Source organism: Monodelphis domestica, chromosome 7 (genome assembly GCF_027887165.1).
Source record: "Monodelphis domestica isolate mMonDom1 chromosome 7, mMonDom1.pri, whole genome shotgun sequence".
Taxonomy (NCBI): domain Eukaryota; kingdom Metazoa; phylum Chordata; class Mammalia; order Didelphimorphia; family Didelphidae; genus Monodelphis; species Monodelphis domestica.
The window spans coordinates 207,957,765-208,079,885 of record NC_077233.1 but is presented as its reverse complement, the minus strand read 5'-3'; the positions used below and the strand labels follow the sequence as shown (position 1 = coordinate 208,079,885).

At 44.6% G+C, this 122,121-nt stretch overlaps 7 protein-coding genes across 17 annotated transcripts; 5 read left to right on the top strand and 2 right to left on the bottom strand.

Annotated features, from left to right (window-relative positions):
• Positions 1-1,608: 1,608 nt before the first annotated feature.
• Positions 1,609-2,560, top strand: LOC100018724 (cardiotrophin-1; the record flags this gene model as incomplete). Its single annotated transcript, XM_056806301.1, has 1 exon — positions 1,609-2,560. A coding segment is annotated over one exon (483 nt), but the record flags the coding sequence as incomplete, so codon positions are not given.
• An 894-nt stretch (positions 2,561-3,454) lies between these two features.
• Positions 3,455-25,338, bottom strand: LOC103094967 (cardiotrophin-2-like). Its single transcript, XM_056806300.1, has 4 exons — positions 25,301-25,338; positions 8,832-8,954; positions 6,832-7,030; positions 3,455-3,913 (listed from the first exon to the last, which is right to left on the bottom strand). Exons 1-4 carry the CDS (start codon positions 25,336-25,338, stop codon positions 3,455-3,457), a joined length of 819 nt encoding a protein of 272 aa, XP_056662278.1.
• Positions 25,339-46,149: 20,811 nt separating this feature from the next.
• On the top strand, positions 46,150-63,857 carry FBXL19 (F-box and leucine rich repeat protein 19). Of its 4 annotated transcripts, none has more exons than XM_056806358.1 (12): positions 46,150-47,097; positions 48,139-48,202; positions 48,606-48,806; positions 49,963-50,106; positions 50,343-50,429; positions 50,597-50,809; positions 51,377-51,409; positions 52,419-52,930; positions 56,560-56,723; positions 56,812-56,973; positions 61,633-61,851; positions 61,927-62,067. In XM_056806358.1, the coding sequence occupies exons 1-12, from the start codon at positions 47,036-47,038 to the stop codon at positions 61,929-61,931; spliced, it is 1,866 nt and encodes a 621-aa protein (XP_056662336.1). In that variant the 5' UTR covers positions 46,150-47,035; the 3' UTR covers positions 61,932-62,067. The 4 variants fall into 4 exon arrangements, with proteins under 4 accessions (XP_056662336.1, XP_056662334.1, XP_056662335.1 ...); XM_056806356.1 differs by having other exon boundaries at positions 46,153-47,097; positions 61,960-63,857; XM_056806357.1 differs by lacking the exon at positions 48,139-48,202 and having other exon boundaries at positions 46,158-47,097; positions 61,960-63,857.
• A 147-nt stretch (positions 63,858-64,004) lies between these two features.
• Positions 64,005-68,590, top strand: ORAI3 (ORAI calcium release-activated calcium modulator 3). Its single transcript, XM_001364483.4, has 2 exons — positions 64,005-64,970; positions 66,645-68,590. The coding sequence occupies exons 1-2, from the start codon at positions 64,743-64,745 to the stop codon at positions 67,365-67,367; spliced, it is 951 nt and encodes a 316-aa protein (XP_001364520.1). The 5' UTR covers positions 64,005-64,742; the 3' UTR covers positions 67,368-68,590.
• A 2,025-nt stretch (positions 68,591-70,615) lies between these two features.
• SETD1A (SET domain containing 1A, histone lysine methyltransferase) lies at positions 70,616-85,676 on the top strand. 5 transcript variants are annotated; one of them, XM_007498510.3, is made up of 19 exons: positions 70,616-70,750; positions 72,164-72,316; positions 72,529-72,627; positions 74,721-74,991; positions 75,253-75,374; positions 75,623-75,849; positions 76,211-77,117; positions 77,251-78,024; positions 78,633-78,809; positions 78,960-79,047; positions 79,442-79,599; positions 79,922-80,009; positions 80,258-80,581; positions 81,044-82,099; positions 82,517-82,689; positions 82,779-82,889; positions 83,295-83,414; positions 84,107-84,244; positions 84,449-85,676. In XM_007498510.3, exons 2-19 carry the CDS (start codon positions 72,179-72,181, stop codon positions 84,620-84,622), a joined length of 5,145 nt encoding a protein of 1,714 aa, XP_007498572.1. In that variant the 5' UTR covers positions 70,616-70,750; positions 72,164-72,178; the 3' UTR covers positions 84,623-85,676. The 5 variants fall into 5 exon arrangements, with proteins under 5 accessions (XP_007498572.1, XP_007498574.1, XP_007498571.1 ...); XM_007498512.3 differs by lacking the exon at positions 70,616-70,750 and adding an exon at positions 70,769-70,865; XM_007498509.3 differs by lacking the exon at positions 70,616-70,750 and adding an exon at positions 70,775-70,909.
• Positions 85,677-86,695: 1,019 nt separating this feature from the next.
• On the top strand, positions 86,696-90,847 carry HSD3B7 (hydroxy-delta-5-steroid dehydrogenase, 3 beta- and steroid delta-isomerase 7). 3 transcript variants are annotated; one of them, XM_007498514.3, is made up of 8 exons: positions 86,696-86,872; positions 87,104-87,210; positions 87,321-87,489; positions 87,777-87,932; positions 88,148-88,256; positions 88,907-89,006; positions 89,357-89,519; positions 89,866-90,847. In XM_007498514.3, exons 2-8 carry the CDS (start codon positions 87,190-87,192, stop codon positions 90,324-90,326), a joined length of 1,179 nt encoding a protein of 392 aa, XP_007498576.1. In that variant the 5' UTR covers positions 86,696-86,872; positions 87,104-87,189; the 3' UTR covers positions 90,327-90,847. The 3 variants fall into 3 exon arrangements, with proteins under 3 accessions (XP_007498576.1, XP_007498577.1, XP_007498578.1); XM_007498515.2 differs by having other exon boundaries at positions 86,702-86,872; positions 87,188-87,210; XM_007498516.3 differs by lacking the exon at positions 87,104-87,210 and having other exon boundaries at positions 86,703-86,872.
• Positions 90,848-91,080: 233 nt separating this feature from the next.
• On the bottom strand, positions 91,081-114,795 carry STX1B (syntaxin 1B). 2 transcript variants are annotated; one of them, XM_056806361.1, is made up of 10 exons: positions 114,258-114,795; positions 106,042-106,116; positions 105,450-105,549; positions 102,881-102,955; positions 98,656-98,729; positions 97,753-97,861; positions 97,445-97,518; positions 96,828-96,965; positions 96,598-96,708; positions 91,081-95,900 (listed from the first exon to the last, which is right to left on the bottom strand). In XM_056806361.1, the coding sequence occupies exons 1-10, from the start codon at positions 114,285-114,287 to the stop codon at positions 95,820-95,822; spliced, it is 867 nt and encodes a 288-aa protein (XP_056662339.1). In that variant the 5' UTR covers positions 114,288-114,795; the 3' UTR covers positions 91,081-95,819. The 2 variants fall into 2 exon arrangements, with proteins under 2 accessions (XP_056662339.1, XP_056662338.1); XM_056806360.1 differs by having other exon boundaries at positions 91,081-91,703; positions 114,258-114,746.
• Positions 114,796-122,121: the final 7,326 nt, after the last annotated feature.

Genomic DNA, 122,121 nt, shown 5'->3' with positions numbered 1-122,121 from the left:
TAAACTAACCCCATCATCATACAGAAGAAATTGAGAAGTGGTCAGAACTTGCCCAAGGTCACACAATGAATCAATATTAGAACTAGAATTAGAAGGGTAGCTAAGTGGCCCTGTGTATAGAGGGCCAGGCCTGAAGTCTGAAGGGTTCAAATGTGACCTCAGACACTTCATAGCTATCTGACCCCCAGGAAAGTAATTTAAAACTGATTACCGAGCCCTTGCTGTTCTTCTAATCTTAGAACCAATAGTAAGGCAGAAGGTAAGGGTTAAACAACAACTACTAGGATTAGAATCCAGGGTCACTGATTTTCAGACTAGAGTTCTTGACACCAGCCTAGACTTCATCTTCAAGGGGAGGCAGCTTCAGAATTAGGAGTAAGGAAGAAGAGAATGTGCTCCCACATACTTAGAGGAAAATCCAGCTCCTCTCAGCTTTCTGTTCAGGTCAATTCGTTAATGGACAAAAAGCTATATCCTTCTGCCGCTCCCTCCCACCCTACCTGCTTTATTACCACCAGACTTCCCAGAGAAGCCATCATTTGCTGATGAGGTAGAGACATTAATAGATATTAGCATAAATGAAATTGGTGGAAGGTAGGAGGGAAATATTAAGCCATGCATCCAAATTCAAATCCCAATGATCTATGGATTATTTACTGTTAGATTATTGCTCTTTCAGACTATACATGCTACAGGATCTCCCCACGCACACTGAGATACTAGAATTGGAAAAACTACAGTGCAAAGGCAGCTAGAGGGCACAGTGCCAGGCCTGAAGTCAGGAGGACCTGGGTTCAAATCTAACTTCAGACATTTCCTAGCTGTGTGACCCTAGAACAATTACTTAACCCAGCGTGCATAACCTTCATTCTTTTGTCTTAGAGTTGTTTCTAAGAAAAAATAAGGGTTTAAAGGAAAAAAAAACCTACCCTGCCAGTGTCAAAGAACTAGCCTCTTTTTCCGGCTCTGTGTATGATTTTTATGTGACCTTCGGCATCTCAATCTCTCTTCTGTACCTTAATTTCCTCTAAAATGATTCTAGAGGGGGTAGCTCAGTGGATTGAGAGCCAGGCCCAGAGATGGACGGTCCTGGGTTCAAATGTAGCCTAAGACACTTCCTAGCTATGTGACCCTGGGCAAGTCACTTTAACCCCCATTGCCTTAACCCTTACCACTCTTCTGCCTTAGAACCAATACATAGTATTAATTCTAAGACAGAAGGTAAGGGCTTTAAAATTTAAAAAAAAATCTTCTAAATCCTATCATCCTAATTGGGACCCTGCAAAGGGGAGAGCTCCCCTTGGAGTGAGAACAGATGCCTTCTACCAGAAGAACATTGGGGTTTGGGGGGGAGTGGGGTTTGGAGGGAGTGGAGTAGAAAGAGATTGTATAACTGATAAGGGGGACTTTGATATCACAGAGGATCAGTTCTCCTAATGAGAACCAAGCAAAAGATTCTACCACCAAGGTTGGTAGAAATAAGATACATTTTTATCCTAACTGGTTCCTATTCAGGGGAATTGCTCTTGCTTGTGACTTTTATGGAAGAAAGATTTGTTTCCTTAGGTGGGATCCTCCAGGGAGGGTCTGTCCAAGGGGAGGAAATGACTCCTCCTAATATATCTCCCCACCCTTGCCTTACAGGTCCAGCACCAAGGGGACCCATTCGGGCTGCCCAGCTTCTCTCCCCCAGAGTTACCAGTGTCTGGGCTCAACTCCCCAGCCCCAACTCATTCAGGGCTCCCCACCCTTGAGCGGCTGCAGCTTGATGCAGCTGCCCTGAACTCACTGTCCCTACTGCTGGACACCATCTGCCGCCTCCAGGCTGACCTCAACCCTTTTGCTAGCCGGCTCCTCCGTCGGCTAGAAGATGCCTCTCACCAGTCAAGGGCACTTGGGAATGCTGTAGAGGTTGTTCTGGAAGCACTAGGTGCAGCCCCAGGGCCCCCAGAGCCCCACCCCATTCTCCCTGAATCTCCTGGGGTCTTCCTGATTAAGTTGTTAGGCTACAGAGTATGTGGCTTGTACCAGGAGTGGGTAAGCTGTACAGAAGGTGACCTGAGTCAGCTGATGAGGGAAGGGCTAGGCTGAGAAAGAAACCCACTTCACCCTACATCCTTCCCCACGAAGGGCCACCACCCACCCCATCCTCATCTCCGGTCATCATCCCTTTTGTTTTCTCCATCTCAGAGGCTCTCTCTAGTTCATTCTCTCTTCCTCTGCTACTCAGCTTTGGATTGGGCCCTAGGATCAGTCAATATTACAGGAGAGAATTCCAAGACATTGCCCCAGAGGAGCCTGCAGCCCACATTTCCTCCTAGGTCATTACCCCCAATGGGACCCCCTGCCCCATCCCCATGGATCTCTCTTGTTCCCCATAACACTAGCCCCCCCCCCCTACCATTTTACCCCTGCAAACTTTTTCCCTTCCTCATTCCTCTAATTCCCTTATTCTAGCACACGAAGCTTTGAGGTCTGTGAAAAAGGTCCCCCTGAAAGGAGATTTTTATTTCTGAAAATAAATTAAGTTTTTGGTAAATTAAAAAAACAAACAAACATACTCTTCTATGTACAGTTCTTGAAGGTGGGAGGAATAGTATGGGTGGAAGATTGAGATTGTTTGTTGGGATAGATTAAATGCAAACTTGAGTGATGCAACATAAATAGGGCATTAAATAAAGGAATTGAGAACCACTAGACAATGACATCCTCCACCCTAAGGGCCAGAAAATGAAAGGCTATTGAGTGGAGAATAGATATGATTTGAAGAAAAAGTGAATGTCACACATTAAGGTATAGAAAATAGTTAAAATAAGAAAGGAAAATGGCTAGCAGGGCAGCTAGGTGGCTCAGTGGATAGAGCCAGGTCTAAAGATGGGGGGTCCTAGGTTCAAATCTGAATTTAAGATGCTTCCTAGCTGTGTAACCCTGGGCAAGTCATGTAATCCCAATTACCTTGCCCTTTACTGCACTTCTGGCAATTCTAAGACAGAAAGACTTTTTAAAAAAAAGGAAGAAAGGAAGGAAATGGCATTTGTTGAGAGGCAGGAGGAGCCCAAAGTCATGGGCGCTGAGGTAGACTTAGTGAGGAAATTCATTCCTCAAGAGGTAGGAAGTAAAATCCATTCACACAGGACATCATACCCTGTACTGCACATGCCCGAGTAAGTATGAACATTTAAAATAACTAAGGCTTATCCTTAGAGAATTGGCCCCAAACCACCTGTTCACATCCCTCTACAAAGGAAATCCTGTCAGCACTGCCAGCCATTTGGGGGGCTCTCTACTAAGCAGGAATGCTGGGGTAATGGGGCCAATGGCTCCAGAGCGCCCAGAGGACGCATGAGGTGGCTAGCCTTTGAGGAGCTGGCGGGCACACTGTAAATCTTTCCTCTCAGAAGTGTGCATGATAGGACAGGAAACTGTCATTTCAGACAGAAGTCCAGGCTGCTTTCTACACCACATATTTGGCCTTCAGCAGCGCCATGTCCCGTACAGCCCTGTCTGTCCAGTGTCCGTATTCCCGGGTTACCACATAACCTCGACATTTCCTCTCAAAGGCAGAGGCTCCAAAGGGTGCAGGGCCAAGCGAGTCCATTTCAGGAGGAATGGACACCCCCAGGGCAGTCATGACAGACACTATATTGCCCATCAGGCCCTGGGCCCGGAGCCTAGCAGCTGCCAGCTGAGACAGCAGCACAGAACTGCTGGGGTTCAGGTCAGCCTGGTCATCGCTCACAAGCTGCAGATGCTGGGCCAGGGCTGAGAAAGCACCTCGGGCCTGGAGCAGTCTCTCACCATCTCCCAGGCCTCGCCACAACATGAAGGGGACAGCTGCAGGGGGTAGGTTGCTCAGCTGGAGCTCAGGGGCTGAGAAGCCTGGGTCGCTGAAGGGACTGCCTTGGTACTGGAGCTGTGGAAATGATAGAAAGCATAGAGAGTGTAACCAGGATGCTGACGTCATATAGGCTCCCGGGTAATGCAGGGGGATAGAATGCAGGGCCTGGAATCCAGTGTCCAACACTATGTGGTCCTGGGTGAGTCACTGTCTGCCTCAGTTTCCTCAGCTGTAAAATGGAGGTGATAGTTTGTTGTGATAATCAAATCATCTAATAGTAATAATTATATATAATCAAATAATAATAAAGTGATATCAGAACTTGGTACATAGTAGGTATTTAATAAACGTGCATTCTCTTCTTCCTCTATTCCTAAAAGAGGAAGATTTTCTCCCCCACTTCAGGTGAAAGGGTTTAGGTGATACAGTGTATGGATTGCTGGGCTTAGAATCAGAAAGACTTGAGTTCAAATCTTACTTAAGATACTAGCTGGGCACGTCAGTTAACTGTGTTTGCCTCAGTTTCCTCAATTGTAAATTAGTGATCATACCACTTACCTTGCAGAGTTGTGAGAATCAAATGAGGTATTTGCACAGTGCTTGACAAAGAGTAGGCACTACATAAATGCTTATTTGTTTCCCTTCCCACCTCCTTTGATTTTCTACAATCACAGAATACTATGAATGGAAAGCACCTTAGAGATTATTCAGCCATGGAGTCTTGAAGTTGGGAGGGGCATGAGAATCTTCTCCAATTCATACCTCACATGAGAATCCCTTCTAAGAATAGTAGCTGACATTTATAGATTCCTTTCAGGTTTGCAAAACACTATACGTACTTCACCACATTTGATGCTCCAACTAGCCACTATACCCATTTTACAGATGAGGAAATTGTAAGAGAAGTAAGTTAGCTTGTACATGATCACATGGCAAATGTCAGAGGTGGGGTTCAAATCCTCTTCTCCCCTGATTCCACATCAATTGCTCCTATTACACTGTTTTACAACATCCCACACCAAGACCTATGATGGGTAATTTACAACTTGCAGAGTCAGCTAATTCACTTTTAGGCAGCTCTAAATTTTAAGAAGTTTTCCCTTCTATTAAGCCTAAATTGACCACTTTGTTACTTCTACCCTTTGGAAGTCAAATAGATCAAGGCTAATCTCTCTTCCACATACAGACCTCCAAACAGCTATCACCTCACACCCTCAACCCAATAAATGTGCAATGTTAATCTTTGGGTTTTTTTTTTTTTTTGAGAAAAAGAATGCAGGCAGCAGAGAAAAGAAGAACTAATTTGCTCATATACTTAGTAGAAGAGCTGGGCTAGAACCAAGGGATATACTAGTAAACATTTAACAACCAGCTTTCCAAGAAAATAAACATAGGTTAGAATATGTAAGAAATGATGAGCAGGCTGATTTTAATAAAACTTGGAAAGAACTATACTATATAATGAACAGCAAAATGAATAGAACCAAGAGAACATCATACACAGCCATAGAGTTAATTCTTGAAGAATAAATTATGAATGTTACCTCCAGAGAGTGAACTGAAAGGTGGAAACATGAAAGACATAATTTCAATGAACATGTCTGTCTCCTGGATAATGCGTCCTATATTGAAGGGAGGAAGGAGAGGGGCTAGAACACTTGGGAATAAATTCTATTAACAATAAAGGAAGGGAAGCTAGGTAGGACTGAGAGTCAGGCCCAGAGTTGAGAGGTCCTGGGTTCAAATGTGACCTCAGACACTTCCTAGCTGTATGACCCTGGGCAAGTCACTTAACCCTCTTTGCCTAGATCTTACCACTCTTCTGCCTTGGAACACAGTATTGATTCCAAGATGGAAGGTAAAGGTTTAAAAAAAAACACAATAAAGGAAAACATTTAAAATATAAAAAAGAAAAACATAGAACAAATGTAGGGAGGCAGCTAGGTAGCAGAGTGGATAAAGTGCTAGATCTGGAGTTGGGAGGATCTGGGTTCAAATATGACCTCAAACATTTCCTAGTTGTATAACCCTAGGCAAGTCACTTGACTTCATTTGCCTACCCCTTGCCCATCTGTCTTAGAGTTGTTACTAAAACATAAAGTAAGGGAAGAAGAAGAAGAAGAAAAATAAGGAAAGAGATAGGAAAAGAAAAAGAAAGAAGAAAGAGAGAGAGAGAAAGAAAATAAGGAAGAAAGAAAGAAAGAAAGAAAGAAAGAAAGAAAGAAAGAAAGAAAGAAAGAAAGAAAGAAAGAAAGAAAGAAAGAAAGAAAGAAAGAAAGAAAGAAAGAAAGAAAGAAAGAAAGAAAGAAAGAAAGAAAGAAAGAAAGAAAGAAAGAAAGAAAGAAAGAAAGAAAGAAAGGAAGGAAGAAAGGAAGAAAGGAAGAAAGAAAGGAAGAAAGGAAGAAAGAAAGAAAGGAAGGAAGGAAGGAAGGAAGGAAGGAGGAAGGAAGGAAGGAAGGAAGGAAGGAAGGAAGGAAGGAAGGAAGGAAGGAAGAAAAAGAAAGAAAGGAAGGCAGGCAGGCAGGCAGGCAGGAAGGAAGGAAGGAAGGAAGGAAGGAAGGAAGGAAGAAGACATAGGAAAGAGCATTTTAAGGTTTAATCTGCATTAACATTTCCTTCATCATTTTTTCTTAAGTACAGTCAAGGAAATGACAAATCAAGTGCTGATTTGTAGCCATGTGCCAGTTTCTGAAGTATAAATGCACACACTGAACATTTAACAGCTGTATCTCAGGAGCTGATGGGAGCTGGCTCCAGCACACCCCTGACCCAGCTCTCCTGACTCCTAGGCCACTGCAGCTCTTGAAGTAATAATAAAAATTACAATAATTTGCATTTATATATGACTTGATAATGGGGGTGAGATCAGTTTTCTATTTCCAGAACCCCCTCTTCCTTTCCTCTGGTGAAGAAGGCTTTTCCTTGCTGTAGCAGCATCTGTTCTCCAATGTAAGACTCTCCTCCCATGTGCCCAACTGTCCATGCTCACTCACGTAGGTCTGCAGCAGCACCGATGTGTTCTTCTGCATGTAAAGGGCCAAGTTATAGGCTTGGTTGATGGGGTCAGTCAGGGAGATTGGGGCACCCAGGGTGAATGGTGTCAGCAGCAGAGTCAGCAGGCAGGGGGAGGCTGGTTGGGACACAGGAAAGAAAGTCAGAGGCAGGTCTGAGATTTCTCGGAAAGGATCCAGCCTTCATTTCTTCTGAAGGCAAGAGCCTGGTCCTGTACAAATTCCCCTTAGGTGAAGAGACAGAAAGCCAGAACAGGCCCAATTTCCGGAAAGGGCAAGCCCAAACTATTGGGTAGCCCTGGCCCTCGGAGTTCCTCCTACTTCTTAGTTGGGATCCTCTGTCCCTCAGGTCCTCCGATTCCTGACTTCTGCCCTCCAGGAGTTGCGGCTACTTACCTAGGAAGCTGGTCATGTTCATTTCTCTTCCCTTTGCTGTCTGTCCCTGGGTCCCTGGGGCACCTGTTCTCTCTGGCCCTACCCTGAGGTTCTTTATACCTTTTATCCCTGAGGCTTTGGATGGGACAGGCAAAAGACCACACCCTGGAGGAGGGAAGAAGGGTGGCGGTTTGGGGGGGGGGGGTGCTCAGGAAGCAAGAAGGGAACTGGACAGAGAAGAGACCCGGCCATGGGAAAAGGGAGGGAAGGAGACTGTAGAAGGTGAGAGGTGACATGGGAAGAAAAGTTTGGAGAGTCACAGGAGAAGGAAAGGGAGAAAGAGAAAGAGGATGAATGGGGAAGAGGCCAAGGAAAACCCAAGAAAAAAAGGGTCTGAAAATAAGAAGATAATGAGTCTGCCAAGGGGTTTCTCAAGAGCATGACCATGGCCCCCCACCCTGCTTTCCCTGGTTCCCCCCACCCTTCCTTCATTGCCTGGGCTGTAAAGCGCCAGAAGCAAGGAAGGGAGAGGGCTGAGGGCGGGGAGGGGATTATGGGGGACAATGGGGCCGCCCCGATCCCTGCAGCTCCGCACGTCCTGAGATCTGGTTTCCCCCAGAGGCGGCTCTACTCCGCCCCTCAGCATAGGCTTCCTCTGTCCTTCAGCACCCTCCCAACCCTACCCCCACCCCACCTCTGGCACCCAGTTAACTATGAGGGCTATTGGCTAGGAGAAGAGGGAAAATGGGGTCCTAAAGGCCAAAAACATCTGCATTCTGAGCTGGCAACAATCATCCCACAAAAATTCACCAACTCTGTGATTCTTCTCCATTGTAGGGGCTACAAAAATATCTAGCATCTAGCAGGGCCCCTAAGACCTTGTGTCGGAGGACAGGGCAGCTGGGTCCCTGGAACAGAGCAGTGGTTGCCAACTATAGGCTGAGAAGGTGAAGTGGAGGCCGGTAGAGCTCCGGGAGATTTGTCCCTGAATTATTGCTAGGAGTCTGAGACTCAATAGCTCTATCTCTTTTTTAGCAGAAGTACCATAACATCTCAGAATATCACTAGCTGTCAAATATATGTAGACCCTATTGTGGTTGTTTTTTGTTTTTTTAACCCTTACTTTCTCTCTTAGTAACCACTCTCACACACGAGGGCAAGGGCTAGGCAGACAAGGTTAAGTGACTTGCCCAGGGCCACACAGCTAGGATGTAATGTGTCTGAGGCCAGATTTTAAACCCAGGTCCTGGCACTCTTAACAACGGTGCCACCTAGCTGCCCTGCCCATTGTGATTAATAAAATCTCAATTCACTTAAACGTCGTCACTGGAGTTACAATCAGCTTTTGTCACCATGTATTTTTTCAATCCATAAATACTATTAGTACAATGACTATTAGGAGTTAAGTGTTTAGTCATTTAACAAGAATTGCCATATTAGAAAAAGTTGGGAGCCACTGGGAGCGAGCTTGTTCTCCTGGCCCCTCCCTGATCCTCAATGGGTCCAGTGTTCAGGTCTCACCCCACTGCTCAGCCTCAGCCATTCACTGCCAGGCCCCCACCCTAACCCCATCCAGGCCTTGGGGCCAGGATACTGTCCCACCCTACCTGCCCTGAAGCCTCCACTTCTGGGTAGAAGAGGAAGAACAACGGCCAGCTGCCAGGGACTTAGAGATACCAGCTTCCTGAGGTCTTGGGCCTGACAGGTCAGGATAGGGAACAAAAGTCTGGCTGGAGAATCAGGGGCATCAGAAAAGTCAGAGCAAGAAGAAGTTGACTTGGGAACCAGCTCCAAGATGGCAAGCCAGGAGCAAAAGCATGGATAATACACTTGGAAGCTGACATGAACCCAGATATCTGGAGAACAGCAAGGGCTAGAAGACAGCTTTGGCCCCTTGGCAAACAGGCCTCTAGCTGAGGGGGCAGTCTGGGGGGAGTAAGTGATGTCAGGGGATTAGCTTGGACTCATTGAGAGGGCTCAGTGAGGCGTGGGGCTGGCAGGAGGGGGAAGGAGGCAGGAACCCGATCTGGGACCTATTCACAGGTGAAGGGTATACGTGAAGCTGGGAGGAGAAGGGGCAATTTAGGGTGCCTGGCTCCAGCTTAGATTCATCTGGTGATCTGGGCATGATGTTCCTCCCTTACAACGCTTTCTCCCATTTCTTAGGGCTTAATATTCTGCCCTTCTTCTCTCTGTAGGCCACTGTCTTCTGCTATGTAATAGATGACCAGAATGGGGTCACCTATGTTTACTTTGGGGGCTAGAGAGAGAGGTATGAAAGAGTCAAAGAGGTGGAGAGAGAGGAGAGGTTGGTCCTTCCCTCTCTTCCCCTAGAGAAGACAGCACAAGTTGTCTTTTAGTGTGGAGGTTAAAGACTGGAGCTGGCTCTCTCCCCTTGAGGAGAAAGGCATAGTTCTCCACCCCCACTGCCCACCAAGCTTCACTTCCCCTCCTTGATGTTATGAGGCAGGCAGACTTGATCTAAGAGGAATAATTCTTTTATTCTAAGAGACACACAAGATAGGGAGAGTGGGGTTGTTGGGTAAGGAAAGTGGAAAATGGGAATTCCCTATGAGCTAACAACTGACCCCCTCCCCAAATCCTGAGGGTTCAGGAGATCTGCCTAACCCTCCTTGGTCAGTTGTGAGATCTATTCTTACTTCTATCTACCCTAATTGTGACCTGAAGTTCACAGGACAGATTTTAGGGAATGGAGAGAGTTCTTCTTTGGGTGAATGGCTTTCTAACAAAGTCCCTTTCACTCCTTTATCTTCAGCTGGATCCAAGGGGGTTGGGGTTTACTGAGAGGTGGTCAATGCTCAGAAAGGTCTTCTGTCTCAGAGGTTGCTTTCAGACTCCAGGAGAGCTCCCAAAGAGAAGTGAGGTGATCTGGCAGTTTCTCCTCAGCTCTTCTGTATTCCTTCCTGGAATCCTCCATCGTCCTTGACCATCCCCCTGCTTGGGCTACTCTTTTCCATGCTGGATCTGACTTTCTCTCTTACAGCTCTCACCTTATTTTCCCTCTTCTAAGTCCTATTCTTACCTCCCTCTGGCCCTAATCTTCCTTCCCTCTCTTGTTTTCATTTCTCTCTTCTTCTTTCTAGACTTCATTATACTCTGACCTAACCCATCCCCTTACCTCCAATTTCTCTACCTTTCTTGGGTCTTCTCTGGCCCTAGACACTCTTTTCCTAACCTCTACTCTCCCTCAGTAATAGATTCCCACCTCCCCACCCTGAGAAAGCTAAGACTTTACAGATTCACAAGAGATAAGCTACCCAGTCTCTCCCACATCCACCCCCCAATCAACTTTTCTAAGGAATCTTGCATGTTTTCAGTGTTTGAGGTACACTCAGAGAATCATAGATCTAACACTTGTATAAGGGATCTAAATGGCCCAGTGGATGGAATGCCAGGACTTGAGTCAGGAAGATTCTTTCTTAGTTCAAAGACAGTCTCAGACACTTACTAGCTGTATAGCCCTGGGCAAGTCACTTAACTTTGTTTGCCTTAGTTTCCTCATCTGTAAAATGAGCTTGGGAAGGAAAAGGGAAATCACTGCAGTATTTTTGTTAAGAAAAACTCAAATGGGGTAACAAAGAGTTGGACACAACTAAAAAATGACTGAACAACAAAAAAGGGACCTTGGAGGTTACTGAATGCAATTCCCTCATTTAAAGAGGAAGAAACTAAGACAGAAAAAAAGTTTAACTGACTTTCCTAAGACTACACAGTTATTAAGCACCTGAGTCAGGATTTGTGCTCAGACCATCTTCACTCCCAAGTCCAACACCCTATCCATACCATCATACAGCTTTCTATACATTCTGGTGGGAATCCTGATAGTACCACAGACAACAGATTTGCTTCCAATTTAATATCACCATCTCTACTGATTTGTTCAGATTATTAGCTGAAAGTCCAACCCCTCCCTCTATTCTAAAACTAGACTTGACATTATAGATATTCATAAACCCAACATCTTAGATTTGGAAATGGATCAATGATGTTGTTCATGTGGTGACCCCTTTTACCAATCCAAATTGATTCTTGCTCCTTTCTTTCTATGTAACATCCATAAAAGATCCATCTACTGACCTGGAAGTCCTTCACATGATTTGTCCAGGGTCACACTGCTAGGAAGTATCTGAGGTCAAATTTGAACTCCCATCTCCAGGTCTAGTTCTCTAGCTGCCCCATGTCTATATTTAATTTAAATGTTTGTTTTTTTAAATTTCTCTTTCTGACTTACAGGAACCGATGCAAAATGAAGTGACCAAAACCAGGAGAACAGAACATACAGTAACAAAATATTGTATCATGATCAACTGTGAAGGACTAAACTATTATCAGCAAAACAAGGTCCCAAGTAAACCCCAAGGAACCTATGATAAAAAAAAAAAGCTATCCAGAGTTAAAGAAGGGACTGTTGGTATATGATTGCAGATATTTTTCACTTTATTTCCATCATGAGTTTTTTACTGAATGTGTGCCATGGCATGGGGAATATGGAAATATGTATTGCATAAAACCATTGGTATAACCTATACTAGATCATTTACCTTGCAGGGAGGGAGGAATGTATGACTCTGGTCAAATCACTTAATCACGATTGCCTACCCCTTGTCATTCTTATGTATTAGAATTGATACTAAGATGGAATGTAAGAGTTTAAAAAAAAAAAAAAAAGAATGAGTTCTGCCTTGATTTTCATGTCCTCAGCTCTCGACAGTGTTTTACATATAGTAATAAGTGTTTTTTCATTCATTGATTCATCCATCCATCCCCTTCAGTCTCCTCCTTGGAGAAACAACTCTGAAAACAAAGCAACCATCTATAAGACTGCAGATTGATTACTCAAGCCACTTATTCATCAGTGTGGTTGAGATTGGAATGGATTTGGGATTACAGTTTTCTTGGGAAGGCACTGGAGAGTTGTGGGAGACCAACTGGTGGGTGGGGCCAGATTATGGAAGATTTTGAAGGTTAAATATAGTTTAGAATTAATGTAGTGGGCAGATATACTTCTGGCCCTTGGTAGAAGAGTAACATATGTTCTAAGAAGGTGAATTAGGAGGTGGTATGAGTGTGATGGAATGAAAATAGGTGAAACTAGAGGTGAAGGGACTATGCCATCTTTTTTTGTTCCTTCCTAAATTAGGTCTAGTATATAGATATGGCTAGGGAAGGGAGGAGAGTCATCAGTTCAATCCATTTTCTCTTCTTCCCTCAGCCCTAATTAGGGGGTATGTGTCTAGTTCTCCTGCTAGGAGAAGTAAGGAACAGGGATCTGCTTAAAGCTTATACTTTTGTCTTGAATCCATTAATCTCTCCATAAAACATAGTGGTGGTAGATATTCTACTTCAAAGAAAGACCGTAAGAAAAATGGTGAAAATGCTGCCCTCTGGGAAATGTAGTCTGAAAGAGTTAGAGTAGGATATGATGGAAAATGTACTTAAATTAAAATCAAGAGATGTGACATCTAATTGTAGCACCAACCCTAGATTTATTCTGGACAAATCACTTCCTTCTCTAATCTTCAATTTCTCCATCCAATCCAGGTCCTCTATCTTCCAGCCTAATGCTTGCTCCATGGAATGTTCAACCACCTGGAGGGGAAGAGGACAGAAAATCAGCAGTTAGATGAGATCTCAGAAGTAATTTAATCCAGTCTGTCCCTGAATAGGAACTTCTTCTACAGTATCACTGCCAAAAAGTTATCCAACTTATATGTGAAGACCACCAGTGAGAAAGAACCCATCCCCTCCCAAAACAGCCCATTCCAATATTGGACAGTTTACACTATTAGAAAGGTTTTCCTTTCACTGGGTCCAATTCTGTCTTTACACACCTTCCACCCATTATCACTAATTCTGCCCTAAAATACCACTTCCACATGCCAGAGCTTCACGTCCTTGAATATGGCTAACATTCTCTCTTTCTCCACCAAGAATTCTCTTCTCCAGGGTAAATAACCCACTTTCTTCAACCAGTCTTCATAAGGCATGTTCTCCAGGCCTGTCACCTCCTTTTGTAAGATGGACTTTAGCCTATCTAGGTAAATCCTAAAATGTGGACATTTTAGTTCAAAACTGAGCACAGTATGTCAGATGATTCCTGACCAGGAAAAAGTAGAACCATTACCTCCTTTTTTCTAGACATTAATTCTATTAATGTAGTTCAATTATTTATTTATCTTTAAAACTCTTACTTTCTCTTACTAATTATTGGTTCCAAGGCAGAATAAAGTTCAAGGGTAGACAATTGTGGTTAAGTGACTTGCCTAGGGTCATACAGCTAGGAAGTATTTGTGGTCATATTTGAACCAAAGACCTTCAGTCTCTAAGCCTAGTTCTCTACCCACTAAGCTTCCTAACTAGTATAGCCCTGGACAAATTCCCTGGACAAGTCACTCAACCTCAGTCTTATTTTATGTAAAATAGAGCTAAATAATAGCACCTACCTCATCAGGTTGTGAGAATCAAATGAGATAATATCTTAAGATGCTTGGCACATAGTAACCTAACTATTGCAACATTTACAATGTGAAGCTTTTTATGGAAGATTGAAAATGTCTCACTTCATGTTTTGCTATTGAGAGGAAAATAACTATCTATAGACTGCCATGCCAGTAACCTGAGCCCTGGTTCAAAAAAAGTTTAATCCTATTATTATTATTATTATGTTATTTATCCCCATTTTAAGTGACTTACCTAGGGTAACACAGTAAGTATCTGAGGTCAAATTTGAACTCAGATCTTCCTGATTTTAGGTGTTTAATAAATAATTCCTTGCTCCCCTTCTTCCCTTCCTCCTTTTTTGGCTACCATGTCACACTCCTGATTCATATTGAGTTTATTGTCCATTTAAACTTTCAGATCTTTTTTTTGGGGGGGGAGATATTATTTGATGTATTTTCTTTCTATATTATCTTCACTTTCCAACATATCTTGATCTTCCCCTTCTAGAAAACTATCATAAATAATGCAGAACAAAAACAAAACAGTTCCACAATACTAACCAAAGCAGCAATGAAATCCCAAATTATATGTAGTGGTCCTTATACATTGTAAGAATTGGAATAATATTCCTACCCAGACATATATTTTATAAAGTTTATTGGAAAGGTAGACAATTATTCCTATAAATAACCTGACCCGTAGTTCCTAGCCTGCCAGTCTCTTTCCTCCTTCCCTCTACCTGCCTGCTCTGCATCCTGACTTCTTCCTCCTTCATTCTCTTCTCGGTTCTCACCCTCTTCTCTTCAATTCTCCCCCTCAGAAGCCCTAAACCTTGACCTTTATTGACGCACAACACATTAACCAATGCAAAACCTGGTGCAACTGTGGTATGTCAGAAATGTTTGATGGACAGATCAAGCTACTGAGGAGGGGGAAGGATCTTCCTTGACACAATTCCCCCTGTGATTCTTTGGGAGATCCATCTCCCCAATGAATCATTTAAATATAACCATCTTATAACTCTAAATACCTTCTCTACATACAATATTGCATTTTTCTAAGAGGGAGTTACAATAGTTAGAGATGAGAGTAAAATACAAAAACTGATTGATAGACACATTGACAAAATGCCAATTGGGGGCAGTTCCCTTTGGCATAAGAGTTTACATTCAGAATAAGTATGTTCAACCCCCTTCAATTCAGTTCATTATATCCCAAAGTTCATTCTGGATCTTATAATGCAGTGTGTAGCTTCTTCAGGCATCTTTACAGCACCTTCTCCAAAATGATCCACTTTCTTGATTTTGGGATGTTGGCAAGTTTCTTTTCCTGAAATTTATCCAAAAAAATTTTAAACCTTGGATTTTTAGGATAATTACATAATCCCCCCTGAGGAGGGTGTTGACCAACATCAAAATCACACCAGGATACATGACTGAATTATGAGGTATATGAAACAATTGTCAAAAGAAAAAAACAAAACAAAAACCAACCACCAAAAAAATCCCAAATAAAAGAATAAAAAAAGAAATTCTGTATAAAAATAATAAGTACAGAAATGATAAAAAATAAAATAAAAATCTTACATGCTTAAAATTCTGATTAAAAAATAAACTAAATCTGTAAACAGGTTCTTGAATAGCAGCAAGGACCAATTAAAGTACTTATGTCCCACAAGCCTGTAGGACAATAGCAGCAATATAGCACTTTACCCATTTGCATCCAGGACTACAGAAAATTGCCAAACTATAAGAGAGAAAAGACTAAGTTTCAGCAGCAAATGGGAAAATCATTCCCTGGTCTGATTTTACTGTTACTGTCAGAGATAAGGGGAGCCAGGATGATAGCCAACCCAAGGTACTTGACTCAAAGTATTGCACATGGAGTGTGATTCAAGGAAGTCCTGCATCTTAATATATGTCAAGCACCGCAACCTTGATTCACACACTAGGTTCAAGTCCTTTTGTATTGGCATTGAAGTTCAACAATCCCCCCTGGATTGGGTTTGGTCTGTTTTGACCTTGTGCTACTTGGCACTGTATATTGGCTCTTTTGTGTGGTGTTTTCCTTAATGGACTTCCCTGACCAGCAGGGTCCCACAAGGGAAGGGGCTCACCTTTGTGATGGGACCCGAGAAGAGGTAGGAACCGAGAACCAGGGTGGAAATGAAAGACATGGACAAGTCAGTGGTTGGATAGGGCAGGCAATCCCTATGATACTCCCTTTGGTAGGAAAGTATGAGTACAAAGGAACACGAGGCGGAGGAGGAGATTAAGATAGGAAATGCAGGCCGAGATGGTTACAGCCTCGGGGAAGGAGAAGGTCAAGAGGAGAGAGAGACAGTCATTGAGGAGCCCAGTGGAGCTCCATGGAAGGGAGAAAGGCCAAGAGGAAGTTCATGGGTTTGCCTCTGAATTTAATCCTGTCCTGCTTGGGCGGTACTCCCAAGCACGTAGTAACCACATTACAAAGTATAGACAATTAAGATTGGGTGGCAAGGTAGAGGGAACACCTTTGGGCGAGTAGATTGCAAACCCTGCTTTCCCGGGGAATTGAGTCCGAGCATGTTAATGAGTTTGTCTTAGCCAAGGGCCACATGGCCAGTTCAAGGTTACATTCACAAGCCTCATTGGTATAACCTTATGCTTGGAGACATAGTAGCCATACAGTCATTTATATTTCATAGATGTGAATATGCTTGGGATGCTACATTTTGCTCCCTTTTCCTGGAATCAGACACAATCATTTAACAAAGTCCCATAACATTTATCAATAAATGGCAGGTTTTCATAGTCAAAAGCTTCTGGGTATGCATATTACTAGGGCTAATAGATACTGTAAACTTATACTGTAAACTTTATCCTTCAAGTAAAAAAAAAAACATTAATACTGATTTCATGTACTTCAAGTATCACCAAGGTTAGGGAAAATAATTTTAAAATAAAATATCCTATTACAAACATAAAGAAAAAGAAAAAAATGAAAAAAATCATAATTTCACAGTTCACATTCCATGTGACAGTGTGATAGAGAGCACAACACAAAAGGTGCTCACTCAAAAATGAAATTTATATCACTCTTAACTCGACCAGGATCCACAATGTGAGTTGTACATAATTTTTCCACCAGGTAAAAGCCTTTTAAAAGCAGTAGTACAGTAGCTAATACAGATTCTAAAAAGTACCAAAATCACCAAAATTATAAGAACCCATTTAAGGACAACAGCAAACAAACTAACTATCATTAGGATTCACATGACTTGCTGTGTGACATCCAAAAAACCTTTTGAAATCATGAATACTTGTCACAAGTTCTACAGATTTAGCCCATCTTCCAACATTGGCAAAGATATTTTTTAACAAAATCTATTATTACCATCATTCCAAAATTTGGCAGGAGAGAAACCCAGAAAAAACCTTTGTACTGTTGATGAAGTTACAAATACAAGAAATCCATTTCAAAGCTACTAGGCTTCATAGGAGAAATCATTCCCACCTCCCAGATGAGATTATAACACATCATAGGGTAACTAGGCCACTTGGACACTTCTCCCTCTTGGTATGAGACTGTAACAGTGTAACAGAACTGTCTCCAATATGTCCCACCCATTTTCACGTGGAGCCAAGGACTAAAAAAGCAAAAATCACTTCAGATATGTCATCCATTACAGTTACAATAAATGCAGAGATGGGAAATATAATAATACCATTGTAATTTATTTCAACTATAAATGGCCCTTACCTCTTGTTACAAACAACTCAGAGGCAAGCAAATAAATGATCAGTCAGAGGTAGGGATTCTCCCAAATATCTGAAAATCACTTCTGAAGACCCATTAAAATAAAATTTAAATTATTAAACAATTAAATTCTCCAAAACTTGTATACAGGTTGAAACCAATGTGATGAAGTCCATCCATTAGCTCTGTGTGACAATTAACAAAGGCAAAAAAGGAACAAAATGCTGTTTATGGACTTTTACAATGATATTCTTCAGTACAATCATAGTCATAGGGGAGGCACAAATAAGGACAATGTAACATAATATTTCAATTTTGATAACTTATGAAGTAGTTGACAGTAAATCACATATATCTTGTATTTAGAATTGAGTTACAGAGACTTCTTCATTCTGGGGAGGGGAACAAACTAAAACAGTTAACATCAATAAGGCAATGAGGTCTGACAAAACTTAAAAATTCACTTCCAGACTCTTTGAGGTTCCTTCCCCTCCCAAGTACCATCATTCATCACAATCCCTTTGTCCACACTCTGGGGTCCTCCATACTGAGGGAAGTTCCCACATTGAGTACAGGCATTTGGGTGTGAGTTTTGATTTTCCTCATTTGAATAACTATTCCTCCTATTAATATCCTGAATATTATTCCTGAAACTTCTATTACTATGTTCCTGATTTCTCTCCTTACAATTCATAATTACATGACAACTTTTCCACAAAAATAACATGTTAGTGGTTGTTTTGTGGATTCTTGTAAGGGAGCTATGATCTCTCCTTGATTTACCTTTACAACTGTTTCAGTTAATTCTTTCATTTCCTTCCTCAATGTCTCTACTAAAGTAGCATTCTCCTTATCCTCCTCACCCTGTTTAGAAGTCAATTCCTTTATTTCCTTCCTTAATACTTCAACTAAATCAGTGTTCTCCTTCTCCTTTTCCTTATGTCCCTCAAAAGCATTTTCAATTCTTCAAAGTCCATAGTAGGCCAATTTGGACAGCTAGTATCATCTGTGGTAACTGCTGCTTGACTTGTGTTCTGGAGTTCAATGGAGTGGGTTGTAGTGAGACTAGTAGGGGAAGGGGGTGGGGTGGTGGAATGGAGCTGGTCAACAGGTGGGGAGGCAGAGCAAAAAGATTGAGGGTGGGGATGGGGGTGTGGTGGAGAGGAACTGGGGAGGGGCTGGGGATGGAATGGAGAGGAGTAGGAGGGGTGGTCTAGAGGAGTCATAATAAGGTGGGTGGGAAGGAGAATATGGAAAAGGATTGAAGTAGGGATGGCATGGGTGGAGATATGGGAGATGGGTGGGCACTGGGTAGTTAGGGTAGGAAGGTAGATTGGCGGGAAAGGGGATGGGAGGAATAGGGGATGAGTGAGGTTTGACAGGGAGAGGAGCTGAGGGGTTCAAGTCCTGGTTTGGGTCGGTATGAGGAGAAAACTCACAGGCCAAGTGGGATGATAGAATGTGTTTCTTACTAGATTTCACTGAAAGAGTTAAGCTAGAATAGTTTGGTTCCAAAGAATGAATGGTTTCCTCACTGGAGGGAATGGTCGATTTATCAGCTTGATATGCCCATAAATACCAGTATTTATAATCTTTGGAATCTTGGTTTTTAATGGCTAACTTCAAATCTTTTAAGATCTTGAAGTCAAAAGAGCCATATTTTGGCCAGGAAAAATATATGTCCATACTTGCCTTACAAAGCTTTCTAGCTTCTTTCTTTGTCATCCAATTCTCCTTAGACAAATTAGGATCACTCCAGGAATTTAAAAATTTATGCAGGGGTGAATCAGTAGGAATATATCCTGATTTCCCTTGATGTGTTGCAGTATTTCCCATATCGTCTAGTCTGTATGTCTTATTTAAGCTAGTTTGAGTATTGCTAAATGGTCAGCTTAAACAATGAAAAGTTCCTGAAACATTAAAAAAAAAAAATGGAGACACAAAGTTCTTCAATGTTATTGTGGAAGGCAATAAGAGGAAGTTTAAAACAAAAGACTAATGTAAGGAAATAGTAATTGTAGCACAGCAATACTATCAATAATGAATGTGCACTTAGTGGAATAAGAGTTGTTATTAATAATTAATAATGATATGCATTTATTATAATTGTTGATGATATAATTAATAATTAATAATGTGCCTTCATTATAATTATCAATGCTGTTATTGATAATTAATCATATGCATTTATTATAATTGTTATTAGTAATTAATAATCATAAACAACAAACAAGTATCAATAATCAATAATAACCATTAGTAATTAATAAAAATGACTAATAGTTATTGAAAATTAATAATTGTTGTTATTGATAATATTAATACTATTGTGTTCTAAAATTATTCCTTAATATTGCATGTAATTAATTTGATTGTTCAATTTTAGAAATTTGGTTTTAATTTAAATTCAATATAATTAATATTTAGTATTAATAATCTTTTTATTTAAATGATTCAATGTAATAGCATTATTTCAGATTACTAGTAGCAGTAGCAAAGGAATTATTTTTATTTTCCTGCAGTTTTAATTCTTGGCAGGAGATGGTGCTATAAATGCATGTAGAGTAGAAGGCACCCGTGGGGAGAGCTTATCTAAGCAAGCAGTCAGATAAAGGAAGGAAAAATTTTTTTTGGCTTTTAATATTCTAAAGAAGGCAGGTAGTCTTCAAGGAAGGTTTTTGAAAGAAAGTGTGGTTGTTGATATGCTAAAGAAGGCAGGCAGTCTGCCAGGAAAGTTTGAGGGTGGAGGAGGGCAGAGAAAAAAATCCAAAGAGAATTTCCTTGTAAAAATGCAGTTTCCACTCCCCCAGAGGTTAGGCAGTGGCCAGGTTTTTTCAAAGTTGGGGGGGGGGGGGGAACAGGGAGCTTCTAACCCTAGTCCACAGCCTGGAAGGACCCCCAGGATTAATTTAACAGGTGTTACCAAGCAGGTCCCTGCTGCAGTGGCCACACAGTGGGTATGGCACCTGGGAAAAGTTAGGCAGACACTGGACTGGGAAAGACCTGTTGGGTTCTAGTGCCCCTTGGTTTAAAAAAAAAAAAACTCAGTCCCATTTGGAATTGGAGGGTCTTACACCAATTCCTAGGGGGCCACCCCTGTGAGCTGTTCCCCAATTCCACAAGGGCCCTGCTGTGCCAAATGCAGTGGGAGGGTTTTGCATTAGAGTCCCAGCAGCCAGCTACACCCATAGTAGCTAAAAGCCTTCATTTTTGCAAGCTAGGGAACAGGGCTCAGTCCTGCAAAAGGCTTCTTCCCTGGTCTCTACTGCCCCAGGGAGCTCCTTAACTCTCATCCAAAATGGGTTGAGTGGGGTGGGTTGGGGAACCATGTGGGGAGTCCTTAACAACTGGAAAAAAGCAGCAGCTCCCCTGCCTGGGTTCCTGGTTCTGTTTCAGGCAAAAAGTGTCCTTTCCCTTCTCTACTGCCCCAGGGGGCCCCTAACTCTAATCCAGGATTAATTTAAGGGGTGTCCCTACACTCAGTGCAGCACCTGGCTGAGCAAAGCAGCAGTACAAGCCAGAGGTTTCACGTGCCCAGAGAAGTCAGGGGCTGAGCTGGGCTGAGTCCCAGGGCTCTGGCCAGGACTCCACTGACCCACCCTGGGCTAAACACATGGGAGGGAGGTTTCTCACCAATCCGTCTGAAGAGGCACTTAGATGATTCTGTTTCTCTTTCTCAGCAAGTTTTGTGAATACAGGCAGGCAGCAAACTGAAGCCTTTTTAAAAAATCTTACCTAAGCTATACCTAAGCACTTAAATTAAGGTTCATTTTTAAACCAAAGTGGCTCACCATCTGTAAGAATTGAAATAATATTTCTACCCAGATATATATTTTATAAAGTTTATTGGAAGGGTAGACTTTCCTATAAGCAACCTGACCCTGTGGTTCCTAGTCTGCCAGTCTCTTTCCTCCTTTCCTCCACCTGCCTGCTCTGCATTCTGACTTCTTCCTCCTTCTTTCTCTTCTCAATTCTCCCCCTCTTCTCTTTGATTATCCTCCTCAGAAGCCCCAAACCTTGACCTTTATTGACGCACAACACATTGAACGATTCAAAACCTGGTGCAACTGTGTTATGTCAGGAATGTTTGATGGACAGATCAAGCTACTGAGGAGGGGGGAGGATCTTCCTTGACACAACATAGTCTTTCACCTCTAAAAGAAGAAAGGAATGTGCATTCTCATACCTGTTCTTTAAGGCCAAATTTGATCATTATACTTTCAAAGCATTTGATTGGATTGTTTTGTTTGCTGATCTTTCCTTTTATATTGTTATAGTTGTAACTGGGAGGTCCAATAGGAAGGGTTTGTATAAAGCTTCCCTAACTTCTTCTGGAGGAGTTTGAGCCCAGGGCTTTGGCATTTTGGGGATGACAAAGCAATCCCCTTGTTGGTCACTGAGCAGAGAGAGCTGATGACTCAGTGGACCTTCAAAATGGGAGCAACTCTGCCCTCCAGCTCTCTCTTCCTTTGATCCTTTAGGTGGCATTATGTAACTCTGAGACTTTCCATGGGGTTCAGGAGAAGGATAGCTCACCTATTTTCCCATCCTAGAAACACTTTGGAGGTAAAGTATATTCCTACCAATTTAACCTGAGAAGGTTCATATCCCCACTTCAGGTTTCTTTCCTGAATGTGGATACTAGAACTATGACTTCAAGGAGAGTAAGTCCAGGTTTGAAGATGATCTTATGAGTCTCAAAAGATCTGGAGGACTTTGAGTCTCTTGGCTGGAACTGAGTAGTAGCTGGAAGAGTTTGCACTGCTTATTTTACTTTGCATCAGTTCATGTAAGGCTTCCCATGTTTCTCCACATTCCTCTTATATATCATCTCTTAGAATGCCTGACTTACCCTGGCTCCCACTGCCTGAAGGTCAGGTATATGTATTTTAGCCCTGCCCCATGATCCTCGATACCCTTAAGGGATTTGAGATTTGGGGGTATCTAGGCTTTCTGCAAATGGTTCCAGCCCCACCCTCAGTGGTTTTCTCTCAAATTAGAGGGATGGTCCCCTGTACTCCAGTTACAATTAGCCATTAATAATTGGACTAGCCTTTGCAAAGGAATATTTACTTTAAAAGTTAGCAAATATGCTAACTTACTCCCCCAAAATGAGAAGCATAATTCCCCTTCTTCCATACTACCTCAGTCACTGTGAAAAGGGAGAGAATTAGGTTTATAATTTAACTCAGTTTCCATATAGTACACAATCCTAATTCCAAATCCAAAATTCCCCTTGGGTTAGAATCCCAGGGACTCTGGTTTTTTTTCAGGTTTCTCTGACAGGCTGGCTGCAACATCCTATTTGCAATCTTGGCTCCAGATCTGACATGGCTCAAACTCCTAGAATTTTATGTTAGAATTATATTGGTACCTAAATCTGAGAAGGTCAAATAATACAAAACAGAGACCCCAGTCAGGCTCATTTCTCCAAGCCAGGGTGGTGGGAGGAAAGGCTTCCATATCTTCTCTCAGTTCAATTCATAACACCAAGGCTCTGAATGAACTGTGATGTTTTCCCTTTGGATGAAGTAGAAAAGAGGGCATAGGAAAGAGAGACCTTCTCAGTCTGGACAGTTTTAAATATGAAGACTGTTCTGGTAACTCATTGAATCAAAGGAGGCCACTCCCACTCACATGGTAGGCAAAGGCAGGGTGCCTCCATTGTTAGGCAATCTGGGCATGCTCCAAACTCTACTATACAGTCATATTCTATTTCACACACCACAATTTGCCCAATTGGCCAATGATGGGCATCTGTTTTGTCTCCAGGTTTTTGCTACTACAAAAAGTGTTTCTATAAGCATTTTCTCAGATTTCTTCCACACAAGAACTGCTTTTTGGATATGTCTTCCCTTTGCTAGTCTTCTACTTGTGAAATTATTTTTTTAAAACTTAAGTGCAAAACTTTACATTTGTTCTCATTAAGTTTTATCTAAGAAGATGGTTCAGTGCCCTGGTATGTCATAATCTTTTTAGACATAGTTTTTTGTCATTGAATATGTCAGCTCCCTGTAGAGTTTTACATCACCTTCTAATCTGATAAATATGCTATCTATGCCTACCTCTAAGAAATTAATGAAAATGTTGAACATCATAGAATTAGGCACCAATCCCTAGAATACTCTATGAGAGATGGCCCTCCAAGCTAACATTGCTCCTTTAATGACAACTCTTTGGATCCAGTTATTAAAACAACTCTGATTACACTAGAATGTATATCTCTATACCTCCATATATCTAAGATCTATCTATTTCTCCCTATATTGTATATATGCATAGTATAATATTTCCAGGATTGTGCTACAACTAGTTTAAACTAGTTCCTAAGAACTTATTGTTAAATTGTCAGAAATTCACAAATGCGGGGTCAACTAGGTGGCTCAGTGGATTGAGAGCCAGGCCTAGAGACAGGAGGTCCTGGGTTCAAATCTGACCTCAGAAATTTCCCAGTTGTGTGACTCTGGGCAAGTCACTTAACCCCCATTGCTTAGACCTTACCAATCTTTTGCCTTAGAATCAATACACAATATTGCTACTAAGATAGAAGGTAAGGGTTAAAAAAAAATCAGCAAATGCTACAAATTGGCCTTGATTTATTGTTTTGTTGGCTGTCCAGACTTGAGAAAATGATGAAGAAAATGTTAATAATGCATAAGATTAAACTTAAAAGTGCCATGAGTACTTCCCCCCGCCCCCCCGGAGATCCACATGTTATACATTTACTAGCATGCCTTTGCCCTCCTGTCAAATGGGATGATCAGAGAGCTGTCGGATAGAAATAGGACTGAACAAGGGGTTAGGATTTGGATGGGTAGAGAGGAAGGGAAAGGGTCATTGTAGGGAGGGAGAATAAACTAAGCAAAGGGATGTGTATAAATAGAGATTGTGAACCCTTGACTTCATTCCCCAGAAGTCCTTAGTATTTCCCAGAATTCCCTATAATCTCTCCTGAGTTGGCAAGATCATTGGTATTTAACGGGCAGTAATGCCTCCCATGTTCTCTTCTCTTCCTTTGCAATGATGTAGGAAGTATAGTGGTAAGCTAAGTGCAGGGATTTTAAATGGGCTAATCAGCCATGGGCATGTGATTTTTATTTTGTATCTTCTTTATTCCTTGATGTCTAATGATCCTTAATAAACCTCATAAAATATGATATTTTATTATTAGAGATATAGTTTAATTTTTACAGTTTTGGTGACCATGAAGGGATGAGAACTCCATTTTTTTAAGATAGCCTAGATAATTTTTAAGCCATGTTTCTCCTGTCAAGACTTTTCACCCACCCCACCCTCACAAAGCTGCTTCTCCTGATTCAGCTCACTCCTGCTGCCTACTCCTGCGTCCAGCCATTATAAAAATGGAGATTTGAACCCTAGACTTCAATCCCCAGAAGTCCTTGGTATTTCCCAGAATTCCCTATAATCTCACCTGAGTCTCCACCTGGGCAAGATCACAATTAGTATTTAACTGGCAGTAACACCTACCTCACCGACTCTCTGTTCTTCCATTGCAATGATGTAGTAAATAAGCTTTGAATGGGCTAATCAGCCCTGGGCACGTGGTTTCTTATTTTGTATTTCTTTATTCCTTGATTTTCTAATTATCCTTAATAAACCTCTTAAAATATTATATTTTTATTACTAGAGACTAATTTAATTTTTACAGTTAATGGCAACAATAAGTTGGATGAGAACTTCTCAATACATTTTTTTAAGATAGCCTAGATAATTTTTTTTAAGCCACGTTTCTCCAGCCAAGGCTTTTTGCCTATCCTCGCAAAACTTCTGATTCAGTTCACTCCTGCTGCCTGCTTCTGCACTCAAGCCATCTGCTCCAGACCTGCTTGACCCATATAGCTCTCCCAGTCCCTACCTGTCCCGGCCCCAGATGATCTCCAGCCTCCAAGCCATATCGCCCCAGTCCAGCCCCAGGATCCAGGCTGCTGGAAGCTGCTGTGTCTCTGAAATCACAAGCCAGCTGGTAAAAACTGGGGTGTTCTTTCCTTAGGCTATAATTATCCTCCACATGGCAGGGGACCAGGGGTGGGGGGGAAGAGGAGAAGGAAGAGACTTTTCCAAACAGGAAGTATGGCGCACTCTATGAGAGAGCAATGCATTGCCTATTTCAAAGGATATTTTTTTGAGTGCACTGATTCTTTTATTTATCTAACCTGAGATTCAGGAGAAAAATTCATCTCCCTGCAACTCTTTGCCATGTGGGCCTGCCCAATTTGAGATTAAAACCCACCCTTGCTATGGAAAATCCCACCATAGTGCTGACAAAAGGAATCTAAATGGATAAAAAACAAACAAACAAAGAAAAAATGAACTTTAAATGGACTGGAGGTTAAAATTTTAAGCCTTTTCAGACTCCATTTTTTATGAAAGTCTCTGTATTTTATTGCTCTTATTGATTGTTTTGTTTAAGATTTAATTTTGTTGGTTTTAAGTTCATATATTAATGTATTCAATACTATTCTGTTACACTGAATCACTTTTAATGTACTGGGTTTTATCCGCTGTTATATTCTATTGCTTTCCCCCTATAACTATACTGAACAAATATTATTGAATAAGCCCATATTTTTAAAAAAACAGCCTTTTTTTTCTATTTTGACTTTGTAATTTGTCACATAGAGGATGGATGGACTTCCTCAAAAAAAAAAAAAAACTGGTTACAATGGTATAACAACCTTTGGATAATTTAATTAGCTAAATATCTCAAACTGATTTTAAGGGGTCTTTTAGACATGATTTTTTAGACTTTTTTTTTCAACAATGCTGATCATTTTGCCTGCCTCTAACAGGAGGTAAGGTCCATTTTAGTAGCTGAAGTGAAATACAATTTTAATCTCCACCTCCCACATTTATAAAAATGTGAATGGATGGGACATCACAGTCTCATACCAAAGGAGCAGGGAAGTTAATCCCAGGGCATGGAAGCCCTGTATGGCTCCCAAAAGAGGAGCATCTCTCATTTATAACTCTTCAGCTCACTTTACCCTTTCACCAGAATGATCTCTAGATTTCTTGATGATGACCTAGACCCAAATAAGTTTTACTGTGTTTAAAAATGTATTTGCCAAGGTTGAAAGATTTGTTACATCTGTAAAAATTGTTACAAATATCCATCAGTTCATAGGCTTTTAAAAATGTCACACAGCAACTTATATGAAATATGATAGTGGGACTATTGTGAATTTTGGGGATATTGATACCTTTGTAATTTGCAGTACATGTTGTACTACTGTTCTTTATTTTTAAAAAAAACTGCTACCTTGTAAAATTCATTTGCTTGCACAGTGGGTCATGGCCAGGTATGAAGAGGAAATGGATCTCATTTTTGGTGAGAACCCTTTGTATTCTATATTTTCTTAGCTGACACAGTGTGTCAATGATTATAAGCTATATTTTTTAATTTTAAAACTTTTATTATTGTTTTTGCTTTCATGTGCAATATACTATTTCAGTTTTTATTTTTTCTCCTTTTGTATTGGAAACACATGTCACCAGTATTAAGATTTTCTTTAACTTTTTTGATTTTGCAGTAATATAAATTTAAAGTACATTGGCTATAATGTCAATGCATGCCCCAAAAAGCTTGAGACTATAAAAATGATGCCACTGATTGTTAAAAAAAAAAATTATGTGGGACTTCCGGGTAAGCATGGCTGCAGAGTAGATGCGGCTGGCTTCCTCTCCTCAGACCCAACGACACAGATGACCTCAAAAGACCCCCCCCAAAAAAACGAAAACAACCATCCTCATAAGAATGAAGAGATCCCACACCAAGACACAGCAGAAGGTAGGTGTGACTCTGGTATTTCTACAATATAAGGGAATGAAAAGCTGACCCACCCTCCCCCACCCACCACACTGCCAGAGCCAGAGTTTAAGTCAGCACTGGCCAGAATCAACAAGTGAGGGAGGGACACCCCAGGACTGAACAATGGGCAGCCCCAGGTCTTGGGACCTGAGTAAGACCACCAAGGACCCACTCCTGTGAGTAGTAAAAGCCGAAACCCCAAGAGGTGAGCAAGGGTAACTCAGATCGTGGGCACCCAGAACTAGTGCATTATAATCAATGAGTGCACGAAGGGATCCCCTGAAGTGAGCAAGGGGCACCCACAGGTCTTGGGAGTTAAGTAAAACCACCAAAGACCCACACCTGAGAGCAGTAACACCCGAAACGCCGGCAGGTAGCAGAGGGCAGACCCTGGGCTCCCCCGGGAAGACAGTGAAGCTGTGGAGAACTGAGAATTTGCCTGAGGCTAAAGCCTTGAGCATTAAATCCTTACCCTGACAGCAAGTCCTCCTCACTCAGATATCTGACTGGAAAGGGGAGGAAAAAAAAACAAAAACATACAGATGGCAAACAGTGCTCAGGGTCAGCCTCCCAACACCAAGAAAAGCAAAAAGAAGGGGGTGACTTTGGACACATTTTATGGAGGAAAAATACAGAATACAGAGGAAATAGAAGAAGAACCACAAATAAATGCTCCAAAACCTTCCAAAAGAAATGGAAATTGTCCACAAGCCCTTGAAGAATTTAAATTGGAAATTATAAAAAAGATGGAAGCCTTCTGGCAGGAAAAATGGGAAATAATGCAAAAGGAACTCAGCAATCTGAGGGACCAAAATACACAAATGCAGAAACAGCTCAAAGCCTCAAAAAGCAGGTCAGACCAAAATGAAAAGGAAAACCAGTCTTTAAAGGTCAGAATCAGGCAACTGGAATACAATGATCTTGCAAAAGATCAAGAATTAATAAAGCAAAGTCAAAAGACTAAGAAATTAGAAGATAACCTAAAATATCTCACTGACAAGGTTACAGACCTGGAAAACAGAGGAAGGAAAGACAAGCTGAGAATCATTGGTCTACCAGAAAAGCCAGAAATAAACAGTAATCTTGACATCATAATACAAGATATCATCCAAGAAAATTGCCCGGAGATTCTAGAACAAGGGGACAAAATAGACATTGAAAGAGTTCACAGAACACCCTCTACACTAAATCCCCAAAAGACAACTCCCAGGAATGTAATTGACAAATTCCAAAGCTTCCAAGCAAAAGGAAAAAAAATCTTACAAGAAGCCAGAAAAAGACAATTTAGATATAAAGGAATACCAATCAGGGTCACACAGGACCTAGCAATTTCCACTCTGAATGACTATAAGACCTGGAACATGATATTCAGAAAGGCAAGAGAGCTGCGTCTTCAACCAAGAATCAACTATCCATCAAAACTGACTATATACTTCCAGGGTAAAGTATGGGCATTCAACAAAATACAAGATTTCCAAGTATTTGTAAAGAAAAGATCAGAGCTCTGTGGAAAGTTTGACATCCAAACACAAAGAGTAAGAGAAACATGAAAAGGTAAATATGAAGGAAAGGGAAAAGGAGAAAAATGTTATCTTTTTCTTTTATTCAAACTCTTGTCTATAAGGACTACATTTATATAAAATTATATATATTAATATGTGGGGGAAATGTAATGTGTAACTCAAAAATTGTATGCATCATTAGAGTAGTAAGAAGAATCACGCATAGGGAAAGTTTGGGGCATCAAGATGATATGGAGAAAGGGGGGAGAAAGAAAGAAAAAGGGAGGAGGGAATCATTGATGGTACTAAGATATACTCCAAGAAATAGGAAAAATACCTAAATAAAATAATCTTTCTCACACAAAGATACACATGGGAAGGGGAGGGGAAGAATTCTCCTATAAGAAGGAGAGGAAGAGAGTTTTTACTTAAACTTTACTCTCAGTGAAATCAACTCTGAGAGAGAAGAGCATCTAGATCCATTGGGATCTTGAATTCTATCTTATCCAACAGGGTAAGGGAAAAGGGAAAACCAAGGGGGGTATAGGAGGAGGGAACACAAAAAGGGAGGGAAGGAGATGGGGGAGGGGAAGGGAACAAAAAGGGAGGGGCTAGAAAGGGAAGAATATCAAGGGAGGAGACTAGGGGGACTAATTTAAAGTAAATCACTGGTTTAAAAGCTAAAGAAGAAAGGTCAAAATTAGGGGAGGATATCAAAATGCCAGGGAATCCACAAGTGACAATCATAACTTTGAATGTGAATGGGATGAACGCACCCATAAAATGTAGAAAAATAGCAGAATGGATTATAATCCAAAACCCTACCATATGTTGTCTTCAAGAAGCACACATGAGGTGGGTAGATACTCACAAGGTCAGAATTAAAGGATGGAGTAAGACATTTTGGGCCTCAATTGATAGAAAGAAGGCAGGAGTTGCAATCATGATATCTGACAAAGCTAAAGCAAAAATAGACCTGATTAAAAGGGATAGGGAAGTTAAATATATTTTGTTAAAAGGGAGTATAGACAATGAGGAAATATCACTAATCAACATGTATGCACCAATGGTATAACACCCAAATTTCTAATGGAGAAACTAGGAGAATTGAAGGAGGAAATAGACAGTAAAACCATATTAGTGGGAGATCTGAACCAACCACTATCAAATTTTGATAAATCAAATTAAAAAAATAAATAAGAAAGAGGTAAAAGAAGTGAATGAAATCTTAGAAAAATTAGAGTTAATAGACATATGGAGAAAAATAAATAGGGACAAAAAGGAATACACCTTCTTCTCAGCACCACATGGCACATTCACAAAGATTGACCATACACTAGGTCACAGAAACATGGCATACAAATGCAGAAAAGCAGAAATAATAAATGCAACCTTTTCAGATCATAAGGCAATAAAAATAATGATCAGGAAGGGTACATGGAGAGCCAAATCAAAAATTAATTGAAATTAAATAATATGATACTCCAAAATCGGTTAGTTAGAGAACAAATCATAGAAACAATAATAATTTCGTTGAGGAAAATGACAATGGTGAGACATCCTTTCAAACCTTTTGGGATGCAGCCAAAGCAGTACTCAGGAAAATTCATATCCTGAGTGCATGTATTAACAAATTAGGGAGGGCAGAAATCAATGAAATGCAAATAAAAAAACTTGAAAGCAAAGAAATTAAAAAACCCCAGAAGAAAACCAAACTAGAGATCCTAAAAACTAAGGGAGAAATTAATAAAATTGTAAGTGATAGAACAATTGAACTAATAAATAAGGCTAGAAGCTGGTACTTTGAAAAAAAACGAACAAAATAGACAAAGTCCTGGTCAATCTAATTTAAAAAAAGGAAAGAAGAAAAGCAAATTAACAGCATCAAAGATGAAAAAGGAGAACTCACCTCCAATGAAGAAGAAATTAAGGCAATCATTAAAAACTACTTTGCCAGCATAGATCTAGAGTTAAAAGGGTCCTCTAACACCATCTGATCAGGGGTTCTCTAAGTGGGGTCCTCAGACCCCTGAGCTCTTTGAAGTCAAAGCTATTTTCATACTAATACTAAGCTGTTATTGGGCTGTTAAGATGTTCCTTCCATGTCTAGCTACACATCTGGGAGAAGCCAGATTTTCTGCACATACTTTAATTGGAATCACATACCACAACTTCTTACAAACACAGTAAGAGTGAATGCACAGACAGATAAGAGAATCCAGCTGTCCTCTATGAAGCTAGATATTAAAGATATTTGTAAAGAAATGTGTAAAACAATGCCACTTTGCTCACTAGGGTTTTTTGTTTTGTTTTGTTTTGGAAAATAGAATTATTTTTCAGAAAAATATGTTCTGTTAACATGTAATGGTTTTCATTGTTGTTTTTGAATGAATTAATAAACATCTCAAACACTTAAAAAATAAAAAAATAAAAACTACTTTGCCCAATTATATGGCAATAAATATACCAATCTAGGTGATATGGATAAATATTTACAAAAATATAAATTACCTAGACTAACAGAAGAAGAAATAGAATTCTTAAATAATCCCATATCAGAAAAAGATATCCAACAGGCCATCAAAGAACTCCCTAAGAAAAATTCCCCCGGGCCTGATGGATTCACAAGTGAATTCTATCAAACATTCAAAGAACAGCTAATCCCAATACTATACAAACTATTTGACATAATAAGTAAAGAGGGAGTTCTACCAAATTCCTTTTATGACACAAACATGGTACTGATTCCAAAGCCAGGCAGGTCAAAAACAGAGAAAGAAAACTATAGACCAATCTCCCTAATGAATATAGATGCAAAAATCTTAAATAGGATACTAGCAAAAATACTCCAGCAAGTCATCACAAGGGTCATCCACTATGATCAAGTAGGATTTATACCAGGAATGCAGGGATGGTTCAATATTAGGAAAACCATCCACATAATTGACCATATCAACAAGCAAACCAACAAAAATCACATGATTATCTCAATAGACACAGAAAAAGCCTTTGATAAAATACAACACTGATTCCTATTAAAAACACTAGAAAGCATAGGAATAGAAGGCTCTTTCCTAAAAATAATAAACAGTATATATCTAAAACCATCAGCTAATATCATCTGCAATGGGGATAAACTAGATGCATTCCCAATAAGATCAGGAGTGAAACAAGGATGCCCATTATCACCTTTATTATTTAACATTGTACTAGAAACACTAGCAGTAGCAATTAGAGAAGTAAAAGAAATTGAAGGCATTAAAATAGGCAAGGAGGAGACCAAGTTATCGCTCTTTGCGGATGATATAATGGTCTACTTAAAGAATCCTAGAGAATCAACCAAAAAGCTCGTTGAAATAATCAACAACTTTAGCAAAGTTGCAGGATACAAAATTAACCCGCACAAGTCATCAGCATGTCTATATATTTCCAATACATTTCAGCAGCAAGAATTAGAAAGAGAAATCCCATTCAAAATCACCTTAGACAAAATAAAATACTTAGGAATCTATCTCCCAAGACAAAGACAGGAACTATATGAACACAACTACAAAACACTCTGCACTGTAAAAATAGACTCGAATCCAGGACTTCAATCCCCAGAAATACTTGTTCCACTTCCCCAGAATGCCCTCTAATCTCACTGAATTCTCAACTGGGCCAAGAGCAAGATGGGGTATTTAAACCTGGTTGTGAATAGGCTCAGCCTCTTTTGGACTTCCATTTTGGAGCAGACGCGTCTCTTTCATGATGTGAGCTTATCTTATCTAGGCCTCTCTGGCCTAGACATGTGCTTTTTTATTCTGTATTTTCTTTAATCCTTAACCTTTAATAAACCTCATAAAAATATAATACTCCTTGCAGAGAGAAACTAATTTCTACCTGCCTCAGTTTCCCTAAATTTTTAACTGTTACACCACACAACTAAAACTAGACCTGAGCAATTGGAAAAACATTAACTGCTCATGGGTAGGATGAGCCAATATAATAAAAATGACCATCCTACCCAAACTTATTTATCTATTTGGTGCTATACCCATTGAACTTCCAAAAACATTTTTTACTAATTTAGAAAAAACCATAACAAAGTTCATTTGGAAGAATAGAGGATCAAGGATATCCAGGGAAATAATGAAAAAAAAGACAAAAGGGAGGTGGCCTTGCAGTCCCAGATCTCAAACTCTATTATAAAGCAGAGGTCATCAAAACAATTTGGTACTGGCTAAGAGACAGAAAGGAGGATGAGTGGAATAGACTTGGGGTAAGTGACCTCAGCAAGACAGTATATGACAAACCCAAAGACCCCAGCTTCTGGAACAAAACCCCACTATTTAACAAAAACTGCTGGGAAAACTGGAAGACAGTGTGGGAAAGATTAGGTTTGGATCAACACCTCACACCCTACACCAAGATAAACTCAGAATGGGTGAATGACTTGAACATGAAGAAGGAAACTATAAGTAAATTAGGTGAACACAGAATAGTATACATGTCAGACCTGTGGGAAGGGAAAGACTTTAAAACCAAGCAAGACATAGAAAGAGTCACAAAATGTAAAATAAACCATTTTGATTACATCAAATTAAAAAGTTTTTGTACAAACAAAACCAATGTAACTAAAATTAGAAGGGAAGCAACAAATTGGGAAACAAATTTCATAACAAAAACCTCTGACAAAGGTCTAATTACTCAAATTTATAAAGAGCTAAATCAATTGTACAAAAAATCAAGCCATTCTACAATTGATAAATGGGAAAGGGACATGAACAGGCAGTTTTCAGCCAAAGAAATAAAAAATATTAATAAGCACATGAAAAAGTGCTCTAAATCTCTTATAATCAGAGAGATGCAAATCAAAACAATTCTGAGGTGTCACCTCACACCTAGCAGATTGGCTAGCATGACAGCAATGGAAAGTAATGAATGCTAGAGGGGATGTGGCAAAGTAGGGACATTAATTCATTGCTGGTGGAATTGTGAATTGATCCAACCATTCTGGAGGGCAATTTGGAACTATGCCCAAAGGGCAATAAAAGACTGTCTGCCCTTTGATCCAGCCATAGCACTGCTAGGTTTGTACCCCAAAGAGATAATGGGGGAAAAGACTTGTACAAGAATATGCATAGCCACACTCTTTGTGGTGGCCAAAAATTGGAAAATGAGGGGATGCCCTTCAATTGGGGAATGGCTGAACTGTGGTATATGTTGGTGATGGAATACCATTGTGCTAAAAGGAATAATAAAGTGGAGGAATTCCATGGAGACTGGAACAACCTCCAGGAACTGATGCAGAGCGAAAGGACCAGAACGAGGAGAACATTGTACATAGAGACTGATACACTGTGGCACAATCAAATTTAATGGACCTCTCCATTAGTGGCAATGCAGTGATCCTGAACAACTTGGAGGGATTTATGAGAAAGAACACTATCCACATTCAGAGGAAAAACTGTGGGAGTAGAAACACAGAAGAAAAACAATTGCTTGAGTACAGGGGTTGGAAGGGATATGATTGAGGAGAGACTCTAAATGAACACCCTAATGCGAATACCAACAACATGGAAATGGGTTCCAATCAAGGACACATGTGATACCCAGTGGAATCGCGCGTCAGCTATGGGAGGGGTGGTGGGAGGGGGGGAGGAAAAGAAAATGATCTTTTTTTTCCAATGAATAATGTTTGAAAATTACCAAATAAAATAATGTTTAAAAGGGGGAAAAAAGACTGTCTGCCCTTTGATCCAGCCATACCACTGCTCATTTTGTACCCCAAAGAGATAATGGGGGGAAAGACTTGTACAAGAATATTCATAGCCGCGCTCTTTGTGGTGGCCAAAAATTGGGAAATGAGGGGATGTCCTTCAATTGGGGAATGGCTGAACAAATTGTGGTATATGTTGGTGGTGGAATACTATTGTGCTAAAAGGAATAATAAAGTGGAGGAATTCCATGGAGACTGGAACAACCTCCAGGAAGTGATGCAGAGCAAAAGGAGCAGAACAAGGAAAACATTGTACACAGAGACTGAAATACTGTGGTACAATTGAACATAATGGACTTCTCCATTAGTGTCAATACAATGTCCCTGAACATTCTGCAGGGATCTAGAAGAAAAAAACACTATCCACAAGCAGAGGACAAATTGTGGGAGCAAAAATACCAAGGAAAAGCAACTGCTTGACTACAGGGGTTGGAAGGGACATGACTGAGGAGAGACTCTAAATGAATACCCTAATGCAAATACCAATAACATGGAAATGGGTTTGAATCAAGGACACATGTGATACCCAGTGGAATCGTGCATCAGCTATGGGAGGGGTGGTGGGAGGGGGGGAAGAAAAGAAAATTATCTTTGTTTCCAATGAATAATGTGTGAAAATGACCAAATAAAATAATGTTTAAAAAAAAACAAAAAAGTTATGGGACTTTACTTAATGTCTGATTCCAGGACAAGAGAATACAAAAAAGGAGCACAGACTTAACCTGAATAGTGCCAAAAGAGCACACAGGTCAAAAAAAAAAGAAGAAGAAACCAATTCAGGAAGGATTGATGTACTTCTAAACCAATACAAAGGACTTGAACCTAGTGTGAGACTCGAGGTTGCAACACTTGACATACGTTAAGATGTAGGCCTTCCTTGTATCCACACTCTTTGTGAAAATACTTACAGACAAGTATCTCAAATTTGGCTCCTACCTGGCTCCTACAATCTAGTCCCTTTTCTGTCTTTCATAATGTGGCAACTTTCTGTAGTCCTGGCTACTGATTGGGTAAATGCTTAATTGCTTATATCATTTTAATTGGGCCCTGATTCAAGGACCTGTTATAGATTTATTTTTCCTTTACTTAGAATTTTTACACATAAGATTTTGATAGTCTATATTTCATCCAGAAATTATTTTTTATTTGGATTTTTTGATGTTTTTGATTTCCTTTGCCAATTGATTCATATACCTCATAACTCAGCCATGAATCCCTAAATGATCCCTGCGTTTTTTAATCACCCTCTTCCAGGGGGAATGTATAAATATTATTATTTTAAATTGCAAAGTTTAAATGCCTTTTGAGAGTAATTTTAGGTTAAGAAACATGATACCTCTCTGAATCCAGAAACTGAACTGTCTGGAGAAGACACCATGAAGATGCCTCCACAGACCACACACTGCACCAGAAGATCCAGAGTGAACTTTGGGATGTGGTGATTGGAACTGTGTGGGGTTTGAATGCATTTGTTTTGAATGTATACTCTTATGCCAAAGGTGACTGCCCCCTAACTGGCTTTTTGTCAATGAGCCTAGCAATTATTGGTTTTGTTCTCTTTTCCTCTTATCCTCAAATTATTATAACTTCAAAGTTTGTATGCTTACGAGACCCTTTGGAGAGACTAGTCTTCCTCGGTTCTCAGGGGGAAATGTATAAATGGAGATTTTGAACCCTAGACTTAATTCCCCAGAAGTCCTTGGTATTTCCCAGAATTCCCTATAATCTCTCCTGAGTCTCTACATTGGCGAGATCACAATTGGTATTTAATTGGCAGTAATGCCTCCCATGCTCTCTTCTCTTCCTTTGCAATGATGTAGGAAGTATAGTGGTAAGTTAAGTGTGGGGATTTTGTTTATTTATTTATTTATTTATTTATTTTTCTTTCTTTCTTTTTTTTTACTTTTAAACATTACTTTATTTGGTCATTTTCAAACATTATTCATTGGAAACAAAGATCATTTTCATTTCTTCCCCCCTTCCCCCCACCCTTGCCATAGCCGAAGCACGATTCCACTGGGTATCACATGTGTCTTGATTCGAACCCACTTCCATGTTGTTGGTATTTGCATTAGGGTGTTCATTTAGAGTCTCTCCTCAGACATGTCCCCTCAACCCCTGTAGTCAAGCAGTTGCTTTTCCTCAGTGTTTTTACTCCCACAATTTGTCCTCTGCAGATTGTTCAGGGACATTGCATTGATACTAATGGAGAAGTCCATTATGTTTGATTGTACCACAGTGTATCAATCTCTGGGTATAATGCTTTCCTGGTTCTGCTCCTTTCGCTCTGTATCACTTCCTGGAGGTTGTTCAGTGCGGGGATTTTAAATGGGCTAATCAGCCATGGGCATGTGGTTTTTATTTTGTAGTTTCTTTATTCCTTGATGCCTAATGATCCTTAATAAACCTCATAAAATATAATATTTTATTATTAGAGATATAATTTTTACAGATGGAGATGAAAAATTAGTACAGCCTATTTCTGGAGTCACAGGAAGACTGACTTGACAGGAGTAGAGGGTCCACAGAATGAATAATGGAAAATAAGGAAGACTTTTTGGGCTTCCTCTCTTATGCTCTCATTTCTTCAATGTTTGATAATAGAGATAATAGTTGGCAAAGAGAGATAAATTAAGTGTCCTGAATGCCAGGATGAAGGCTAATATTTTGCCATATCAGCAATGGAGAGCCACTAAACGTTTTTGAACAAGGGGGAAACAAAGCCAGACTTATAGATTAGGAAGAATCTTGGGCATCCTGAAAAAGATAGATTAGAGAAATGAGAGACTAGTTAAAAAGCTGTCATTATACTCTTGGCAGGAAATTACCAGGGCTTGACCCAAGATCACTGGACTTGGGATAGTGTGGAAGAGATGAAGGGGAAAGGTATTAAGAAGGAAAGAATGAAGAGCCTTTCATACTGATTAAATATTAGGGTTTATTCAGTAATCATTCAGTAATTCAGCAATCATTTATTAAGCAACTACTATTTGTAGAACACTGTACTAGGTGTTTCAGATATATACAAATTAAATTATACCTGAGCTCTTGAAACATTCTATAGGGGGTGGGGAAAGTAGAGAATAATTATATTCAAATATAGTACATTTAGAGGACAAAGAACACTAAAAACTTGGGAGATCAAGGAAGATTTCATTGAGTCACCAAAGCTAAGCCTTGAAAGAAGACAAGAGAGGCAGCTAGGTAGCTCAGTGGGTAGAGAGCTAGGCCTAGAGATAGAAAAGACCTAGGTTCAAATCTGGCCGTAGACACTTTCTAACTGGGGGGGGGGGGGGGGGGGACTGTGAGCAAGTCTAGCCCTTATTGCTCTTTTGCCTTTGAACCAATACTTAGTATCGATTCTAAAAAACAGACACTAAAAGACAAAGACTCTGAGATACAGAATCAAGTCAAGATTAAAGAAATAGACTTTAGGGCGGAGCCAAAACAGAAGAGAAGATACAGGGTCCTATCTGATTTCCACCAAATTACCCTTTAAAAAGCAATGATATAGCATCTCAAAATGAATTCTGAAGCAATATAACCCACAAAAAGACAAGGTGAAGTAATTTTCTAGCCCAAAACAACTTATAAGGCTGGCATAAGGGATCTAGTGCACCAGGATAGAGTTGTAATGCAGTGCGCCAAGGCCTGACATACTGAGGCAATAAATATAAATATAATAAGTTTTGGGCACAGCTAGTAAGGGAAGTAAGACAACTGCTCAGAAGTCGATTAAAGGGGTTGCTTTGATGGCTCTGGGTGCAAGACTCTTGTTGCATCACCCATACTCAGAACCAAGGTGCAATCCTGGAGCACAATTGCAGGATGAGGAAGAACACCAGTATATAACAGCACTTGTAGCCTCAATGGAGCAGGGAACCCTGGTTACAATTCCAATGGGTAAAAGAATACTTGGGGTTACTCAGAGACCAGAGCAAAGGCTGGGAGAGTATAAACATACTTCTCCTAACATTATACCGCCTTGGAAGATCTGATAACAGATAGATACCCTGTGCCAATTCTGAAGGCAGCTGTTCAAGAACCTGAAGCTTGGAACAATGTTCCCTTCCCCACAGTTACAGAGCCCAACTTTAACAGTTTTTTAAACAAAAAGAAAAGAAAAAAGCAGGAATGAGCAAACAACAACAAAAAAAGAAACAACATAGAATGTTATTTTGGTGACAGAGCAGACTCAAACTCAGAAGACAACAAAGTCAATACTGCTGCATCCAAAGCCTCCAAGAAAAAGATGAACTGCTTCCAAGCCCAAAAAGAATTCATGGAGGGGCTTGAAAAGTATTTAAAAATCAAGTAAGAGGGGTAGAAGAAAAATTGGGAAAAGAAATGAGGATGATACAGGGAAATCATAAAAAAAAAGTCAACCACTTGGTAAAAAAGACACAAAAAATACTAAAGAAATGGATATCTTTTTAAAAATTGAAATGGCCAATTGGTAAAAGAGGCACAAAAATCCAAAGATGAGAACTCCTTAAAAATCAGAATTGGTCAAGAAGATATTTAAAAATGCACTGAGAAGAAAAACTTCATGAAAGACAGAATTGGCCTTTTGGGGGGAAAGGTACAAAAATTCACTAAGGGAAAAAACTCTTTACAAAGTAGAATTGGCCAGATGAAAAAAGGAGGTAAAAAAGCTCACTCAAGAAAAACATGCCTTTACAAATTACAATTGAGCAAGTGGACGCTATTGACTCCATGGGACATCAAGAAGCAATCAAACAAAATCAAAAGAATGAAAAAATAAAAGAAAATGTGAAATATTTCATGGGGAAAACAACTAACCGGGGAAATAAATCCAGCAGAAATAATTAAAGAGTTATTGGATTATCTGAAAGCCATGATCAGAAAAAGTGTTTAGACATAATTTTTCAAGAAATCATCAAGGAAAACTGTTCTGATATTCTAGATCCAGGGATAAAATAGAAACTGCAAGAATCCACCAATCACCTCCTGAAAGAGATCTCCAAAGGATAACTCCCAGGAATATTAGAACCAAATTCTGAAACTCTGACAAAATATTGCAAAAAGCTGAAAAGAAATAATTCAAATTTCATGGAACCACAATCAGGATGATATAAGACTTATATAAGATATAAGACAGTGGGCCTGGAATAAGATATTCCAGAGGGCAAATAAGCTAAGAGGATACATAGTCAGAGGGTGAGGGTATGAATTGAATATGATGGGATGGTATACAAAATTAAATTAAATTAAGGCATGAGAAAGAGGAATGCATTATGAGAAGGGGAAAGGGAAAAATAGAACGGGGTAAATTGTTGCGCATAAAAGATGCATGAAAGTGTTCACAGTGAAGGGGAAGATGTGGGGAGGTGGAGAGGAGAGCATGTGAATCTTACTTTCATCACAACTGGATCAATGAGGGAAGAACATACACAATCAATTGGATATAGAAAGTCATCTTACCCTATAGGAAAATAGGAGGGAAAGGAGAAAAGAGATGAGCAAATTGGGGGAAGTAGAGGATGGAACTTAAACAGGGGTAAATAGCATGGAAAGTTATACACAGTAATAATGGTGAAAATTTTTTTACAAGTTTCTCTAATAAAGGTCTTATTTCTCAAATACATAAAGAAATGAGTTGAATGTAAAAGAATGCAAGTCATTTCCTAATTGAATTCCTAATTGGTCAAAGCATATGAATAGGCTATTCTCAAACAAAGTATTTAAAGCTCTCTATACAAACAACCAAACAAACAAGTTCTTGATAATCATGCAAAAAATGCTCTAAATTGCTATTAATTACAGAAATGCAAATTAAAACACCCCACACCTATCAGATTGGCTATTATGACAGAAAAGATTTGAAAATGACAAAACTTGGAAGGAATATCTGAAAGATAGGACATGAATGCATTGTTGGGGGAGTTGTGAACTGATTCAATTATTCAAAAAAACAATTTGGACATATGCCCAAAGGGCTATAAAACAGTACATACCCTTTGACCCAGAAATACCATTACTAGGTTTGTATTCCAAAGAGATAAAAAAATAAAAGTGGGGGAAGGACCTACATATACAAAAATATTTAAAGCAGTTCTTTTTAGAGGGGCAAAGATTTGGAAAGTGAGGGGATCCCCATCAATTTAGGATCTGCTCAGTAAGTTATAATACATGATTATAATGGAATACTATTATTTTTTTTCTATGTTTTTTTAGTTACATTTTATTTGATCATTTCCAAGCATTATTCATTAAAGACATAGATCATTTTCTTTTCCTCCCCCCTACCCCCCCACCCCCCATAGCTGACGCGCAAATCCACTGGGCATTACATGTTTTCTTGATTTGAACCCATTGCCATGTTGATAATATTTGCATTAGAGTGTTCATTTAGAGTCTCTCCTCTGTCATGTCCCCTCAACCGCTGTATTCAGGCAGTTGCTTTTCCTCGTGTTTCCACTCCCATAGTTTATCCTTTGCTTATGAATAGTGTTTTTTCCTCCTAGATCCCTGCAAATTGTTCAGGGACATTACACCGCCATTAATGGAGAAGTCCATTACGTTCGATTATACCACAGTGTATTAGTCTCTGTGTACAATGCTCTCCTGGTTCTGCTCCTCTCGCTCTGCATCACTTCCTGGAGGTTGTTCCAGTCTCCATGGAACTCCTCCACTTTATTATTCCTTTTAGCACAATAGGGAATACTATTATTTTGTAAGAAATGACAAATAAGAGGAGCACAGAAAAAAATGAGAAGGCTAACACAAACTGAAACAGTGAAATAAGCAGAACCAGAAGAAAATGGTACAGTCAGTGACAGGAATACTTTACAATGAACAACTGTGAATAACAGCTATTCTCAGCAATATAATAATCCAAAACTATCCCAAAGGACTCCTGATTTTTTAAAAAATGCTTTCTATTTCCAGAGAAAAAGAACTGACTCTGAATCCAGACCAAAGTAAGCTTTTTTCATTTTCTTAATTTTTTTCATTTGAGTTTCCTTTCACAAAAGGATAATATTGAAAAAATGTTTTACATAATTGAACATGTAAAATCTATATGAGATTGCTTACCATCTCAAGAGTAGTGGAGGAGAGTGAGAATTAGAGATTCAATAATCTTAGGAAAATGTTAGAAATTGTTTTTACTTTTAATTGGGGTAAGTCCTACCTTGGTGTGAGAAGGGTATCAAGACAGGACATGTAATCGTGGAGCTGTTCCCTAGTTTGTGCTTCTTATCCTTCTTTGGGTAAAAAGGTGGGGCGGGGGGGGGGGGGGGGAATTCGGGTGGGGTTTGAGGGTCTGTACCCATTTGATCATTAGATTTCATTTGGAAGAAGTGCAACAGGAAAGAATTGTTCAGAAGTTCTAATGTAGTGGGGTTAATGAGAACTGCTTTCAAGGTCTGACATGTAATTCAGGTATCATCAAAGAATAAATAAGGTGTCAAGAGAAGAATCCTTAAGAAGGTCATACAGGGGTCTAGTGAAGAATCCAGGAACCCCAAAATCCAAAAACAGCAGTTGATACAGATTAGAAAGATTAGGTTTATAAGAATAAAAGGTCACCTGAAATCACCATGCAAATCTCACAGGGTAATGGAGGGCATTTTCTATGGCTTGAAGCTGAGAATGGATCCAAAATTTGTAAGACTAAGTAGATATGCTAGGGGACTCCCAGTCTACTGTGATAATTTATTGACTGCTAACTTTGAAGGAGAACATTGGAACTGAAGTTGGGGAAGATTTCAGTTTCAGGGAGAGAGCAGTCTGGTCCTTGGAGTAGAGGGATGACTATAGTAGTACTCCCTTTTCTTCATCATTTTTCTGATTACTTTTGATTTCTTCCAAAACAGAAGCTACCTACAACTGACAAACTTTCTTAATCTATTTGTTGGTTGATTTAAGCGGAGACTCTTGGTCCCTCTCTGAGTCTTCAAGGAGCCACTTATTAAAAGTGTCTCACACGGGATGTCCATCAATTGTGGAATGGCTGACCATGTTGGTGATGGACTATTATTATGCCATAAGAAATGTTAGAAAGATGATTTCAGAAAAGGCTTGAAAATCTGCATAAACTGATGCAGAGTGAAATAAGCAGAACGATGAGAACATTGCACACAGTAACAGCAATGTTGTATAATGATCAATTGAAAACTTGGCTAATCTCAGCAATGCAGTGATCTGGGACAATCCTGAAAAATTTCTGATGGGGTATGCTATCCACCTCCAGAGAAAGAATTGTTGGAGAAGAATGGATATGGATAAAAGAATATTATTTTCACATCAATGTATTTATAGTTTTATTTAGGGGGTTGGGTTTTGTGTGTGTTTTTACAACAGTGACCAAAATGGAAGTCTGTTTTGCATGATAATAAAACAAAAAATTGTTTTAGGTGTCCAACTCGGGAAATTTGATTTTGTTTCTTTATCTAAGGCATTGCAATTTGTCCTTATCAAAAGCTCCCCAACAGGGCCAACAAAGTCTCATATATCATCTTTGGCAAAGTCTATCACTTCTATTAGCATAGAACCAACAGAAGTTAGACCCCCACAAGAGAGCCTTGATGGATTGCAGTTTTAGGCAGCAGATTATCATATATAATTTGCTTATAGGCCTGGAAAAAGTTATTATCTATCTTATGAAACAGAAGTTGCAAAATAGGGAATTGATGGTGACACATAAGACCTTCAGGCTGAACAAAGAAGGAAGGTCAGACAGTGAGAAGAGAACCCTGCAGAATCCCATAAAGGGAGTCCTTCATATCAGAACAGAACTTCAAATAAGGGAAGCACTCAACTGAAGCAGGAATCAGGGAATTGGAATGGGGATTGGATCAACTCACCCCACCTTAGCAGATGGCGGAGAGATTCAAAGGTGTCTCAGTGGTGCCAAAACCTCCAGTTGGGGATTGACCACCAATTCCTCTGTCTAATCCCACTTCTGACACCAATACTATAAACCGAGTTATGACCATCTAGACCAGTTGTCACAGAAAGACCCAGCCCCAGGAGGGACTGGGTAATAACAAAGTCTACAACAACAGTCAGGAGAGAATGAAGTACTTATTATCTAAGAAACACCAGAGCAGGGAGAACTTAGTCTCAGAGCTCAGAAAGAATTGCATCAGGATATGTAAACCTTAAGACCCACAAAAACAATTCATAGTGGGTAAACAGTTCTTGGAATTGGAAGTCTTTTGGTCTTTGCATTTATATGCGATTAGAATATTGAGGCAGTTTGAACTTTCTACTCTCGCAAAATAGTTCTGGATTCACTTGGCAGTTGTCTTAGCACTGGCTACAAATGATCATGGTAATGTCAAGCAGAATAGTTTAGATTGGCTATGATCTCTCCCTCTTTCTCTCATCAGGGTCTGAGGTCTTTGCAGGGAACCAGAGCTCAAGCATATCAGAATAGTTGTTATATTTATTTATCATTTCACTTCCACATATCCAAAAGAACTCATTCCATGATTACTTTGATAAACTTCCTTTTTCTTTTCCACAGAGAGGACTTAATACTAAAAAGACTGAAATTTAGCAATACTTTAAAGGACTAAGTTGTGTCAATTAGTGCATTTTAAAATCTATTAGACAGAGAAAACAGGGAAAGGTTGAAAATTTTTATTTTAAACCAAAATTGTAATAAATTTTTTTCATCACTTGATGCGCCTGATATTTATAGTGTTAAAACTTCCTGCTTCTTGCCTTTCCTATCTTCCAACCTTCCAAAAATATCTTTCAGATGCTGGGAATAAGCATTGCTCCCTTACGTGTGCTTCTATGCTCCCAAAACCCTACCATACAAACGATATTTAAGTTCTTATTGACCTCAAGGTGGCGCTAAAACATCATTAGTGGCTGGCCACTGTGGGCCAGGTTGAGAGAGGGGATGCGGTATGATCCTCAGCTGGTATTCCTGCTGTGCCTGCAAAGCCCTTGTCCTGCACCTGAGGAAAAGTCTGTTTACAAAGCAAGCTATTCAAATATAAACTTCATTATTGCTTTTTCTGGTTTGATCCATTCATTGGGGACATCAGAGGCATGGTACTTGCTCAACCTCTCTTAGTTACCCGAGGGCCACAGACTGCATAATTTATACAGCTTTGCTCTGATATAAGGAAGAACTTCCGTCCCTTATAGAAAGCTCTGGGGCTCAGAAATTAACTGGATGGGACAACAAACAGGTGAGCCTGCCACTCCCACAGTGACTTGGGGGTATATCTATGGGGGTGGGGTGGGGAGAATAGCACATATTACCACAGGGAGAGGCAAGAGAGGCAAGCACTTGGTGGGTCTTTCTCTTCTCTGGTCGTCACATAGAATCTCAGAAGGTCAAAGCTTGAAGGAAGGACTCATTAGGATGCTCGTAGTCTGTTTAAACAGTAACACTATCTCGCGCTGTACCTTTAAGAACCCCCCCCCCCTTTAAAAGGACAGCATATTATCTTAAGAACTACAAATCCCAGGGTGTCCTTTGCGGGTCTCTCTTCTTTACACACTTGGGACCTTTATCCCACTCTAGGATGCCAACAGAAGTCGACTACATTTCCCAGAAAGCCGTGTGGAACTCAACCGGCTTTTCTCCCCCCCCCTCCCCCCGCCCCAGTTGATTTCCCCATTTACGTCACGACCATGACGCAATCTTCCATAGTCCAACGTCCCTTCTCCCTTAGGCTAAGAAAGCTACTACGCCTCCCAGCATACACAGCGCAGGTAAAGACCGCTTATGCCACCATCTTCACTAGAGTCCTTTTTCCCCCCCAAGTCTGACACGAGTAGCCATGAGCTTCAGACTACAATTCCCAAAAAACCCATAAACGCTCGTTTCATTTTTCTTTTTGCCGCCATCTTGCCTATAGTCCCCGCCCCGTTCCCTTTTCCATTGTCTCCGCTGAAGAGGAAAGAGGTGGAGTCTGGAAAACTGCAATTCCCGTCGTGCCATGCGCCATCGTATCGCTTTTGATACAGGTGGTGAGTGAGATATAGACTGAGCTAAAAAGAGGCGGCGAGGAGAATGTCAATCGCCTTCGCCATCTTGATTGTAGTCTTATCTCTTTTCCGGGTTCGTTGTCCTTAAGTATTGTAGCAAGCTATCGAACTACTATTCCTATCACTCCCCGCGAGACAAGCAAGCCAGTTACTCCCTCTACCGCCATTTTGCACGTAGTCCTTATCCTTCTTCACCTTTCCATTGTTCCTGACGGAGAGACCTAGAGAGGAAAGGAAGCAGACGGACTGCGACTCCCGTCATGTCTCACACGCGCATTGGGTCGTAGAGGGGAAGAGGCCGAGATCTTGGAGAGGAGGGCGGAGGAAGATGCCATCTTGTTTGTAGTTCCTTTTCTTGTTCCCGTTCTATGTTCCCCAATGAAATGCTCGGGACCTGTCGGAATACAACTCCCGTCATCCTTGGTTTGCAGGGAGGTTCCCAACCGGGCCCGTTGTCCGCCATCTTCTTTGTAGTTTTTGTTCTTTCTGGCGTTCCATTGTCCTCCACGACTGTGCCGAGGGCGAGAAGACTACAATATCCGTCGTGCTCCGCGCGCTTCAGTCCAGGAAGGTGGAGGTGTAGGGGGAAAGGGGGAGGGGTTGGCCTGGAAGAAGGAGGGAGGGAGGGAAGGAGGGAGGGAAGGAGGAGGAGAGAGGGAGGGGGGAGGAGAGGAGGAAGGAGGAAGGAGCTGAGGAGGGATGAGAGAGGCGGCTGGGGCCCGGGGCCGGAGCAGCGCGGGGCCAGGGGGCCGGGGGGGCTGAGACACCCCAACTGCCCCCTCCCCCCTCCCCTCCCCCTCCCTCTTTCCCTCCCTTCCTCCTACTCGAGGGGGATTTTATTCAAATTTATTTAAATTTATTTCTTAGGGACGATCGCGGGGGAGGGGGGTGGGGGGGCGCACGGGCCGAGGTGGGCGGGGCCAGAGTTGCTTCCTTCACCCCCCCTCCCCTCCCCCTTTCTCTGCCGGGGAGGGGGTCACCGGAGGGTGGAACGGGCTCGGGGGAGGGGGGAAGGTTAAGGTGACCCCCCCCTCCCCTCCCCAGGAACCAGCGGTGGGAAGGGCCTGGACCCCGGGAAACGGGGAGGGGGGGTAGGCCTGGACCTCAGGAGCAGCTGGAGGGGGGCTAGGGTGGTGGGGAGGGAAAGGTGGGAGTTAAAAGGCCAGGGCCACTTAGAAGGGGAAAGGGTAGGAGTCACTGAAACAGGGAAGGGGGAGAGTTGGACTCCCTAACTAAGAGACACTGGGGAAGGACTTGACCTCCCAATATACAAGGAACCTAAGAACCTGAGCCTATTGATTGAGGGTGGGGCTGCAGAACTGAGCCCCCCAAAAGCAGGGACTCTTCCGGAAACCTAGCACCAAAACCAGTTGGGAGGGCCTCTCCTCCAAAGGGATCCACACCTGAGCACCCCAATAGGTGCTTTCACCTATCTCTACCCACTGCCCCAGCCTCCAGGAGAGGCTGAGCAGCTTCAGGGGGCCGTGGACCCCGGAGTTCTGAGCACCCAGCGCCCTCCGCCCCCTGTCCCCCCTGCTGATGGCCGACGACCCACCGGGAGCTTCCGAGAAGGGAGAGATGGCTCCTGGGACACGTGTGAGGTGGGTTAATACCTCTCTTCTTCCTTCTGTGTTCCCAATGACTCTAGGTTTCTTTCTCATCTCCTTCAATTCATCTTTAGCTCATCTCTGACTCTTTCCAGGCCCCTTCAGTATCTCTGACTTTTCCATGGAGCTGTTCCAGTCAGTGTCCATGCTCAGGCCCTGAGCTCCTGGCTTCTTTCATCTCAACTTCCACCTCAATTCATAGTCTTCCTTGACATTTTCCAGCCCTTTGGGATTTATATTTCCCTCATGGGTCTTGGTTCACCCTTAGAAATCCTTAGAATTTTTCCTAATTTCGTTTTTTTCTCCTCTTTTATGGACTAGGGAAAGCTAGAGATCCCTAGAGAATTAAGGAAACTTGGAAGCCTATGGGAATTGGGAAGGGAGCTGGGGAATGCCATCAAATGAAATCTCTGGACTACAGGGATGGGGGGTGGAAAACTCCCAGCAACCAGAGGTTTCTGTAAGGGATCTTAAAGAATCTGGTTTCTATATAAAGGGAAGTTCAAAGGGTTTCTATGCAGTTAGGAAGAGAAAATGGTTTAGAGGATCTGGGACTCTTGGATAATCTGAGATCAGATTGAATTTTGAAATTTGGGGGAATCTGGGAGATTGCCAAGGTTAAACTGAAGAATCTGAAAGTAGCAATGTAGGTCTTTGTGGAGGAATCAGGTATCTTGGAATATGGACAGAAGAGAGCCTTATAAGACCATACGTATCTTATTCTAGTCAGGAACATTCTAGGGAGGTGGGAGTCTAAGACTGTCAAGGAAAAGAATAGAAGAGATCCAGAAATCTTCTGGGTGAGGGATACTATCATGTAGGATCTGGGGAGAAAAACCTTTTGGAGAGATATAGACTTCTTGAGATGTCTGAAAATGAGGTGGGATCCTAATCTTAAAAGTTTTCTGAGAGTCGGGTCATAGATTTGTGGGCAAAAGCTAGTTTGTTTATGTGGTAGGGTGGGGTGGAGGGGGGAGTGTGGAACTCACAGCCTGGGATCAGAGGGGACCTTGGAGGTATATCTGGGAATTTCAGGTTGGGGAGAACCTGGGGAGAGCTGCATTTGGAGATCGAGGGGAAGAGTCAGGAGCTTCCTGAGGTAACCTCCACTGGGATGTCTTGGCCTTCCTGGGGAGTTTCAAGGTGGGAGTATCAGAGGAGACTGGGTATTACTAATGGGCTCTCTAGGGAAGGGAGGCACTAAGGAAGGTGAGGGGTGGATCTCAGGTCTGGAGGCTGAGGGATCAATGGATCTACTGCAGAATTCTTAGGAGTAGAGGGAGATTGGGTGTGGGCTTAATGGGGTGGCTTTTGACTTCCAGGAGGGAGGGATGGCAGTGGGAGGATCAGAGAGGAGGACAGCCATGGGGAAAAGTTGATTAGGACTCCCAGATTCCATATTATCCTCTGGAGAAAAGGAGGGAGCTGGACAGATATTGTTGTAGAGGCATTTCAGGGGAGGAGAGAGCTAGGCTGACTTATATTTTTTTCTCCCCATATAGCCCTCGGCGTTGCTGACGCCCCCAATGTCGTCCAGCGGCCGGGGGCCGGGGGCCGGAGCGCGCAGACGCCGAACCCGCTGCCGGCGCTGCCGGGCCTGTGTACGCACTGAGTGCGGGGACTGCCACTTCTGCCGGGACATGAAGAAATTCGGGGGTCCAGGGCGAATGAAGCAGTCCTGTCTGCTCCGCCAGTGTACTGCTGTGAGTCTCCCCTTTCTCTGTCTTTCAACCCATCACTTGACTTAGTTGGACTTCCTCACATCAGGCTATATGTAGGCCTCTGGTCTTACTGCCAGCAGAATAGAACCTCCCATTGGACTGGGTCACATTCATATTGCTCTCAAGTCCACTGCATTTAGGAGCTTTTATCAACTGATGGAACTCTTCCCTGACTGACTCAGGAGAATGCCTCAATTTCCTTTTCAGAGTATTTGTTGAAGTTTTCTCTCCATAGAGTAGACCGTGTATTTCTATTGATCTTGGCCACTGCTGAGCAGTCCAAGGCCTAGTGTTTGACAAGAGTCTTTGTCACCAGAATGGCTTGATTCAAAACCAGTTGGGAACTACTGATCCAATTCCTTCCCCCTTAGATCCTCCCCCCAACAAGACTACAACAAGGGAGGTAATACATATGGTGGCTTGGGCTGCTGGGATGGATCCCAGTGATAGATACCCAGACATTAGCCCTTTGACTTTGACAATTGTATTCTACTCTCCTGGCTTTTCTTCCCCCTTGATTGTCCTTTTTTCTGGTCTCTTTTTGCCCTTCTGTTTTCTCCTGTCCAATTCCTCTTATCTCCCTTTTCCTACCCTTTCTCCAGATTCTACCCTCAAGCCAACTGGATATCCTGGTTGTACTCTCTACTTAATCTTCCTCAGAAGCTGTTGTATCTCCATCTAGGTCACCTATCCCAGAGAAGGCTTTTGTGTTTCTTTTCTTTTTTCCTCCCACTTTTTTTCCTTATTGGGCCTTTCTGGCAAATCCTAATATCCACAAACTTTCAGTTGTGGCCACCAAAGCCACACTTTTACCTCCACAGCATACTTCTGTTCTTCTCAGGTCCTTCCATATCAACCAACTACTGCTGCTGCCTTGTCAGAAACTTTTAGGTCCTTTCTGTTAAGACTGATGTTATTTCCATTCATCAGAGCCAGCCACAATTTATTTTGTGCTCCCAATTCAGTTCAACAGACATTTATTAATTGATTACTATATGCTTGGAGAATATCTCTTTTTCTCCACCTCAGAGTCATTCATTCATAGCTGTTTGATGGGCCACTGGCCTTTCCTTTTTTCCTATACCCTGGGAGGGGGTGCTGCCTGACCGTGGCCCTGACTTTCCTCTCTTGTGTGTAGCCTGTGCTGCCCCACACAGCTGTGTGTTTGCTGTGTGGAGAGGCAGGAAAGGAAGACACAGTGGAGGGAGAGGAGGAGAAATTTGCTCTAAGCCTCATGGAGTGTACAATCTGCAATGAGATCGTCCACCCAGGCTGTCTCAAGGTAAGGTAATTTGGGGACTGGGGAGGGTTGATTGAACCAGGGCAAAAAATCTACCAAATGCTTGGTGCAGGGAGGGAGGAACTGGTAAAGTCTGAGAAGAGGCTGGGAAGCAGAGCTGGAAACGGCTTGAGTGTTGACATGGGGAGCAGATGTGGGGCAGAATGTAACAAAGAGGGGTTTAGCTTATAGGTAAGGAGAGGAAACAGAACCCCCTCTTCCCTTTCTCTCTCCCCTAGATGGGAAAGGCTGAGGGTGTCATCAACACTGAGATCCCAAACTGCTGGGAATGTCCTCGATGTACCCAGGAAGGCAGGACCAGCAAGGTAGGGAGGGGATCTGAGAGCCAGGGATGGGAGTGGGGTGGGATGGAATGAGGAATAGCTGGACTTCCTCTCTACACCAGCTGGCTAGGAAGCTGAAACTCGGGTGGGGAAAATTGGGAAGCAATGAGGGGAGAAGTTAGATCTTCACCTCTTCTTCCCTACCTTAGGATTCTGGGGAGGGGCCTGGACGCAGAAGAGCTGACAATGGGGAGGAGGGGCCAGGACTGGGAAGCGGTTGGAAGCTAACCGAGGAGCTACCACCACCCCTCCCCCGACGAAAAGGCCCCCTTCCTCCAGGGGCTCCCCCAGAGGATGGCCCTGGACCTCACAAGCGGAAAGATAGAGAGGTGGGGAATGAACCCCCCACACCTAGAAAGAAGGTAAAGGCTGAGGATCACACCCACTGAGAGCCAGGTAGAAGGGATTCTGGAGGATGTAGTCCTGATGATCAAAAGGGCCGTAGGATTGGGAGTCAGCACTTTGTGGGCTCCCTGTGGGATTTCTGGGAGATGTAGTTCTAGAGCTGGAATGTTGTTTAAGGGATGGGTGGGGAAGTGGGGGAGGGTGGAGCATGCTCAGTGTGGCTTGTAGGAGTCTGGGAGGTATAGGTGAGGGAGGGGGGTGGTAAGGGAACTCTAGGGAGTAGGGGAGTCATTTAGACAGAGTTGGAGAGGAGGAGAGAGCATGCTCAAGTTGGCTCCTAGGGAGGAGGAGGAAAAAGGAGGGGCTGGAGAGGGCCTGAGTAGGAAGAAAGAAGAGCAGGAGCATGCTCAGTGGAAAGGAGACGGTATGATTGAAAGGTGAGCATGCTCAGAGTCTTGTCTGGGATGGGGGCTTCTGGGATTTGTAGTCCAAGATAGGGGCAGAAACTTGATTTTTGTGGAGGTAAAGGGCCTAACAGAGTTTCTTTACTTTCTACATTACCACAAATCTGCCTACTGGAACAGATAAAAGGAGGAAGAGAGAAACACCTGAAGAAGGTGAGCGGAGATGGGTGATTGCCTTTTCCCTTTGAGGCCTCATCAAATTGGAACTGGGTGTCCAATTCTGCCCCACCTTTGCCCTCCAGGTTCTCTGGATGAGGACCAAGACTTTATTTAGCCTTCCACCTGGGGCAAGATCTTAAGATCTAAGAACTTGGGTGGGAGGGAAATCATGGCTTTCACCTACCATGGAAATAAAAATCTTAGCTGCTTATTTTTCAACTAGTTCCAGGTACTTGGAGAGGAGAGGGATGAGAAAGAGAGTACAGTGGGAAGAAGTTGAAGACAGCTAAGATGAACTGAACAATGAATGTCTCAGAGCATACTTTACCACCACATCAAGACCTTAGCACGTCATTTAACCTGACTCAAGCTTCAGTTTTCTCATATGTATAATTTGGAGATATCTAACCTAAGTCAAAGAATTTTCATGAAAACCCAATGAAAGAGTATGTGTAACAGTATCTTGTAAACTGGAACAGCCTGATATGTAATGGGAAGAAAACTGGACTAGGAATTCAGGATCTGGGTTTGAGTACCAGCTCTATCATTGGCTAGCTGCATGATGGTTAGAAAATCACTAAGTCTCTTAGCTTTCAATTTGGAGTCTATAAAATGGGTGTAATATTTACAATATCCACTTAAGGTTTTTGAGGCTTTGTAAAATAATGCACTCTATAAATGTGAGCTATTATGACGTGTTATATAAATGTGATTATTAATATACTTATCCAATCAAATCCCCTCATGAGGAAACTGAAGTCTTTAAGAGCTTAAATGGCTTAAAGTAAGGTAATTAGTGATAGAATCAGAACTAGACCTTAGATCTCCTGCTTCTTTAGTGTTCTTTTATATATATACACTATATACCATGCAATTGCTTGTATTTTCATGGAAATGAAAGGCTACCTGATGCTTTTTCAACTCTCTTGGGACTTCTCATGGGTTTTTTGGATAAAAGGAGGAGGCAATCAGTGAACAAATACTTCATCTGCTTTCTCTCCAGAAACCAAAGCCTCCTTCAGCATCTCCTGAGGGCCCAGCAGCCCCAGCCCCTTCCCCACAGCGGGAAAAGCTGGAGCGTTTCAAGCGGATGTGCCAGTTGCTTGAACGGGTACCAGATACTTCGTCGTCTTCCTCAGACTCAGACTCAGATTCAGACTCATCAGCTACGTCCCTCAGTGAGGATGAAGCCCCTGGGGAGGCCCGAAATGGGCGACGGCCCCCACGAGGCAACTCTGGGGAGAAGGAGAATAGGGGTGGCCGTCGGGCCTGGCGGCCTGGGAGTGGGGGTCCTCTGCTGAGCTGGCCCTTGGGTCCTGCACCCCCACCCCGCCCCCCACAGCTTGAACGACATGTAGTGAGACCACCACCGAGGAGCCCAGAGCCTGATACTTTGCCCTTGGTAGCGGGGCCTGACCACCCTCTACCCCGGGCTGCCTGGCTTCGAGTCTTCCAGCACCTTGGTCCCAGAGAATTGTGCATCTGCATGAGGGTCTGCCGGACCTGGAGCCGATGGTAAGTGGTTCCATGGATAATATGGAGGTTGGAGGGTGTTGCCTCCTGGTTCCCAGCTGTGCTTGCATAGCAGTAGGTTCCCCTTCCATTAGGCCAGCTCATTTCACCTTTCTCTATATTTCCTTCTTTGTCTGATAGACTTTGGGTAGAGTGAAAGATGTGTAGAAATTACTTTCTTGGTCTGCTAGATGGAGCTGAGTTTTTACCTGTGTGTAAGTCAACAAGCATTTATTAAGGTCTCACTATGTACTAGGCACTGCAAAGTAATGGGCATACCAAGAAAGGCAAGACAGTTCTGCTCTTTTAAGGAACTCTGTCTAATGAAAAGGGGAGGGGAGGACATACAGCTATGTACAAACAAGGATGGATGGATGGGTGGATGGATGGATGGAAGGATGGAAATCATTGGCAGGGAGAAAGAAATAACATTAGGAATAAGAAAGCCTGAAAGCTTTTTGGGGAAGGTGGGATTTTAGTTGAGACTCGAAGAAAGTTAGGGACTCCAGGAGAAGGAGATGAGGAGGAAGAATTCCAGGTAAAAAAGACAAGCAAGTAAAAATGTCCAGAGTCAGGAGATGGATTATCTTATTCAAGGAACAACCCTAGATCATAGAGTAAATGGAAGGGATTGGGTAGAGGGCATAAGATATAAAAGTACTAGAAAGATAAGAAGAAGTCAGACTGTAGAGGGCTTTGAGAGCAAAAGAGATTTTATTTGACCCCAGAGGCAATAGGGAGCCTTGATACAGTCTTATTTGTGCCTTAGGAAGATCATTTTGACAGCTGAGTGGAGAATGGAGTGAAATGGAGAGACTTGAGGCAGGCAGATCCACTAGTAGGCTTTTGAAGGAGGGAGGAGATGCTTCCTACCCTCTTTCAGGAGTGGCAGTGTTAGACAAGGGAAATGGGCAAGAGATATGTTAGCAGAATTCTCCCTAAAGCCAGCCTGTTACTGAGTGAAGAGGGAGAGACACTCTCACAACTAGAGAGGAGAAGCTGTAAGTACTTTAGCCAGTTGAACTGAATGAGAATCAATAAACATTTATCAAGTGCTTGTTATGTGTAAGGAGCTATGTTAAGTTCCAGAAGTACAAAGATTAAAAATGACAGTTTAGGGGCAGCTAGGTAGCTCAGTGGATAGAGTGCCAGGCCTACAGAGAGAAGTACCTGGATTCATATATGTCCTCAAACATCTCCTAGCTTTGTGACCCTGGGCAAGTCACTTAATTCCCATTGCCAAACCCTTACTGCTCTTCTACCTTGGAACCAATTCTTAGTATCTATTTTAAGACAGAAGGTAAGGGTTATTAAAAAAAAAAACAACAAAAAACAGCCTTGCTCTCAAAGAGCTTATATTCTACTGGGAGAGGTAAGAGAAAGTGAATGGCATATGTGGAAAAACTAGTCAGGAGTGGGACTTGGGGCACAAGTGAGCATTGCATTTTAGGAGAGACAGTACATTTTCTCTTGGGGGAGGGTCATGAGAGATTCTTAGAAAAGGTGGCTTCTGAGCTGAACTATTGAAAGAAAATAAAGATTCTGAAGGACATGGGAGGGGATTGGGGCAGAGATGGCCTGCTTCAGTGAAAGTAGGAGGTGGCATGTTGAATTCAAGGAACTCAATTCCAGTTTGACTGGTTCATGGAACACATGAGGGAGAGTAATTTGAAATAAAGCTGGAAAGATAGATGAGAGCCAGATTACATAAGACTCTAAATGCAAAGATGAAGAGTCTGTATTTTATCCTAGAAGCAATAGGAATCCACTGAATGGTTTTTGTTTTTTTTTTAAGCAGGAAGAAAAACCTGGTCAGATTTCTATTCTAAGAAGATTATTTTGGCCACTTTGTAAAGGATGGATTAGAAAAGGGGAGAGACTAGAAACAGATCTAAATTAAGAGTTGTTATCATAAGGGACAGCTAAGTGGCTCAATGGACAGAAAGCTAGGCCCAGAGATTGCTAGATTCAAGTCTGGCCAGAGATACCTACTAGCTGTGTGACCCTGGACAGGTCACTTAACCCCAATTGCTTAGCCTTTACTGCTGTTCTGCCTTGGGATGGACACTTAGTATCTATTCTGAGGCAGAAGGTAAGGGTTTAAAAAAAAAAAAAGAGGCACAATATATTTTTAAACTTGGTAACAAAAGACTCTGAAGGGCAGGTTTAAGAGATTCATTAGGATATGAGGAAGATTAGGGGATTGTTTTCAGAGTGATTTCATGCTTCATGGTATTTAAGAACAGACTTGGATGATGTTAAGATCTAAATTGTGGCAACTACTCCTGTAGCTGGCTGATATCAATGGAGACTGGAGTGCTAAGAACTGAAGACTTAGAAAAACTAGGAGACCAGGATGTTCACAAGGTCATCAATATAAATATATTGATATCACCAGGAACAAGGAAGAGGGATTCCGGAAGAGAGACTTCCACCCCCACTAAGCTTATTGAGAAAGGACAAAGAGTGATTTGGAAGTTGGTAGGGTTAGGAAAAAAGGACCTTGGCAAGTGCTATAGATGGGTAACATAAAGGACTTACTCAGTGTACACTATGGTGGTGGTGGTAGTAGTAGTAGTAGTAGTAGTAGTAGTAGTAGTAGTAGTAGTAGTAGTATGAAGTAGTATGAAGTAGTATGAAGTAGCAGATAAAGTGCTAGCCTCAGAGTTGAGGAAGACTTGGCAACTCCACATACTAGTTGTGTGACCCTGGGCAATCTCTCAATGCCTAGGGAGCACTCTCTGAGATGTTAATTGCAGACAAAGGGCTGATCTCTATTGGTAGGCAAACTTAAAGGAAAATCATCACAAAGAGCACTCTACAGCAGTGAAAACGTGGGGGGTGCAAAGGCACTTTAGCTCTACTAAAAAGGATTAAGATGTAGTCCTTCCCTGTAGAAATTTATAGTCTTAATGGGGAGATAGCATACCAGCACAGATAATCACAAGAGATTCCAAAGAAGGTTGAGACATCCCATAAGCAAAAATTCACTTGAGTCTAGGCTCTGCTACTTCACTGTTCAACAGACATTTATTAGCTTTGTGACTTTAGGTAAGGTATTCTCTGGACCTTGGTTTCCTGCTCTGGTAAATAAGGGGGTTGGTCTAAATGATCAATGTCCTCTAAGGTCCGTTCTACTTCTAGCAGTCTGTATGTTGGCTAGGGAGTTCAGGGAAAACTTCATGAACAAAAGATGCACATAAGGATGAAAGGAGAAGTAATGGAAGATAAAGCTGGAAAGGGGCAAGATTGTGAAGGGTGTTAAATGCAAGTCTAAGGAGTTTAGATTTTGTTTTCATTGGGTATTGGGGAGTGATTTGGGATTTTTGAGCAAGAAAGTGATGATTGGTAATATACCTTAGTTAGATTAGTCTGTGTGGATTAGCTTTAGGGGAGACTAAAGGCTATTGCAGTTGTCCTGCAAAGAGATAGTGAGGTCCTGACCTAAGGTAGTAAATAGCATTGGAGAAAAAAAATAGCCCTTGAAACAGAGTGGCAAGAATCCTGAAAGCTGGGACATGGGTCGGAGTCCAGGCTCAAGACAGGATTTGGAAGGATCAGTGAGATCTCCTGGGACACAGGTGAGCCTTGTTGTAGAGTTTTAGTCTCTGTCTTCCCCTTGTGGCTCCCAGGTGCTATGACAAGCGTCTGTGGCCTCGAATGGACCTGAGCCGAAGGAAATCACTAACCCCACCAATGCTGAGTGGTGTGGTCAGGCGGCAACCCCGGGCCCTGGATCTCAGCTGGACGGGAGTTTCAAAGAAGCAGCTCATGTGGCTCCTGAACAGGCTGCAAGGTATAGAGGTTGGGGAGGCCAGGAGAAAGGGCTGATCAAGGGGGGACTCCTTGGGGCTGAGAGTTTGAACCTGTGCCTTCTCCCACAGGCTTGCAGGAGCTGGTGCTGTCGGGCTGCTCTTGGCTCTCAGTTTCAGCACTGGGCTCAGCCCCATTGCCTGCACTGCGGCTTTTAGACCTTCGTTGGATTGAGGATGTTAAGGACTCCCAGCTCAGGGAGCTACTGTTGCCTCCACCCGACACCAAACCAGGTGCTGCCTCTTACAGGGCTTTAGTGATTTCAGGCTCTGTCAAGGTGAAATCTCTTCTATTCCTCTCCATGTCCTAGTCATTCAAACACCAATTGAAAACCTACTGGGTGCAAGGTCCTGTGTTCCATACAAAAATAATTAAGAACAATCTGTTGTTCCCTGATGGTGCTTACTGATGAAACTGAGAGTTGAGAACCTGACACTAACACTAAATTGAATTTGATCAGTGCCATAAGAGACCACAAAAACAATGCCATGGGGAGAATCAAATGAAAGGCAAGTTGTTTCTTGCTTGACTGATTGGCAAAGGCTTGATGAAGCAGGTGGTATTTAAGCTAGAATTTGAAGGATGGGTACACTTTTAACAGGTAGACATTAGGATATTAGGATTGTGGTGAAAGTTTTGGGGAGGAATGACAGGTAGCATTATAGAATCATAGTATCCTTCTCATTCTAAAGATAAGGAGGGGGAAGCTGACTGGCTGGCTGGCTGGCTCAGTGGATTGAGAGTCAGGCTCAGAGACAGGAGGTCCTGGGATCAAATTTGAACTCAGACACTTCCTAGCTGTGTAACCCTGGGCAAGTCACTTAACCCCTATTGCCTAGTCCTTACCACTCTTCTGCCTTAGAATCAATACTATTGATTCCAAGACGGAAGATAAGGGTTTTAGGGAGATAATAATAATAAAGACAAGGAAAGTTAAATGTGGACATAAAGTCACACAAACAATAAATATCAAAGACAGGTTTCAAGCACTCATGTTCTGTCTCCAAATCTAATACCTTTTCCAACATTCTACACAGAATCTAGGCAGAAAGAATGACATGAGTAAAAGGATTAAATGTAAGAAATTGAGGCTTGTACTTGGGAATTGATAATAGTTCTATTTGATCAATAATACCTTAATTCTGGATGACACTTTAAATTTCCTAGGCTCTTTCATATCCATTTTCTCATTTGATCCTTACAACAGCTCCAGAAAGAAGGTAGAGCAGGCATTAATAGGATGAAAAAATTTCTCAATTAGCTAGAACCTCAGAGGTCATCTAGTCAAACTCATACATGAATTGGAAATCCCTTTGTAATGGTCTCATAAAATAGTCATTCAAATCCCACTGCAAAAATCTCCAGTAATAGGAAATTCACTATTTCTCAATGCTTCCCATTTCACTTTCTGACAGCTCTAATTGTTAGGGATTTTCCTTTTGTCAAACTATACAAGTGCCATCCATTAAGAACAAGCAGAACAAGTCTAATCCCTTTTCCATGTGATTTTCAAATATTCAGCCAGCTATAATGTCCCCTTCCCCCACCCCTTTAGTCTACTCTTCTCTAAGCATTAAAACATCTTTGAATACCATAATTTTGATCTCCCCTCACCATTCTCCTTTGGATACACTTCAGCTTGTTAATATTGCTAGAATGTAACCTTTAGAACTAAATACAATATCCTAAATGCTACTAGACCATCATGGCCCGATTATAAATTTGCCAGTGCTATATGTGTTGTGTTTCTACTAATGCAGCCTAAACTTGCACTAGAATTTTTTGGCTAGAAGACAATAAGCATTTATTAAGCACCCACCTATGTGCCAGGTGCTGGCCTGAGAAACTATACAAAAGGGAGATAAAATAGGTCCTCAAGCTTATGTTCATCCTGTTACATTGTCCGCCTGTGAACTTGCAGTCCTTTAAAACCTTCAGGTTTGGTTCCCCCCCCCAAAAAAACCTAGCTTTGTGATCTGTTTGTAATCTTCTGCATCTTATAAATGCAGTTGGATTTTCAAATTGTGTAGAACATTAGTTTTAGGTTCATTTGATTTTATTTTATTTTCTCACAAACTTTAAGAATAGTTTTTTGCGGGGCAGTGGGGGAGACTTAATATTAGAATTTATATTAAGCATTTCATTCAAAGGCAGAAGAGCAATAAGGGCTACGCATTTGGAATTAAGAGACTTGCCCAGAATCACACAGCTAGGTAGTATCTGAGATCAGATTTGAATGTAGGTCCTTTCAACTCCAGGCCTGGCTTTCTATCCACTGAGCCACTTAGCTGCCCCAAGAATAGTTATTAATATAATCAGGGCTATAAGAGACCACAAAAACAATGCCATGGTGGACTGTCAAAGGAAAGGCAGTCTGCTTCCAGCCTGGCAGAGGCTTGATGAAGTAGGTAGTATTTAAATTGGGATTCTCCTTTCCTTGATCCTAGAAAGTCATCCTTCATAACAAAGGGAAAAAAATAATCAGCCAGGTCTGAAAGTATATGCAGTGTTCTTCTATACCCACAGCCCCTCACCTCTACAATGAAAGGATATGCATTCATAGATCCCTTTTTTTTTTTTTTAGGGCCAATTTTGGACATTACAATATGCCACTGAGTTTTTGTTGTTTTTTTAAACCCTTACCTTCCGTCTTGGAATCGGTACTGTGTATTGGCTCCAAGGCAGAAGAGTGGTAAGGGCTAGGCAATGGGGGTCAAGTGACTTGCCCAGGGTCACACAGCTAGGAAGTGTCTGAGTTCAAATTTGATCCCAGGACCTCCTGTCTCTGAGCCTGACTCTCAATCCACTGAGCTACCTAGCTGCCCCTGCCATTGAGTTTTTATGGTATTGCTGTTATTCTTTTTGTTTATAATATTTGCAACCTTTGTGTATATTGTTTTCCTGGTTCTGATTTCTTTGCTTTGCATCAATTCATAGAAAGGTTTTTTTCAGGCATCATTTCTTAAGGTGTGGTGTGTATTCCACCTATTCCCATACCACAATTTGTTTAGTAAATAGACTTCTACTTTGTTTCCATTTCTCTGCTACTACAAAAATTTAGTATATCTAAATAGTTGATGTATTTAGTGCCTTCCTTCTTATTTCCTAGGTATATGCCTAGCAGTGAGTTCTTTGGGTAAAGAGTTTATATGTTTTAGTCCTTTTCTTAGCATTGTTCTAAATTGTTTTCCAGAATGGTTGGACCAACTTAGAGTATCACCAACAGTTTACTAGTGTATCTGTGTTTCAAAAACCATTCCAACATCAACTACCCCCATCTTTTTTTTCTATCACCATCTTTGCCACTTTGCTCAGTGTGAGGTAAAACTTCAGAATTGTCTTGATTCCCATTTCTCTTATTATTCATTATTTGCAATAATCTTTTATATGGCTGTTCATAGTTTGCAATTCTCCTTTGTAACTGAACTGAACTAAGTTTGTCAAAAAAGGAAATGAGCTTCATCTGGCAGGACTGCTTTTTTGTGTGTCTTTTTTAAAAAATGTTATTGATGTCTTTTTTATATACTACCCAAATGTCTTGATTTCTCTCTTTCTTACCCCTAAAAGCAGAACCAAGGGGCAAAGAGACTGAAGTATTGCTTTTTTTAAGCCCTTACTTTCTTGTCTTAGAATCAATACTATGTATTGGCTCCGAGGCAGAAGATTGTAAAGAGCTAGACAATTGGGGACTTGCCCAGAGTCACACAGCTGGGAAGTGCATGAGGCTACATTTGAAGGCTAATCCTGGCTCTTTAGCCACTGAGTCATCTACCTGCTCCATGACTTGTTTTGATAAAAATCCATGTTTATAGTGATTGCTTATTAAACCAAACCATTTCTTTAGGAGTGAGCTCTCAGCAAGTAGTTCTAAGAATGACTTCTCATTTTTGAAAACAGGCATATTGTTGGCCTCTCTCCAGCCTTCAGCATGTCTCTCATCCCCCACAATTTTTGAAGATCAGCAACAGCAACTCAGCAAGCATGCTATTCTGTTCTTTCAGTACCCTGAAATAGAATTCATCTAGGCCTGATAACTTGAACTCATTGAGAATAGCAATCCTTTTTGCCCCCTCTCCCCCCTTACTTTACTTATCTTGAGTTTCACTTCTGTTAACCAGTTTTGTTCTATGTGTGTTGGAGTGAAAATCATTCCCCTTGGTAGACAAGTACAATAGGAATTGAGTAGTTCTGCTTATTATTGCTTCATCTATTTTCCTCTCCACCCTAAGCACTAGTCCTATCCCTCTTAAAAATTTTCCTTCCTCTTGCTCCTAACATAGCTTTTTTGTGTGTGTGATTTGGAATTTTTTATTTAAGTTAGAATATTTTTCCATGGTTCCATGATTCATGTTCTTTCTCTCTCTCCTCCTCCCACCCGCCTCCCAGAACCAATAAGCAATTCCACTGGGTTTTACACTAACGCAGCTTTTAACCCAGTTAAAGTAAGGTAACTCTCAGTAAGAAAACTGAAAGCCATAGAAATAACCAAAGACACAAGAGGTTCAGAGGTAGAACTAAGTAAGCCTAGATCTCTGACTCCCAGCTCCACACACATTCATAATTCAGCAAGTTTTCACGTCACTCCTATTGTGGTCAGGCCACTGACCATGTTGTCTTTAGGTAGCTTTCATTATAGTTGGATGTTTGGGAATTTTGCACTTGAAACATTAGCATATAATACTATAAATGATTAGTTCAGCACCATATACATGATGTAGACGATGTGCTAAGAGAGTGATCACTTTGGGTTAAGCAGAATTTGGAGCACCTATTTTCAGTACCTGTTCTTAACTACTTATGTATGTTTTGGGGTGGGAAGTATAGAATCTGGGGTTCTAGGGAAAGAGAGTCAAGATCCAGCTAGGACCTGACTCCCTCTCCTGTACCTCTAGGCCAAACGGAGAGCAGGGGACGGCTGCAGGGGGTGGCTGAGCTGCGCCTGGCTGGCCTGGAGCTGACAGATGCCTCTCTCCGCCTTCTCCTACGCCATGCTCCCCAGCTCAGTGCCCTTGACCTCAGCCACTGCGCCCATGTTGGGGATCCCAGTGTCCACCTCCTCACAGCCCCCACCTCCCCGCTCCGAGAGACCCTTGTCCATCTCAACCTAGCGGGTAAGCAAACCTCCCCCCATGCCCCTGCTACCAGGAGCTCCTCAGCCTTCATTGGTAGCTTTGCCCCCTCCCCAGAGTGAGCCCCATGTCAGCCGCTGCCACCCTCAGGTTGCCACCGACTCACGGATCACTGCCTCCCGCTCTTCCGACGATGCCCCAGACTTCGACGCCTGGACCTTCGCTCCTGTCGCCAACTCTCACCTGAAGCCTGTGCCAGGCTAGCAGCTGCAGGCCCCCCTGGTCCCTTCCGATGCCCTGAGGAGAAGCTGCTGCTCAAGGACAGCTAGTGGGGTGCCCCCCAACCTCCCCCAGGACTTGCAAGCCCTTATCTTGGGACCCTTTCCCCAACTCCCCAATACATCACCCAGGGGCTGGGTCTACCTTCTGACTTGATTCTCCCACATAGAGACTCAAGAACAACCCCCACCCCCTGCACTGATATATCCCTGGGGGTTAGTGTCTTCCCCTTCCTTGCCCCTGCCTACTTCATTGTCCTGGGGGGAAGTAGGACAGAGGTACTGTCTTGGGGGAGGGACTGGGGGGCTTGAAAGGAGGGGGGAAGTCTAGGGGGGCAGCATTTAGGTGGAGGGGATTGGGAATGTGGCTGGGGAAGGTGCTGGTGGTGGGGCAATCTGCACATTGTTAATGGGGATCCAGGGGGATGGGGAAGGCAGTGGGGGGAGGGGCAGCAAGCAGACAAAAAAAGATAAAGCATAATGGGAACAAGGACCACATATTTGGGGGAGGGTGGGGGGTGGTTAAAAAGGGAAAACAGGAAGTGGGAGAAACCGGTGTCAGATTAAGGGCAGCTCAAAGGGAACAACTAAAATTTGGGGTTGGGGAAAGAGGAATGAGGTAAGGCTATAGAGGGAAGGAGGGGGATGGGAGCAAGCTATGGGGGAGCATCAGGCAGGCCAAGGGCTCCCCCCTTCCCATCCTTATCCCCCTAAGACTTTGTCCCTTCCTCTCCCCACTCCAACTCTTGAACCGTCACTGACATGGCAGCTAATTGTGGAGGTGGAGGGAGGACAGGGGCCTTTACTGCTGTACAGGGAATTGGGGCCCTGCCAGGGGAGTGAGGGATCTCCAGACCACCCCACTTCCCTGAAAAATACTTGAACATTCATCTGTACTGAAGTGTTACTTGAACTTAGGGGACTTTGGGGATGGGGAGTTGGGAGCTGGGGGGGAGGGAAAGGGATTGGGGAAGTTATCGGTTTGGATTGGGTTGCTGGCAATTTGGACTGGGACATTCCCAGCCTTACTCTTACTGTATCTATACTCTCCCACCCTCTCCCAGGGGCCAGAGAGCCAGAGGTGGGGAGAAGGGACTCCCCAAAGCTGGTTATTTCCTTCCTTCTGTTGTCATGGAAACTTGCATCCCATTTGCCCAGGGAAATGCCACTCCTGGTTGCCAAGGAAATAGCAGCCAATGGACACACTCCCAAAGCCAGTGCCCCAGCTGGAAAGGCCCCTCGAGGTTGCCATGGGAACTTCCAGGGTTTTTTTTCCCTTTCTCTTCTTTCCTGTACTCATCCCTGTCGCTATAGTAACAGCCACTCCCCCTGGAACTCCACCCAAGAGGCGTGGCTCTGGGGCTCTGCAGCTAGCTCCGCCCTTTGGGCTTGTCCGGGGGAAGATCCCCCAAGCCCTCAGGGAGGAGTGGCTGAGGAGGCTATCCTCCGACCACATGGACTGAACCACTTGGGAGAGGGGGGGGAGGGGAGAGGGCAGAGTGAACCACATACCTCAGGTAACAGGGAGGGGAAAGGGTTGGTAGGGAGGGAGGGAAGAGGTGGACCAAAGGTGGGAGGGAGTGGGTTTGGGGGTGGGGAGAAGCAGCTTGGAGATGGAACTAGAGAGGATTTGAAGGATGAGGGCACACAAAGGGGAAATTTAGAAAATGGGAGCAAGGGGAGTGTGCTGGGCCGGGCTGGGCCCCAGGCCCCCTGGATCTCGGAATTGTACAATATGGTTTGCTATAAAACATAAAATCTTCCAGCTGAGGGCTGTGGTGTGTCTATTTTGTTGAAGTGGAAAGGTGGGGTGGTTTGGGAGGAAACGCCAAAACTCCTGGTTCCGTGAAGTGTGGAGTGAATTCCTGCACCGAAAGGGAGATTGGACCCGCTAATTCTACTCTTGGAATGTTCTGAATACTCCTAATCTTCCCCTTCTGCCCTGAGCTTCTGATGGTCCTATGCGACTGTGTTCCTGGAAGCTTTAACTCTTCTGACCCAGAGGAGAGGGGGGTCTCTAGAATGCAGATACTTGTTGCCGAGGCGGGGAGGCGGGGAGGGGCAGCGTGAAGCAAAGTAACTTGATTTTACCAAAGAGGAAATCGGGAACCAAGATCGCCAAGGGAAAGGTAGCTCACTGCAGCTACATATCTGGGTCTCTGGGCCACAGCGCTCGGACTGTGGATTTGGTCTCTCCCCAGCTCCTCCCTTATCATGTGGCTACAGTACTACCCCCGCCCCCAGCTCCAGTTCCTGTTTCTACCTCTCCTCCCTCTTAGCCCTTGGGGCTCCCGCCTCCTACTCCCCGTGGGCCCTCTTTGCCTGAGGCTCTAAACTGACTTCCGGGATCCCAAGCATCCTAGCTCCCTCTAGTTCTGATGCTGCCCTCTACTTTCCCTTCCACCCAATCCACTTCCAGAGCTGACCAGCAAACAGGGGGTGTCCAGGGGGGGTTCCCCATTTTCTTTGAATTCTTAGAACTATCCCAGTGCAGACAGATCTTGGCCTCCCATCTTGAGCCTGTGGGATCTGTTTGGCCCCCTCTTAGGAATCTGGTGGTCCAACTGGTAGATCCTCTCCCCTTTAGACTTAGAGCCCCTCTCTACCCCGGGGTCTGTCCCTCCCACCCCTCCCTATTGGCCTGGACTTTGCAGCATGAAAGGAGACGGGGATGCCTGTGAACAGGCCCCCCTTAATCCTGAGGCTGGAGAGAGTCCTGGGGGTTCAGCCACTTACCGGGACTTCGTGCACCGAGGCTACCTGGACCTCATGGGAGCCAGCCAGCACTCACTGCGGGCCCTTAGCTGGCGCCGCCTCTACCTCAGCCGAGCCAAACTCAAGGCCTCCAGCCGAACATCTGCCCTGCTCTCCGGCTTTGCCATGGTGAGGAGGTTGCTTCTAGAGACCTTGGGGTGAGGGATCGTTGGGGATGGAGTACTGGGAAAAGGTATGGGCAGACTAGGTGGGAAAATATAGGTTAGTGCTGGATGGAAAGAATGAAATGTCTCCAGGATGGTAAGTGCTCTAAAGGCTGCCAGCCCTGGGTAGGAGAAGCAGAAGCCGGATGTGGGGAGGATGTCCCAGCTGGGGCTAATGGTATTTGGGTCTGACCTTTACAACCAAGCAGTAATTCCAGTGGGATGAGAACAGGACCACAGGGTGAGAATGCCCCGAGCTTAGAGAATTAGAAGCTATTTGAGGAAAGACCTGATAAGGAAACTTTGGAATGAAGATCAGGAGGATGATAGCTGATTTGGAAAGTGAAAAGTTTGTAAGGGTAGTGAGGGAGAGAGAACAGTCCTCCAGGTTTTTCAGATCTGGGTTTGCAGAAATTTATACGTAAAAGGGGCTTTAGAAATCATCTTAACACCTTCATTTTACACTTAGGGAAACTGAGGTTATAGAGCAGTGACTTAAGTGCCCAATGTCATCCAATGAGTTAATCACTAGAATGCAAATCTCCAAATTAAAACTTGAGTGTCCTTTCTAACATGCCAAGAATGAAGATGAGGAACTTACTAACCTGATGGAGGAAGATTTAAGTGACATGTAAAATGAGGGATTTGGACGAGTTTATGTCTCTGAAGGAGTAAAAAATGAGGGTGGGGAGAACAGCTAGAGAAAGGCTAAGGGTTCATCCCAACTGGGAATGGATGGTTGTCCAAATTTGGAACGAAGTAGGCTTGTTAGCTTTAGAATCACATTCCCAGAAGGTTACCACACATTACCCCACCCCACCCCCATCCCATGTTTCTGTCTTGTTCAAGGAAAGACTAGGATGACCTTTTGAGGACCAGGGTGGGGTTGAGGGAAAAGAAAGTCTTGGCCAGCTAATGAGAGGAGTAAATTACTGGATGAAAGGCAAAAATGTGGATAGTGGAGGAGGACGTTAACCCAAAAGAAGAATAAGGCACCCTTGCAGGAAGGACCCATAACAAGGCTAAAGGAAATCTTAGCCCCAAGGGCCAAACTTGTTCCTAGGGAGACAATCCAGTTCCTGCTGCCATGTTGCTGAGGTGATGGCTTAAGGGGCCAGGTCCTCTTGTAAGGGCAGGAGGATTGATGCCTGGGTTCTGAAGGGGAAATATGTCCCAAGGTAGAGAATGAGTTCCAGCCTGCAAGGCAGCTCACTGTTTGGATGGAAAAGTGAGCTGGGTAAGGAGATGGAGAAAGTTGGGAAATGGGAGCAGAGTTCTAGAATGATCATCAAAGGAGAAGGGGAAGGCTTCTGGTTGCAATTTCTCCGAGACTGGCCCAGATCCCTATCTTTGAGCAGCACCTGTTGTCATCTGCTATGTCCCAATTTCCTAAAATAACTGGGTCTGAATTATTCCCCTCCCCCCACATCTTTGCTACCTCTTTACCTGGCTCCCTGCCCTTCCTCTCTCTCCTTTGCCTTGCATCAAGTTCCAGAGTAACTGGGTAAATCCTCTAAGATCTAGAAAGGAAGTACAGCTAAAGAGCTAGATGACCAGGGTTCTGTGAAGGGAGTAAAGTCTATCAGCTGGGCCTGGGAGTTAAAAACCAGGTCCCTGAATCCCTGACTCTCCTCTCTAGGTGGCCATGGTGGAGGTCCAACTAGAGACCAACCACGACTATCCCCCGGGGCTGCTGGTGGCCTTTAGTGCCTGTACCACTGTGCTGGTGGCTGTCCACCTCTTCGCCCTCATGGTGTCCACCTGCCTGCTGCCCCACATTGAGGCCGTCAGCAACATTCACAACCTCAATTCTGTCCACCAGTCTCCCCATCAGCGGCTCCACCGCTATGTGGAGCTGGCCTGGGGATTTTCCACAGCCTTGGGAACTTTCCTCTTTCTAGCTGAAGTGGTCTTGGTTGGATGGGTAAAGTTCATGCCCATTGGGGGGCCAACCGTGGCCCCTATACCTGAGATCCCTTCTTCCTTGGCCTCGAGAGGCCCTGGGAGCTCTTTACCTGCTGCACCAACCTCTATGGGCCCAAGTCCTGAACTATCCCTGACAGAGCCAGTGGTCCCCTTAAGTCCCCCAACTGGGACCTCAGCCTCAGGGATGCCACCCAAGGATGGGACCTCAGCTGTGACCTGCTCCCCCCAACAGAGATGTGAGGAGCCAGTGGCTTTACCACATGGGCCTGGCTGGCATGCTGCTATGGCCTCAACAGTGATCATGGTACCCGTGGGCTTGGTGTTTGTTGCCTTTGCCCTCCATTTCTATCGATCCCTGGTCGCTCACAAAACAGACCGGCACCGGCAAGAATTGGAAGAGCTGAGCCGCCTCCAGGGAGAATTGCAGGCTGTGTGAAGCGAAGGTGGAAGCAAATATGCAGCAGCAGCATCCCCAGCAATTGAACCACAGGGTATTCTCAAGGCAGGCCCAGGAAGGAACTCCCTGGCACCCTGACCAAGGTCCACATCCCCCCAGCCAGGAGTCCTGGGCCAAGAAGGAGCCCTGCAACAACTGTCTGTACACAAAGTGGAAGAATGCATCAAGTAGAGGGACCTGAATACTCCTCCTCTCCCCTGTAGCTCTGGGAATAGGTGGGAGGGTCAGGTCAGACTGGCCTTTAAAGAAGATCTCAGACACACACTATGTGTATACCTCACCAACACCTGTTTGGCTTTCTTTAAGCTGAGCTTCTTTGCCTTCCCTTTTCTATAGAGCCTACAGTGATGAGGCTTGGTACATTATGAATCCCTCCTCACAAAGGTATCCTATTTGGAAAAGTATGTATTTGATCCATAATGATTTTTTTTTATCACTGAGAATTTATTGGTGGCAGCTATGCCCATTTTGGTAGGTCCTACAGTATTGCCTCCTCCTATGTCATAGGTTCTGTCCCAGTATATGCTTCCTGGAGGAATTCTCAAAGCCAGAGCTGACTTCCCACAGGAATCCCCCTGTTTAAGGAAACCTTTCAGGATTGCCCAAGTTCAATTTTGGTTCTACCTCTTGAGTTTCAGGGCCATGGAATTGGGTAGGTTCTCCTTAAGACAAAGGACTTGTCTCCCTCCCTCGTCTTTTGAAGATATTAGTTACCTTCCCACTTTGGTAGATTCTCCAATGCTGACCTACAACTTATACATTTTATTTCCAAGTTCTTATGAGCTTTAGGGATAGGTCACACAACATTGCCTCCAAATTTGAGGCCTCACTCTTGTTGCCTCTTTAAGTACTACCCCATGGCTCTGATGCATCAGAAGAAATTGCCTTATCTACAAACCCAGCTGTTTTTGTTTTTTGGGGGGACTTTGTGCTAATATCACCTGTCCCTCTCAAAATCCCATCCTTCCTTCCTCCTGGCCAGGGTAGGAACAAGGAAGAGGGGCTGGTAAAAGGGGGAGAGATGGACTTTCATGGAAAAGGTTCTGTCCAAATCCTGATAATCATATCCCACATAGGTTTTGCCTCACCCTAAGAGCCCCAGGGAGCCCTGACCTTCCTCTTCAGTGATGGGAGATCAACTCTGACACTTAATTTTCACTGTACCTTTCTTTTGTACAATAAACCTTGTTTGACACACATCACTATGACTTTGGAGGATAGAGTTAGGCTGGTTCTCTATGCCATGGAAGGGAAGGACAACAGGTGGGATCATTTATTCTTGGTTACCGAAGAATCAGGGTAGAGAGTATTACAATAAGGGTTTTAATGGGTTCCAGGAAAGGAGTGTGCCTAGGTGGGAAGGGAGTGGAGTGGGGGGGGGGGGTGAGGGGGTAAAGATCAAAGGGATTGATGTTACTTGGAGATATCAGAAGACTCAACAAATTTTACCAGAGGAGCTTCCAGGCTTGTGAAGATGGCATCATGAGCCTTGAAACTAAATACTAGCTCATTCCAGGGTTGAGAGAAGATCAGAAAAGACTCAACTCCATGTGGGCTGAGCTGAGGAGGTAGAAGTGGAAATGGTGGAATAGGCTGAGCTAGTCAGTTAGGTGGACCACAGAAAACAGTAGTTATTGGAGATGGGGAGTTGCACTCACCTGGGCTCCCAGGACTCTGGAGTATGCTCTACCTCTCCAGAAGGGTGGGGTAGACAAATGGAAATGCAGCCTGGGGCATGGTTTTCAGTCACAGGTACCTCCCTTATAGCCCAAAACCCTAGTTTTGCACTTTTCTCCAGTTCTGACATCGTTTGGGGCCAGAGTGGCTTCTGCCTTCTCAGTTCTGAGGAACCATAGCCCTGATTTCCTAATCCCAGGCCTATCCAATTCAAACGAGCAAGGAGACTAGTTTAGGAAGGGGAACTGTCAAACGGTTTTGAGGAGTTCAGTGCTGAGCTGTATTTTCTTTTCATTGAGATATTAGGAATGTGGGAAAAAATGGGAGCCTGAGAATTGGCAATTTGGGAAAATATTCCTAGATTGGGGATAGATTGCTCCAAACCCTACCCTCAAGGTTTTATTTCATTTCCTCTAGATCTTGAATTTTTTTAGTCTGTCCAAAGCCAAAAGCCAACCTACCATTCTTCATTGTTCAAAAAAAAAAAAGTTACAGGATTTAAAGAAACTAACCTCAAAGATCATCTAGTCTCAATTCCTTAAAAGTGAGGGAATAAACTCGGGGAAAGGAGATGCTTTGTCAAAATATTCAAATTCTTGACCACAGTATTCCTGTTATGCTTAATACTCATTAGTTGGGCATTGGAGTTTTCGCCTTACTGGCCCCTATGAGATGTGTGGTGAGTTATTTCCATTTCACAGATAAGGAAACTGAGGCTGGGGGAGTAGTCACACCTGCTTACATAACCACGGTTAGTGAGCAGAAGAGGACACAATTAGGACCCCGATATCGATAGCGCTACTGCAAAGGCTACAAGGCCCTCGTATCTAGGGGGGTAAATTTAGGGCTCCGCCGAAGCCTTTTGGAAGAACCTCTCCAACCCAACGCGGTATCTCTTCGCCCCGCCCTCAGGCAGGCCCTGCCTCCAAGACCCGCCCCTCCCACTAGTTGTGTTTCTCCCGCTCGCAGATTCGCATTCCTGTCAAGCCCCGGGGTCCTGGTTCGTAGATTCGTCTCTCCGATGACAGGCCTATTCAAGAATGGCCCCGACCCGGCCCTTTAATTCAGACGTGGATCCCTTTGGATTCATCACCTGCGTCTAGTGCCAGAGAAAGAAAATTTAGTGGTATTTGTAAGAAACACCAGCCAAGGATGACAAGTCAAATTAGACTGCTAGTAGGGGCATGACTGTCCGTACACTAATACCAGCGTTATTTTTCCGATATAGATCCAGCGAGCTGAGCGAAGACAGAATACGAAGCCTGTGGTGAATCTGCGAATCAAGAATTTATCCTCTTAACAGCGAGACGGGCAAAGGAAGTAGCGCAATTTCTGCTACAGCCGATTCGCTGCTGGCGAATCTACGATGTCCAACGAACCAACCTCTCCTACTCAACTCTGGACCGGCCTCCGCCCGTCCACTCCGCCCCTTTTTCCTCAGGGACTCGGCACCACTTTAGCAGTTGCAGATTCGCCACACGTTCAAAATTGGGCAAACGGAGAGTAGTGGTGAGGACCGCTCTTCAAGGGATGCGGCGGGCCTGCCGGCTCTTCCCAGTGCTCCTTCCCAAACCGTCCAGAAGGAAGAAAGAGGTGGAACCACTTCTCCCCCACCCACAAGGTTCCTGGAGGTGCCCGTGTCGAATGTGCTCCGATGAAAGCAGAGCCCGCCGGGCCTCGCGCAGGTGGCGGTGGTGTTTGGTGCGCGCGCCGGGGAGGAGGGAGGTGGTGGTGGGGGCGCCGCCGCCGCCGCTGCCGCTGCGGGGCCCGGGTCTCGCGCTGCCGCTGAGGTGGATCGAGGTGGGGAAGGGAAGGGGAGGGAGCGATCCGCTCGCCCCGAGCGGGTGAGTGTAGAACGCGGTGCGCGCGCGCGCTCGTCGGGGAGGGGGCGGCCCGCGGGGGTGCGCGAGGGGAGGGAAGTGCCGCGCGCGCGCGCTGCCTCCTCCCCCGGTCTTACTCCCGTCCCCCGCCCCCCCCCCGGGGGCCCGGGCCCGGGCTGGGGCCGGAGGGTCTCGCGGTGTTTCCGGAGCCCCGCCGCGGCCCCGGAGGGAGGTTCCACCTTCCTGGCCCGGAGCCGCAGGGTCTCTGGGCCTTCAGGGAGCTGGGGGCGGGGGTTAGGGAGGCCCGGTGAACGGGGCTCCAGACCTGCCCGGCCGCTGGTGAGGAGATGGGTGGAAGGGGCGGGGCCTAGGGGGGGCGCGCCTCCAGGCTGAGGGGGGAGGGGCCGGGCAGGGGGGCGTGAGGGGCTATGGGGAGGGCGTCCTGCGTTGGGGTCTTTTAAGAGAGTTTGAGCAAGGAAGTGTCCCCGGGCATTTGGGGAAGGGGGCTGAGGATGGGAGCGAGGCGTTTGTGTATAGGGCTCAGAAGGCACTTTAGCAGGCACAGAGGGGCGGGGGGAGGGGCAGGGGGGGACGACCGTGTTGTGGATCTGGGGAAGGGGCTCATAGGGCTGCTTCTGGAGGAGGCGAGGAAGTGTGCAGGATAGACATAGAGGAGGGGCCACCCTTGTAGTCATGAAGGAGACTCTAGGGAATATTTATAAGGACAGGACATGTTTGGGGTGAGGTAAAGGCTGTTGTATTAAGGAAGAGGGTTTTGTGGGGATAGATATTTGTCAAGGGTTTTCGATGGGGGAAAGTTGCATGTGTTTGGAGAAAGGGAGATGTGAGGGAATGTATGGGAGGAATTATGTATGAAAAGAGAGGGAGGAAAGTTGGAAAGGGGAGAAGAGGTCTCTGCGAGTGTATATGAGGGAAAGAAATATGGAGGAAGAAAGGTTATGGGGATAGAGTTTTATTCAATGTGTATGAGAGGAGGTTTGGAAACATAGGTGGCAGTGGGGAAAGGAAGCAGTAGAGAATAGCTATGGAGGGAGGGATGTGTTTGAGAGGATGGAAGGCTGGACAGGTTTATATGAAGCTATGTGGGGTACTTGGAGGGAAGAGATATGTGTATTTATGGAGGACAAAGTGGAGTCCTAAAGGGGTATGGTTGTCTATGGGGAATGACTTGGGGCCCTGGGAAGACTGTGGGTGTAGATAGGGGTGAAGGAAAGCTCAGGGAGTTAAGAGCCTCACCTTTCCTTTAATTGTTTATAGTGTAAATGATCCAGGATGGACCAGGAAGGAGGGGGAGATGGGCAAAAGCCCCCCAACTTCCAGTGGAGAAACTACAAACTCATTGTGGACCCTGCACTGCACCGACTCCCACAGAAGGTTTACCGCTATGATGGAATTCATTTCAGTGTTAATGTGAGTTATTTTGCCTAAACTGATCTCCCACCCACCCCTCCTCACCACCCAAGATTCTTGGGTAGGTCATTGTCTCCCAAAATATCTACTTTTTGTACTCTGCTCTTGTTTTGGATACTTGGCAGTCCTACAGTTCAGCCAACTCTGAGCCTAAGTTCTTAAATTGTTTCTGCCAGAGTGATTAAATTGCTTTCCCCTATCTTTTTTCCTAGGATGCAGGTTACAAGATTGTCAGCAAGCTCCAAGACCCCCGTCAACGACTCACCTGGTCTAAAAACAGGGACCTTTCCCTTCCAGTTCCTAAGTTTAAGGTAAGTCTATCTTTTGTTATCTGATGGTTGTTATGTAGGGTGAGAGGTATAAAGAAGTGTACAGATCCATGAAGTGATCAAAGAAAGGGCTTGGCTTTGTGCAAGAGTAGAAGCTCTGTATATCGCATTTATGAATAATTGAGTGAAGTGTCTTGACCTAACAACTCATAATTCACCTCTTGGGTGGGTTTTCTTGAGTGTTATGATTGGTTATTGTTTTCTAGTTAGAACAAGGGTAGACCTTGACCTTTTGGAGAAGGGATGATTGACACTAATGGGACCTGAATCAACAATGAGAGCCGGAAAGAAGTCTTGAGTTTTGAGTTTTGTGTGATATGAAAAATGATGATATCCCAAGTGATAGCAGCTCTACTTTTTTATTCCATTGCTAACTTCAGTGCTTAGATAATACAGATGGTATTAAAGACTTTATTCCCAGAAGTTGCTTTCTCATATAGTCCTAAGGTCATCCTTGGCCTGTCATAGTTGCAGATCTCACAAAATGAGGAACTAATTTAATTTGGGCTGCTTTAATAGAAGCAGTGTCTAGAATGAGAGGGGTTATGTTCCTCCTATATTTTTGTCTTGGTCAGAACACATCTGGAGTAATGTTTAGTTCCAGGTGCCACATTTTCAGAAAGGCATTGATTTAGCTAGAATTCATCTAAAGGAGAGAGACTAGGAGGGTGGAGAAATCTGAAACCATTACCTTTAAGATATAAGAGTACTGTGTGGGTGTTTAATCTAGAGAAAGGAGTACTGGGGGGCGGGGGTAGAAAGAAATAAACATGATCATTGTCTCTAATATTTTAATGATTGTTACATGGAATAACAACTGGAGTAGATAAGTATTTAAAGGTTTTCAGAGCACTTTATTTACCTTTTCATGTGGAAAGGGGATTGGTCTTGGGTCTTTTGGCCTTGGGATGTAACTATGAACAGTAGTGGAAGTTAAGGGTCATGTTTTGGCTAAAAAGAAGGAAAAGGAAAGAAAGAAGAAAGAATTGATCTATTAATTAAGCACCTCTTGTATGTCAGTCACTGTGATTGTCACATTACAAATATTATTTTATTTGGCCCTCAAAATAACCTTGGGAGGTAGGCATTATTATCATTCCCGTTTTGATGACTATGAAAATAGAGACAACCATAGATTAAATGACTTACTTCGGGTCACAGCTAGTAAGTGTCTGAGGCTAGATTTAAACTCAGGCCTTCCTAACTCCAGGCTAGTGCTCTATCTACTCTGCCTCCTTGATATCTTAGATAATCATTCAATCATTGGAGTTGTCCAAAAGTGAATAGAGAAAGTAAATTCCATATAACTACCAATCTCTAGAAGGTGAGCACTTGTCAAAGATATCATAGAAGGGCTTCCTAGTAAGAATGCAGATGAAAGCATACAATTTTTCACTTGTTTATTTGGGCATATGTTTTGGGGTCTTGGTTTTACAAGATTATTCACTTACAAAATTGAATAATATGGAAATATGTTTTGCTTAATAATACATGTATAACCCAGATTGAATTGCTTGCCAATGAGGAGGAGGGGTGAAGGAGGAAGATAATTTGGATCATATTCAGAAAACCTATGTGGAAATTTGTTATTATGTGTAATTGTGAAAATTTAACTAATTTTTTAAAAAGAAGAATTTCCTATACAGATTCATATTGTGCTAGATATCTAATGAGGCTACTCCCAATTCAGATTCTGTATTCTGTGTCTTTTCATAGGATTCCACTGCCTTGACTGTTTTCCCTATCTTGGGGACTGAATTCTAAACACTTTCCTCTTGGTGCCTTTTTGGTCTTTCTTGTATGACTTTTTCTGAGGTTTCTTTTTTTTGGCTCCTGCATTCACTTCACATAGGAGGAGCACAGGCAAGGGAAGTCTTAGACCCATTGTTTCACTTTTTTGTATAATGGGATCATCTTACCCAAATCCTCTTCCCTGTTTCTCCTGCTCATAACACATGCAAGGCTCAGTGTCCTATGGCTCTGCCTCTTGTCCATGACCAGATCTTCCTGAAGCCTCTACTCCATGCCAAGGGTGACTCTGGGCCCTGACCCAGCTCCTGCTTTCCCCTCTACAGCTTGATGAGTTCTACATTGGGCAGGTCCCACTGAAGGAAGTGACCTTTGCCCGGCTGAATGACAACGTTCGAGAGACCTTCCTGAAGGACATGTGCCGCAAGTATGGAGAGGTGGAGGAGGTGGAGATCCTGTTGCACCCCCGAACCCGAAAGCATCTAGGCCTAGCCCGAGTGCTCTTTGCCAGCACTCGGGGTGCCAAAGAGACCGTAAAACACCTCCATCACACCCCGGTCATGGGCAATATCATCCACGCCCAGCTTGACATCAAAGGTGATGTCCCTTCCCTCTCTTATACAATCCTGGTCTGTTCCTATTGGAGGAAAAAAAATCTAGATAATTGGGAAAGGTAGAAGAATTGAGATCCCAAAGTTAGAGAGGGGTGAGAGAATTTGACAATCATGTGTTAGGACCAAGAGAAAATAAAGATGGGAAATTTAAAGCCAGAGAGAGAAACTGGACTGTCAAAAAGAGAATGGGCTAATATGTTCCATTTATTTGGACTGACTTTGGACTTTGATTTCTGTCTTCCAGGACAACAACGGATGAAATACTATGAATTGATTGTCAATGGCTCCTATACCCCTCAAACAGTACCCACAGAGGGCAAAGCCTTAAATGAGAAGTTCCAAGGATCTGGAATACCCACTGAGACGGTGAGAAGCCGGCACTGCCTAGGTTTGGGCCATCTAGATTCTGGGAAGCAAGATGCCTGGATTCAGAGTAGTTAGGAGATTGAAGAGGGAAGGACTGGTGAGTAAGGGTTTTGAGGTGAAGAACAAAACTAAATGTAAGGAGGAAGGGCCTACGGGAAAGTGCTTGGGTTTTTTAAGAAGGTGCAGAACTTGATGGCAGAACAGGGCAGTGAGTGTACTATTAACTTTCTTTTCTCCCTTTTTCCAAGACGGAATCTCGACGCCGGCCTTCATCTGATTCAGCCTACCCATCAAGCACTTCTGTGCCAGTCACACCTGGCAATGGCACACCCTGCTCTCAGGACACAACTTTCTCTAGTAGCCGGCAAGACACCCCTTCCTCTTATGGCCAGTTCACGCCACAATCCTCTCAAGGGACGCCTTATACCTCTCGGGGCAGCACCCCATATTCCCAGGACTCTGCCTATTCCAGCAGGTATTGAAGGAAAAAATACCTGGGTTCCCTCAGCTACTGAAGTCTGGGAACTATGCTTGGAAGGCAAAACATCTGAGTCTGAGGGGTTTGCTTCTGTTATTATTTCAAAAAAAAAAAAAACAACATTTATTGAATATCTACTCTGTGTGTGAGGCCTTGTGCCAGGTGCTGTGTGGAACACGTGGTCTTTGGACTCAGGGAGTTTACAGTCTGTTTTAGGGAAGCCTGGCTCTTATGGGAACCATATTTTTAAATGGATTTTCAGGGCCTCGCAACTAGAATACCTGGGTTTGATGCCACATAAGCATAGAATGGGATTTTTTATCCTGATTCCTTTTTGACCTTTTATGTTTTCTTTTAGGCAAGGAACTCCTGGCTATTCCAGTTACCATCCAGATTCCTCTTCTTCTACCACCTCTTCTTCCTATAAACCTCGTCGGTCAGAGAACAGCTATCAGGACTCCTATTCCCGCCGTCATTTCTCTTCTTCAGCTACCACTGTTGCCTCTTCTTCATCGTCATCCTCATCATCATCCTCATCATCATCTTCATCAACGTCATCATCCTCTTCCTCTTCCTCCTCCTCCTCCTCTTCTTCTTCCTCCTCCTCTTCCTCCTCCTCCTCCTCTTCCTCACATTACCGTAGTTCTGACTCACATTATCCAGCATATTTTGAGAGCAGTAGCCGATACCAGCGCCATGCTTCCTACCCACCCCGACGTGCACCCCGGGAGGAGTCCCCAGCAACCCCTTTCCCTGAGCGCTTCCCACCCTCCTACACCTCCTACCTTCCTCCCGAGCCCAGTCGCCCTGCTGACCAGGACTATCGACCTCCTGCCCCAGAGGCTGCACCTCCAGAGCCTCCGGAACCTGGTGGTGGAGGAGGTGGGGGAGCCAGCCCTGAACAAGAGGAAGCCAGAAGTTCACCTCGACCAGCATCTCCTATTCGATCTTGCTCACCTGCTCCAGAGATCACCAATGAGAGTGTACCCTTTGCCCAGCACAGCAGCCTAGATTCCAGGATTGAAATGTTGCTGAAGGAACAACGATCCAAGTTCTCCTTCTTGGCCTCAGACACAGAAGAAGAAGAAGACAGCAATAGTTTGGGCCCTGGGGCTAGAGAAACTGGGAGTGAGGTCCCCCTAGGACCAACTCATGGGCCTTGCACACCTCCCCCAGCACCTGCAAATTTTGAGGATGTCGTTCCTATGGGGAACATTGATCCTGGGACTACTGGAGAGTCTCCCACAGCAAATGGACAGGACCAGGTGAGAAGAGAGAAACCTGAGAAAAAGCTTGAGTTCTGAGAGGGAATCTTGGCTTCCCAATTTTTAAAAGAATAAAACCAGTGAATTGGGAGAGTAAAATCCTTCTAACCCTTCTCTCCCCACATTCTCCTAGGCCTCTCTTCATTCTTCAGGCGAGGACATGGAAATCTCAGATGATGATGGTGGAGGATCACCCCCAACAGCCCCTTCACCACCACAACCACCACCACCTCCTCCTCCTCCCCCTCCCCCTCCCCCCTTTCTGGCTCCTCTTCCCCTGGGCTATCCCCATCAGCCTGCCTACCTCCTTCCACCCCGGCCAGAGGCCCCTCCACCCCCTGAGTATCCTCCTCCTCCTCCCCCTCCCCCCCACATCTATGACTTTGTCAACTCCCTTGAGCTGATGGACCGACTTGGGGCTCAGTGGGGAGGGATGCCCATGTCCTTCCAGATGCAGACCCAAATGTTGACCAGGTTGCACCAGCTGCGGCAAGGTACAGGGGTAACTGCTGCATCAGCAGCCCCGCCTAGTGGAGGTTTTGGCGAGCATTTTCTTCCATTCCCTCCACATCAAGAAGCTGCCTACACACTACCCTATACTCTGTATACCCCTGGACAGGAGAGCCGAGGGTCTTATGCCCGTGAGACGTATCACCTGCCCTTGCAGGCAGAGCCCTTGCCTTCATCCTCTGCCCTAGGAGAGGAGGAACACCCAACTCCTGGGGAAGATGTAGAACTGACAGAGGGGAAGGTACCACCTCCTGCTGGCACAGTGGGTCGGGTGCTGGCTACCCTAGTGCAAGAGATGAAGAACATCATGCAGCGAGACCTTAATCGCAAAATGGTGGAAAATGTAGCTTTTGGAGCTTTTGACCAGTGGTGGGAAAGTAAAGAGGAAAAGGCTAAGGTAAGAATGAGAGCTGCTGTGGATCTGAACATGTATGTGCGGTGGGTTCCTGAGAGAAATGAAGTTAACAGCACTTGAATACTTGTTAATGAGAAGTGGCTGAAGGAATTGAGAGTATTTTTAGTTTGGAAAAGAGACTTCCCCAAAGGATGGGCAGTAGGGGAGACATGATTGACTCTTTTCTAATTTCCTAAAGGTTGTAATGTAGTTTCAGAATGAAGATAAGTGGGTGACCATTATTAAGAGGCAGATTTAAGCTCAATCTAAAGAATTACTAAAATCTTAGAACTTTCCAAAAAAGGAATGAATTGATAATGAAAAACCACTCATCATATTAAAGCAGTGTCTAGGAAATCACTCTTGAAGGGGTCAGAGATGAGGTGAATGCTTTTGGTCAAGACTGGACTAGATAAAATCCTTTTATCTCTGGGATTCCATAGTCCTGCTCTTGGGTTTTAAGAGATGAACTGAAATTAAAAGAGGGAAGCAGAAATGTGGGGAAGAGGCTAGAGGAAAACATAGGATCTGGGTATAGTTTTTGGATGAAAGTACTCAATTTGGTAAGATGCTATTATTAGTGTTCATACTTCCATATCCCTTCTTCACAGCCTTTCCAGAATGCAGCCAAGCAGCAGGCAAAAGAGGAAGACAAGGAAAAGACAAAATTAAAGGAGCCTGGGCTGCTCTCCCTTGTGGACTGGGCCAAGAGTGGGGGTGCTACAGGGCTTGAGGGCTTTGGATTTGGCTCTGGGCTTCGAGGAGCACTTCGACTACCTTCATTCAAGGTGCTGGAAACTGGGAGTCCTAGAATCTGAGCAGGAAAAACTGGGGGCTGATGAGAGTTCTCTTCTTAAGAGTTGGAAGTAGTAGGGAAATGAATTTGTCTGGAATCTAGAATGGCATGTATCTTTTTCTTTATTCTCTCCCTATTGCAGGTAAAGCGGAAAGAGCCATCTGAAATTTCAGAGGGTGGTGAAGAGAAACGGCCTAGGCCTTCTACCCCAGCTGAAGAGGATGATGATGGTAAGAGATCCAGTCTGGAGGATAAACCAGAATATCAAGTTCCTGGGAGGGTGAGGGAAACTTTGGAGAGTGAATTAGAGACTTAGGTCAAGCTGCCCAGAGGAGTTGAATAGTGAGGAGATTTTGGAATTGGATAGAATAGTTCTTGGAGGCATTTCCCTGGGTTGGAAACCAAGTGGATCTAGCCTTGGTTCTACTTCTGATTTGTTGAGACTTTGAGCAAATCACTTTAATTATATATCCATTTCCCCTCCTGCAAATAGACATAACTTCACATAACTCCACCATATATTTAATTATCACAAAAGATGAAATGTTTGAAAATTTTTCAAGCACGAGGCAAAAATAGGAATTGCTCTTGATAATACATTGCCATAATAACGTTGGTCTCTAGAGCCTGATCGAGATAAGGAAGCTGGAGAATCAAGTCGTCCAGTGATGAAGGGCTCAAAGCGGGAAGAGGAAAGGAGTAAGGCCCAGGGCAAACACCGAAAACCTTTTGCTCTAGATAGTGAAGGGGAAGAGGCATCTCAAGAGTCCTCCTCTGACAAGGTAAGTGAAATGTCTTTACTGGTGGGGAGCCTACATATATCAGCTGCACATCTCTGGGCTTGTCTGAGAATTGGCTGCCTTGGGTCCTCTTTCCCTAGTGCATCATCTCTCCCTGTCAAAGAGCTAGTCACATTTTTTTTTTCAGTCGAGCAATGGGAATGATGCTGGCATACATATTCCAAATTCGACATTCTGGAGCAGAGTGTGTTGTGTCTAGGAAGTCTTACTGACTTTGTGTAATGCCCCACTTTTGTTACAAGCTTAGCTCCTACTCCATAAAGTTGGAGAATCAGAATTGCTTGTTTTTGTCCCTTTTCCTAAGGATGAAGAAGATGAGGAGGAGGAGGAGGAGGAGGAAGAGCACAGTGAAACCATGGAGGCCAGTAAGAAGGAGGCAGAGGCATCTGGAGGTGAATTGAAGTTCTCCTTTTGGAAGCCTTAAGGGAGCGCAGAGGGACAACTGTAGACACAGTCAACTGTCCCCTCCCCGGGGCCCTGTGTTTCAGTGTTGCAGCATTAGGTTCTTCCTATTCTTCTCAATATCCCTTGAAGTTTTTTGGACCATATCTTTGTCCCATTAAGTATAATGAGCTCTAGATGGGTCCTGCTCTTCTATCTTGACTGCCTTTTCTTTACCTTTTCTTGATTGGACTTCCAGGTGAGGATGAAGAAAGTGCATCCTCCTCCAAGTATTCTCCGTATCCTGAATCAGAAGGTGAGAATGACAGCACTTCAGACTCTGAGAGTGGCAGCTCCTCTAGCAGCTCTTCTTCAAGCCCTTCTTCATCATCCTCTTCCTCATCTTCCTCTGCATCTGAAGAAGAGGAAGAGGAGCCACCAGTGGTTTCTTCAGCCTTGTCACCCTCTCGAGACATCCCATCAGACCTTCCTGTTTCTGTGGAAGAGCCAGAACAAGAGAAGACTTCAGTCTCACCTGTAATGCCTATCTCTGAGCTGGAGAAGGCCCCAGTGAGGCCTCTAGGTGGGTACATTTATGGCAGAGTAGACTGTGAAAACAGCCTGTAAGATTATGCATGTATTTATACCATGTTTGAAAAGAGGGCTTTTGAGTTTCAAGTGAATAGAGGAAACAAGAATGCAGAAATCACTATGGAGTGGTAGAAAAAAATCTGCAGATTTAGTGCCAGGAGACTTTAATCCTTATTCTCCCACTTAACTTTGTGACTTTGAAAATTCCATTTCCACTTCCTAGGTCTTAATTTTCTCATATGTAAAATGGCATCATTTAATTAGACCACCTTCAACTAAGTTCCCTTGTGACCCTTGATCCTATGATAGCATACCCCACTGAATTGAAGTGGTATTTATATTGGTATGATTGGGCAACTGGCATAGTGTGGGGATAAATGACAGCTCATTACAAGAATCTATCAACCTGAAAGTGGAGTTTTTCATTCTCTCTTTACCATTTCCCTTTCACCAGGTCCTCCTGAGGAGCCACTGCCTGAGACCCTTCAGCATCCCCCAGAACCACCAGCTGTCCCCCAAGCCTCTCCTCCCCTACCTCTTGCATCTCGTCCTGAGGAGTGTCCATCTTCTCCTATCCCACTTCTCCCACCACCGAAGAAGCGCCGGAAAACAGTCTCCTTCTCTGCATCAGAGGAAACCCCAACCACCCCAATCCCTGAGGTTCCCCCACCTGTTCCACCTCCAGCTAAGCCTCTTGGTCCCCTTTCCCGAAAAATTTCCCGGGTTGGGGATCGGACCATTCGAAATCTGCCCCTGGACCATGCTTCTTTGGTCAAGAGCTGGCCAGAGGATGGATCCCGGATGGGACGGAACCGGAGTGGAGGTCGGGGTCGTCTGCCAGAAGAAGAAGAACCAGGGACTGAAGTAGACCTAGCAGTATTGGCAGATTTGGCCCTCACTCCAGCTCCAGCTCGTCGAGGGCTGGTTGCTCTACCTGTAGGGGATGATTCTGAGGCCACAGAAACCTCAGATGAGGCTGAGCGTTCAGGGCCAACAGTTCCCTCAGTTATTCACGTTCTTCTGGAGCATAACTATGCTCTGGCTGTCCGACCTGCTCCCCCAACCCCAGTTTCCAGACCCCTGGAACCACTTCCTTCTCCTGCCACTGTCTTCAGCTCACCTGCTGATGAGGTTCTAGAAGCTCCTGAGGTGGTGGTTGCTGAGGTGGAGGAAGAGGAAGAGGGGGGGGAGGAAGAAGAAGAGGAGGAGGAGGAGGAGGAGGAGTCATCTGAAAGTAGTAGCAGTAGCAGTGATGGGGAGGGAGCTTTGAGGCGAAGGAGCCTTCGATCCCATGCCAGGCACCGTCGACAGCCCCTGCCACCTGCCCCTCCACCCCCACCCAGCTATGAGCCCCGAAGTGAGTTTGAGCAGATGACCATCTTGTACGACATCTGGAATTCCGGGCTTGATGCCGAAGACATGGGCTACTTAAGACTCACATATGAGAGGCTGCTACAGCAGGACAGTGGAGCTGACTGGCTTAATGATACCCACTGGGTCCATCATACCAATATCCTAGATCTCTGTGGGGCAGGGGCTAGCATGTGGGAGCCCCCAAGCCCCAAGGTTCACCTTTGCTCCTTGAGAGATATTTCTGTGACTGTTGTTAAAAGTCTCTCTTTTGTCTGCTACTTTTCAACTTCATCTTAGTTCATTTCATTTCATTCTTTGCTTAACACGTTTCTGTTGTCTTTTCAAGATTTGTGTTGTGACAGATGTTGGTAGGTTGTTAGGACCGGGCATATGTCTAGCTCTTAACCTTTTCCCCTACAACCTAGCTTCTTCTACTTTGATTCATAACCCGTTCAGTTTGCTCTCCTTCCAGATTGGGGGGTGGCCAGGAAGAGCTGCAAACTCTTCTTAAGCCTCTGTAGGGATTGGGAGTGGGCCACTGAAGAACCTGTTTTCTTCCTTAACCTTATCTCACTCACCAACTTGACCACTCCCAAACGTAAGAGAAAGCCCTTCGATGGGCCCCGAGAGCATCAGACTGGCTCAGCTCGAAGCGAGGGCTACTACCCCATCAGTAAGAAAGAAAAGGATAAGTACTTGGATGTCTGTCCTGTCTCTGCACGTCAACTAGAGGGCTCAGACACCCAGGTATGGATGCCAGGGCCATTCTCTGCAGTTGACTAGTTTTTGTTCTTTGCTTTGGACTTCCCTACTGATAAGGTCCTTTTTCTTCCCAGGGGACAAACCGAGTGCTATCAGAAAGAAGGTCAGAGCAGAGAAGGCTACTGAGTGCCATTGGCACATCAGCCATTGTGGATAGTGACCTGCTAAAATTAAATCAGCTCAAGGTGAGAACAGCTTTGGCTGAAGGGTTAGGAGAGAGGGGCATAGTCTGAGACTTTGGGGTGTGATAGCCAATGCTATTGGATGGGACGCGTAGCCATAGCAAGAGAGAAGCCTTAAGCTAATGGGTGGGGTTTCAGGGATGGGAAAGAACTTTGGTTTAAAAAAGAAACCTAATGTGGAAAGCAAGGAATTAGAGATAGCTTGGAATAGAAAGGAAAGGAGAGAATTGGTCTTTTATTGTGTGAGGGCCACAGTCCCCCAAGCACCACACACCTATTGTGTTCTAAAATGCAGAGTAGTAACCTACATAATAGGGAGCTTGGATTGGGCATTGGGGAAAGAGGCAGTGCTTGATGGCATCCCTTATACCTGATTTCTCTCTCCTTTCTTCTCCCCTACCCCTGTAGTTCCGGAAGAAAAAACTACGATTTGGCAGGAGTCGGATCCATGAGTGGGGTCTTTTTGCAATGGAGCCCATTGCGGCTGATGAGATGGTTATAGAGTATGTGGGACAGAACATACGTCAGGTGAACAAGCAACTTGCCTTTACTACTATCATAAAGATTATTAGGTTTGGGGGGGACAGATAGGTTGCTTAATAGATTAAGTACTAGGCCTAGAGACAGGAGGTTCTGGGTTCAAATATGAACTCATACCCTTCCTAACTGTGTGATCCTGGCAAGCCACTTAACCCCCGTTGCCCAGCCCTTGCCACTCTTCTGCCTTGGAGCAAAAACACAGTATCAATTCTAAGATAGGAGGTAAGGGTTTAAAAAAAATTGTTTAGACCTAAGAGATGTGTGGTCATATACATACATAGGGTATGTCCTCCATAAATATATATGTACACAACTGAAGAAAAGTACTATTGGAATAAGAATGGATGGAAGCAAATGTCTAATGAACTTGGGAATGCTTCATGGAGGAGGTGGAATTTTTGGAGCTGTTTCATGATGAAAAAAGACAAATCTGAGGGCTTGAAGAGAGGCGGTGTGGAGTGGAGGAGATTGTTTTATGGAGTGACCAGAGGCAGGATAGGCTGTCACAGGCCTAAACAGTGGAAAGTCTAGTATATCAAGACAAATGTAAATGAAGTGTGGTTTGGATAACCAACATGACCTCTAATGTCATTTGTTCTGAAAGCTTCAAAGACTGTGATGGGGAAAAAGGAAGATCTTGGTTTTCTTTTGAAAACTTTGTCTGATGCTTGACTTGTCAGGTGGTGGCTGATATGCGGGAGAAACGATATGTGCAGGAGGGCATTGGCAGTAGCTATCTGTTCCGAGTGGACCATGACACCATCATTGATGCCACAAAATGTGGCAACCTGGCACGATTTATCAATCACTGCTGCACGGTGAGAGCTGGACTCGGGCAAGGGCTGGTCTTGGACTAGTTATTTGGGTTTGGGAGAGCACTTTTAAGGAAACTAGAGAGCAAGACATGGGTGTAGAAAGGGGATACATGACTTGGGACATTTGGTTTTAGGGAGAGAAACCTGCAGGAAGCTAAGGGACCAAAAAGTCAAAGTTAATAAATAACTCCCTCTTTCCAACTATAGCCCAACTGTTATGCCAAGGTGATCACCATTGAAGCCCAGAAGAAGATTGTAATCTACTCCAAGCAGCCTATTGGGGTGGATGAAGAGATCACCTATGACTACAAATTCCCCTTGGAAGACAACAAAATCCCATGTTTGTGTGGCACTGAAAGTTGCCGGGGTTCCCTCAACTAAGGGCCTTATGGAGGGGCTGGTTTTATCCTATCACCCCCTCCTCCAACACACACATACCCCTAATTTATTCCTACCACAAAGCTAGAGAACTAGCTAGGGCTTGAATTGCCCTTTGACTTATGTTCTGGGGTCCAGACTTAGACCCTGAGCCTCCATTTCCTGTAGTTCCCAAGATCAGGTGGGAGAGGGATAGGGGGCATGAGTTCTGCAGGATGAGCAGAGAAAATCTACCCCAACATTTAGGAACCTAGATACAGGGAAAAAAAAAATGGAGTGTTTCCACTCCCCTACTTGTGGGGAGAATGGGTCTCCCAGATTCTGGGTTGTGGGGAATGCCCTAAACATGAGGCAGGTTCTGCCCCCCACTTTTTTTTCTTTTCGGAGAAGAAACTGTAAATGTTTTGTAGCTGCTAGCGGCTGTTTCCTGTGGAAACCTGGGGTGCCGGCCTGTACAGATGCTGTTCTTTGAGGGGGGAAGGACTTTCCTATCCCCCCACTTTGTTTTATTGGGGACTATTCCCCTGTACCCCTTTTCTCCTCCCTCTACATTTTGGGGTCTCTGGAGCAGCTGGCCATATTTCCCCCCCCTCAGGAGAGCTCTTTCCTGGACCCCAGCTGGGAATCTCTCCCTTCCCTGGTATTAATACTCCCTCCTCTCCCCCAGACCAGGGAAGACAGGGTCTATTGATTCCCCTGGCCTTATTGTCTGACCATACTAGACTTAAGGGGCCCCAAGGGGTTATCTGAAACCTTGGCCTTCACTTTGGGCTTTAGAGGCATCAAGGCCAGGCCTAGGGGAGGAGGGGGGGCTCTTGTTCCCCCCTAAGCTGCCTCTGCCCTGTTCTTCAAAAGGCCTGTTTTAACTCCCACCTTGTAGTGGCTGCACAGCTGGCCAAGGGTTGGGAGAAGGCAGATGGCAGAGGACCCCAGGGTTTGACCCCAGCTCTATCCTCCCCACTCTTGTTGGCCTGGTTTTGTACATATGTTAATAGCGCGGATGCCTCGGACCCGACGCCACATTTTTATAATTGTGATTAAACTTTATTGTACAAAAGTTGTCAGTCCTTTATGACTTTGATGGTGGGAATTTGGCCTTATTACCTAGGTAAGGTAGGATCAAAGATGGAGAACTGGAATGAATCCTAAAGATCATCTTTTTGGGGTAGCTAGATGAGTGGGAATAGAGAACCAGGTTTGGAGACAAAGATGTCTTAAATTAAAATCTGACCTCAGACACTTTAGCTGTGTGATTGTACAAGTTACAACCCTCATTGCCTAACCCTTAACCTCTCTTCCGCCTTGGAAACAATACACAGTATAGTTTCTAAGAGGAAAGCGAAGGTTTTTTTGTTTAAACATCTATGTTGGGACAGTTAGGTGGCTCAGTGAGTTGAGAGCCATGCTTTGAGACAGGAGGTCCTGGGTTCAAATGTGACCTCAAACATTTCCCAGCTGTGTGACCCTGGGCAAGTCAGCCCCCATTGCCCAGCCCTTACCACTCTTCTGTCTTGGAACCAATATACAGTATTGATTCTAAGACAAGGTAAAGGCTTTTTTAAAACTATTGTTTTGAGGAGAATGAAGTGGTGAGTCCAGCACCTCTGTTCATCTCCATCAGTTAGATGCTGGAATGTTCCTCTTCTGCTTAGCTATTTAAATGCAGAGAAACTTGCCCACCAACTAGCTGATGGCATCTAACTTCCCACTAAAGATTATGTGAATGGGTCACGGAGGTTTCCCCATCTTAGCTTTTCTTACCAGAACCCCTCCCCCTGCCCCAGGGGAAAACCAGTCAAAGCAAATAGGATGGCCAGTAGCGATGGGTCAACAATGGAAACCTTCAAACTGTCTCTTCCTCTTAGCATACCTTCCTTTTTTTCATGAGTCCTGACAGCCCCAACCTTGGGGGTCAAGGAATTGAGGGATGGTGAACAGCTACCACTACAGATCCTATGCCCAGGTCAGACGGATGCAGTGGCCAGCCTGGGTCAGCAGGAGGTGCTTTCTCCACCAGAGGAGAGGGCGGGGCAAATGGGAGTCATTGGGGACTGCAGGTTGGTTGGTTCCTAAAAGGGGTTGTACTTAGGATACCGGCTGGGGATAGGGAAGGGAGAACGGAAAAAGCCAGGGAAGGGGAGCTGAGTCCTATTGAAAAAAGTGGAGTGGCCAACGTTTGGTCCTAAAGGGTTGTAGGAGTTGTCTCACTCGCTGTGAGAGCTGACAGTCCTCTACGGAGTGGATCTCTTGCAGGTAGGAGGTTCTCATCCCTAGCAGCCCCCAGAACCCTCCACCTGTCTCCCCCTTCACTTTCACACAACCCTTTCCACAGTCTTCTACCCAGTCCTGCCCACCCAAAGCCCCCTTCTCTCCCTCCTGATTTCTTCAGTTGGGAGCAGAGAGTGTTGGGACTTAAGAGTTTGCCAGGCACAGAGTCCTCCCAACCCCTCCTGCCCCACCCCACCCCCACCCCTCAATTGGCAGATGGCTCCTGGGTTTTGGCGAACAATAAAGCCCGGCTGGGTCTAGCTCTGGCCTGAGTGTGCACATTCCATCTTTACGAGTCAGAGATGCACGTTTGCGGTACACCGGTGAGTGGGACTGGGCTCCTGGCCACCCAAAAGAGCCAACTGGGCGGAGCAGAGAGCTAGCCCTGGAGGGGTTGGAGGGGCTGGGCCAGCCTGACTTGTTTCTCTCACAGCAATTAGATATGACTGACGGAGGCCGGGATCTGGTATACCTGGTGACAGGGGGCTGCGGCTTCTTAGGGGAACATGTGGTTAGGCTCTTGCTGGAGCAGGAACCCCGACTCAGAGAGCTTCGAGTGTTTGACCTTCACCTGGGGTCCTGGCTGGAGGCACTAAACTCGGGTGAGGGAAGGGGGAGAACTTTGGGCCCGTCGATGACCCTCTTATCCAATCCTCAGCCCCCGTGCCTATTGGGGCCAAGAAGCATTTTTGAGGTCCCCAATACAAAGGGAGGCAACCCAGCCTCTCCCAAGCCTCTTGGGGGAGCATGTTTATGGCTGGATTGCATCTGGATGGGGGGAGTGACTCATGGATGGAAAGTTCAGATCTGGAGGGTGTTACCCCAGTGGCGATGGCCAGGGAGGGCTGAGGGAAACATGCCTGTGAGGTCAACATCTGTTTTCCCTCAGGGCCCGTGCAGGTGACCCCCATCCAGGGGGATGTGACTCGCTCTGAGGATGTGGTGGCAGCTGTAGCTGGAGCCGATGTAGTCCTTCATATAGCGGGGCTGGTGGACGTGTGGGGCCTCGTGGACCCCGAGGTCATCTACAGGGTTAATGTGAAGGGTGAGGGTTCCTTACACCCCGTGTGCCAGCCCAACCTAATCCAGCCATGCGGCTCCCTCCCATCCGTTGGTTTTCCCCCGGAATTCAGGCCAAGGAAACTGGCCAGGGAGGTGGGAAGGCAGGGAACAGGTGGGGGTGGGGAGGAAGTCGTTAGGACAGGAGGGAAGCTGGGAAGAAAGGAGAACAAGGCTCTACCTCCTCCCCCACCCCCCCAGGGACTCAGAATGTGATTGAAGCCTGTGTGCAGACTGGAACTCGGTTCCTGGTGTACACTAGCAGCATGGAGGCCGTGGGACCCAACAGCAAGGGACACCCATTCTACCGGTATATCCTATGTTCCCCCCCTCCCTCCCTCCTGCAGGGGCCCTGCCTGTGCTATAAAATGGTAATGTGCTCATCTCACTGACTAGTTGAGGGGGACTAGAAGTCCTTGGTAAACTTTCAAGCAGAATGATGCGAGAATGGCATGGTGGGAAAAACTCTGGACCTGAACCTAGAAGATGTGGGTTCTAGAGCTGCTCTGCCGTAGGGAATGCAAACAAGTGACAACCTCTCTGAGCCCATTGCCTCCTATCAGCAGTTTCATCAGTGCAGGGGATTCCTGGCATGGAGGGACAGATGGACAAAACTGGTGTGAATCTTTGAGGGTTGCCTGGGGTAATAATTACGGAAGCTAAATGATTTGCCCAAGGTCACGCAGTGTCAGCTAGGACTTGAACTCAGGCCTTTGCGTCAAGATCAGCTCTCGGTCCACTCTACCATATGGTCTTCTTCATCTGAAAAATGAATCCCATCCTAATAGTTGTATCTGTTTCATAAGGTAGTTGTGAAGAAAACAAGGTGATTGCAAAGGACTTGGAAAACTGGAAACACGTAGAAAGTATATTTAAGTACTGAGATAAATAGTCAATGTATTCCAATGGGGGCAAGGGATGGTTGAGATAGGAAGACCATGTCCTTTCATCCACATCCAGGGGCAATGAGGACACCCACTATGAGGTAGTACACACACAGCCCTATCCTCGAAGCAAGGCCCAGGCAGAGAGGCTGGTCATTGAGGCCAATGGAAGAAAGGTAAGGAGGCTCAGTTGTTTGGGTTGTCTGGAGTTTAAGGAAGGAAAAACTGAGGTCCAAAAGAGGGATGTTTGGTTCCAGGTCACACAGTGTTAATGGCAGAGCCAGGACTATAATTTAGGTCTTCTGAGCCACAGGACTGGGTCCTTTCAAGGGCACCGGGATGAGCCTTCTTGTCTGTACTCGTATGTAGAAGAAAGGGACCACTAAAAGATGCCCAAGTCTTGCAAACTGGGGACACAGGCCTTGCCCACGGCCTCCATTACAGCATACCAAGGAATGGCGTTAGGGAGCTGGCTGGTGGGGAGGGGCAGGAAGCTGGGGTCCCAACAGCTATCTCTCCTGCTCAGGTCCGAGGTGGGCTTCCCTTGGTGACATGCTCTCTTCGTCCCACCGGAATCTACGGTGAAGGCCACCAACTCATGCTTGATTTTTACCGTGGGGCCCAGCGCACTGGTGGGTGGCTTTTCAGGGCCATCCCTCCCTCTGTGGAACATGGCAGAGTCTATGCAGGTGAGGATGAAGCCCTCGGTAGGAGAGGGTTGGCTAACAGTGTAAACAGATGTGTGGAAACATCTAGGCAGACAAAGGTCAGATTAGGGCTGGGCCTGGGGAAGCCACACTCTGGATGGGGGGGGGGGGGGGGGGGAGTCAGTCTCTCTTCTGGCAAGAAACAGGCCTGGGGCTGGGACAGGGGCTAGCTAGCGACCTGTGCAGATAAGGACCCTGGCTGGGGAGGGAAGTCCGCATCTATGTAGTCAAAGCAGAAACAAGCTGTTTGCAGCATCTCTGGACCATGGACAGGGCTCTTGGGTGTCTGAGCAGCATCTAGGTGAGAGGATGGGATCTCTCTCCTCAGGCAACGTTGCATGGATGCACGTGCTGGCAGCTAGGGAGTTGGGCTCCAGAGCCACCACCATGGGTGGTCAAGTCTACTTCTGCTATGACAACTCCCCTTACAAGAGCTACGAGGACTTCAACATGGAGATCCTGGGCCCCTGTGGCATTCGCATCCTGGGAACGCGGCCCCTTCTGCCCTACTTCCTCTTGTTTCTTCTGGCCACCCTCAATGCTTTCTTGCAGTGGCTCCTCCGGCCCTTGGTGGTCTATACACCTTTATTCAACCCCTACACTCTGGCCTTGTCAACTACCACGTTCACTGTGCAGACAGACAAAGCCCAGAAGCATTTTGGCTATCAGCCTATCTATGATTGGGAGGACTGTAGGGACCGCACTGTTTCCTGGATAAAATCCAGAAAGAGGTGCCCTGCTCCCCTTCCCCATGGCCAGGAGCCAAAGGTAGGAGATCCTGGGCTCTAGACTCTATCCTCCCATCCCCCGGCCAGGAGCTGTTCCCATTGGGTGATCCAGTACCAATTAAGGTTACCCTGAATTCCCACGCATGCCCCTATCCAGGCCCAAGCCAAGGCAAGTTTCAAAATTTGGGACCATTTTCTCAAACTCTGCTGAGGGAAAGTTCACACCTGCTCCCAGGGGCCAGAGCTGGGAGAGGGTAGATGCTAAATGCCATTCCCCGGCTCCCATCCATCTAGAGGATACCCAGCCCTCTCCACTGTGCCTGGGGGTTCTAGACCTCGCCTTGGGTTCTAGAACCCTTTCAGTGACTCCAGTCAGTGGCCCAACCCCTTCTGCACAGGAACAGCAGTTCCTGGGTTCCCCAGAGCACCCCTGGTCCCTGGACCTGAAACTCCAGCGTCCCTGACACATTCTATTAAGCTCCTGGCGCTTTGTTCCCCCATCAGGACTCCCCACCAAACCGGCTCCTCTTTGCCATCTTTGCCATCAAGTAAAGATTTTGAAATTAAACATATTTATCCTTCCTCCCGCCTAAATGTGTGAGCTGGCTTCAGATCCGGGCCAAGAATTGCACCATATTGGCTGTCCTGCCTCCGGCATCGGCGACACTCAGTCAGCCCAACTGGCGGCTCACCCATGCGTGGCACCCCCGGATCGTCCCGCTGACCCCCGCCCCGCCCCCATCCCCTCACCCCGTCTGCCCCGTCGCGACCCCCATCCCCTGCAGCGGGGAGGGGAAGGAAAGGCAGCACACGGCTGACCCGCTGGCTGGACGTTTGCTATTTTTCCCGTGGGGGCCCGGCCCGGCCCAGGGTGGGAAGGTCTCGGGACGGGACATGCAAGGCTAGGGGGTGGGGTCAAGATGATTATTTTCCTTTTTTTTTTTCCGTTTGCTTCTTGGGCACCGATGGTGAGGATGCGTCCGGGGGCGGAATGGAGCGGGGGGGGGGGGGGGGGGAGGAGAGAGGGAGGAGCCTCGAGGGACCGGAGGAGAGGCGAAGAGGCGAGACCAGAATCAGCCCAGGATCTGGGCAGCGTTCCCGGGCCTCAGGCCTCTCCCTTGCCGCATCCCTCTCCTTCTCGGGATCCAGATGTCCTGGTCCCAACCCCCGGCGTCCCAGGCGCCCTGGCCTCGCTCTGCGTGGGGCAGAGGACGATGGGGAGGTGGGGTGGGCAGAGGATGAGAGGAGCTCTAGAAACCAACGGGAGAAACGAGGGGGCGGGGGGAGGCAAGGGCTCATGTCAGCAAACACGGCTACATCACGCGACACGCCAGCGACACGGAAACACACGCCAACGCACACGGCTGCACAGCGGAGGGGGGGGCGGTGAGGAGAGCCTGGGGCCGTCCATCCGTCGTGTCCTTCGATGCGGGTCAGGCTGGAGAAGGGTGGAGGAGGCAGAGGGGAGAGCTGGATGGGGAAGGGTGGGGGAATGCATAGACACATAGTGTAGACGCGCTTGGAGCGCTTTGGGAGCGTGTGTAGAGACCCACGGGCACATGGGATGTACACACAGTGTGCTTAGTGACAGGCAGAACTGGGGAGGTGCCCCCCCACCCCCCAGACCACTCCCAAGCCAGCCTGAACCGGATGCACGTGGACAGGATCCTCGGAGGGCTGCTGACTTGGGAGACCCAGCGGATGCCCACGTCCCCTGAGGGTATTGTGTTGTGCGGACAGTGGACAGCTGCCCACACCTTTCCATTGACATGCAGACACATCTGTACAAGACACCTGAACACACAGGCACAAGCAGCACAGCGTGAATGGACACATGCCTCTGGTGACCACTTCTACCACACCCCCAGACCACAGGAAGGCCCAGCTGGTGAAAGGGGGGTTCTCCGGGCTTCTGACGGAAACCCTCCCATGGGGGGGTGGAAGAACTGGAAATAGAGCCATCAGCAAACACAGCATGGGCAGACGGGCACTTGTACCAGGGCGCGTGAGGCGATGGAGGACCGGCACCCTGGGGGAGTTGTCTCTGAACACAGAGTGGGCAAGAAAGTGTGTGTGTTTACGTGTGTGTGGAAGAGTCACAGAAGGGCCCTCAGAGACCATCTAGTCCAACGCCTTCGTTTTTCCAGAGGGGGAAGCTGAAGTCCAAAGAGGGAGAAGGGAAGAGACGTGCCCAGAGTCACACAGTCTGAGTGCCAGCGCCAAGACTGGCACCCGGGGCTTCCTGAATGCGCATTGCAGCACTCTTTCCCCTGCAAGGTTCCTTTCCATACGTGCTCGTGGATGTGTGTGTGTCCTAGGCTGGTCTGGGCTTCCTGACTTGAGGACCTTAGCAGGGTCTGAAAGGGGCGGATGGTGAGGGCGGAGAAGGCTGTGAGGACCGAGAGGCTCCCACTAGAAAGGGCTTTGGGTTATTCGGTTTCCACAGAGGCCTCTGCCAGAAGGGTTCCAAAGAGACCCGGGTGGGAGAAAAGGAGTTTAGAGAGCCAATACTTTGTGTGGAGAAGTCTCTCGGCCTATTTCTAGAAAGAGGAGCCTCCCCTGACCGGGGGGAGAAGGCGGAAGATGGAGGCTGAGAATCCTCTATGGGCACAGGCACAGCCACCATCATCTACATACGTGAACACACCTGAGCCGACAAGGGAGTGGGTGATGCACATGGGTGTGACAAAGAGGTGGTGGGATGTACGGAGCTCACGAACGCATCAGCTTCCCCTAGAGTGGATATTCCGTGTGGAAAATCCCAAGTTAGTCACACTCCAAGGCCAGATGTGTCCAGGAGCGTGTGTGGGGGCGGGGCAATTGTGCAACTTTATGGAGAAAAGATCTCAAGGCAATGAATGACGTCCGTGACCCAAGGGGACGAGTGTGTGATGAAATAGCCATATGTGACCATGGAGAGGATCCTTACAGTCTGCCAGAGGGAGCAGAACTCAGCCAGTGGACCAAAGGTCCCTGGAAATACGGCCCTGATGCAATGGAGACATACTGAGCAAATACGTGGCGTGTGCGTGTGCGTGTGTGTGCTGAGGTACACACTTAACAAAGACATGAATACACACGTACTAATGTACACCCACACGTGAGCACACACACACACACACACACACACACACACACGGAGCTGCCCATCCCTGAGAGGGCAGGTCTGTCCTGGCCAGGGAATTATTTATTGCTACCATGAGGGAGGTCCAGCCCGGCTCTCCCCACCCAGGGGTGGACTATGGGGCCCCTGGGTGCAGAGAGCCAGGCTGAGCTATCGGGAGCTCCCGGCTGTTTCCGTCTAAACGAGGCCCTGAGTGAAGGCACGGAGACCTTCCCCCTGACCCCCACGCCGCCCGCCGCATCCCAAGGACGAAGGGTCGGCCGCGCAGCAGCTGCTTCCTGGCCAGCCCCCACGTCACTCGGGGAGCAGAGGGGAGGGCAAGGGGGAGAGGAAGGCCCAGCCCGGCGCCCAGCCCCGCCGAGCCAGCTCCAGGCACGGCCTCAGAACAAAGGCGGCCCATACACAGGGCAATGCGGTCCTGATGCAACGCAGACAAATGCTTAGCAAAATGAAGTAACTAATTAATAGCTTCATGGCTCGAAAGCCGACTCTGGAGCTCGAGCGTGGGCTGAGTGCATCTCAGGGCACGGGGAGCTCCCCGGGACGGCAGCCGAGCCCAAGAAGGAGGGCGGGTGCCACGCGGTGGGGAGAAAGACGGGCGTTGGGTCCAGAAAACAAAAACTGGGCCTCGGGGACAGAAAGAAATCCTGCTTCCAGGCCTTTGGCTGCTGCCCCCTCCACCGGGCTCCGAACTGGAGGTTATGTCATCGTTTCCCCCAAGCTCCCTCGGACAAACGAGACATGCTTGTGCATGCTTCGTATACCTGCGGATGTGAGCGCATGTGAACGTGTTATGCGGTCCCCCAGGGGAGGTCCTTCCGTGTCTCTCTATGCACCGGCATGAAGGCTAGACGCAGACCCAGTGTGTATAGCACTCTGGCTCTGTGTGTGTGTGTGTGTGTGTGTGTGTGAGTGTGTGTGAGTGTGTGTGAGTGTGTGTGAGTGTGTGTGAAGAATCTACAATCTGGTGGCAAAATGCCTGCTTGCACAACATTTGCGTGTCTCTGTGTCTCTGCTTGTGTCTCCACGAGAACTTGTACAGACCTGGGGAGCGGGGAAGGGGGATGATCTCAGCTGACACAGATGCGCACAAACCCATACAGGACACACGGCGGTGCTGATCCATAGACGTGTGTATGTAATACGCAACACGTTGTAGACATACCATGGAGTCACACACACACATACACGCAAATATATATAACTATGTCATAGAAATATATATCTCTGTGCCCACACAAACAGATGTTCTATACACAACGCAGTGGGCTCTGCCTGGAGAGAACACACAACCACACTCCGCACGCACCCTGGAGGAGCTGTGTGTGGGAGCATGCGCACACATGCAAAGATAACTTATATACATCTAATTGAGAGGAATACTTGTGTGTGAGTGTGCGTGAGTGTGTGTGAGTGTGTGAGTCTTCATACTGCTGAGACAAGGGCTGGCAACACAAGGAACACAAAAGGTATCTAACACATTGCGTGAGGAAACAGAGCAGGAAGGGGTATGCGTCCACACGGACCCATGACTGCCTACACGGGATGGGGAAGAAATGAGTGAGTCTCTATATACAAACCAAGTGACATTATTTACATCTGTGTGTGTGTATCCAAGCACACACCAGCCTGGTCTGTGATCTATGTACATCCTGGGTGAATGAACTGGGCGACACACACGGGATGTCACCTACAATTTATGAGCAGACAGTCGTGTGTGTGTGTGTGTGTGTGTGTGTGTGTGTGTGTGTGTGAGAGAGAGAGAGAGAGAGAGAGAGAGAGAGAGAGAGAGAGAGAGAGAGAGAGAGTGCAGAAGCTGTCTCTCAGACAAACCTTGTCAGTGCTTGTGAGGATGTGCCCACACCTTCTCCCACTCTCAGAGCCCCTAAAATCTGTATTGGACAAACACGGTGGGGATCGATGGAGGAATACACTCGACCACGATGTATACAACAGCTCAGGCCACAGGCAGACACATGGGATGGGGGGGTGTAGAGGGGGTGGGGAGGGGTCCAGCGTACACACACACCCAAGCACACACACGCCCACCCTACACATCGCCAGCATGTGGGCCCCCATGGTGCTAGGCCAGTGTGGGGAGAGGCGGGTGGCGAGGGCTCATGCCTGCTGTAATCTACATGCGGAGGGGAGCGTGAGACGTGTGGGTCCCACTCCAGGGTGCAGGTAGGGTGGGGAGAAGATTGCTCGGGGCCACATTACTGGCGGTGGTGGAAGGGGCTCTGAAATTTGACATAAGGGATGAAGGGGAGGGATGGGGCTGCCTGGATCCAATCTTAGGGGCTGAAACTGGAGTGGAGGAAGGAGGGAGGGGTTGGGGGGGGGAAGCAGAGGGGGGGGCAATGGATCAATGGGGGAGGGGTATTGCTCCCATTCTGGCGAGGGGGTCTTAGGCAGAGTGAGGGGATAGGTCTACAAGCCCAGCGTCCCCCCGATGGACGACGCAAGCACCACCCCCAGCACCACACAGCAGATGATGATCATGATTTTCTTCTGCAGGTGGGAGACAGGGAGAGACAGAGAAAGGGAGGAAGGAGAGAAGGAAAGAGAGGAGAGAAGGAAGAGAGAAGGGAAAGGGAGGGGGAGAGTCAAGGGACAGGAAAGGAAGAGGAAAGGAAGGAAGAAGGAAAAGTGGGAAGAGGAAGAGATGAGAAAAGAAGAGGAAGAAAGAATGAGCAAGTAAAGTAGAGGAAAGGAGAGTTTTGAAGAGGGGAAGAAAGAGGGAAAAGGGGGAGGTGAGGGAGAAAGGGAGAAAGGAAAGAAAGTAGAAAGGGCAGGAGAGGAGGAAAGGAGAAAGGGGGAGGAGGGGAGGAAAAGAGGCAGTAAAGGGGGAAGGAAGAAGAAAGAATAGAAGGAAAGAGTAAGAAAGTAGAAAATAGAAAGGAGGAAGGAGCAGGGACAAGTAAAGAAAGGAGTGAGAAAGGAAGAAGGTGAAACAGGAGGAGAGACAAAGATAGACAGCAGGTAATGGGAGAGTAGAGAGAAGGGGGATGTGGGCACGAAGGAAGGGGGCAGGAGAGAAAGACAAACAGAAATAAGGAAGAGGTCAGAGCAGGAGATTAGGTCTTTCCACCCCTATCTCACCACTTACCTCATTCTTCTCGCCCTAAACCCTAGTCTTCTGCCTCCCAGCCCCCAACTTCCTCCCCTTCCAGCCACCCCTGGCCCAGCTCCAGTCCAGCCCTCTCACCCTCCGGGCCTTGCTCTGATATTTCACGGCTTTCTTGGTGTCGGACACAGCTCTCTCCACATAATCCACAGAGTGTTCCACGTTGTACTCAATTCGGTCAATCATCTCCCCCTGTAGAGAGAAGGACCCTTGTGGCTCCTGGGACACCAGCAGCAGCCAGAAGTAACAAAGACAGGGACAGGGCCCAAGGGAAGGATCAGGGCTTGTAGGCTGGGGTCACACAACTCTACCTGACTTTCCACAAGCATAGCCATGTCTACAAACATGTCATGAAGCTCCCGGATGCTGGTCTCCAGTTTGATGATCTCATTGTGCCTTGTCTCAATCTCATTCAGAGCCTGCTTGGTCATCTGTGAGTCCATCTTGATCTGGGAGGAAAGGATGGGGATGAGGCTGGGGAATGAGCCTCAGCAGCAGACATAGCAGTTTCATCCCCTTCATTGTGAAATGAGTTCCTTTGGTCCAGACCCTTCCAACAATCCCCAGTTCTGATACCCTCCCCAGCTCCCAGGGACCAGGATCCAGGCACTGTCAGGAGCCATACCAACCCTGAGGGGCCCATATATGGCATGCAGTGTAAGAGAGAGAAAAATGGGCAAGACAGGAGGAAGATATGGGGAAGAAAAGAGGCAGAAAGATGTCAAGATAGAAAAATAGGGCTTGAGTGATTAAAAAAAAAGATCCCAAGAGGATGGAGAGTCCCTAGGAATTGTTTCTGGACGCAGACAAAGGAGCTATTGACCTCAAATAAACCAAAGTCATTCTAGTTTGAAGGATAGTCATAGAATGATGAGGGAGCCCCAACCCCATCCCGCTACCATTCCAGCTCTTTTGGTCTCTCCCTCACATCATCCGTAAAGATGGCCAGCTTTCCACTCTCCAGCATATCCTCCAACTCTTCATTAGTTGTGGTCCTTCCAGCTGCAGAAAGAAGAGATGTTGTAAGGGATGAGTATAACCCAGACCTTAGGGAAGAGCTCAAGCCCCTCCTCAAAGTAGGCCTGAAGAGATGGGCTGAGCTTCAGTCTGGACCTCTCTCCCCACCCAATTTGGTCCCAGGTTGGTCCTAGGGTCTGTAAGCCTAGAGCACAGACCAGGAGCAAGTCAGAAAATGGGGAACATTTGTCAGGCGGGGAGGGAAGGACCCATACGCACTGATCTCAAGTTGTCGCTGGATCCGGTCCTTGCATCGGTCTCGGTACTTGGACTGCGTTGCATTATATTCAGTCATCACCTCCACGAACTTCCGGGACAGTGTGGAGTGCTGTGGAGGGGTAACCCCAGGTAAGGTTAAGAAAGACAGGGATGAGGGGAGGCAAATTAAAAGAAAGAGAGAGAGACAATTGCATAGAAGGGCAGGAGGGAGATGAGTGAATGGGCGGACAGAGGAGGGGAAAAGGGGGAGGGAGAGAGAAGGAAAGAGAAAGACAGAGGCAGAGAGAACAAGAGGTACAAGAACAAGAAGAAGGAGGAGAAAGGAAAGAGAGAAGAGAGAAATAAAAGAGAAATAAGAAAGAGAAGGGCAGGAGGAAGAGGTGAAAGACAAAGATAAGAAAAGAGAAGCAGAGAAGGGTGGATGGAGAAGATAAAGGAGAAAGATGATGGAGGAAGTAGGAATGAGATATAGGGATGGAAGTGGAGGGAGATAAAGAAGACGATAAGAGAAGCAGGGGTGGGATAGTGAAGGCCAAAGATTAAGTGATAAGGGGGAGAAGGTTGGGGGGGACAGTTGGGGCAATGGGGATAGTTAACAAGTGGGGCAAAGATAATAAAAAATAGAGAGCAAAGGAGAGAAGTCCAGGCTTGGGAAGCTGGTTCAGTCCTGTTTCCCCTCTCCCTACATCCACCTTGCTCCCCCTGGTTTGGAAATGGGTATTTTCCAAAAGAAAAGGACTATGATCTTTGACTGTGCGCCACTAGAACTCAGGCTCCTTCCAGGTCACAGTATCAGGGTGTGTCAGGGCAAAGAAGACCAGGGGCAACTTCACGAGACCATGGTACTACCTGGGGCAGAGGATGGATGGAAAGGAGTCCCAGGAAGAGGTTTTTCCTTCCTACCTGGGTCTTTCGTATACGAAGGTCAGCTGAAGATCGGTTCAGTCCTTCCTCCTGCTCAATGCTTTGCTCGATTGCTGCCAGGAGAACAGGTAAGTGGAGTGAAGAGGTGTGGAGTAGGACAAATGGGAGAAGGGACCCACAGTACTTCCTTTGACTATGTGCGCCCTCTGAAGTAGTGGGGGGGAGGAGGGGCAGGGGTAGGAATCTAGTTTTGGAAGGCATATCCCTTCATCAAGCCAAAAAAACAAACCCAAAAAGCTTCTCAACCTAATCATCACTTCCTATAATAGGCTTCAATTTATCTGGAAATGCTTAGGGATGGATATCTTGGATAATAATCACCTTTTATAACCAAGAATAGCCATGCACTGATTCCTAATTTTCAAAGAATCAGGAATGTGATAAAATACACTTTGAACTTAAATGTACTCAAATGTAATTAAAACTTTTCATAATTGTTAAACATTTATTAAGTGTTTACTATGTCCTACTGGTCACACTGAGAAAGGAAAAGAGATCCCTGCCCTCAAGGAGCTTACATTCTAATGTAGGGAGAAGACATATAATTAACTATGTCCATATGGAGATATATATTCAGATATAGAGTAGATCAGTGGAAAGATGAGAAGGGAAAGCACTGGGAGAAGGAAGGGAACCGCCAGGAAAGGTCTCTTGAAGAAGATAGGATTTGAAGGAAGAAGCTACAGATGGAGGTGAAGATTGAGCAGGATCCAAAAATGGGGTACAGAGCCAGTACAAAGAACCCGAATAAAAGAGATGGAGTATCAAGGAGAAGGAAGATTACATGGAGGGAAATAAAGTATAAGGAGACTGGAAATGTAGGAACTCTTTGGGCCATTTTTTTAAACCCTTACCTTCCATCTTAGAATCAATACTATATATTGGTTCTAAGGTAGAAGAGTGATAAGGACTAAACAATGGGGGTTAAGTGACTTTCCCAGGGTCACACAGCTAGGAAGTATCTGAGGTCCAATTTGAACTCAGGACCTCCCATCTATGACCTTGGCTCTCAATCTACTGAGTCACCCAGCTGCCCAGCTCCCACCTTTGGGCCATTCTTAGACCTAAGGGCTAGGGGCAGCTGGATAGCCCAGTGGATAGAAGCCTGGAGTCAGCCTGGGTTCAAATTTGACTTCTAACATTTTTTAACTGTGTGACCCTCGGCAAGTCACTTATCCCCCACTGCCTAGACTTTGCCATTCTTCTGCCTTGAAACCAATACTTGTATCAATTCCAAAACAGATGGTGAGGGTTAAAAAATAATAAAGACCTAAGGGCTCTGACTAAGAACACTGGCTCCCTGCATCTAGGAATAGAGCTTGGACCATAAGACAATGATTAATAACTAAGCAATGGAAGCATTTAAGGTGACTAGAAGAGACAGTCACATTGCTCAGGAGGCTGAATGTTGTAAGGGAAGGAAACTGACTTCAGGTCAGAACATGCATTCATCCTTTAGCTGCACCTTACTGGTGGCCCCTGGGCAAGTCAGTCTGAACCTCAGTTTCCTGCTCTGTAAAATGGAGTGTTTTGACACACTGAGTGTCAGATTTACATACCGGGTGTGGAATGTTGCCCATGCTCTCAGATGAGGTCCCTGTGTTAGTTAGTTTTGCCTAATTGCTTTTCTTTGTTAAGGTGAGTTTCTCTGGTAGTTGAAGGAGGGAGTGGGGATGGGGTGGGATTAAACAGGAAATGACTTCAGTGTAAAAAGCAAAACACACCAATAAAACTTTAAAAATGAAGGCTGAGTTTGGAGTTAAAGAACCTGGGTTCAGATCCTGAGTTGGCTATTTCCCTCCCTGTGAGACCTTGAACAAGAGGTCAGTTCTTACTATGGTGACCTTGGAGAAGTTATTTCCCTTCTCTGAATCTGAAAACCACAGCTAGGTGGCTCAGGGGATAGAGTTCAAGGCCTGAAGTCAGGAAGACTGATCTTTATAAGTTCAAACCCAGTCTCAGATACATACTAGCTGTGTGACCCTGGGCAAGTCACTTAACCCCCTTTGACTCAGTTTCCTCATCTGTAAAATGAGCCAGAGAAAGAAATGGCAAACAACTCCAATGTCTTTGCCAAGAAAATCCTAAATTGGGTCAGAGAGTCAGACAGGACTATATCAAAGAGGCAACCATGGTTCAGTGCTTTAAGAGCACTATACCTAGTCAGGAAGACCTGAGTTCAAATCTAGCCCTAGACACTTTCTAGCTTTATGACCTTGGGTAAGTCACTTGACCTCTATAAGCCTAGGAGGCAGTCAAGAAGATCAGAGTTCAAATTTGGCCTCTAAGACTTCATAGTTGTATGACCCTGGGCAAATCACTTAATCTCTGAATGCCTGACAAAGGGATCCACTGGATCTACTAGAGAAGGAAAAGGCAAACCACTCCAGTATCTTTGCCAAGAAAACTCCATGGTTAGCCATGGTCAGTGGGGCCACAAGGAGTCAGACACAGTTGAACACTAACAACAAAAATCAGATCAGACTGATGATTTCTTACATCTTTCCCAGCTCCAAATCTAGGATCTCAGGCTCTTACATTTGGACTGTTTCAATTGGGTCATAGAAGGGACTTCAGAGGCCATCAAGTCCAACCCTGTCATTTTACAGATGAGGAGCCTCGGGACCCTTTAAGTGGAGTAACTTGTCCAAGATCACTCAGATCCCAAGTGTCAGACATGAGATTTGAACTGAAACTTGACAGTTTCCTTTTCAAGTATAAGGAGAGATCTTTAAAAAAAAAAACAAAAACAAAAAAAACTTTGCCTTAGTATGAATTCTTTTTTCTTTTTTAACCCTTATCTTCTGTCTTAGCCTCATACTAGGTATTGTTTCTAAGACAGAAGAGTGATAAGGGCTAGGTAATAGGAATCAAATGACAAGCCCAGGGTCACACAGCTAGGAAGTGTCTGAGGCCAGATTTGAACCCAAGTCCTCCTCAATCCAGGCCTAGTGCTCTATTCTATAACCTCTAAGGATCTTTTTTTAACATCAAAACATTCCACATGATGTTCAATAATACAAATAGCTAGAATTTATAGAGAGTTTTATGGTTTGCAAAGTTATCTCATGTAATAATGATAATAATAGCTAGCATTAATATAGCATTTAAAGATTTGCAAAGCACCTTATAAATATTATCTCAATTTATCTTATAATAACCATGGGAGGTAGGTGCTATTAGTGCCTCTTTTTATAGCAGAGGAATTTCAGGCAGAGGGAGAATAAGCGACTTGCCCAGGATCATACAGTTGTAAGTGTCTGAAGTCAAATTTGAACTCAGGTCTTCCTGACTCCCAGTCTTATGCTCTATCCATTGCACCACCAGATGCCCAAACTATCCTATTGCACTGTTAGTATCCAGAAGTGGAAGAAATGACATTACCAATGGCTAAACAAGAGTGCATAAGAATTTGTGGACTCTTTGCAATAACTTTTTAATTGATTACTTTGCAAAGAAATCACAATAATTACTCCATGGCCTTTCTGTTAAACTGGGAGTCCCAGGAATAGATGATTTCTAAAATCAGAACTAGAAGCCACCTTAGAACACAGAATGTCCTAACTAGAAGGGAACTTGGAATATAGAACACAGGGTGTCAGAATTATATGGAACCTTACATTATAGAACCATGGAGAACTTGAAGACCAACCACAGAGAGCTTGAAGCCCATCTAAAACAGCCCCTTCGTTTTATTGATGGGAAGACTGAGGCCCAGAGAAGGGAAATGACTTCTCCAGGGTCACATAGTAAAGGAGGTCAGGACTAGAATTCAAAACACAGGTCTTGTGATTTCCAGCCCTGGCTTATTTCCACTGTAAAACAGAGGTGTGCTGGATCAGTCCTGAGCCCATGATTCCACAAGCATTTGCTTATGAGACAAGACCAAGTGGGAGCTAGTCAGATATGGGGTACACCTGCCATAATAACACCAACTGCTGGCAGCCCCATTGGAAACAGAATCTCTATTCTTTTTTAATGGTGAAAGGAGAGTTCACTTCTCTGAATTATCTGTTTGTTTCTTATTGATCATTGACGGAGTTTGAGCTTCTGTTGTCTGGGAGTTTGGATAGACAAATGGGATTTACCTGTAAATCTATCGGTGTTAGAGGCCACTTTTTTTATTTGGGTGAAGGGGTAGTATTTATTTCCCCCTATAGACTAAATCAGTGAGATTCCAAGGCCTTAGAGATGGGTTCCTCACCTTTCAACTTGGATCGAACCTTGTTGGCCGTCTTCTTGATGTCTGCAGTTAGATCTTCTAGCTCCTGTTTGGTCTCTGAGAGGAAAAAAGGTCAAATTTCAATCCAAATTCAAATTTAATCAACAGTTATTAGGCCCTTAATATGAGGAACTTTGTGCAAATTAATGGGGGAAGAGATAAAGCTTAGAACCAACATGAAAGAACAATCCAAAAGGGTTTAAGAGTTCATCTGGTCTAACCCATGATTGACTAAGAACTCTGTGTAAGTCCCTGACAGAAGGTCATCTGGCCTTCACTGATGGAGAACTAGGATAAGGAACTCACTATCTTCCAACATATACTCTTAGTTATCTCTAAATTAGAGGAGGAAATTTCCTAGTAAGGATTAGAAATCTGCATCTTCACAAAAGGCAATGTGGTTTTGTACTTAAGATCAAGAGATAATGGTCTGAGCCATGACTCTGACATTTAATAGCTGTATGACTCTGGGTAAAAATAATTTAACTCCTCTCAACCTCACCTTCCTCGTCTGTAAAATGGGAATAAGGCTAACTATCTCCCAGGTCCCTGGGAGGAAAGTTCTTTGTAAATTTCATGTGTGGTATAAATGTGAGTTTTTATTATTTTATTCATTGCTCCTGGTTCTGCCTAATGCCTCTTTTATATGACAAAACCTCAGCTACTTGAAGGCAGCTATTATGTCCTGTCTAAATTTTCTTTTCTCCAGGCTAAATATCCCCAGTTTCATCAATTAATCAGGACGAATTTGGAGACCGTGGATGGGGACTCTTTTCTTCCACAAATGGATAAAAACCTGTACAGGTATTTTTTAAAGAGAGTGAGAACATAGGCAACCAATCAAAAGTTGGGTGAGAGTGATATGGAGATGGGAGACTGGTCATGAAAGCCTTGTTCTGAAAACCCCAGACCATGGAGATGGAGGGGATAGAGCAGGCAAATTATTAGAGGGTTATAATTATTAGAGAGTGACTACAATGTAGCAGAGAGGATACTGGCCTCATCAGAAGAGCCAAGGGTCCAGTGTGCTAAAATTTTTAAAAGGTCAATAGTCCTTGGAGTCAGAGGACATAGGTTTGAAGCTCAGTTTTGCCATTTACTACCTGTGTGGCTTTGGGTAAGTTACTTCACTTATCTGAACTTCAATTCCTTCTATGAAATGACAGGACTGATCTCTGATTCTGTGTACAAGAAAAGGTTCATGTCTCAGATAATTGGCTAGTCAGATGACCCTCCTCTCTCTGGGTCTCAGTATCTTCCGCCATAAAATGGAGATAAGATTTGCAAGTCTTGCTCCATTTTGCACATATTCCCAATTGATGCTGAGGTGAAGAAAACATCTTGTGAGCCATAAAGTGCTTTAGAAATGGGAACTCGTTATCATCAACTTTTCATCACTAGGATGAGCAAATTCAAGAGAGAGTTGGGGCAATAGGTGGAGGGAAAAAGGGACATATGGGTCTTGCGTGAAGATGGGGCTGTCCTGGGGTAGCCTGGGACAGAGGGGAAGACTACGTTATTGAGTCTTTCAATCTAGCAAGAGGGTAAGATACAAACATAGTTAAATACTATCATATGTAATATTACTTGATAAGGGTTTTATGGTTTTGTGATGCAAAGTGCTAGTGATGTTTAAGTGGAGGGTTAGTATCAACAAAGGGGTCAGGGAGGGAAAGGGCTTTCTGAACTGAGCCTACAAGATGGAGGATGGAGAGAAATGCATCAAATGAAGAAAGGGAGAGCACGAAGGCAGAGGGAACTGAACAAAGGCATTGGGGCAGGAAAGCTGAGGGCACGGTTGGGAGACAGAGTGCCATCTAGCTGAAGCACAGAATGGGTAGAAGAGCAATAAGAAATAAGGCTGCAAAGGTAGGTTAGCATTAAGTCATGGAGGACTTTGAATGCTAGGTAGAAGAGTTTAAAGTCTGAGGAAATGAATAGGGAGTAAATGAAGTGTTTGTGTTTTCTTTTTTAATTAGAGGAGAGGCATGACTAGATTGATACACAAGAAAGAATATTCTAGAAGCAAGGATAGATGGGACTGGGGAGAAAGGAGAGGTAGGAAGACCCACTGGGAAACTATTATAATAGCCTAGTAGGTGGTGGTTAAGGATGGTACTAGAATGGGTTAGCAGTGACAATAGAGAGGAAGGGATGGATGCTAGATATATTGTGGAGGTAGAATCCATGGGATTTGGTAGCTGATTATGAAAATGAGCCCATGGGGGGCAGCTAAGTGGCTCAATGGATAAAGAGCCAGGCCTGGAGATGGGAGGTCCTGGGTTCAAATCTGGACTTAAACATTTTCCAGCTGTGTGACCCTGGGCAAGTCACTTGACCCCCACTGCCTAACCCTTACCACTCTTCTGCCTTGGAACCAATACTTAGCATTGATTCTAAGACAGAAGGTAAGAGGTTAAAAAAAAAAGAAAGAGGGAAAGAAAATGAGCCAAAGGAGGTCCAGATGATCTCTTCCCCCACCCCCACCCCATCCTGACCAGAGGACCCCACCCCAACCTGGGTCCACATTCCTTGGCACCCCCCCACTCACTTTCATCGGGGTTGGGGGCAGCCAAGATGGCACTGTGCTGTTTCTTCACCTGCTCCACATCCTCAGACAGTTTTTCAATACAGCCTCGGATCTCTTCCACCTGCAGGGTTTGGATGGATGGGAAGGAAGGGTGGAGAGGCCCAAGATAACAGGTGGAAGGGCCCAGGGATGCTGGTAATGGAGGAAAGGTCCTGGGCCTTGAAGGGGAAGTAAGAATGCCCCTGTTTTCCTGGGAATATGGAGTTAGTGGTGATAAAAACTCAAGGAGGGAGAGATGGTGAATGAGAGCTAATCTCAGAGTCATGAAGACCTGAGTCCAAATCCCCCACATGCTGGCAATGCTCTAAAACTCTAATTTGCCAAGAAGTGGGCAAGCTGCACTGGTTTGGGGAGTTCCTTATACAGAGCTCCTTACACCCATTAAATCATCAATCTGGTAAGGGGAAAAAAATATCCAAGGAAGTTTGGTGGGTAGATGAGACCCAGAAGGAGAGGAAGTCTGGGAACTTGGGATTTGGGTTTGGGGAAGGAGGTGGAGCCTGGGCTTCCTGCCAGGACAGGGACTAGAGAGAGCCTCCAGTGACATTTTTACCTGTTCGAAGAACTCATCCATGAAATGATCCCGGTCCACATGTACCACCTCCTCTTCATCATCACTGTCTTTTGCCTGGAGAGCAAAGGTGGGTCATGTGAATCTCTGCCTTGTCAAGGTCAAGGCTATGACCCTCCACCCCAGTCTCCCTCATCAAGCACTTCCCACTCTGGACCCAAGGAAAAGAGGTGAAATCTGGCTTCTTTGGTCTCCTGCCATGAAATTCGACTAGGTGTGCATATGGGGACGTGACTGGTCCCCACCCCACCCTGGGTCTTCTCACCCACTTTGGCTTGGCTCAGCCTCAGCCTTCCCCCTGGAGGCCCCCACTCCCCACTTCTCTCTTGCTCCTCCCTCAACTGGCTGTGTCCCCTTTGCAAGGTCACAGCCTTGCTATCTGCATGTCGGGAGTCAGACACAGTCAGGGCCACAGCCAAGGAGCTGGGACAGGAGAGAACAGGAGAAGGCTGAGACCTCACACAATTCTTCAGCCCTAACGTCCTGCGAAGGCCTTGGCAATGCTCTTCCCTTTCCCCCACCCCCCTCTCCACTCCACACAGTGCTCTGCCTTTCATTCCCCTAACTCGACACCCACTTACTTTCTATTGCTTGGATTTTCCTGTGGCATCGTTCAGCCCCCCACCCCCAATACCCACAGGCATAAAGAGGCACATGCTCACACATTCACGATGACACAGACACACCCGCACACTGATACACGCACTGCTGTCATCCACCCACACACTGATACACACAGACACACACCAACACACCAAAGCACACACTCATATTGACAGAAACACGCATCCCCTCCCACCTGTTCTACAGCCTGCTTCTCGCCCCCTAAACTGAATCTGTCAGCTGGGATTAGAAGATCAAAAGGAAGGGTGGATGCCTGACCTTTCCTTGGACCTGGCAAAGAAGGTCCTTCAGGTCAAATCCAGGTCCACCACCATGCGGAGTATGTCTATCTCACTGGAGTTCAGAGAAGCCCAGAACAACCCAGGCTAGTGGTCCTACCAGAGTCCAAGTAGGAGCCCACATCCCAAGATACAAGCCAAACTAAGCCTCAAAAAGCACTTCAGACAGAACCAAACACACCCTAGAAAATAATTCCATCAGAGGCCAAACCATGATGTGGCTCAAGTGTACAAATTTTGCCTTGGATTTGAACCTGGAAACCTAGGGAGAGTCTGGACAGAGATCGAAGCAGCCTAGATGGGTGCCAAGACAAACCCAAGACAGGACCCAGACAGTTGCAGACAGAGCTTAGACTAAACCTAGACAGTATCCAAACAGAACCCAGATAGTCTCAGTTGGAACCTAGACAAAGTCTAGACAACCTTAACAGAGCCTAGACAGAATCTAGACAGAACCTACATAGAATCCAGTCTAAATAGAACCTAGACAAAGTCCAAACAGAGCCCAGGAAGAATAAGACAGAACCCAAAGTCTCAGACAATTAAACAAAGCCTCAGATAAGTGTCTAAGCACGGACCCACACAGACCCCAAACAGAGCTTTGTCAAAAAACTTCAGAGTCTCGTCTCAGGGAAACAAAAACAAAGACAGACCTTGATCAACCTCAGATAGAGCCTTATAAGTGGAATTTTCAAGTGAAATCACAGCCAAAACCAAAACATATCCTAGAATCTAGAACCTGGACAGAACCCCAGATAACAGAAATTTCAGCTGTCATACTCCTGCATCACTGGAGTCCCAGGGAGACAGCTATGGAATCTCCTTGGTGCAGTCCCCTTCCTTCCTGTCCCTTCTGGGGACAGTGAGGACTTGGGGATCTCAGGGCTCATTCCCAGAGAAATGTGTACACACATACACATACACACAGAGAAATGCTCTCAAGCCCAGTCATCAAAACCTAGTCACAGGCACAGGCACAAACAGATCCAAGGATACTTATGCATGGGAACACACAATAGATACACAGACACCCAAGAACATATGTATAGGGGCTCACAAAGATATAGGGATTCCCCAGGAACCTATGTTAGGGGATATAGACAGATTCAGGAACATAGGGAAAGGTCTATACCAGGGAGAGGTACCTCCCTAGGTTATGTGGTCATGTACAGACACAATAGGGAAATTTGCAGCAGGGTTCATCTAAACCTATCTACCCACACAATGAGACACAGCACAGAACACACACACTCATAGATGCAGCTCAGTAGACACACATTCCCTTTCTGTTTCTGTTCTGGGCTTTTTTCTACCTTCTCTAGCTGCCACCTTCCTGAGGCTATCTCAATCTCAATTCCTACCCCTGTCCCTTCTAAGTCCCCTCTTCTCATCTCCTTCAGGTTCCCCTGTCAGTCCTCCTTCATCTTCTCCCTCCTCAGGGCAGCCTCACTTAGCACTGGTGGCTTTTTCTGTCCCCTCTAAAGATGGACCTCAGTCCTGGGCTCCAAAGGCCCCAATAAAAATAGATTATTAAAAAAAAAAAAGGCTTCTTTCTGCCCTCCAAAGGGTAGATGGTAGTGACTCAGGAGACAATCAGGAGTAAGAGCTTATACCAGGTACTTAATAAAAAATTGTTGAATTGAATAAACTCCCTGGAGAGACTGTTCCACTTTTGCTTAAATTCCCAACTCTTATCCTCGTCTCTATGTTACCAGGTCCCTCTACCTCCAGGTTAAAAACCTGAAAGCTCTCCTATCCCTGGCATCCCTCCCTCTGAACTGTGATGGACTTAGAAAGTTCTTGAGATCTAGCTTGGGTCCCTTCAGCTGTGTGTCCAATGAATTCCTTCACAGTCTGATCTGTGAGGGAGGCAGAGAAGTGGGGTTATTACTCTAATTTAAGAGATGAGGAAATTGTGGTTGAAGGACCCAATGTGATTTGCCCAAATCAGAGGCTAGACTGAAATCCAGGCCCCCTGACTCTCACTAGTGATCTTTCTATTAGAGCTCACAGCATGCCTGTCTTCTCCCAAAGTTTGAAAATCATGCTACTTCCCATCAACAGACTGTTTCCATGGGTAGCTGATCTCTCTCCCCTTAGGTGGTTCCTTTTTCTCCTCTCTGATCCACTCATAGCAGGAGTCCATCCTGCCAGGTTCCTCTTGGTCATATGAACATTTGGGGGCCAAAATCAAGGTTGGTATCTACTCTTTATCAGAACTAAAGTCTGCCCAATTTCAAGTCACTGCTCCCAGAACTAGATAATCCTGGGTTTTAGTCCTAATTTTGCTAATGACTGCTCTTGTGGCCTTGAGCAAATCTCTTCCTCTCAATAGGCCTCAGTTTCCTTTACTATTAGAAGAGGGTGTTAGATTGGATCTGGTGGTTCCCCCCACTATTTTAATATAATTGTTTCCTCTATAATCACATGTAGTTTATTTTGTACATTTTAAAACATTATTTCAAGAAGAGGACCATAGATTTCATCAGATTGTCAAAGAGATTTAAAAAAAAAGCCTAGAATCTCTGGACTGGCCTTTAAGATCCCTTACATATGGGACTCTACAGTGTCTTAAAAGGTCCCTTCCAGGTCAGCTAGGTGGTTCGGTGGATAGAAAGCCAAGCCTAGAGATGGGAGGTCCTAGGTTCAAATCTTACCTTGAACACTTCTGGCTGTGATACTGAACAAGACACTCAATTGCCTTGGAACTGATACTTAGTATTGATTCTAAGATGGAAGGTAAGAATCTTATTGTTGCTGTTTTTGATTTATTAAAAAAGATACTTGGTATCAGTTCTGAGACAGAAGGTAAGCATTTAAAAAATAAATAAATAAATAAAAGGTCCCTTCTGGTTGCAACATTCCATGGTTCTATGATTCAAAGAACACTAAATACAACTTCTCTGTTTTAGAGGAATTCGATCCATTCCAAAAGAAATCATGTTGCAGACAGGTGAGATTTTAAATGAAAATGGAAAATGTCTCTTGATTTTCATCCCTCCCCAACCCCCACAATTTCCAAAATCCTCTAAGGAAAGTTTGAAGTGTGTGAGCTGCAAAGGGGGTCCCTGAAAGAGTAGGCTGTGTGATAGAACCCCAGCTGCTCTCTTGGTCCCTTTTTCCCAGAGCTACCCTCCCTCATTTTCCCAGAGCCTCCACCCCAGGGTTTCCCGGCCTTGTACCTGCTGCAGACCAGATCTTGGGCTGCTGACTCCAGCTGGCTCCAGATTGTAAGCCTGCAGGAGGGTACAAAGCTTGGGCCTCCAGCCGGCCTAAGAGCTGTTACTCAGGCACTGGCTCACTCAGGGAAATGTAAGCAGGGAGGAGGCCATCCAAATCTGTCTTACCTCCTGCTTGGAAGGTCCAGCCCTTTTAGAGTCCCATAAATACAAACCCCTTGGGGAATCAGAGACCCATTGATGATGAGACTAGAAGGGAGAATTTGAAGAAGGGAGATGGAGAGAGAAAAACAAGACAGAAAGGGGGGAAATAAAGAGATATGCAGAAAAGAGAAAGACAAAGAGTAGAAAGAAAAAAGAAAGATGGGGGAAATGGAAAGAAAACAGAAACAGAGAGAAAGGGAAGACAAACCTAAGTGAGAGAGTGAAAGAGCAGAGGTAGAGAGAGCCAGTACACATGAGCAAAAGACAGGAAGGCAGTGACTGAGAGACAGATGGTGATGGAGAGACATATAGAGATGACAACCAAAACAGAGAGACACTGAGATTGAAACCCAAACAGAGAGATGAACAAGCAAACTGGGTAAGAAATCAAATGGAAAACATTCAAGCCTCTGTGCATGTGTACATACACACACACACACACACACACACACACACATACACACACACACACACATTCTCCTGGGAGAATATAAGCTCCCTTTGGAGCAATTATGCCCAAATCTGAGTTCTAATGGGGTCAGGAGGAGTAGTTACAAAGGCTTCTGTCCTTCTGGCTCCCCTAACCTGATCCAGTCTTTATTCCTTTGTCTCTCTTTTCCCATTCTCTCCTGGCTCTTTTCCTATACCTCTTCCTCCCATGACTTGAACCCTCTCCCAGTTCTCTTCCCCTCCTATCCCAGAGAACTGGGTCTCCTTCTCTTTCCCTTTTCCCTTCCTCCCTGACTTCTTTCTCATTCCCTAATCCCTCTTCATTCTTCTCCATCCCAGTCCAATTCTTTTCTCATTCAGAGAGCTCCACTCATTCTCTTCTTGTTTACACCCCAGGTTCTGACAGTTGTAACAAACATATCTTTCCTTTAAGAACCTCTTATTTCTTAATCCTTCCTTCCTCCATCTGTTCCTTATCCCTCTGTATCACCAAACCTCCACTCCATCTCCATCTCTAGTCTCCTTTTCTAACCCTAACTCTAAACACAGGAGGGTCGTAACATTTTGAGGGAAGTCATGGACCCCTCTGGTAGTCTGGTGAAGCCAATACTTCTCTAGTTTATTACTTCAGTTCATAATTGAAGGACATACTAGATTTGAGTTGGAAGTTAGTTTTTAAAAAAGGTTCTAGGTTTTGTGGAGTTTTTCCAATCCAAGCTTATATAGCAGCTGAAATCCATCCATGGACCCAGGTTAGGAATTGCTGCTCCTGTTCCCTACTCCCTTCCCCAAGTCTCTCTCTTCATAAGGCAATCTTCTGACTGTGTCCTTGAGCTCCTTCACTCTCCCAATTCTTCCTTTAGTCTCCTGCTTTGCCAGACTCTCTGATGTTGTCCTTTCTGGCCTCTCTATCTCTCTCCTTTCAACCCAGCCTCTGTTCCCTCCTGACCCTGTGTTCTTTTCCATCTTCACCCTCGAGGCCTCACCTCCCTTTCTCTCCATCTGTCCTTCCCAGTTTTGGGCATCCATTGCCCCTTCTGGTCTCTCCAGCTGCTCCTGACTTCCACCTCTTACAGTCTCCTGCCTCCCACCATCCCTTCTGTTCCTTCTTTCCCCTTTCCCCACAGCTTCCATTCTCCTATCAGCCCTCTTTTTTCCCCCTCTTTCCATTCCTTTCCTTTCCCCAAAACCAAGGATTCACTCCCTATAATTCACCAATCAATGACTACCTCAACCTAATCACCCCCTTCTCCCCTACACTGTTTCCCAGTATATTTTAATGTTCCTTCAAAGCCTAGAGAGGAAACTTCCCTCTCATTTCTCTGGACTATGCCCCTATACCAAAATCCTTCCTAATCCTTCCTAGTATCTCCCTCCCCTGTCTCTTTCAATGTACCTGTCTTCTCCAATACTCTTTGAACTTCACCCCAAAATATGATAGCCAGGACATTCAGTCTCTCCCTGCCTCCACCCTCCCCCAGCCCCAGCTTTCCTCTTCTCTACTAGAATTTAACTCCTCCAACTCTTCCTAACCCAGTGGAGGTTTTTAACATCCTTACCCTTACCAAATTTCATGTTTCCCCTTATTTCCAAAACTTCCTGATCTCTAGCCCCCTAATCTGAATTTGAATGGTTTGGAGCACATGATAAATGCTCATTGACCAGCAAATACATCAGGTCCTGATCTCCTAGAATGTCTATGCCAACCCCTACTCACTCCTCCCCAGAACCTCCAACCCCAGCTTCTAATGTTTGGGTGAAAATTCTGCCACCCCCACAATTCCCCACATGTCAACTAGTGTCTCCTTGGCCTACTCAGATATGAAGTTTCCTCCCATTTCACCTCTGCCTAGAAGAACCCTTTCAGAAAATATTCAAGGGCCTTCTAGATTCTCATTTTTTCCTTTTGTGTCATAATCTTACAAACTCTCTTCATCCCAAGCCACATAACCTTTCTCCCTTTCCCTGATCTCTATTCTTCCTAAAATCTGGGGAGCCCTATCCTTCAGAATGACATCTCCCAACCCTCAGCTCCTTCTTTCTGTCTAGTGCCCCAGTTCCCTCTCCATATGGCTACTCAGTTTCCTAAACCACTTTTCTTAAAATTCTCTCTCTCCTTACTCCCAAAATATCAAGGATTGATGTCCCTGCTCACCCCCCTCAGTTATCAACCCCCTATTCCCTCCTTCTCTGGGGACATCCTAGTTTTAGACAAGGCCTTGTCTTACTGTACTGAATTATCAAACCAAATGCCTTCATCCTTATCCAAATGCCTCCAAATCTCTATGTTCCCTCCAGTCCTTGTTTCACAGTTCCTAATTACTGGAGTCCTTCTTCAAGGGCCTGTGGACCTCCCTCCTCTTCAAATCCTTACATCCCAGACTCTGCCGAGCTTCTTAATTCTCTTTCCAAAATAGCAGCATCTCTGCAAAATGTGTGACCCTCAACCCCCAATTCATCTTCCCCCAAGTCTCCTATTGCCCCTTAGGGTTTAGAATTTCCTGTCATCTATCATCTTCAGGCATCTCACCTTCCCCCAGACATAGGGGACTTTTGCTGCCCCAAACCATTTCCTATCACATTCCCCAATCAGTGTACCCAGTACCTTCTTGTCACTCCAAGGCACTTTCCCATCCCACACAAACTATCACAGTGCCTTGTTCCCCTGAGCTATCTTCCTCCAACTCCCCTTTCTCCCACATATTTGGTTCCAACCCTAATCCAATATTAGGGTGTCCTGACAATTACAGTTGCTGCTTATCTATACCTCCTCCCTCTAGGAATCTAGGCCTTTCCAAGCTCTCACAGGTTTTTCAAATCTCAAAGACCCCCATTCAGAGAAAAGGTGGGGAGAAATAGTCACACAAGTCCCCTCCCCCACAGTCTTCTTCCCCAGTTACTAGGGGCCTCCCCTTAAGCTATTCAATGTTCTCTGCCCGCCCCAATATTATGATCCCCACTGAAGATACAGGGGCACATCAGTTTGTTACACAGCTACCATTAAAGCCTATTCTTGTCCTTACAGTCTCTCTCATTCTCCCAAATATCATCATATGACAAATATCATCATATGACAATCTCTGGGCCCCAAACCCATTCACCTCCTATCTCCAGGGGGCCCTTTCCCATTCTCTCCTAAACACATCACACCCCCTACCATATACTAGGAACTCTTGAAAATACAGAGTGTCAGAGGCTCCAGCCTACCTCCCCAAATTTCTCTTCTCATCTCAGTCTATCCCTCCCAGGCTTTCCCAATCTCCTTAGAATATGGGGGTACAATCTGGAGATACTGTAACCCCCCGAAGCTAACCAGTATAACCATCCCATTAAGCTTCCTCTTGTAGAATTTTCCACCCCTCATCTTAATGTCTTCTCCATGCCCCCCTCCCCAAATAACGGGGTGCTTGCTGCCCCCTGATTCTCTAGAACCCCACCTCCCCCCCTCCCGCCCCCAGCTCACACTCCGCAGCTCCTGGGTCCGATCCTTCATCTTGCGGCGGCTCCTCCTCCTCCTCCTCGTCTCTCCCTCCTGCCCAAGCTGTGAGGGGGCACTGGCTGGGGGCGCAGGGGTTCCCCGAATCTGGGGACTAAGGGGTACCTGAGCCACCTGGGCTCCTCAGGGGAGGGGGAGGAGGACCGAGCCTGGCCGAAACAGGGGTAGGATCAAGGGCCTGGGCCGGGCTCGGCTGTACCAGGGCTGCGGTGGCGATGCGGCTGCGGCAGAGGGATGGAGGGATGCGGGAGAGGAGGCGCGGGGGAGGGGGGAAGGTGGAAGGGAGGGAGGGGGAAGAACGGGGTGGGGGGAGCAGGAAGCATGCGCAACACCGGGTCTGGGGGCGCCTGGGGGATGTAGTCCGGGGGAAGGGGAGGGAAGGGGAGAAAAAGGGAAGGGAGGGGAGGATAGAGACTGATGGAAAAAAGGGAGGGGAAGGGGTGGTAGGGAAGATTCGTTGTGATGAAGAGAAAGGAAGGTCAGGACAGGCACGCACAGAGAGACAGAAGCAAAGCTAGAAACAGAGACAAAGAGACAGAGAGGCAGAGACACAAAGACAGAAACTGAGCCACAGGAAAAGAGACAGAGACAAAGACAGAAAAGGAGGGTGATGAAACAGGCTTTGGAAAGCAACAAATAGGGAAAACGAAGGGTAGAAGAGCATGGAGGGTAGTGTGTCAATGTCCCTTTTTTAATATCTGTACGTGGTTTGGAGTCTCGGCTTTTTCTTTGTTTGTTGTTGGGATTTTTTGCCAGTGTTACCTGTGTGGTTCTCTATGTCTGTGTACACATGTCCTTGTATTTCTGTGTATCTCTGGGATGTGTGTGTGTGTGCAGATTTTGGAAAATAAAATGTGAGTCTTTTTAGTATAACAGAGGGGCCAGTTCTAGGCTCTGCAGAGTCTCTGGTGCAGCTGAGAGCCCAGACACCAGCAGACTTACCCTGCCCTCCCAGTACCCCCAACAACCTCGATCCCACCATCATCTTCCCTTAGCAGATCTCTACTTATTGCATCACTTGCCTAATTAACTTTAATTCACAGGCCCCCATCTTTGCTAGATATATCCCAGTAATACTCTCAGAGATGATATAACATCACTCCATGAACATATCGTGTTTATTTTTTAAATGACAGATAAAAAAACAACAGAGGAGCAATTAGGCAGATACACCCTCACACCTTGACTCAAATGTAAAGACACTCTGGCACCTACACAAATCTGGATGGGTCCAGAAGTGTAAAGATGCCCAGAGCAACAACTAGGGATAGGTAAGTGGGATTTGCTCCAAAGTCCAAATTTAGAGAATGGTGTGTCTAGATGGCACTGATAACACTTGTACATCCTTCAGTAGCTAGAATTGACAGTTTAACAATTAGTTAATAAAAATTAAGGAAGTATGGTTGCAACGGATGTGACAGTTGACATTTGAGCCAGGAAACCCAGGTTCAAGTCTTGTTTTTGACAAATACTGGCAATGTGATCCTGAGCAGTCCCTAAAAACCATTCAGTACCCTAGGCAACTCTCTGAAACTAGAAGCATAGAGAATGCTCCAGCTTGCTTTGATAGAGGGAATTTCCTCACTTGGGAATTCTTTATGCCAATGAAACTATAAATCTAGTCCTTATTCCAGCAAGAAAAATCAGCTTAAAAAAAAGAAGCTAACCAAATGGTGGGCTAGGATGAATTTTTTTCCCTATGCTACCCATTGTTCCCAGTTCCATTTTACTGCTTGTCCATGGCTCAGTTTGTGGTCCTTATCCCAGCAGCAAAAATTCCTAGTTAAGGCTCTGAAGATGTCACTCACAGTGGGCATGACCATTCCAATTCCCTTCCTACCACTACCATTGTCATCATCATTTATAAACATTTATTGTGTTTATCATGAGCCAAACACTATACTAAGCACTGGAGGTACAAAGACAGGCAAAAAAATATGGGTCTCTGATCTCCTGGAGTTCACATTCTAGTGGAGGAGACAACATATAAACAACTACAAACACACAAGATATAGAAAATATTGAAATGAGAGGTAATCCCAGAGGAAAGGCACTAAGGGCAGATGGAAGGGGATGGGGAAGAGGCCCACAGTACAATGCCCATTTTCATTCCTTTTTCCACTGGTAAAAGAAGCTGGATTTTATAGGTTGTTTAGCACAGAGGGTCAAGGAGAGGAGAGGTTAAGTTCCCTGTGTGCTGAGAGATAGTCTCATACATTGAAAAGGAATGGTCAAAGGAATACAATTAATAAAAAAAAATAATGATGATGATGGAGTAGAGCAGAGAAGCTCAAAGTCACCATGAGAATACTTTCAAATCAATCTTAAAATAATGCCACAAAATGAATAGGGGAGTGAAAGGACCAACAAGATAACAGTGAAACAACTGTCAAGAAGAGAAAAACCTAAAAGATGGACAGAGAACATCTGGGCATTGGGGTAAGAGGGGAACACAAACAGCAGAAGGCTACAGCACTGAGTGAGGAGCATGCTAAGAGTGAGCCCCACCCACCCAACCCCACACCTGCTGTGCAAGGTTCTGAACCTGAATCCAGGCCAATATTCAGATCCTGAGACCCTCCCTGGGTAAATAAAGATCCAACTACCTCTTAAAATTCCAAACCTATAGTGAAGTCCACAATTCCAGTCCAGGGCAGTCTGTGCTGAAGCATGGGCTTAGAGTGAAGCCAGGAGTTCTGGTCTGGACCTATGGCAAGGACATAGATACCAGTTCCGGGTAGTTGGTAGACCCAAAGAGGGAGTCCCTCCTGATCCTCTTGCCAAAAGCTCAAGGCAGAGCCCCAGGACAGGGTAATCTACCATGTGCCTGAAAACATCAAGCTCTCTATGAGACCAAAAATTTACACCTAAGCCTGAGGCTACAATTTGAGCAGTCCCTGACCTGGTCAGCACAGACTGAGACCAAAAGATTACGCCCAAGCCTCTGGCAAGAACTTTAGCTTTCAGCATCTCAAGGGTTAATTGAATCAGCAGTGGGAGGTATCTCTCAGAGCTCTCAGCCCTTAGGCCATCATGCCATCCTGGAAGAACTGAAACTGGCAGAAACTCAAAAATAAAGCTAAGGGTAGCATCAAGGAAGGACTGAAGCTTAAGAGGGTACCCCAAACTCCCAGAGAATAGAGGCTACCTATAAAAAAGGTAGGAAAAATGATCAGACAACAAAAAAAGCACTTAACTATAAAGAATTGTTATGATGACAAAGAGAAAAGTACAGACCCAGAAGGGGACAGTGAAAGCAGAGCAAACACATACAAAGTCCAGAAGAAAAATATGGATTGGACATAGATTCTGGAAGAGCTCAAAAAGGACTTCAAAAACCAGTTAAGAGAGGCAAAGGAAAAGTGGGGAAGATAAATAAAAGAAATATAAGAAGAAATTTAAAAGTGAAAGGTTCCAGGTATAAACAAATCATGAAAGTATTAAAGATGTATTCAAAAGCTAACTCTAATGAGCAAAGTGCTCATGGACCAGATTTATGGATATATTTCTAATATTTCACATGATTGATTGCTGAGTCTTTAAATTTGGATGGGGTTAAATTTGATAGATCTTAAAAGCCAAACCTCTAATCTCATGTGTAAGCTCAAAGACAAGCTTTAGGGTCCTTTGGAATATCAAAGATCCATATTCCATAAGATACATAAGATAAGACTGGTGCCAACTTTCTGGAAAGGAGAAAAGTCCTGGCCCAGATACCTAGGGACCTATTGTATTATCATCCATCCTTTTGGCTTTGTCATTAAAGTGTTAAAACTTTTGTTGTACCAAATGGATGATGGATACCTGCCACCCCCTCCCTGTGCAACTACCATTAATAAATAGATCAGCTCCCTCATTTAGGATCATTTGGACACTTTCTCTCTAACCATCAGAGTAAGGGCTGACAAGCTGGACATGAAGCTGATGACTCCTGTGTCTCTGTGTCTATTTTCTCTCTTTATGTCCTTCCTACTTTAATTTTTAAGCCTTCCACCCAAATTCCTTCAAACTCAGCTTCCCTTTCAGATGATCAACCCACACAAGAATATCTTGTAGCTGTAAGTTGGCTACAAAAAGGAGACCCAAAAGCTGATGGAGGAAAATCAGGCCTTAAAAATTAGAATTGAGCTACTAGAAACTAATGATTTTATGAGAAATCAAGAAACAATAAAATGAAATTAAAAGAATGAAAAAAAACAACAACATAAGAAAACATGAAGTATCTCACTGAAAAAACAAGTTACATGGAAAATAGATCTAGGAGAGACAATTTAAGAATTATAGGCTACCTGAAAGCCATGGTTAAAAGAAGAAAAAAAAAAGCTTGGACATCATAATACAAAAAAAAATTATCAAAGAAAACTGCCCAGATATTCTTGAACAAGAAAATGAAATAGAAATCATAAGAATATGCAGATCACCTCCAGAAAGAAATTTCAAATGACAACTTCCAGGAATATAATAGCCAATTTCAAGAACCCCCAAGCCAAGGAAAAAATACTGCAAACAGAAAAAAAAACCCAATTCAAATACCACTAGTGGTAGTCTCGAGACTGACTATATTCAGATACCATGGAGCTACAATCAGGATCACACAGGACTTAGCAGCTTCCACATTAAAGGATCAGAAGGCATGGAATATGATATTTAGGAAGGTGAAAGATCTAGGTTTACAACCCAGAGTCACCTAGCCAGCAAAACTGAGTATATTCTTTTTTTGGGGGGGGAGGGGGATGGATATTCAATAAGATTGAAGATTTCCAAGCATTCCTGAGGAATAAGCTAGACCTAAACAAAAAATTTGAAGTCCAAACACAAGACCCAAGAGAAGCCTAAAAAGGTAAATAAGAAAGAGATAATTTAAGGGACTCATTAAAGGCTAGGGTTACTGGTCTCTTTGCCTCCAATTTAGTCCCATGATGCACATATTGATAAAGTAATCTTTTCTAACCTTTTAAAATTTCATTTATTTATTTAGAACATTTTTTCTTGGTTATATGCTTCATGTTCTTTCTCTCCCCTTCTCCCTCCCCCCTCCTGTAGCAAACAAGCAATTCCACTGGGTTTTACATGTGTCATTGATCAAGACCTATTTCCATATTATTAATGTTTGCAATAGAGTGATCGTTTAGAGTCTACATCCCCAATCATATCCTCAATGAAACATGTGATCAAGCAAATGTTTTTCTTCTGTTTAATCTTTTTTTTAAAGCCTTTACCTTCCATATTAGAATCCATATTCAGTATTGGTTCTAAGGCAGAAGAATAGTAAAGGCTAGGCAATTGGAGTTAAGTGATTGCCCAGGGTTACACAGCTAAAAAGTATCTGAGACTAGATTTGAACATAGGACTCCCATCTCTGGGCCTAGCTCTCTATCAACTGAGCCATCTAGCTGGCTCTGGGGTAATCCTGAGGAATAGAACTGACCAAATCACTCTCCTACTTAAAAACCTGTAACTTTTTCTACAGGTTAAGGTCCAAATTCCTTAGTCAAATCCTCTTCTCCAAGTGAAATACTTCCAGTTCCTTCAACTGATACTTGTATATCATTATTTCAAGTCTTTCTTGTCATTTTTAGAGCCATTTAGGTGTCCTGGTGCTCCAATTTATCAACATCCCTTATTTTGAGTCAAAAACTGCCTCTATAGCTTTCACTTCTTGCCCCTAGAAGATTATTATGTGTAATATGTGTAACTTGTGGCTCCTAGTAGCTGCTAGCATGCGGCAGCGGCCACACCCCGGGGAATGGCTTCGACAGGCCAGCTAAACCTTGTGAGGGTAGCCATCGGGTCATCATGGACCCCTGGTAAACTAGGGCTTTGCTCACCCAGCATGTGAAGACTGCTTCAGCCGAACAGACGGAAGAAACCAATAAGAAGGTTCAACGGCTGAGAGGGCGACGCAGCAAAGCACTGTAGAGTGCTTAGGGCATGTTGGAGCACAAAAGACAACACGGCCATCCAATGCAGCTGAGGAAGTCTCCAGATGTAACGATTTTTCGTGCCATTGGACCCAGGCTTCCAACGCCGAGAGAGTGGGACTGTCTCTGTGCATCAACTTTTCCACTTAAATCTTTATGCACAGGTGTCTTTGTGCACACTCATCTATCATAGATGAAAATGCACAAAGACAGTCATCATCCTCAGTTACCAAGAGACTACTACTATACTATGTGTAATTATGTGTAATAATGTATTATGTGTAAGGTCCACATAATAAATCTTCAAATATTTATAGTTATCATGTCACTCCAAGACTTCTCTTCTAGATGTAATCTGACCATGGTAAAATGTAGTAGGATTATCTCCTCTCTTATTTTGGAGGCCATATTTCTCCTAACGCAAAAGGAAATTACATTAGCTTTAAAAGACTTTCCATATCATACTATTGACTCATATTGACCCTCTAGACCTCTAAAACTCCAGAGGCTTTTCCCCATGAACTGCTATCAAGTCATGTTTCCTTTATCATCTTGTATTCATCCAATTGGTTTCCTTAATCCAAGTATAGGAGTTTGTATTTATCCTTATTGAATTTCTTCTTATGAGATTTGGCCCTTCATTCTAGTTTGATGAAATCTTTTTGAATCCCATTTCTACCACTGAATATTTTATTTATTCTTTTCCAGCACTTTGTCATCTATAAATTTGATGTGAAGGCCATTTGTTCTCACTAAAATGTGAGTAGAGCAGGATAAAGGACAGATCCATTGGGCATGCAACTAGAGACCTTTTTTCGAGTTGACATTGATTCATTAATCACAACCCTATGGAGGATTGCTAGTCATTGACACAAATCTTAACACACCAAACTATTATCATCTAACCTATATCTCCATGACTTGTCCATAAAAATATTAAAAAATACTTTGTTAAACCCTTACTTAAGAGCTAATTATATCTACCTACAGCATTCCCCTGACCTACCAGTCTAGTTACTCAGGTGAAAGTTATAACTAACATCTATTCACTAAGCAATCCTGCTGAGATGATCAATATTGTTATTGTATCTGTAAGAGTCAAATGGTAAGTTGTAGAAAAAAATAGTTTGTGCTGGCAGTTACAGTTGGAAAATGTCCTTCTATGATGTATTCCCATGAGTCATGATAAGAGTATGTGTTTTTCGGTAATAATAATACTGTATGATGATCAACTATGAATGACTTCACTATTCTCAGCAATACAATGATCCAAGACAATTCCAAAGGACTCATAATGAAAAACCCTTATTCACCTCCAGAGAAAGAACTGACAAAGTCTGAATACATATTGAAGTAGACCGTGTTTCACTTTATTTTCTTCATGGTTAGTTTCTTTAGAATTTTGTGTGTGTGTGTGTGATATGTCTTCTATAATATGATGAAGACAGAATTATGTTTTGCAATGATAGCACTTGTATAATATATATCAAATTGCTTACTGTCTCAGAGTTTAGGAAGGAAGGAAGAGAATTTGGAACTTAAAGTGTTAGAAAACAAATATTAAAAAATATTTTACATGTAACTGGGGATAAAATAAAATACTTCTCAACCAAAAAAGTCTTTGATTTTTGGTTTATCCGGATCAATGTAAGTTTCTGGAGAAGATAGAAAGAAAGAAGGTGAGGTGAAATGTCTTTCTTGTTAGAAATGGATTAACTTATATACAAATTGTGAAAAAAGCATAATAGAGAAAATTCCATAAAAAAGTGAGTCTAATGAAGAGACATTTTCCTGTCATGGATGGAAAGAATCTGGAGAATATAGAGAGTATGGTTTTGGATTAGAATGGTTTATGGATTAGAAATGTCAATAAATAACTCTTTTCAGGTACTTTATTTTTTTTTGAGAAG

Coding starts and splice junctions, on each gene's coding strand:
- LOC103094967 (XM_056806300.1), bottom strand. CDS start 25,338: ATGGCTTGGAGGCTGGAGATCATCTGGGGCCGGGACAG. Junction 8,955..25,300: donor ATCATCTGGGGCCGGGACAG/GTAGGGACTGGG, acceptor CTGATTCTCCAG/CCAGACTTTTGTTCCCTATC. Junction 3,914..6,831: donor CGGTGCTGCTGCAGACCTAC/GTGAGTGAGCAT, acceptor TCATTTCCACAG/CTCCAGTACCAAGGCAGTCC.
- FBXL19 (XM_056806356.1), top strand. CDS start 47,036: ATGGCCGACGACCCACCGGGAGCTTCCGAGAAGGGAGAGATGGCTCCT. Junction 50,430..50,596: donor AGGAAGGCAGGACCAGCAAG/GTAGGGAGGGGA, acceptor TCCCTACCTTAG/GATTCTGGGGAGGGGCCTGG. Junction 61,852..61,959: donor TGTCCATCTCAACCTAGCGG/GTAAGCAAACCT, acceptor TGCCACCCTCAG/GTTGCCACCGACTCACGGAT.
- ORAI3 (XM_001364483.4), top strand. CDS start 64,743: ATGAAAGGAGACGGGGATGCCTGTGAACAGGCCCCCCTTAATCCTGAG. Junction 64,971..66,644: donor TGCTCTCCGGCTTTGCCATG/GTGAGGAGGTTG, acceptor TCTCCTCTCTAG/GTGGCCATGGTGGAGGTCCA.
- SETD1A (XM_007498510.3), top strand. CDS start 72,179: ATGGACCAGGAAGGAGGGGGAGATGGGCAAAAGCCCCCCAACTTCCAG. Junction 79,600..79,921: donor AAGAGTCCTCCTCTGACAAG/GTAAGTGAAATG, acceptor CCTTTTCCTAAG/GATGAAGAAGATGAGGAGGA. Junction 82,890..83,294: donor TAAAATTAAATCAGCTCAAG/GTGAGAACAGCT, acceptor CTACCCCTGTAG/TTCCGGAAGAAAAAACTACG.
- HSD3B7 (XM_007498514.3), top strand. CDS start 87,190: ATGCACGTTTGCGGTACACCG. Junction 87,933..88,147: donor CTACAGGGTTAATGTGAAGG/GTGAGGGTTCCT, acceptor CCACCCCCCCAG/GGACTCAGAATGTGATTGAA. Junction 88,257..88,906: donor AAGGGACACCCATTCTACCG/GTATATCCTATG, acceptor ATCCACATCCAG/GGGCAATGAGGACACCCACT.
- STX1B (XM_056806360.1), bottom strand. CDS start 114,287: ATGAAGGATCGGACCCAGGAGCTGCGGAGT. Junction 106,117..114,257: donor GGACCCAGGAGCTGCGGAGT/GTGAGCTGGGGG, acceptor TTTGCTCTCCAG/GCAAAAGACAGTGATGATGA. Junction 98,730..102,880: donor GGTTCGATCCAAGTTGAAAG/GTGAGGAACCCA, acceptor TTCTCCTGGCAG/CAATCGAGCAAAGCATTGAG.